This window comes from Chlorocebus sabaeus, chromosome 6, assembly GCF_047675955.1.
Source record: "Chlorocebus sabaeus isolate Y175 chromosome 6, mChlSab1.0.hap1, whole genome shotgun sequence".
Classification (NCBI taxonomy): Eukaryota; Metazoa; Chordata; class Mammalia; order Primates; family Cercopithecidae; genus Chlorocebus; species Chlorocebus sabaeus.
In genome coordinates this window covers 14209650-14330635 of record NC_132909.1, presented here as the reverse complement: position 1 = coordinate 14330635, position 120986 = coordinate 14209650, and the positions used below count along the sequence as shown (strand labels likewise).

At 51.1% G+C, this 120986-nt stretch overlaps 8 protein-coding genes and 1 pseudogene across 17 annotated transcripts; 5 read left to right on the top strand and 4 right to left on the bottom strand.

Annotated features, from left to right (window-relative positions):
* Positions 1 to 6180: 6180 nt before the first annotated feature.
* Positions 6181 to 10177, top strand: ZNF575 (zinc finger protein 575). Of its 3 annotated transcripts, none has more exons than XM_037991742.2 (4): positions 6181 to 6526; positions 6791 to 6892; positions 7399 to 7491; positions 8010 to 10177. In XM_037991742.2, the coding sequence occupies exons 3-4, from the start codon at positions 7416 to 7418 to the stop codon at positions 8666 to 8668; spliced, it is 735 nt and encodes a 244-aa protein (XP_037847670.1). In that variant the 5' UTR covers positions 6181 to 6526; positions 6791 to 6892; positions 7399 to 7415; the 3' UTR covers positions 8669 to 10177. The 3 variants fall into 3 exon arrangements, with proteins under 3 accessions (XP_037847670.1, XP_037847669.1, XP_037847668.1); XM_037991741.2 differs by having other exon boundaries at positions 7329 to 7491; XM_037991740.2 differs by having other exon boundaries at positions 6791 to 7491.
* Positions 10178 to 16560: 6383 nt separating this feature from the next.
* On the bottom strand, positions 16561 to 51505 carry XRCC1 (X-ray repair cross complementing 1). Of its 2 annotated transcripts, XM_073016349.1 has the most exons (17): positions 51361 to 51505; positions 50859 to 50951; positions 36052 to 36162; positions 27680 to 27838; positions 26635 to 26709; positions 26427 to 26538; positions 26011 to 26120; positions 25827 to 25938; positions 25013 to 25271; positions 24564 to 24680; positions 20775 to 20868; positions 20486 to 20618; positions 20014 to 20068; positions 19780 to 19919; positions 18124 to 18214; positions 17589 to 17664; positions 16561 to 17482 (listed from the first exon to the last, which is right to left on the bottom strand). In XM_073016349.1, the coding sequence occupies exons 1-17, from the start codon at positions 51409 to 51411 to the stop codon at positions 17369 to 17371; spliced, it is 1902 nt and encodes a 633-aa protein (XP_072872450.1). In that variant the 5' UTR covers positions 51412 to 51505; the 3' UTR covers positions 16561 to 17368. The 2 variants fall into 2 exon arrangements, with proteins under 2 accessions (XP_072872450.1, XP_072872449.1); XM_073016348.1 differs by lacking the exon at positions 27680 to 27838 and having other exon boundaries at positions 51361 to 51500.
* A 243-nt stretch (positions 51506 to 51748) lies between these two features.
* Positions 51749 to 59214, top strand: PINLYP (phospholipase A2 inhibitor and LY6/PLAUR domain containing). 2 transcript variants are annotated; one of them, XM_073016351.1, is made up of 6 exons: positions 51749 to 52714; positions 53063 to 53209; positions 54520 to 54636; positions 57139 to 57291; positions 57490 to 57630; positions 57795 to 59214. In XM_073016351.1, exons 2-6 carry the CDS (start codon positions 53068 to 53070, stop codon positions 57938 to 57940), a joined length of 699 nt encoding a protein of 232 aa, XP_072872452.1. In that variant the 5' UTR covers positions 51749 to 52714; positions 53063 to 53067; the 3' UTR covers positions 57941 to 59214. The 2 variants fall into 2 exon arrangements, with proteins under 2 accessions (XP_072872452.1, XP_072872451.1); XM_073016350.1 differs by having other exon boundaries at positions 51749 to 52868.
* Positions 59215 to 61878: 2664 nt separating this feature from the next.
* On the bottom strand, positions 61879 to 72680 carry IRGQ (immunity related GTPase Q). 2 transcript variants are annotated; one of them, XM_007997036.3, is made up of 3 exons: positions 72378 to 72680; positions 71185 to 71716; positions 61879 to 69745 (listed from the first exon to the last, which is right to left on the bottom strand). In XM_007997036.3, exons 2-3 carry the CDS (start codon positions 71712 to 71714, stop codon positions 68404 to 68406), a joined length of 1872 nt encoding a protein of 623 aa, XP_007995227.3. In that variant the 5' UTR covers positions 71715 to 71716; positions 72378 to 72680; the 3' UTR covers positions 61879 to 68403. The 2 variants fall into 2 exon arrangements, with proteins under 2 accessions (XP_007995227.3, XP_007995226.3); XM_007997035.3 differs by having other exon boundaries at positions 72358 to 72678.
* Positions 72681 to 72764: 84 nt separating this feature from the next.
* On the top strand, positions 72765 to 79431 carry ZNF576 (zinc finger protein 576). 4 transcript variants are annotated; one of them, XM_007997040.3, is made up of 3 exons: positions 72765 to 72958; positions 73458 to 73557; positions 75195 to 79431. In XM_007997040.3, the coding sequence occupies exons 2-3, from the start codon at positions 73473 to 73475 to the stop codon at positions 75620 to 75622; spliced, it is 513 nt and encodes a 170-aa protein (XP_007995231.1). In that variant the 5' UTR covers positions 72765 to 72958; positions 73458 to 73472; the 3' UTR covers positions 75623 to 79431. The 4 variants fall into 4 exon arrangements, with proteins under 4 accessions (XP_007995231.1, XP_007995230.1, XP_007995229.1 ...); XM_007997039.3 differs by having other exon boundaries at positions 72765 to 72994; XM_007997038.3 differs by lacking the exon at positions 72765 to 72958 and adding an exon at positions 72967 to 73116 and having other exon boundaries at positions 73461 to 73557.
* A 4974-nt stretch (positions 79432 to 84405) lies between these two features.
* Positions 84406 to 91737, bottom strand: ZNF428 (zinc finger protein 428). Its single transcript, XM_007997047.3, has 2 exons — positions 91635 to 91737; positions 84406 to 85065 (listed from the first exon to the last, which is right to left on the bottom strand). The coding sequence occupies exons 1-2, from the start codon at positions 91708 to 91710 to the stop codon at positions 84566 to 84568; spliced, it is 576 nt and encodes a 191-aa protein (XP_007995238.2). The 5' UTR covers positions 91711 to 91737; the 3' UTR covers positions 84406 to 84565.
* SRRM5 (serine/arginine repetitive matrix 5) lies at positions 89327 to 91675 on the top strand. Its single transcript, XM_073016346.1, has 2 exons — positions 89327 to 90978; positions 91147 to 91675. The coding sequence occupies exons 1-2, from the start codon at positions 89342 to 89344 to the stop codon at positions 91673 to 91675; spliced, it is 2166 nt and encodes a 721-aa protein (XP_072872447.1). The 5' UTR covers positions 89327 to 89341.
* A 6978-nt stretch (positions 91738 to 98715) lies between the features above and the next one.
* Positions 98716 to 116745, bottom strand: CADM4 (cell adhesion molecule 4). 2 transcript variants are annotated; one of them, XM_007997043.3, is made up of 9 exons: positions 116622 to 116745; positions 103798 to 103944; positions 103320 to 103472; positions 102938 to 103072; positions 102279 to 102443; positions 102065 to 102155; positions 101368 to 101540; positions 100396 to 100524; positions 98716 to 99735 (listed from the first exon to the last, which is right to left on the bottom strand). In XM_007997043.3, the coding sequence occupies exons 1-9, from the start codon at positions 116683 to 116685 to the stop codon at positions 99626 to 99628; spliced, it is 1167 nt and encodes a 388-aa protein (XP_007995234.1). In that variant the 5' UTR covers positions 116686 to 116745; the 3' UTR covers positions 98716 to 99625. The 2 variants fall into 2 exon arrangements, with proteins under 2 accessions (XP_007995234.1, XP_072872446.1); XM_073016345.1 differs by lacking the exons at positions 98716 to 99735; positions 100396 to 100524 and adding an exon at positions 101111 to 101190 and having other exon boundaries at positions 116622 to 116732.
* Positions 103980 to 106462, top strand: LOC103243159 (small ribosomal subunit protein uS5 pseudogene; annotated as a pseudogene).
* Positions 116746 to 120986: the final 4241 nt, after the last annotated feature.

The window sequence follows — 120986 nt, the reverse complement described above, 5'->3', positions numbered from 1 at the left end:
AAGCGATCCTCCAACCTCAGCCTCCTGAGTAGCTGGGACTATGGCACGTTGCCACCACACCCGGCATATATACACACACACACACACACACACACACACACACATATATATGCGCGCACACACACACACACACATATAGATATACATATACACATATATGTATATATGTCTGTGTGTGAATATATATATATATAATTATTTGTTTTTTGCAGAGATGGAGGTCTCACTATGTTGCCCAGGCTGATCTCGAACTCCCGAGCTCAAGCGTTCCTCCCATCTTGTCCTCCCAAAGCGCTGGGATTACAGACGTGAACCACCGCGTCCCGTGGGGCCGTTTTCTAGCGGGTGGTAGGATGGTCATGGTTAGAAAAATATGTTCGGTTCCAAGAGGCAGAGGTTGCAGTGGGCAGAGATGACGCCACTGCACTCCAGCCTTTCAGCCTGGGCGACAGAGGGAGACTCCGTCTCAAAAAAAAAAAAAAAAAAAAAAAAAGATACTCAGTTCCATGTCGTTAATATATTGAAGGACTTTTGAGTGGGTGCCTGGTTACCAGAACAACATCTGATCCCATTAAAGTTCATCCAAGAATTGCATAAGCCTTTTATCAGGAATGTTTCTCTCTTCCCAGGAAGAAATCGTAAAAAAATAATAATAATAATAATTTTGCATTATCTCTTGAATAATCAGATTGGGGATTATTCATCCTCTCTTGGGGTGTGAACCTCTGAAAACAGCTTTTGTTCGTTTACACCAAGGACCTGGGGCTGAGAAACTATCGTCTCAAGTCATGAGCTGTCAGAAAGTCTGCTCTTTGGAATCACAGCAGTAGTGAGACTAGGAATTCCCACTCTCATCTGGAGGATCTATGTCGCTTTGTGACATCAGAGCAGCTTTAATTTCCAGCCTAGGGGCAGAGCTTTTTTCTTTTTTAATTTTTAAAAATTTTTGTAGAAACAGGGGTCTTGCTATGTTGCCCAGGCTGGTCTCCAGCTCCTGGCCTCAAATGGTCCTCCCACCTGGGCCTTCAAAAATGCTGGGATTACAGGTATGAACCACTGCATTATCCTGTCCCGTGCAGAGATTCTGAGGAGGGGTTTCCCGCAACAACATTTATCTTAATTCTGGAGTTTCCAGGGCATGGTCCCTGGAGCTATTTTCAGAGCAGCCTCTGTGTTAATGCCTTTACACAGAGAAGGCCTGCTTTTCCTTGAGTCTATCAAATTGCTTCATTAAAATTTTATGTGGCCGGCTGGGCACGGTGGCTCACACCTGTAATCCCAGCACTTTGGGAGGCTGAGGCGGGCGGATCACGAGGTCAGGAGTTCAAGACTAGCCTGACCAACATGGTGAAACCCCATCTCTACTAAAAATACAAAAATTAGCCGGGCGTTGTGGTGTGCACCTGTAATCCCAGCTACTCAGGAGGCTGAGGCAGGAGAATTGCTTGAACCCAGGAGGTGGAGGCTGCAGTGAGCCGAGATCGTGCCACTGCATTCCAGCCTGGGCAACAGAGACAGACTCCATCTCAAAAAAAAAAAAAAAAAAAAAAAAAAAAATTATGTAGCCGAGCACATGCACAGGCACTTTGAGCACTTTGGGAGGCCAAGGAGGGTGGATCACTTGAGGTCAAGAGTTTGAGACAGCCTGGCCAACATGGTGAAACCCCATCTCTACTAAAAAAAAGTACAAAAAATTACCTGGGAGTGGTGGGGCACGCCTGTAGACCCAGCTACTTGGGAAGCTGAGGCATAAGAATCACTTGAACCCAAGAGGCAGAGGTTGCAGTGATCCAAGATTGCGCCTCTGCAACATAGCAAAACCCTGTCTGGGCAACAGAGCAAGAATGTCTTTAAAAAAAAAAAAAAAAAAAAGGAAGAGAAGACACCCAGATAGTCTTGAAGCAGGCAGAGAAAAGCTCAGAAAACCACTACTACTCCTGCTGCCCTCCTCCCCTCACCTTGCCTAGTTCACAAGATGGGAGGAAAGAGAGAAAGAAGCAAAAGTAAGATAAATAGCCAGACAACCTTGGCAGCACCACCCGGCCCTAGGAGTTAAACAAAGTAATAATAATAACATCAACCCCTGGCCTAAACTACTTGTGTTATCTGTAAATTCCAGACACTGTATGAAAAAAGCATCGTAAAACTTTCTGTTCTGTTAGCTGATGCATGTAGGCCCCAGTCACATTTCCCACGCTTGCTCAATTTATCATGACCCTTTCATGTGGACCCCTTAAAGCTGTAAGCCTTTAAAAAGGCTAAATATTTCTTTTTCAGGGAGCTCGGCTCTTAAGACGCGAGTCTGCCGATGCTCCCGGCCGAATAAAAAACCTCTTCCTTCTTTAATCCAGTGTCTGAGGAGTTTTGTCTGCGGCTCGTCCAGCTACACTAAGAGAATGTTTCTCATTTATTCCAGGCATGAGGTCTCATGCATGTCTGACTCAAGCTAGACAAAGCTGAGGACCTAGAGGTGACTCAGTCTGGCTGGTAGGAGAGAGAGGTAGGGACAGCAGGTCTGAGACACAGGGAGGTGTAGGGATTTGGGGAGCCCAGGGGAGGAAGGAGCCAGGGAAAGGAACTCCTTACTGAGAGGGTCCCCTAAATAAGATCTTCTCACCCCTGGCACCCTTTCCTGTTGTTTTTGCAGAATTTCTAGACCATTTATCTGTCCTTTGAAGACACACCCTAGATGGGGTTTATAGGCTCAGCTGTGAGATGTTCTAAGAATTAGACTTGGCTTCACCCTTCTCAGCTGTAGGACCTTGGGCAGAAAACTTCTTCTGGGTTCCAATTTTCTTATCTGAAAAATGAGGTTGAAAACAGTTCAACAGCCTACCATAGTACAGGTTCTCAGTGGGAACTGCCCATCATTATTTTGTCACTATCCTTGACTTCCTACCTTTGCCACCTCTACCCACTTCCAGGCCCTGCTGAGTTAACCTGTTTTTTGTTTGTTTGTTTGTTTGTTTTTGAGATGGAGTCTTGCTCTGTCGCCCAGGCCAGTGTGCAGTGGTGCAATCTCAGCTCACTGCAACCTCTGCCTCCTGGGTTTGAGAGATTCTCCTGCCCCAGCCTCCCAAGTAGCTGGGATTACAGGTGCATGCCACCACACTCAGCTAATTTTTGTATTTTTAGTAGAGATGGGGTTTCGCCATGTTGGCCAGGCTGGTCTGGAACTCCTGACCCCAAGTAATCCACCCACCTCAGCCTACCAAAGTGCTGGGATTACAGAGGTGAGCCACCATGCCCAGCCAGGTTTAACCTATCTTAACCTGGCCACTTTTCCATCAGCACACCCTCTGCCCCATTCAATGGGCAGCAAAGCATAAATGCAAATTGCCCGGACTACAGGGCCAGGCTGAGGGATTCAAATCCTTGCTCTGCTACTTCCTGGCTGGGATGACCTTCCCCTCCAAACCTCATTTTCCTCCTCTGTACAAGGATGATAGTAGCGTCTCCTCTTAAAACATTGCTGGCCGGGCGCGATGGCTCAAGCCTGTAATCCCAGCACTTTGGGAGGCCGAGGCGGGTGGATCACGAGGTCAGGAGATCGAGACCATCCTGGCTAACACGGTGAAACCCCGTCTCTACTAAAAAATACAAAAAAAAAAAAAAAACTAGCCGGGCGAAGTGGCGGGCGCCTGTAGTCCCAGCTACTCGGGAGGCTGAGGCAGGAGAATGGCATAAACCCGGGAGGCGGAGCTTGCAGTGAGCTGAGATCCGGCCACTGCACTCCAGCATGGGCGACAGAGCGAGACTCCGTCTCAAAAAAAAAAAAAAAAAAAAAAAAAAAAAACATTGCTATGGGGATTAAATAAGTTAACCACATAAGGACAGCTTCCAGTGTATAATAAGTGCTAGCAATTAATACGGTAATTAATATATAACAATACCCTCACTGGTCTTCTGGCTTCTACTCTGCCTCCTTAAAATCATGGTTCTTGAAAATAGCTGTGGCCCTAGAGGCTGGGCACGGTGGCTCACACCTGTAATCCCAGCACTGTGGGAGGCCGAAGTGGGTGGATCACCTGAGGTCAGGAGTTTGAGACCAGATTGGCCTATGTGGTGAAACCCCATCTTTACTAAAAATACAAAAAAAATTAGCCGGGCATGGTGGTGGGTGCCTGTAATCCCAGCTACTCAGGAGGCTGAAGCAGGAGAATTACTTGAACCTGGGAGGTGGAGGTTGCAGTGAGCCAAGATCTTGCCACTGCACGCCAGCCTGGGTGACAGAGTGAGACTCCATCCAAAAAAAAAAAAAAAAAAAAAAAAAAAGGCGGGCGCAGTGGCTCACGCCTCTAATCCCAGCACTTTGGGAGGCCGAGACAGGTGGGTCACGAGGTCAGGAGATCGACACTAGCCTGGCCAACATGGTGAAACCCTGTCTCTACTAAAAATACAAAAATTAGCTGGGTGTTGTGGTGAGCACCTGTAATCCCAGCTACTTGGGAGGCTGAGGCAGGAGAATCGCTTGAACCCAGGAGGCAGAGGTTGCAGTGAGCCAAGAATGCGCCACTGCACTCCAGTCTGGGGGGGACAGAGTGAGACTCCATCTCAAAATAAAAAAAAAGAGAGAGAACGAAGAGTCGCTTCAAACTAATATAATGTGTGCAGCTCATTTAGATCTTGAGTCAGGCAAATCAAGTGTAATAAAAAGATATTATGAGATATGATGTTTGACATTTAGCTTCAGAATCATTTGGGAAGAGTGGATGGGGGGTAAATGAAACAACACTGGTCATGAGTGAATAATTATTTTTAAAAAATTGTTTTAAAGATATGGGGTATCGCTCTGTTGCACAGGCTGGAGTGCAGTAACACAATCATAGCTTATTGCAAACTTGAACTCCTGGGTCAGTCCCACTCCCTATCCCGGTGAAATAGCTAGGACTACAGGCTGCCACTAAGCCGGGGTTTTTTTTGTTGTTTTTTGTTTTTGTTTGTTTTGTTTTTTAAAGATGGGAAGGTGTTTCACTATGTTGCCCAGGCTAGGATTTTTGTTTGGGTTTTTGGTTTTTTTGTTTGTTTGGTTGGTTGGGTTTTTTTTTTTTTTTTTTGAGACAGAGTCTCACTCTGTTGCCCAGGCTGGAGTGCAGTGGCTTGATCTTGGCTCACTGCAACCTCTGCCTCCCAGGTTCAAGCCATTCTCCTACCTCAGCCTCCAGAGTAGCTGAGATTACAAGCGTGTGCCACCACGCCCGACTAATTTTTGTATTTTTAGTAGAGACGGGGTTTCACCATGTTGGCCAGGCTAGTCTTGAACTCCTGACTTCAAGTGATCCGTCCACCTCCACCTCCCAAAGTGTTGGGATTACAGGAGTGAGCCACCGCGCCTGGTCCCAGTCTAGTTTGGAACTCCTGGGCTCAAGTGATTCGCCTACCTCTGCCTCCCCGAGTGCTGGGATTACAGGCACGAGATAGGGAGCCTGGCCTAGGCACTCTCTATTCTAAACACTTTACATTGATTATCGTATTTAATCCTAACAACGCTCCATTTTATAGATGAGGAAACAGGCCTAGAAAGAGAGCTAGAAAGGGTCACACAGCTAGAAACTGGCACAGCCGGATTCCAAACCAGTTACCCAGGCAAATTGGCTCCAGTCCAAATAACCCCGCCAAACCCCCCGGGATCGCAGACTTTGCGGGTTATCGGACTGGAGACCCACCCGTGCAGGACTTTTATGGGCATTTCCTGGTCCTTCCTGCACCAGGCAGGAAGGTGCACCGCCACTGCTCGGGAAGAATGCCAAGTTGCATGCCACCCCAGGCCTAGCACCACGAGCATGGGCCAGGGCACCTCGGGACCACCCAGGCTTCTGAGGGGGAAGGTAGATGGGGACGTGGCTGAGAATCTTGAATCACCCAATAGCGAGGTGTGCCGAGGCGCTATGCAAATAACGTGCCTTTTATTGGGCACTGGCTGTCTCTGAGCCCGGAGTCCCGCCTCCGCCCTCTCTCGAAGAAATGGTCAGACTTTTTGCAAACGCCTTGAAGGGTGGAATTAGCAGCGAGCTCTTGAAACTGCCTCTGGAGATGGAACCCAGCGGAATTCTCGAAAAGAAGAGGGACATTAAAAAGAGGGGTGCATGTATCGATTTCCAAGCGCAGTTTGTCCATGTTAGTCTTGCACGTGCTTGACTCCAGTCAGCCACCGTAGGCCCCGCCACCGGCGGTGCACTTTCCGTCAATCCGGTAGCTTCGCGCCTGCTCACGAACTTGCCTGCCTGGCAGGCGCACCCAGCCCCTCCTTCCATTCCGTCTTCCGCCTCCGCAGCCTCTGCCAGCCGGCACTGCGCATGCTTTCTGACGCCCACTTTGGTCCAGCGTGGGAGGAGGGGATGGAAATGAGGTTGGGCCGAGCAGCTCGCGCGCGCTCCCTTCCCTGCCCTCCCCCGACGCCTGACGCGCGCCGGGCGGTGCAGCTTCGCTGGTCCGAGGGCAGTGCAGCAGCAGCGGCAGCGGCTGCGGCCGTGGCCGCGGCGGGAGGAGCCCGAAGCCCCGCCCCCGGGGAGGGGCCGTCCTGCAGGTGAGGGGGCAGGGGTTCGGGCGCGGATACTGGCTTGCAGGCTGAATGCCAGAATCACCCCGAGGGAGAACGGTTGTGGTCCGAACGCCTAGATTCTGGAGGGGCTGTGCATTGGTGCCTGAGCCTCGGGAGGGTGCATCGATGCTTGAATGTCTGATTCGGAAGGGTGCATTGACTCCTTTACGCTTGGGACTCTGAGGGAGAAGTCAATTAGGGGTCTCTGGACCGCGACACATGCCAGGTTCCTTACGTATCTTCCTCCAGGTCCCCCCTCTATCCTCCACGGCCCCATCCAAGCCAGGGATGAAATTTAACGGCAAGAAGGACGCAGTTGACGCGGCGTCAATGAACTAAGTCAAAAGCCGGGTAAAGCTAGGTCTTCGACGTGAAGCCCCGCCCACTGTGCTCATAGGCCCCTCCCCTGGGACGGTGATGAAAGACCTGCCCACTCCTCTCGAAGGGCCCCGCCTCCTGGGTCTAGTTTCAGAACAAGACTTTGGTCCTATTTGTACAGCTCCGCCCATTCCAGGTCTGCAGGGTCTGGTGGGGAAGGTCCCGCCCACTCTGCGCATAGGCTCCGCCCGCTCCGCGCTCAGAACCGTCGCTGAGTTGTGGAGACCCCGCCCACTCTGCTCAAACACTCCAACCCTGGGTTTAGACAGCGAAGGGACTGCCTCTGGCTTGAATTTGCGTAGCCCCGCTCACTGTGCTCTTAGGCTCCGCCCCCCCGCTAAGCCCGCCCTCGCCTTAGCATCCCGTACTTACAGACCTTGCTCCTAAACAGTCTGATCCCTCATTTTAGGCCCTCCAACCCTATGCCCATCAGGCTGGTAATCACCGCCGTCACCCCCCACCCCGCGCCCTGCCCCTAGGTTCCTGTGCCAGCAAGATGCTGGAGCGAGGCGCGGAGTCCGCGGCCGGGGCCACCGATCCTAGTCCCACTGGCAAGGAACCGGTAACCAAAGGTGAGAGTGGCCCCGCCTATGAGTAGGGAGCATTCTCCAGGAATAGGGGCCAAGATAATCACATTCTGGGGGAATCTCAGGGTGAAAGTTTGAGGGCCCCAGGGTGATGACTATCTGGGATCCCCAAAAATGGCCACGTTCTGGGAAATCCTCCCATTTGGCTCAGAGAGAGCCTCAGTAACCATTTGCTAGGGCTCAGGAAATTACAGAAGGGACGGGGCAGGGATGACATGCGGGATGTCAGGGTGATCACTGGGAAGACACTAGAAACGGATATGTTGGTAGCTTTGAGGAAGCCTTAGGAGCTTTGGGATCCAGGAAAGTAACCCTTTGGAGTCCCTCAGAATGACGCCTGGGGGGAGGGGGAGCAGAAACATGCAATTTGGGGAGTCTCAATATACTTGAGGTGCCCAGGTACACTTGGAGGAGCCCCTCGAATATCAAAGTTGTGGCGGAGTCTGGCCTAGGCCCAGGGCGTTGGCTGCTTCCTGGAGCCCACCAGCCCTCCTGTCCCCCAGCTCCCCACCAGGGCCCACTGCAGAAGCCCAGCCAGTCAGCTCCAGGGCCCACCGCGTCCGCGAGCGCGCCTCCCAGGCCTCGCCGGCGGCCCCCGCCCCAGCGCCCGCACCGCTGTCCCGACTGTGACAAGGCCTTCTCGTACCCATCCAAGCTGGCCACGCACCGCTTAGCACACGGCGGCGCCCGACCCCACCCATGCCCAGACTGCCCCAAGGCCTTCTCCTACCCCTCCAAGCTGGCAGCCCACCGCCTCACGCACAGCGGCGCCCGCCCGCACCCGTGCCCACACTGCCCGAAGGCCTTTGGCCACCGCTCCAAGCTGGCGGCTCACCTCTGGACCCACGCACCCACCCGCCCCTACCCGTGCCCCGACTGCCCCAAGTCCTTCTGCTACCCTTCCAAGCTGGCGGCCCACCGCCACACGCACCACGCCACCGATGCCCGCCCCTATCCTTGCCCGCATTGCCCCAAGGCTTTCTCATTTCCCTCCAAGCTGGCTGCCCATCGCCTATGTCACGACCCCCCAACCGCACCCGGCAGCCAGGCGACGGCCCGGCATCGATGCTCCAGCTGCGGCCAGGCCTTTGGCCAGAGACGCTTACTGCTCCTTCATCAACGCAGCCACCACCAGGTGGAGCACAAAGGGGAGAGAGACTGAGCCCTCCCTTGGCTCACTGTCCCCCTCTGCCGCCAGCCCTCGCCAGTAAGAGGTGGGATTTCTAAAACCGACCGTATGAGCTCCCTCTTCCAGATAGCTGGCAGAAGGCAAGGCAAGGGATTGGCCATTTATACTGGGCTCGAACTCAGAAGCCCGAGGAACTCTTTGCTCCCCTGCTTTGGGGAGATCTCAAACCATGGACGTGGAGCTGTGCTTTGACAGCCCTGGCTCTGCTTCTCCCCACACACTTACATGGCAAAGGTAAAAAGTCTGCTACTATCGTGGGTTGATGAGGATTGTGGGCAAACAGGCTCTCTTGTTGTTAAAAGTTTAAATTGTTGTCTCCACTTTGGCCATATGACTGTATCTAAGAAACTGAAAATACATGCTTGTCTCAACTCTTCCACTTGTGGAAATTTATTCTATAAACTCATGTATGTGAAAAAAGCATAGTGTATAAGGGTGTTCACTGCAGTGCGACTGTTGTGGCCAAAGACTGGAAGCAACTCAAGTGCCCAAGAACAGAGGACCGACTATTGAATTATAGCCATGGAATGGAATAGGTAGCTGTAGGAAAAAAAAAAAAGTGCTGTATGTACGGATGTGGAAAGATCTCCAAGATACACTCGGTGATAAAAGGGTATACCACTGACCATTTAAAGACATTCAAGGCCGGGCGCGGTGGCTCAAGCCTGTAATCCCAGCACTTTGGGAGGCCGAGATGGGCGGATCACGAGGTCAGGAGATCGAGACCATCCTGGCTAACACGGTGAAACCCCGTCTCTACTAAAAAAATACAAAAAAAAAAAAAACAAGCCAGGCGAGGTGGCGGGCGCCTATAGTCCCAGCTACTCGGGAGGCTGAGGCAGGAGAATGGCGTGAACCCGGGAAGCGAAGCTTGCAGTAAGCTGAGATCCGGCCACTGCACTCCAGCCTGGGCGACAGAGCGAGACTCCGTCTCAAAAAAAAAAAAAAAAAAAAAAAAGACATTCAAAAGCCCAAGCTTCAGGTTTGGTGTGGTGGCTCACGCCTATAATCCCAGCACTTTGAGTGGCCAAGGCGGAAGGATAGCTTGAACCAGAAGTCCAAGAGCAGTCTGGACAAAATAGCAAGACCCCATCTCTACCAAAAAAAACAAAAGCTGGGTGTGGTGGCATGTACCTGTAGTCCCAGCTACTTGGGAAGCTGAGGTGGGTGGATCACTTGAGCTGGCAGGTCAAGGCTGCCGTGAGCTGTGATCGTGCCACTGCCTTCCAGTCTGGATGACAGAGCAAGTCCCATCTCAAAAAGAAAAAGAAAAAAATCCCAAGATTCAGAGCCATCCCTGACCCACTTCTTACAAGTTGCCAGGCCTTGGACAAGCTTTCTCACTCCTCTGGACTCAGATGCCTTTGCTGTAAAATGGGTGGGTTATAAGGCATTTGTAAGGGGAAAGCAACACCTCAGGCAAAGTCAGTTCCCCTCTTAGAGCCTGTTTCTCCCATTGTAAAATAAAGATGAGCAAGCTGGCATGGGACTACTCTTCATTCCACAAATATTAAGCACCTCCTGTGTGCTGGGCCCTGCATGGGGTGCTGGGGACACAGCAATGAAGACAGACCTTGTCTAGTGAGGAAAGTGGACACTAATTTTAAAAAGCAGTAGCAGCAGGCCACGCAGAGTGGCTCAGACCTGTAATCCCAGCACTTTGGGAGGCCAAGGCAGGCGGATCACTTGAAGTCAGGAGTTCGAAACCAGCTTGGCCAGCATGATGAAACTCCGTCTCTACTAAAAATATAAATACTAGCTGGGTGTGGTGGCGTGCACCTGTAATCCCAGCTACTTGGGGAGGCTGAGGTACAAGAATCGCTTGAACCCGGGAGGCAGAGGTTGCAGTGAGCCAAGGTTGCACCACTGCACTCCAGCCTGGGCGACAGAGACCCTGCCTCAAACAAACAAACAAACAAACAAACAAACCAAAAAAAACAGCAGCAGCCAAGTCATTCATTCATCTATGTATGTATGTATGTATATAGAGATAGGGTCTATGTTGCCTAGGGTAGTCTGAACTTCTGGACTCAAGCAGTCCTCCCACTTTGGCCTCCCAAAGTGCTAGGATTACATGCGTGAGCCACCATGCCTGGCCCCAAGTCCATTTAGAAGAACAAGTAGGAGAGCCTTGGCTCCCCACCCCCTCAACCCAGATACAAAAATTATTACAAAGCTGTGCAGTAATGAAATTGGTGGTGTTGGCTTGAAAACAGGTCAGTGGAAGACAACTGAGAGCTCAGAAACAGACCTGTGCTTATGCTGACATATGACAAACTGGACCTGTAGATCTGGGAGTGGCAACCTTTTCTATAAAGGGCCAAAGAGTACGGACGGTACCTGACTTACAATGGTTTGAATCAGGACTTTCCAACTTTATGATGGGTTCATCTGGATGTAGCACCATTGGAAGTCAAGGAGCATCTTTTTTTTTTTTTTTTTTTTTTGAGACAGGGTCTTGCTCTGTTGCCCAGGCTGGAGTGCAGTGGCACGATCACAGCTCATTGCCCTGAACTCCTGGGCACAAGTGATCCTCCTACCTCAGCCTCAGAAGTAGCTGGGACTACAGGCACACACCACCACACCTGGCTTATTTATTTTTATTTTTGAGACAGAGTCTTGCTCTGTTGCCCAGACTGGAGTGCAGTGGCATGATCGCCACTCATTGCAACCTCTGCCTTCCGGGCTCAAGCAATTCTCCTACCTCAGCCTCCTGAGAAGCTGGGATTTCAGGTGTGCGCCACCATGCCCAGTTAATTTTTGTATTTCTAGTAGAGATGGGGTTTCGCCATGTTGTTCAGGCTGGTCTTGAACTCCTGACCTCAAGTGGTCCGCCTGCCTTGGCCTCCCAAAGTGCTGGGATTACAGACGTGAGCCACTGCACCCAGGCCCCAGCTAAATTTTTTTTTAGTTTTTTTGTAGAGATGGGGGTCTCACTATGTTGCCCAGGCTGGCCTCAATCTCCTAGCCTCAAGTGATCCTCCTGTCTTGGCCTCCCAATGTCCTGGGATTCCAGGTGTGAGCCACTGAGCCCAGCTGCATCTGTTACATTTTTAAGTTCTGCAGGCCATACAGTGTCTTCCACAACTATTCCACTCTGCCACTGTAGCAGGAAAGCAGCCACACACATTACAATACATAAATGAATGAACATGGCTGTGTTCCAATAAACATTTACCAAAATTCTAAGTAGGCTGGATTTTGCCTATGGGCTGTAGTTTGTTGTGACCTGACATGGATGAGTGGAGGATGGACAGACTAATCAGTAAATAAGGCTAAGAGACATGGGGAAAAATTAAGTTGAATCCCCTGTTGTATAGAAGAATGATCCCCCAAAGATATCCACATTTGAATCCCCAGAACCTGTATGTTAGCTGGCATGTAGCAAAAGGGACACTGCAGATGTGATTGAGATGGGTAAGTTATCCTGATTATTCAGATAGGCCCAATATAATCACAAGGGTCCTTATATGGGAAAGAGGGAAGCAGGAGACAGAGAGAGGTGATCATAAAAGCAAATATTCGAGTGATGGAAGACCCCAAGTCAAGGAATTTTGCCTACAAAAGGCAAGGAAATAAATTCCTCCTTAGAGCCTCCAGAAGGATTGCAACCCTGCTGACACTTGATTTTAGGCCAGTGAGGCTGATTTTGGACCACTGACCTCCAGAACTATAATAAAATTAACTTGTGTAGTCTAACGCCACTAAGTTTATGGCAATTTGTTACAGCAACAATGGGAAACTACTGCAGATCCCTACCTCACACCATATGCAAAAATATGTTTCTGGGAGTTTAAGATCTAAATTTGAAGAGAAAAACTCAAAAACATTTACATGGAAATAAGAATTATCTTAGTAACTCCAGAAGTAGAGACAATATCCTTAAGAGACAAAAGAGTATAAATCATAGATGAAAAGATGGGTAGGCCGGGCGTGGTCGCTCACGCCTGTAATCCCCCAGCACTTTGGGAGGCCGAGACGGGAAGATCACGAGGTCAGGAGATCGAGACCATCCTGGCTAACACAGTGAAACCCTGTCTCTACTAAAAAAATACAAAAAAAAAAATTAGCCGGGCGTGGTGGCAGGCGCCTGTAGTCCCAGCTACTTGGGAGGCTGCGGCAGGAGAATGGCATGAACCCGAGGCGGAGCTTGCAGTGAGCCGAGATTGCACCACTGAACTCCAGCCTGGGCGACAAAGCAAGACTCCATCTCAAAAAAAAAAAAAAAGAAAGAAAAAAAGTAAAAAGAAAAGATAGGTAAATGTGACCATAAATGAATGTAAAGTTATGACTAGGATGGATGAGATGTAGTATTTTAAGAGTGTGTACCTGGCATATCCTATTATATAGTGGAGGTTAGGAAAGGCCTTGTTGAGGATGTAATGTTTGAGCTGAGATCTGAAAGTTGTGGAGGAAGGAGAAAGTAGAAAGTGTCCATAGACTAGATAAAGAACATGTGGTACATATACACCAGGTAATACTATGCAGTCATAAAATGGAATGAGATCACATCCTTTGCAGGGACATGGAAGGAGCTGGAAGCCATTATCCTTAGCAAACTAACGCAGGAACAGAAAACCAAATACTGCATGTTCTCACTTATAAGTGGGAGCGGAATGATGAGAACACATGGACACAGCTGGGCATGGTGCCTCACGCCTCTAATCCCAGCACTTTGGGAGGTGGAGGCGGGCAAATCACCTGAGGTCAGGAGTTCAAAACCAGCCTGGCCAACATGGCAAAACCCCCTCTCTACTAAAAATATGAAAATTAGCCGGGCATGGTGGCAAACGCCTGTAATCCCAGCTACTCGGGAGGCTGAGGCACGAGAATCCCTCGAACCCAAGAGGCAGAGGTTGCAGTGAGCCAAGATCATGCCACTGCACTCCAGCCTAGGTGACAGAGTGAGACTCCATCTCAAAAAAAAAAAAAACACATGGGGGGAACAACACACACTGGGGCCTGTCAGGGGGTGGGGGTGGGGGGCTAGGAAGAGCATCAGGAAGTATAGCTAATGGATGCTGGGCTTAATACCCAGGTGATGGGATGATCTGTGCAGCAAACCACCACGGCATACATTTACCTATGAAACAAAACTGCACATCCCGCACATGTACCTCTGAACTTAAAATAAAACTACGAGAGCCAGGCACGATGGCCACGCCTGTAATCCCAGCACTTTGGAAGGCCGAGGCAGGTGGATCACCTGAGGTCGGGAGTTCAAGACCAGCCTGATCAACATGGAGAAACCCTATCTCTACTAAAAATACAAAATTAGCCGGGGTGGTGGCGCATGACTGTAATCCCAGCTACTTGGGAGGCTGAGGCAGGAGAATTGCTTGAACCTGGGAGCCGGAGGTTGTGGTGAGCCAAGATTGCACCACTGCACTCCAGCCTGGGCAAAAAAAGTGAAACTCTGTATCAAAAAAAATAAATAAAAATAAAAAATAAAAATAAATAAAAAATAAAAGTAGGAGAAAACAAAGTGTCCAGCATAAGGGCTAGGACTGAGCAGGTTGCTGTACTGTACTCTACTCAGGCCTTTCAGAGAAGGTTCTGGGAGGGGTAAGGGGTCTACTCTGTCCTCCCAACCCAGCAGTGCTGCTTGTATCCACGTTTATACAGAGAGCTGTCCTGTATATGTGAGCTGGAGAGTTTCTCCAAAGCAACCACACCAGCAACAAAGTTTCAAAGACACATACTCATTTGAGAGGCCATTGATCTGATCCAACCTTACTTTCACAGATGGGGGAAATGAGGCCAGGAAAGATGAGATTTATTGGCAACCAAACCACAGGGCAGTGCCTGAGTCTAGGTGGATCCTGGGTCTCTTGATAGCCTGACACCCACCCAGCTGTTCCTTGAACACATAATGCGTGCTCCTGCCTCAGGGCCTTTGAACTTGCTTTTCTGCTGCCTGGAAGGGCTCTCTCAGATACTCCTTACTTCTCCCAGGTCCCTGTAAGTCCTTCGAGAGGCCATCCCCAATCACCCTATCTAAACTACCAAGACCTTACCATTGCTGTCACTCACGATGCTATGTTTTCCTTGCTCTCACAGCATTTCCCACTGTCCAAGGCTGCATTGCACATGCACCATCTCTGTCCCCCTGTACAATGTCAGGCCAATGAGACTGAGGACTACTGTCTGTTTTTTTCATACTGTCTTCCCAGTGTCTCCCACATGGTGGCTGTGGTAGACAGAGTAATAGCCTCCCAAAGATGTTCACATCCTGGCTGGGCACAGTGGCTCATGCCTGTAATACAGCACTTTGGATGGCTGAGGCAGGTGGATCACCTGAAGTCAGGAGTTCGAGACCTGCCTGGTCAACATGGTGAAACCTCGTCTCTACTAAAAATACAAAAATTAGCTGGGCATGGTGGCAGGTGCCTGGAATCCCAGCTACTCGGGAAGCTAAAGCAGAGAACTGCTTGAACTCAGGAAGCGGAGGCTGCAGTGAGCTGAGAATGTGCCACTGTACTCCAGCCTGGGCAACAGAGAGAGACTCCGTCTCAAAAACAAAAAACAGGGAGATTATCCCAAATGATCCAGGCAGGCTTAATGTAATCACAAAGATCTCTTTTTGCCCAGGCTTAAGTGCAATAACATGATCTCGGCAGACTGCAACCTCTGCCTCCCAGGTTCAAGCGATTCTCCTGCCTCAGCCTCCCAAGAAGCTGGGATTACAGGCATGTGCCACCACACCTGACTCATTTTGTTTTTTTAGTAGAGATGGGGTTTCTCCATGTTGGTCAGGCTGGTCTCAAACTCCCAACCTTGGGTGATCCGCCTGCCTCGGCCTCCCAAAGTGCTGGGATTACAGGCGTGAGCTACTGCACCTGGTCTACAATCACAAAGATCTTTACATGTGGAAATACGGAACAGAAGAGTCAAGGTCAGGGTGATGGGATATGAGAAGGACTCAATAGGCCATTGCAGGCCTGGAATATAGAAGGGGAATGGAATGTGGGTGGCTTCTAGAAGCTGGAAAAGACAAGAAAGCAGATTCTCCCCTCAAACCTCCAGAAGGAACGCAGCCCTGCCTACCTTGATTTTTAGCCCAAGGATACCCATTTTGCACTTCAGACCTCCAAACCTGTAAGATCATAAATTCCTATTGTTTTAAGCCACTGAGTTTGTGATAATTTGTTACAGCAGTAGTACAAAACTAACATGGTGAGTTATCGGTAGGAGTGTGAATGAGCAAATGAATGAGTGAACGTGAAGTCTAAAGCCACGCTTAGCTGGGCGCGGTGGCTCAACACCTGTAATCCCAGCACTTTAGGAGGCCAAGGCGGGAAGATTGCTTGAGGCCAGGAGTTTGAGGCCAGCCTGGGCAACATAGTGAGAGTCCATCTCTACAAAAAAGAGAAAATTTCTCAGGTGTGGTGGTACATCCCTGTAGTCCCACCTACTCAGGAGGCGGAAGCAGGAAGATCGCTTGGGCCCAGGAGATCGAGGCTGAGTAAGCAGTGATTGCACCACTGCACTTCAGCCTGGGCAACAGAGCAAGACTCTGTCTCTAATAATAATATAAAACCATCCTCATCAGAAAGAGACAGGAGTGAGACTGGTAACCCTTGGTTGATGAGGCAAAAGTTGGGAAAGGGCTTGGAATGTCCAAGAAAAGGTTACCCAAAGGTCAGATCTCAAACCTACCTCTGACCCTGGCCTCTGTCCTGTTCAAACCCCCTCCTAACCTTTCCACCCTCAGATTAAAGTCCAGGCTTCTCAGCCTGGAGTTCACAGACCTTCAGGCCAGCCCTGTCCGAAAGACCTTTCTAGAGTGATGCAAATGTTCTCTGTGCTGCCCAATACAGTAGCCACTGAGCAACTGAAATGCATGGCCACTGTGACTACAGAAGTGAAGTTTACATTTCATTTCATTTTATTGTAATTAATTTAAATAGCTACCTGTACCCAGTGGTGATCACACTGGACAGCAGAGCTGCAAGGACTGTGCCTGGCTTTCTAAATCTGCCCCCAAAGCCTCTTCACCAAAGGCAGCAATGTTCTTCTGCCTGCCTCAGGCTGCTTCCCACCTCCTGACCCATGCTGTGGCCTCTGCCTAGAGCACCAGCCCATCCTCTGTCCTGATTCCCTCACAATCAGCTCAATTCCCACTTAAACGTGGTGGAGCCTTGAAGGGGGTCCAGGGTTTGAGTGGGTTGCTTAAAATGTCCTCTCCTCCCATTCGACCTCCTAAATTAGGTGATGTAAAACCACGGTGGTGACATTCATTATACAGCTACTTCCGAAAACCCTGGAGGAAAGGCACTATCCCTGGCCTGGGGATGCTGAGGCTTCAGGAGAGAGACGGGCCTCATGGGTACCGAGGCCTCCAGCCATGAAGGGACAGCCAAGACACAGGTGTGGCTCACAGGGCCAGAACAAGTTGAGGGGCAGTGCTGAGAGTCAGATTCCCAGTTCCCTGCCTCTTGCCAGCACAAGGATAAGGAGTCAAGCAGAAGAGACAAAGACTTCATTCTCTACTAGATCTCTGATGGAGGTGCCCAGCATTCTTCCCCAGGTCCCAGGGAGCCTCTTAGCGTTTTGGGAGACTCCTGGGTGAGAATAGGCAGCTGCTCCAAACCAACTCATCTTTATTAAATGCATCGTGTGTGTGTGTGTGTGTGTGTGTGTGTGTGTGTGTGTGTGTGTGTAGCACATACTTCAGGCCTGTGGCACCACTCCATAGAGCTGGTGAGGAAGTAACTTCTGTTTCTCGTTGCAACTGTAGATCCATCGGGGACGAACAAATGCCAGGGAGGGGTTATCCATCAAGGCCTGCAAGGTGGGGTGGAGTCCATACAGGAATGTGTCATCAAGGGGAGGACGGAGGAGATGCAAAGGTGTGCCAGGGTCTCCCATTCTCTGCCTCTTTGGTACTCACCTCCTCAAAGCTGGGATCCCATTCCTGTGCCGTGATCACAAACTGAACCCGGTCGCTCATATAGTCCTCAAGCTCCCTGGTGGGAGAGAAGAAAAGAGGTAGAAGGCACATCAGGGAATCAGCACTGACATCCTACTCCCCAGCCACTCTCAATAGCTGTCCTCACACTGTCCCCACCTATTCCCCCTCTAGGCTGCCTGTGGTGACTCCATTCTTCCATGTATCCATCTTGCCATAGCTACAATGACCAGAGCTCCCACAGTGGCTAATCCTCAGGCCAACCCTTTCAGAAGCAGGGGTAGGGGTAGGGATCCTCACTGTAGAGAAGAGGAAACTGAGGCAAGCAATGTATCCTGGGCTGCTGGCGGTGGGCAAGCTGGCATTCGGATTCCATGGCCTGTGCTCACCTGCTGGGCATGGCCCTTCTCCATCCTTCTGATGGTCTTCTTTCCCACACCCCCACCCCTCCCAGCAGGTCCCTGAGCCCTCCCCTGGACCCATCACCCATTCCCCACCCCAGTCCCTGGAGATTCACCCATTGAAGGCCGTGACATATCGGATGAGTTTCCGCCGCTCATCACCAGGGAACTCCCCGTAAAGGAAGAAGTGCTTCCCCTGGAAGAAATCTGCAGGAGAGAAGGGGGCTAAGGTAAGCGTGAGGCCCCAGGAGTTCCCAGGACCAGACAGGAGTGACAAGGCTGACCCAGCAGCTGAGGAGAGGGCTGTCCACATGTGGGCAGGGATTGATGGCGGGCAGTGGCCCCTGCCCAGCGGCCCATCAGAGCCTTCTGGGGAGGTATGCAGGTTGGTTGGTTCGTTTGCTTTAACAGTATAAGATACAATGACTATTATTGCAATTTGTTTCTGACAGACAGGCGGGAGCCACTTATCTCTCTCTCTCTTTCCTTTTTAACACAAGGGCTCACTCTGTCGCCCAGGCTGGAGTGCAGTGGCGTGATCTTGCCTCACTGCAACCTCTGCCTCCTGGGCTCAAGTGATTCTTCCATCTCAGCCTCCCCAGTAGCTGGGACTGCAGGTGTGTGCCACCACGCCCGGCTGATTTTTAAACTTTTTGTAGACAGATGGGGTATTGACATGTTACTCTTGGGCTCAAGCAATCCTCCCACCTCAGCCTCCTGAGTAGCCAGAACTACAGGTGCACACCACTATGCTCAGCTAATTTTTAAAACTTTTTGTAAAGACGGGTGAGGGAGAGGGGCGGTCTCGTCTCACTATGTTGTCCAGGCTGGTCTTGAACTCTTGGACTCAAGCAATCCTCCCACCTCGGCTTCTCAAAGTACGGGGTGAGCCACCATGCCTGGCCTGCCTGGAGCCACTTAATGAGCTTAGTCCAGGCTGGAAACATCAGTATCTGCCACTTCTTCACCTTTGCTCTCCTTTCCAACCAGTGCCTTTCTTGCTCTGACCTTTGGGGTAGCTCCTTTCCATTTTAAGGTGACTCTCTAGGCCATCAATTTGCTGATGCCACTTTAGGAGCTTTGGAGAATCAAAGCATCTTCCTGCCCATCACCCAAGAGAAACTGGGTGGAAACGGCTCTTCTGGAAGTCCGTGAACCACACCTCTGCACAGCCCCTGGCTGCCTTTCCTCTGCTCCCTTCATTCTCAAACAAGCTCTGCCTCCCTGCCCCCCATCCCACAACTCCCTGCAGAGTTTCCCCATTCTCTTTCATTCTTATTATTTTACACTGGAAATGCACACACACAATGTGTGCAGACAGCATCCATGTCCAGAGTGATGGCTGATGTTAAAGCCAACACTGGTGTGCGCCCACCCAGGGCCTGACAGAGAGCAGTGCCCCTGTCACCTGGTGTGCCCGGCTTCACCCCAGACCAATAGAACGGCACCTGGGCAAGTGAATCACTAGCATGAGGGTGGGGCCCTCACCCCTGATGTGAAAAAAAGGAGGTCACACCTGGCACATGGCTGCAAGGGGAGTGGTCAGAACAAGAAATCTGGAGGGGAGAAAAAGGCAAGACACAGAGAGGATGCTGAAGGGAAGGGAACAAGCCTAGGAGAACCTGGAGGTGCTGAGGCAGGGAGTGGGTTGAGGAAGGAGAGGGGAGGCAAGACACAGGGACAGCAGTGACCCCAGGGTTGGCCAGGGCAAGTCCCAGTTGAGAACTGAGAAGGGAAAATGCTGCTTCAGGAGGGATGGGGGGATTTCCCACCTGGGAGCTCAGGGACTGGCAGATCCGGTGGCTCCTGGTGTTCCTCATCGTCCGTGTTCTCATCCGTGGAGCCTGCATACGGGTCTTCCCCGTTCTCCTCCTGGCCAGGGGGTGGTCTGTGTTCCTTCTGCTCAGCCACCCTGGGGATGCCAAGAGGAGCAGAGAGTGAGCATGCAGGGCAGCCTCCCCTACACCCAAGGCCAGGGACACCCCAACCCCCAGCCCCAGCCCTACCTCCTCAGCTCATCCTCTGTGTCCCCAGAATCTTCTGCCCCGTTGTCCTGTCCTTCTACAAGTAGAAGCTCAGTCAGTGCAAGGCTGCCTTATCTCCTAGGAAGACTGGCAGCTCTCCCAGTGTGGCACAGACCCAGGCATCTCATGCCCCCGGCCTAAACTGCCCTCCAGATCCAGTCATCTGGGCCCCTACCCCCTCCTCCCTCAGACACAGGAGTCCAGGCCCCAGGCCCTTCTCCCTCAGACCCAGGAGTCCAGGCCCCAATCCCTCCTCCCTCAGACCCAGGAGTCCAGGACCCAGCCCTTCCTCCCTCAGACCCAGGAGTCCAGGCCCCAGGCCCTCCTCCCTCAGACCCAGGAGTCCAGGACTCAGCCCTTCCTCCCTCAGACACAGGAGTCCAGGCCCCAGCCCCTCCTCCCTCCCTCAGACTCAGGAGTCCAAGCCCCAGCTTCTCCTCCCTCAGAGTCTGACCTGACTGTTCCCCCTCAATGTCTATATCTTCCTGGAGCACTGGTGAGGCTGCTTTGGTCTCTTCAGGGGATGGGGGCTTCTGGGGTAAGCTGGGTCCCATTGCCTGAGTGGGTTTGGTTTTGGTCTGGGGGCGCTGAGGAGGGAGAGTGGGTGGGTGAGGAGGGCAGGAACAGTGTGGGTGTGATGCAGGGGTACCTGCAAGAGGCAGGAATGGGAAGTTTGGGGTGCCACAGCAGACCCATGTCATCCTCCCACTACACCCTCCCCCACTGGACAGCAGGCATCAGACCTTTCGAGGAAGCTTGGGGGCTTCATCTCCACTGCTGCCGCTGTGGGAGGCCTCATCCTCCTCGCTGCTGGAGCTTGGCCCTGCCATGAGGTACCTAGGGGAGGAATCAGGCCTCAGACAAACAGGCCCGAGGGAAGTGGGGAGGGCATTCAGGAGGCAACAGCCTCTGGTGTTTACTAAATACTCACTCTGGTGGGCTTCATGGTCTTGCTCCCAGCCCATTCCCTCCCAGCTCAGGAAGGCCCCAGTGAACCCAGTCAGCCCAGCCACCTGCCCTGCAGACCTGGGCACCCCCTTTCTTCCCCTCCCTCTTTTTTTTTTTTTTTTTTTTTTTTTTAGACAGAGTCCCATTCCATCACCAGGCTGAAGTGCAGTGGTCTGATCTCGGCTCACTGCAATCTCCGCCTCCAGGTTTGAGCGACTACCCTGCCTCAGCCTCCCTAGCAGCTGGGATTACAGGTGCACACCACCACGCCCGGCTAACTTTTTGTATTTTAGTAGAGACGGGGTTTCACCATGTTGGCCAGGATGGTCTCGATCTCCTGACCTCGTGATCTGCCCCCCTCGGTCTCTGAAAGTGCTGGGCATGAGCCACCACTCCCAGCCTTTTTTTTTTTTTGAGACAAGATCTCACTCTGTCACCCAGGATTGAGTGCAGTGGTGTGATCTTGGCTCACTGCAACCTCCACCTCCCGGGGTTCAAGCGATTCTTCTGCCTCAGCCTCCCCAGTAACTGGGTTAACAGGGCATGTGCCACCACGCCTGGCTAATTTTGTGTTTTTTGTTTTGTTTTGTTTTTTAAGTACATACGGGGTTTCACCACGTTGGCCAGGATGGTCTTGAACTCCTGACTTCGAGTGATCCACCCACCTCAGCCTCCCAAAGTGCTGGGATTACAGGCATGAGCCACTGCACCCGGCATTCCCCCCTTCTTGGGGAAGAAATGTCTCAATTCAGAAAGGAACGAAAAATCAGAACTTTCCCCTTTGAGAATCAAAGTCAGTTTCTCATTAGGAAAATACCCACCATTTAAGGGGAAAAATCTCAAAGCAAATACGTTTTAAAGACCCCAACACTATAATCATGGTTCCTTAAGCCACTAACATTCCAGGAAAAGAATTTTCCCAGCTCTAACAACAGTAGCAGATTAACACTTACATGGGACTTCCTACATGCCAGGTAGCACATGACAAATACTGAGTCACTGAATCCTGAGGCAGGTGCTATTTTTAGCCCCATTTGACAGATGAGGAAACTAAGGCACAGAGAGATTATTTAATCTGCCCTAAGCCATAGGAAGGTATGCAGAAGCAAATGAATGTATTAGTTCCATTTTTCGGAGACATACGTGTTAAGACCCTTCTGCATTTAATTTGGTTGTTTTAAAGCTAGTGAAATGCTGTTTGGGTAAGTCACACTCATAAAACGGTGCCTTACAGGAGATTCAGAGGATTTAAAATGTAGTAGTTCATTAACAGTCAATAGTCGGCTTATTTTTTGAGACAGTCTCACTCTGTCCCCAGGCTGGAGTGCAGTGGCGTGATCTCGACTCACTTCAACCCCCACCTCCCAGGTTCAAGGGATTCTCCCACCTCAGCCTCCAGAGTAGCTGGGGCTACAGGTGTGTGCCACCATGCCCAGCTAATTTTTGTATTTTTTGGTAGAGATGGGGTTTTACCATGTTGGCCAGGCTGGTCTCAAACTCCTGACCTCAAGCGATCCACCCGCCTCGGCCTCCCAAAGTGCTGGGATTACAGGCGTGAGCCACCGTACTCGGCCCAATTTTTATTTTTGAGATAAGGTCTTGATTTGCTGCCTAGACTAGAGTGCAGTGGTGCAATCATGGCTCATTGCAGCCTCGACCTCCTGGGCTCAAGTGATCCTACCACCTCAGCCTCCCAAGTAGCTAGGACTACAGGTATGTGCCACCATACCTGGAAAATTTGTTTCATGCTTTGTAGGGATGGGGTCTCACTACGTTGCCTGCATCATATAGTTAATTTTTTTTTTTTTTAATTTTACAAATGAGTACAAGCCAGAATTTTTAAAAATATAAAATGCTTTGTCAATTCTTTTTGTTAAGACCAGTTGCAAATCCAACATTGTCTGTCTTTTTCCCTTTTCTTTCATGCCCTCCTTAAGCTCTCCCAGGTAGATAATAACGCATATCTGGTTCCTTCTGCCCCAAATATGGCACCAGCCCATCCCCTCTTCTGTCCCTGAGGCCCCGGCCTACTCAGGAGTCCCTACCTGCAGCCTCCCCTTGACAGTCCCTCCCTCCCAGCAGAGCCTGCCCTGCTGCCATCAAACCTTCAGTGATTCCCCTCTGCTCACAGAGGAGGCCCCTGGAGCCAGATGGGCTTCAGAATTTTGAATCTTTCAGATTTCAGAGAGGCAAATGGCTGGTGTACAGATGGTTACATAAACTCCCAGTAGGGCCTGGGGGAGCACCCCATGATCAAACCCACTAATATTTCTGTAGTTAAGACCATGACACACTTAAGGGGATAAAAAAAAAAAAGTCCGCAAATAGCCTCACATTAGTTCAGGATGACTGCAGCGAAATGAGTTTGTGCTGAACCTAGAAAAGAACTTTCAGCTTCTAGACATGTTTGGATTCCTGAACAACAGAACAGGGTTCTGTGAAGCTGTATGGAGCCCAGTGTGTAGGCCGGGCTCCGGAAGCCCCTTCTGACCTGAGCCTACCTACCTCGCAGCCTCATTATCCCCCAAGGCAGGTCATTTCTCAAATACACCGGGTACAGCTAACTTCTGAACACACTCAGGCCATAGAGTACAATCCAGTCTCCCCTCCAATCCACGGGCCTCAGATCTGAGCCTGCTTTGCTCAGTCCAAAGCCTTCTGTGGTTCCTACTGCCCCAGTCCCATTTTTCCTGCCACTTCTTGCCCCCACGTAAGCTCAGCCTCACCTACAACTCCTGCAGGCAGCCAACAGGCTTCCCTGACCTTGTCTCCTCTGCCCAGCAGGCAGAGGCTGCCTCTGTTCAGCCTGAAAAATCTCTCCTGGGACCTGGAAGACCCCTCGCTCTCTGCAGGACACCCCGTAGAGCTTCCACTCCACTGTTACAACAATTCTAATCCCTCATCAAAGTGAGAAGCCTTCAAGGGCAGGGCTCGATGACTGGATCCTCAGCCTTGCACAGTCCAGCCTGGCACCAAGCAGAGGCTTCTGGGACTCATTTTGGTTTTTGAGGGTTTTTTTGTTGAGATGGAGTCTTGCTTTGTCTCCCAGGCTAGAGTGCAGTGGTACGATTTTGGCTCCTGGGTTCAACCGATTCTCCTGCCTTAGCCTTCCAAGTAGCTGGGATTACAGGCATGCACCACCACACCCAGCTAATTTTTGTATTTTTAGTAGAGACAGCGTTTCACCATGTTGGCCAGGCTGGTCCTCGAACTCCTGACCTCAAGTGATCCACCTGCCTCAGCTCCCAGAGTGCTGGGATTACAGGCATGAACTACTGTGCCGGGCCTCACTTTGAATGAATGAATATGGACCCCAGCACTTGTTCTACCACCCCTGAGTCTTTGCACAAACTACTCCTCCAGACTTTTCTGATAAGCAGGCTTCACAGAGCTCTGTGACCTCCCAGGCAGGTCCTCCTTCCCTCATCTGGAGTACCCCAGCCCCTGCCCCACTCCTCTCAGTAATCTGTTGACTCTGGGCTGGGACCACCTGTGTTTCCGCTGGCAGGCTCTGGTCTGACTCCTCTCCAGATCCCTGGCATTGCCCAGAATAAGGAGCAGGGTTGGTGTGTGTGTGGCCTCACCTTCGGGAGGGCAGCCGCCGACGCATGCGGTGACAGTCCAGCACCCACTCCTTACGCACGATGCGGCCTCCCAGGCCTAGGACCTGGCTGTACTTGGGGGTGTTGGCAAAGGCACAGCTGGTGGGGGGCAGAAGTGAGGATGTCAGTTAGGTGTGATCTGAGGGGCAAAGGGAAATGAGAGAGACAGGGGAGACAGAGGGAGACAGAGAGAGAGAGAGAGAGAGAGATCGTGAGATCGAGGTGGGAGAAATAAAAAGAGGTTGGAGACCAAGGGAGAGATGCAAAAATCAGAGAGAAGACAAAGGCTACAGAGTGCAAGCGAGAAAGAAAGCGAGTGAGAGAGAGAGAAAGCATGCAGCAGAGTGGACACAGAGAAAGCACAAGGTGGAGGAGACACAGGAAGCTGAGGGAGAAACTGTAGCAGCACAGACAGTGAGGTGCAAGCCTACATGAGATGCGTGCTGTCCTGGGTCCAGTCTGGCCGGTACTTGGCCCCAAGCTCTAGGGCCTTATCTCGCAGCTCAGAGCGGAATGGGTTCTGGAAGCCACTCAGCACCACTACCACACCGTGAAGGATCTTCCCTAGCTCCTCTGGGCCAGCTCGGGGTCGTCTGGGCTCGGTGCCTTCTCCTCGGGGCTTGCCTGTCACTGCCCCCTGTGCTGGGGCAGGGACTGGGACTGCGGCTGGGGTACGAATGGGAGCTGGTACTGGAGAAGCCAAAGAGTAGATTCAGTTACCACCATTGGGACTCAACCCCCAGGCCCTCCTCCCTCAGACCCAGCAGTCCAGGCCCCAGCCTCTCCTCCCTCAGACCCAGAAATCCAGGCCCCAGCCCCTCCTCCCTCAGACCCAGGGGTCCAGGCCCCCAGCCCCTCCTTCCTCAGACCCAGGGGTCCAGGCCCCAACCTCTTCTCCCTCAGACCCAGGGGATTCAGGCCCCCCAACCCCTCCTCCCTCAGACCCAGGGGCCCAGGCCCCAGCCCCTCCTCCCTCAGACCCAGGGGTCCAGGCCCCAACCTCTCCTCCCTCAGACCCAGGGGTTCAGGCCCCCAACCCCTCCTCCCTCACACCCAGGGGCCCAGGCCCCAGTCCCTCCTCCCTCAGATTCAGGAATCCAGGCCCCCAGCCCCTCCCCCTCAGACCCAGGGGTCCAGGCCCCCAGCCCTTCCTCCCTCAGATTCAGGACAGCAGACTCCAGCCCCTCTTCCCCTAGGCCACAGGAGCACAGGCTCCTATGGGAACAAGGGATCTAGTTAGCTTACATTTAGGTCTCTTGGGAACAGATGGCGACAGCTGGGCTGGTGGTTTGCTGGGGGTCTTCTTTTCTTCTTGGTTCAAATCCAACTTCCTCTTCCCTTTGGGAGACTCCTGGGGCTGAGGGGATGGGGATGGGTTAGGCCTCCAGCTTCTCTCCTCCTCCACCCCACCAAAGTCTGATGATTTCACCTTGGAGGTGCTGCCTATGGCCCTGGAGACTGGAGAGGCTGAGGAGGCAGCACTAGAGGCCTGGAGGGTAGCAGCTGCATAGCTGGGTCCTGCCGGGTCGCTGGCTGTGACTATGAAGGCAGAAAGTGGATTCAGGATGAGAGGGCTGAGCCCCAAGACCCTTTCACTCCCATTTATGGGACACAGAGTACTGTTCCCAAATCCCACCCATGATCCAGGAGTCCCAGCCCCCAGACCCCTCATCCCTCAGGACACAAGAGGCCAGGCCCACCTTCCTCCACCCTGAGACCCCATACAGGACTGCACTACCCCCCTCCCTCAGACCCAGGAATCTGAGCCCCAGCCCCCTCTACCCTCAAACCCACGAGTCTAGGTCTCAACCCTACTCACTCAGGACCCAGGTTGTCCGAGCTCACCTGGGGATGTCTTGTTGATCCGGCTGAAGAAGAGAGCCCCCGGCCTCAAAGAGTTGGCACTCTCATCCTCCTCCTTCACACGGAACTGGCCGAGCTTGGTCACTGTCACCTTCTAAGGTCCCGCAAGTTCAGTGTTATAGGTGGGCTGCTGGCAGGTGGGGGTGGAGAGGCAGGGAGAAGGCCATGGGGAGCGACGGGTACAGCTTACCTGGGACGGGGCCTCTGCCTCATCTTTGTCTGGGGGGCTATGAAACCGTACAAAACTCAAGCCAAAGGGGGAGTCCTGGGAAAGGAGGGGTGGGAGTCAGGGAGTCTGGCCCAAGGACAGAGGCCAGGCTCAAAGACCTTTTCACTCAGGGAAACCCCTTCCTGGCTCTTTCCCTCTCATGAACACCCATGTTGAAGGAGGGGCCCTGGTGATGGTGATGACGATTATAGGATTTAGCTGTTGTGACTGAGCCCTAACTCTGAGTCTGGCTCCAAGCCCTTTTCACACATTAGCTCTTTGAGCAATTGGCAGAGTCTACTGGGTGTCCCAGCGAATCCACTGCCCTATGCACAAACTCCTGCCTGTGGAATGGGAGGGAGTGCTGCGTGCTACTTCCAGAACACAGAAGTGTTCCAGGCTCTCTCCTCCTCTGCCAGCTGGATGCAGAGCCAGAAAATGGGAGAAGCCTGGGTCCCTGCATGACCTCATAAGGAGAAGCCAGCTGACAGGCTAAACACTCCCCAGGACAGTTACTTGGGCAAGAAGCACACCTTTATTGTGTGGCATCATCACATACTCCAGTCTTACTGTTACCACAGCTTTTAGCATCCCCTAACCTACAGCAACCCTATAAGGATCAGGAAATGGAGGCCCAGAGAAGGTAAGTCACTTGCCCAAGATCACAAACCTAAAAAGTGGTATAGCCAGGATGTGAACTCAGTAATCAGACTCCAGATCTCCTGATGTTAACTACTAGGCCCACTCTACTAGGCCACCTCCCTAACAAGTCAGTTCCCCTCCTCCGATTGCCCTCTGAGATGCTACAGTTCACCCTTCCTAGATTCCCTCCAGGAGATGAAACTTCTCATTACAGGAAAGATTCCAAACCCATTTCGGGGAACGCACGGATCCAGTCTCCCCATAATCCCAAGGGACACCAGCTGTCTGCTCCTCCCAGCCCTAATGGCCCTCAGTGTTGAGCAGACTCAACATTGGCCCTTATTTCCCTCCTTGCCCAGGACCAAGGACTCTGCACCCTAGGTACCTTGCTGTAGGGCTGGCTACAGACAATTTTGACCCGGTCCCAGCGCTTCTCGGCGGCTGCCCGGACCAGCTTGTCAGGCCCAAACATGCGAACGCGGTTGGGGTTTGAGCCACTGCGGCTCTCAGAAGGGGACATGAAAGATGAGGTGACCAGAAGGACCTGGGGTGGGAGAAACCACAGTGAATGAGAACCAGGGCAGGTTGGTTTAGATGAGAACTTCTAGGGGCTGGGGAAGAGGGCACAGGGCCCATGCAGGGGACTAGGAGACACTAGAATGTAGCTTGGGCCTTGATGGCCCCAGACCCTTCCTTTGTTTCTGGGCCTTGAGTCAGTCCTGCCCTGACACAGGCCCCACAGGGATCTTTTCATCCTCCAGATGTGAGCGACCCTTATCTAAATTCTCCCATGGAGTCTTCCATATATCTGGCAATACAGCAGGCTACATGTCCTAAGGAACTTTCCCGGCAGGGAATACTTGGTAAACTGGAACAATATTCAAACACCTTTTGGAAATGTACAGGTGAGTCAGTGGAAAGGCAAGGGGAATTACTAGAGGCTGGAAATGAGAGAACAGAATCCAAAGAGTCAGAGGAGCTGCACTAAGTATTAAGTGATTGTTTCTCAGCTCAACCCTACCCTCTACAACTCATCTCTGTGATCTGGGCCTGCACTTGGTAAATCACGTTTCTGCTTCCCTAGCTGATCATGACCAGGCTCTGCCAATAGGGGGAGCGACAGAGAGAGGCTGCAAGGCTGCAGGAGGGAGGAGGGACCTGCTCCTCGTGCATTTGCAGATCCTGTGAGCATCACCCCCAGTTAAGCTTCAGCTTCTGCAGTGGTTCCTGCCTGCAGCAGCAGATGAATCCAGCTTGCAGTGTCCCAGTACCTCCAGAAACAGCCTCGTTCAGCCCCTCTCAGCAGCCGCTAGGGGAGAAAGCCCTCCTCAAATGATCTGAATTTCAGCTCCTGGGGCCCCACCTCCAAGTTTCCAAACATCTACGTTTTAACAATTCCTGCCCCTCTCTTTTGTTCCCCCAACCCTGGGAGTGGTAGCTACTCCCTGCTGATATGAAGCTTCTCCTTCATATCTTAGTCTTCCAGTAACACCTAGTTACTGGTTCTTTCTACTAAATTCTCTGTTAAAATAACTGGTGTGGTTTTAGTCTCCTGGCAGGACCCTGTCTGACCCGGCAGCACTAATGTTAGTAGTTTGTCATGGTGCTGATCTCAGGTGGCAAAAACTTGATTTTATTTATTATTTTTATTTTTTTAAGAAACAGGGTCTTTCTCTGTCACCCAGGCTAGAGTGTAGTGGTACGATCATAGCTCACTGCAGCCTCAACCTCCAGGGCTCAAGTGATTCTCCCACCTTGGCCTCTGAGTAGCTGGATCAAGAGATGCACAACACCACACCTGACTAATTTTTTATTTGTTGTAGAGGCAGGGTCTTGCTATGTTGCCCAGGCTGGTCCTGAACTCCTGGCCTCAAACGATCCTCTCACCTCAGCCTCCCAAAGCTAAGGAATTACACGCATAAGCCACCATACCCAGCTAGAACTTGATCTTTAAGGGTTATGCACTTGGTGGTGAAAGAGAACAAGAGAGAAAACCCAGGCTCCAAGCAAGGGAGAACGGCATCTCAGAGATCCTCACCACATTGCACAGAACTGAGGACTCCCCAAAGGCAATGCCCACACTAGTTAAATGAACAGGAAATGCACCTGTGGAAAGAGTCCCTGGGAGGCCTGTCTTGGCCTTAGCTTGGGGGGACACCAAAGAAAAGGTGAAAATTCTTCTCTGGAGAACTCCTCGCAAGTCTGTTCTCTCAAGGAATTTAGAGCAGAAATTCATGTTTGCAAACTGCATTGAAAAACTCAAGCTGAGGCCAGGCACGGTGGCTCACGTCTGTAATCCCAGCACTTTGGGAGGCCAAGGAAGGCAGATCACTTGAGATTAGGAGTTCAACATGGTGAAACCCCGTCTCTACTAAAAATACAAAAATTAGCCGGGCATGGTGTCAGGCGCCTGTTGTCTCAGCTACTCGGGAGGCTGAGGCAAGAGAATTGCTTGAACCTAGGAGGCGGAGGTTGCAGTGAGCTGAGATCACACCATTGCACTCAAGCCTGGGTGACAAGAGGCCAGGAGTTCGAGACCAGCCTGGCCAACATGGTGAAACCCCGTCTCTACTAAAAATACAAAAATTAGCTGGATGTGGTGGTGGGCACCTATAATCCCAGCTACTCGGGAGGCTGAGGCACAAGAATTGCTTGAACCCAGGAGGTGGAGGTGATGGTGAGCCAAGATTGCGCCACTGCACTCCAGCCTGGATGACAGAGCAAGACTCTGCCAAAAAACAAAAAACAAAACAAAACAAAAAGACTGGGCATGGTGTGGCTCACACCTGTAATCCTAGCACTTTGGGAGGCCAAGGTGGGTGGATCACGAGGTCAGGAGATCGAGACCATCCTGGCCAACATGGTGAAACCCCATCTCCACTAAAAATACAAAAAATTAGCTGGGCGTGGTGGTGCGTGCCTGTAGTCCCAGCTACTTGGGAGGCTGAGGCAGGAGAATCACTTGAACCTGGGAGGTGGAGGTTGCAGTGAGCCAAGATTGCGCTACTGCACTGCAGGCTGGTGACAGAGCGAGACTCCATGTCAAAAAAAAAAAAAAAAAAAAAAAAAACAAAGATGAATGTAGCCACTTTTGGTTGGGTATATTTTGTTACTGACTTAGTCACTTAGTCTCTTTTCTAACTGACATGCTGTGAAATTTATAAAATTGAACAATAACGCCTTTTGCTGAGAAAAACAGAACATAACCATAGCTCTTTTTGTGCGCAGCTGATTGTGCAAAGGAAACAAGAAAGACAATTATACAGAAGGGAAGCTTTCTCCCTGACCTTGACTATACTTATTTAGAAAAGGCCTGAATTTGGAGCTGACAGGGAAGCTGCATTTTCGGTGACTAAAAGGGGTAAGGCAAGCTGTGGTTGGCAGCTGCTATCCACATGAACTGAGATTTCCTCTGAGGGTTAGACCACTGGCTTCCTTGGCTTTAGGGCCTTGCAACTTGGGCTGAACCATGCTACCAGCTTCCCTGGTTCTCCAGCTTACAGACAGTCTATCATGGGACTTTGCAGCCTCCATAATCATGTGACCCAACTCTCGTAATCTCTTCTATCTATATCTATATCTATAAACTATTGCTTCTATCTCTCTGCAGCACCTTGACTAATACAACTACCCATTCCATCTTACTAGAAAGATAGCGAAGGTAAATAAACATTCACATACCAGATATGATAAAATTTTAGCTAAAAATGTACTTATTCTGTCTTTATCATTATAAAGTAGAATTCTGGCCAGGTGCAGTTGTCCATGCCTGTAATCCCAGCACTTTGGGAGGCCAAGCCGGGCAGATTGCTTGAGCCTGGGAGTTTGAGACCAGCCTGGGCAACATGGCAAAACCCCATCTCCACTAAAAATACAAAAATTAGCCAGGTACAGTGGCAGATGCCTGTAGTCCCAGCTACTCAGGAGGCTGAGGTGGGAGGATAACCTGAGCCTGGGGAGTTTGAGGCTACAGTGAGCCATGATCATGCCACTGGACTCCAGCCTGGGTGACAGAGTGAGACCCTGACTTAAAAAAAATAAGAAATAATAAAGTAGAATTTTGATCTAAATCCATTTGCCAAAAAAACACATAACCTTTTTTTTTTTTTTTTTTTTTTGCGACCGTCTCAGTTTGTCATCCAGGCTAAAGTGCAGTGGCATGCTCATAGCTCACTGCAGCCTCCACCTCCAGGGGTCAAGGGACCCTCCCACCTTAGCCTTCTGAGTAGCTGGGATTACTAGTATGCACCACCATGCCTGGCTAATGTTTTTATTTTTGGGACAGACAGGGTCTTGCCTTGATGCCTAGACTGGTCTCGAACTCCTGATTTCAAGTGATCCTCCTGCTTTGGCCTCCCAAAGCACTGGGATAACAGGCATGAGCCACTGCACTGCAGAAGTTTCATTTGTTAAGATGTACCTTGTAGAGCAGAAAAAGCACTTGATAAGATTCAATACACATTCATGGAAAACAAAACAAAAAAAGCTCTCAACAAACCAGAAATAGAAAAGAATTTTCTCAACCTAACAAAGGACATCTATAAAAAACAAACAACCTATAGCTAACACCATATTTAATGGTGAAGGACTCAACGCCTTCCCCCTAAGATCAGGAACAAAGCGAGGATGTCCACTTCCACCACTTCTATTCAACATTGCACTAGTCAGTGTGACAAGGTGAGAAAAAGAAAAAAGAAAACTATCTTTTTTCACAGATGACGTGATTGTCTATGCAGAAAATCCCAAGAGATCTAGACAAACTACAAGGTTTAGTAAGTGAAGGTCACAAGATGAGAAGTCAATATACAAAATCAACTGTATATTACACATCATTTCTGTGGTATTCTGGCCAAAGTGTGCAACCTAAATTAATCACAAGGAAACATCATATATTTTGTCTAGTAAGTGATATCTGACAAAATCACTGACCTCTACTCTTCAAAAACATCAAAGGCACACACCCAAAGTCACAGGAGCCTTCATTCCTTCCGTTCTCCCTCCCTCCCTCCTTCCCTTTTTTTTTTTTTGAGATGCAGTTTCACTCGTCGCCCAGGCTGGAGTGCAATGGTGCGATCTCGGTTCACTGCAACCTCTGCCTACCAGGTACAAACGATTCTCCATCTCAGCCCCCCAAGTAGCTCGGATTACAGGCCTGCGCCACTATGCCTGGCTATTTTTTTTTTTTTTTTTGTATTTAGTAGAGATGGGATTTCTCCATGTTAGTCAGGCTGGTCATGAACTGCTGACCTCAGGTGATCCACCCACCCCGGCCTCCCAAAGTGCTGGGATTACAGGTGTGCGCCACCCACGCCCAGCTTCTTTCTTTCTGTGATAGCGTTTTGATGTTGTTACCCAGGCTGGTCTCAAACTCCTGAGGTCAAGTGATCCACCCGCAGTGGCCTCCCAAAGTGCTAGGATTACAGGCATGAGCCACCACACCAGGCCTTCTTTTTATTATTATTATTATTATTTTTTTTTTTTTTTTGAGACGGAGTCTTGCTCTGTTGCCCGGGCTGGAGTGCAATGGCCGGATCTCAGCTCACTGCAACCTCTGCCTCCTGGGTTTACGCCATTCTCCTGCCTCAGCCTCCTAAGTGACTGGGACTACAGGCGCCCGCCACCTCGCCCGGCTAGTTTTTTTTTGTATTTTTAGTAGAGACAGGGTTTCACCGTGTTAGCCAGGTTGGTCTCGATCTCCTGACCTCGTGATCCGCCCGTCTCGGCCTCCCAAAGTGCTGGGATTACAGGCTTGAGCCACCGCGCCCGGCCCCTTCTTTTTATTTTTTAATAGAGACGGGGTCTCAGTATGTTGCCCAGGCTGGTCCCTAACTCCTGGGCTCAAGTGATCCTCCTACCTCAGCTTCTTAAAGTTCTCGGATTACAGGCGTGAGCCACTGTGCCTGGCCGTCACAGGAACTCTTTTTAATGAATGGAAACCAAGGAGATGTGACAAATCAATGCAATGCATGATTCTGCATTTTCTTTTGCTGTAAATAACATTATCGGGGCAATGAAGAAAATGTGAAGAAAGTCTGAGATCAGATGATATAGCACTGTATCAATGTTAATTTCCTAACTTTGTAATTGCACTGTAGTCAAGTAAGAAATGTCTCAGCTTTTAGGAAATACTCACTGGAGTATTCAGGGATAAAGGGGCATCATGCACATAATTTACGCTCAGTGCAGAAAAAAAATATGTTCATATTTGTTACCTTTGGGGAATATGAATGAAGAGTATATGGAGGCCGAGGCAGGCAGACTGCTTGAGCTTAGGAATTTGAGACAAGCCTGGGCCACGTGGCAAAACCCCATCTCTTCAAAAATACAAAAATCAGCTGGGCATGGTGGTGCAAGCCTGTAGTCCCAGCTACTTCAGGGGCTGTGGCAGGAGAATCACTTGAACCTGGGAGGCTGCAGTGAGCTGAGATCGTGCCACTGCACTCCAGCCTGGGTGACAAAGTGAGACTTCGTTTCAAAAAAAAAAAGAGTAGGCCAGATACATACGGTGGCTCACATGTGTAATCCTAGCACTTTGGGAGACCGCAGCAGGTGGATCACTTGACCTCAGGAGTTCAAGACCAGCCTGGGTAACATAGTGAAACCCCATTTCTACAAAATATATTTAAATATTAGCTGGGCATGGTGACTCCCACTAGCTACTTGGGGGGCTGAGGCAAGAGGATCACTTGAGCCCAGGAGGCAGACGTTGCAGTGGGCTGAGATCATCCCAGTGTACTCCAACCTGAGCAACAGAGTGAGACCCGCATCTCAAATAAATAAATAAACAAACAAACAAATAAAATGAAATATATGGTTTAAAAAAGAGACAGTTTGGCATTGGCATAAAGAAAAATACACATATCAATGGAACAGAGAAGAGAGTATAGAAATAAACCCACACATATTGTCAATTAATTCTCAACAAGGAGTCAAAATGATTCAATGAGAAAAGGGAAATCTTTTTTTTTTTTAAAGTATTTTCAGTCAGGTGCAGTGGCTCAGGCCTGTAATCCCAGTACTTTGGGATGCCGAGGTGGGAGGATCACTTTAAGCTCAGGAGTTCACGACTAGCCAGGCAATGTAGGGAAACCCCATCTCTACAAAAATTTTTTTTTTGTTTTGAGATGGAGTCTCGTTCTGTCACCCAGGCTGGAGTGCAGTGGCACGATCTCGGCTCACTGCAAGCTCCGCCTCCTGGGTTCATGCCATTCTCCTGCCCCAGCCTCCCCAGTAGCTGGGACTACAGGCGCCCACCACCATGCCTGGCTAACTTTTTGTATTTTCAGTAGAGACAGGGTTTCACTGTGTTAGCCAGGATGGTCTCGATCTCCTGATCCACCCGCCTCGGCCTTCCAAAGTGCTGGGATTACAGGCGTGAGCCACCACGCCTGGCCAAATTTTTTTAAAAAATTAGCCGGGCATGGTGGCTCACACCTATAGTCTCAGCTACTCAGGAGGCTGGGGCTGGAGAATCCCTTAGGCCTGGGAAATGGAGGTTGCAGTGAGCCAAGATCATGTCACTGTACTCCAGCCTGAGCAACAGAATGAGACTCTGTCTCAAAATAAATAAAATAAATCAGCATTGTCAACAAACATATAAAAAAGATACAGAAAAGGGCCAAGCATAAGGGTCTTTATAAGAAAGGAGGGCTGAGTGTGGTGGCTCATGCTTATAATCCCAGCACTTTGGGAGGCTGGGGTGGGTGGATCGCTTGAGCCCAGGAGTTTGAGACCAGCCTGGGCAACACAGTGAAACCCTGTCTCTACAGAAAATAACAAAAGTTAGCCAGGAGTGGTGGTGTGCACCTGTAGCCCCGGCTACTTGGGAGGCTGAGATGGGAGAATCACTTGAACCTTGGAGGCAGAAGTTGCAGTAAGCTGAGATCATGCCACTGTACTCCAGCCTGGGCAATGGAAATGAAATCCTGTCTCAAAAATAAAAAAAGTAAAAGAAAGATGGGCGCAGTGGCTCACGCCTGTAATCCCAGCATATAGGAGGCTGAGGAGGGCAGATCAGGAGGTCAGGAGTTCGAGACCAGCCTGGCCAATATGGTGAAACCCCGTCTCTATTAAAAATAATAAAAAAAAAAAAGTTAGCAGGGCATGGTGACAGGCACCTGTAGTCCCAGCAACTCAGGAGGCTGAGGTAGAAGAATCACTTGAACCCAGGAGGCAGAGGTTGCAGTAAGCCGAGATCGCGCCACTGCACTCACTCCAGACTGGGCGACAGAGTGAGACTCTGTCTCAAAAAAAAAAAAAAAAAAGAAAAAAAAAAGAAGGCAAGAGAGTCAGAGTTGGAGAAGTGACAATGGAAATGGAAGCAGGCATTAGAGGGACAGGAGTGCTGGCTTTGATGAAGGAAGGGCCACAAGCTGAGGAGGGCAGATGGACTCTAGAAGCTGAAATAGGCAAGGAAATGGATTCTCCCCTAGAGCCTCCAGAAGGAACACGGCTCTGCCCACACCTAGATTTTAGCCCAGTAAGAGTGATTTTAGACTTCTGACTTCCAGAACAGTCAGATAATACATTTGTGTCACTTTAAGCCATGATCCAAACTTGCTCTCTTCCCTGATGTGCAGTTTACCGCCCCATGTCTGCCTTCTGTCTCCTCCGTACACTGGTGATCCTCCAGAGGGCAGCAATCAGGTGTGACTCACATCTGCCCCATGTCTTCCCAGCCCCAGCCCCTGGAGGAGACGGTGATGCGGGCATGAGGGGCAGAGGTCAGTATGGGATCCATCTCATAGCCCTGCTTACCTCATAGTCTTGCTCCCCAGCGCCTCCAGCTGAACTGCCCACCAGCACCTCCACGAAAGCTGAGCCATCGTTCCCAATGTCCACACTGTGTATCTGCTCCTCCTTCTCCAACTGTGGGCAGAGAGAGAGGCCACTGTCAGTGCCTGCTCTGCCCCTGGGCTCACCGTGGGACCTCAGGATGAATCTCCTTTGGATCACCATGTCCCTGTAACGTCAACTCTGTGAGGGGGCACACCAGGGTTGACTGGTGCCATGTGTCCCCTCCACGCAGCATAGGGTATGGCATGGAGCAGGAATTGACAAAACAGTCACTGAATGAATGCATACGCCCCCACCCCACACATACCTGCTTCCCTGACCTCTCCAGACTCCACCACGTCAGCCTATCACACGCCACCATGGAGCTCTCCTTGGTAAGCACTTGTCAGAGTTATAACTTTATTCGAATCATCATGCAGACAAACAGCACATGTCACCCCTCACCCACAATTGCAGAGGACTCCAGGAAACCTCCCTGAGAGCAGGGGCTTCGTCCAATCTTGCTCACCACTAGTTCCTGGGTTTGAATACCAGCTCTGCTGCACACTAGCTGTATGACCATGCCAGTTAACCTTTTGGAGCCTCAGTTTTCTCACCTGTAAAATGGGAATGACCACCATATCTAGGATCATGCACATAAATAATGGCCACAGGGCATGGTGAGGAGTAGGCAATTAACCACTGTCAGTCAGGAGGTATTATTAGTCAGTGCTTGACAACTCTTTGTTGAAAGAAGAAAAGAGCTACCTATAGGAGGCCTCATCTCAAAGGATCTGCCATTCCGGTCTGACAGATGAAGATGCAGAAAGCCATGTGGGCCATGTGGGCATGGGAGGCAGTTAGGTTGAGGCAAGTGTCCTACCTTCCAGTTTGGGGCTCTTTTATTAGGATCCTAGAATGACACATTATTGCAACTCTCAAAGGTACCTAGGCCAGGTGCAGTGGCTCAAGCCTGTAATTTCAGTACTGTGGGAGGCCAAGGCAGTGGATCACTTGAGGCCAGCCTGGCCAACATGGCAAAACCCTTCTCTACTAAAAATATAAAAATTAGCCGGGCATGGTGATGCATGCCTGTAGTCCCAGTTATTCAAGAGGCTGAGGCATGAGAATCTCTTGAACCTGGGAAGCAGAGGTTGCAGTAAGCAGAGATCGTGCCACTGCACTCCAGCCTGGTTGACAGAGCGAGACTCTGTCTCAAAAAAAAAAAAAAAAAACCAGGTACTGAGTCCACCACCCTACACTGCCCTCTCCTCCCCGTGGTGATGACAGATGCTCCAGTCTGCTCCGTTGCCTCCCTGTCAGATCATCTAGACATCACCTGTACACTGCTATCAACAGGAACACTACTGTATGGGAGGAGGGAGCCTGGACTTGGAGTGAGGTAGGCCTGGGCTCAAATGCAGCAATGCCATTTCCAACCTGTACAACCTTGGGTGACATAGTCAACGTCTCTGTGAGGCAGTTTCCTCATGTGCAAAAAGGGAAGATGGTCATAACAACCCTCCTTCCTTGGCCAGGCACAGTGGCTCACGTCTGTATAACCAGCACTTTGGAAGGCTGAGGTGGGAGGATCACTTGAGGCCAAGAGTTCAAGACCAGCCTGGGCAACATAGCCAGACCTTGTCTCTACAAAAAATACAAAAATTAGCCAGGCATGGTGGCATATACCTGCGGTCCCAGCTACTCAGGAGGCTGAGGCGGGAGGATCACTTGAGCCAGGGAAGGTCAAGGCTGCAGTGAGTCGTGCTCGTATCACTGTACTCTGGGCGACAGAGTGATGAGACCTTGTCTCCAAAAAAAAACTTACCCTCCCTCTGAAGTAAGTTGAGATGACACACAGAATTAACAACTATAACCACAACTGCGGCCAACATCTGAGTGCACTCAGTGCTCCTGGTATGCCAGACTCTTGCTAATAATACATGTATCTACTCTCCTGCAACGGCTCTGCCAGGCAGTTGCTATAATTATCTCCATCTTACACATGAGCAAACGGAGGCAGGAAGTGATTATGTAACTTCACAGCTGGTGGGTGGCAAAGCCGGACCGGAACCCAGAAAGGCTGGCGACAGTCCATGCGTGCTCCCCCATCACACCACTAATGTGCTGGAAAAGGAAGATGGTGCTGGAGGAAGGGCCTGCCTAAGGCTAAGGCCGGCAGACCTCCTGCTGACTCCCCTGCCTCCACCGCCACTCCCAGCCCTGAGCCCTGGGCAGTGTACAGTGCTGCCTGGGCTCATGAGAAGTCCCAGTCTGGGCCGGGTGCGGTGGCTCACACTTGTAATCCCAGCACTTTGGGAGGCTGAGACAGGTGAATCGCTTGAGGTCAGGAGTTTGAGACTAGCCTGGCCAACATGGTGAAACCCCGTCTCTACTAAAAATACAAAAATTAAAATTAGCCGGGCATGGTGGTGAGCGCCTGTAATCCCAGCTACTGGGGAGGCTGAGGCAGGAGAATCACTTGAACCCGGGAGGCGGAGGTTGCAGTGAGCCGAGATTGTGCCACTGCACTCCAGCTTGGGCAATGGAGCGACACTCTGTCTCAAAACAAAACAAAACAATAACAACAACAAAAAAAAAAAAAAAAACAAGAAGTCCCAGTCTGACTGCTTAGCCTCTGGCCAGGCTTTGTGACTCTTCACCAGCCACAACAGCCTCCCTTCTGTGCCAAGAACAGTCTGGCTCCTTCCCACCTCAGGGCCTCTGCACCTGCCAATCCCTCTGTCTGGACCACTTTTCTCTCAAACATACCCATAGCTGGGTAAAAGTTTGCCTTCTGTGCTTCAGGTGCCCACTCAGATGTCACTTCAGACCATAAGTAGACTACCTCGCCCCCTACCCGGTGCCACTCTCTATCTCCCTACCCGACTTTACTTTTCTTCATGTTTACTGCCTGGTGTTACATAGTTACATCTTTTTTGTTTGTATTTGTCTAGCATCTGTCTCTCCCGCTAGACTTTTAAGCTCCACGAGAGCAAGGACAATGTCTGAGTTGCTCCCTCCTGTGTCCCCAAGGCCAAGAACAGTGTCTGGTCCTTCCCAGCTCTGCTGATTTCCTGCTGTGTGATCCTGGAGCAAATGGTTTCATTTCACCCCTTGTGCCTCAGTTTCTGAACCTGTGAAATGGGGACAGTAACAACGCCTACCTCATAAAGTTGTTGAGAACATTCAAATTCATACCAAGAATGAGAAATAACATACCAAGTGCCTGGAATACCGCCTGGCACAGAGCAAACACTATATAAATGTCAGCTGTGAATATCATTAACACAGCAGGCCTCTAGTGCATTCCCAGTGGATGGGCAGACAGACGCAGAAGAGGCCCCCAGCGACCGTTTGCAGAAGTTACTACTCAAGAGTTACTAAGCTGTAACTCTGGCTCTGTCCTTCCTTACTAGGTGGCCCTGTAGAACCCCTTCTCTGATGCTTGCTTGGGTGTCCCATCTGTCACAAGAGGATCATCATGGCTAACATTTTCAGATTCTCACCATGTGCCAAGTGCTTGGTGTATGAGTTTCCTGTTACTGTTGTACAAATTAGCAGAAACTTCGTGGCTAAAAACAACACAAATTTGGCCAGGCGCAGTGGCTCACGCCTGTAATCCCAGAACTTTGGGAGACCAAGGCAGGCAGATCACCTGAGGTCGGGAGTGCGAGACCAGCCTGACCAACATGCAGAAACTCCGTCTCTATTAAAAATACAAAATTAGCCAGGCGTGGTGGTCCATACCTGTAATCCCAGCTACTCGGGAGGCTGAGGCAGGAGAACTGCTTAAACCTGGGGGCCGTAGGTTGCAGTGAGCTGAGAGCGCACCACTGTATTCCAGCCTGGGCAACAAGAGCGAAACTCCATCCTCCCCCCAAAAAAAAACCCACAAATTTGTTATCTTACAGATGTGGAGGTCAAAAGTCTGAAACTGGGCCTTACAGAGCTAAAATCTAGATGCGGCGGGGCTGCGCTCCTTCCTTCCGGGAGCGTTAGAGGAGAATATGACTCCTTGCATGTTCAGCTTCTCGAGGCCACCTGCCTTCCTTGGCTCACAGTCCCTTCCTCGTCTTCAAAGCCGCTGAAAGCGCTGGCATCACTCCAGGCTCTGCTTGCATCTTCACAGCTCTGGTTCCAGCACTCTTGCCTTCCTCTTTCCCTTATAAAGCTTCTGGGGGTTACATGAGGTCCACCGGATAACTCAGGGCACTCTCCTCATCTCAAGATCCTTAATTTAATCAAACCCACAAAGCTCCTTTGGTCATTAAAATATTTCCAGGTTCTGGGGACGAGGACATGAATATCTTTTGAGCGCCACCGTTCTGTCCACCACACTTGGCTAAGCATGCACCAGGCATCACTGAAGCCTCAAAACCACTTTAAGTAGAAGGGTCTGTTACGACTCCAGTTTCACAGATGGGAAAACTGAGGCTCAGACAGGTTAAATCAATAGCTTACATGGCACACAAGCTAATAACTAGCAGAGTACTTCGGACCCAACTGCCTGACTGCAAAGCACTGTCCAATACCACCACTGTTCTCAACTCCTTTCCTTCCATCCCTGAGTCAAACTCAACATCTTTACCTCTCCCACAATATTAAGCACGGCTCCTAAATCTGGTAGGATGGAGATGCTTGTATTTTAAATGAATGATTTCTACTGCATATATAACTATTTTTACTTTAAACATGCACAGGCACTCCCTGACATTTCTTCTTCATATATAAAAAAACTCCTGGCTAGGAGCAGTGGCTCACGCCTATAATCCCAGCACTGTGGGAGGTGGAGGCGGGAGAATCACTTGAGGCCACGAGTTCAAGACCAGCCTGGCCAACATAGCAAAACCCTGTCTCTACCAAAAATACAAAAAGTTAGCTGGCTGTGGTGACATGCACCTTGATAGTCGCAGCTACTCAGGAGGCATGAGAATTACTTGAACCTGGGAGGTGGAGGTTGCAGTGAGTTGAGATGAGCCACTACACACCAGCCTGGGCAGGTGACAGAGTGAGACTGTCTCAAGAGAAAAAAACAACAGGCTGGGCACGGTGGCTCACACCTGTAATCTCAGCACTTTGGGAAGCCAAGGCAGGCAGATCACTTGAGGCCAGGAGTTCAAGACCAGCATGACCAATATGGTAAAACCCTTTTTCTACTAAAAATATAAAAATTCTCCAGGCATGGCCAGGTACAGTGGTTCACGCCTGTAATCCCAGCACTTTGGGAGGCTGAGGCAGATGGATCACCTGAGGTCAGGAGTTCGAGACCAGACTGGCCAACATAGAGAAACCTCGTCTCTACTAAAAATGCAAAAAATAGCTGGATGTAGTGGTGCACACCTGTAGTCCCAGCTACTCGGGAGGCTGAGGCAGGAGAATCTCTTAAACCCAGGAGGTGGAGTTGTAGTGAGCCGAGATTGCACCATTGCACTCCAGCCTGGCCAACAAGTGAAACTCCATCTCAAAAAATAAAGAAATAAAAATAAAAAAATTAGTCAGGCGTGGTGGTGTGCACCTGCAATCCCAGCTACTCAGGAGGCTGGGTGACACAGCAAGACTCTGTCTCAAAAAAAAAAAAAGTAAAAAAAATACTTTAAAAAATTCTGATAAAAATGTTTATACATAGAGGCTGCAGGTGGTGGCTCATGCCTATAATCCCAACACTTTGGGAGGCCGAGGCAGGTGGCTCACTTGAGCCAGGAGTTCAAGACCAACCTGGGCAACACGGCAAAACCCTGTCTCTACTAAAAACAGAAAAATTAGTTGGGCATAGTGGCATGCGCGTATAGTCCCAGTTACTCAGGAGGCTGAGGCAGAAGAATCACTTGAACCTGGAAGGCAGAAGTTGCAGCGAGCCGAGATCATGCCACTGTACTCCAGCCTGGGCGACAGAGCGGACTCCATCAAAAAAAAAAAAAAAAAAAAAAGGGGCTGGGCACAGTGGCTCACGCCTGTAATCCCAGCACTCTGGGAGGCCGAAGAGGGTGGATCATGAGGTCAGGAGTTCAAGACCAGCCTGGCCAAGACGGTGAAACCCCTTCTCTACTAAAAATACAAAAATTAGCCAGGCATGGTGGCGGGCGCCTGTAATCCCAGCTACTTGGGAGAGTGAGGCAGAAGAATTGCTTGAACACAGGAAGTTGAGGTTGCAGTGAGCCGAGATTGCACCACTGCACTCCAGCCTGGGCAACAGAGCAAGACTCAATCTCGAAAAAAAAAAAAGTTATGGCCGGGCGCAGTGGCTCAAGCCTGTAATCCCAGCACTTTGGGAGGCCGAGATGGGTGGATCACGAGTTCAGGAGATCGAGACCATCCTGGCTGACACAGTGAAACCCCGTCTCTACTAAAAAATACAAAAAACTAGCCGGGCGAGGTGGCGGGCGCCTGTAGTCCCAGCTACTCGGGAGGCTGAGGCAGGAGAATGGCGTGAACCCGGTTGGCGGAGCTTGCAGTGAGCTGAGATCTGGCCACTGCACTCCAGCCTGGGCCTCAGAGCGAGACTCCGTCTCAAAAAAAAAAAAAAAAAAGTTTATATACACATGGAAACAACCCAATAAATATCTATCAATTGCTGAATGGATAAACATTGTACAATATATTTATGGAATATCATTCAGCTATTAAAAAACAATGAAGTTGTGATATATGCCACAACATGGATGAACCTCAGAAACATTATGCAAAGTGTAACAAGGTTAAGTGTAAAAGACCACATATACATTTATAAGTCCAGAATAAGCAAATCCAGAGAAGCAGAAAGTAGATCAGTGGTTGCCAAGGGCAACAACGGGGAGAGAATAAGAAGTGACTGCTAATGGTTATGTGGTTTCTTTTTGGAGTGATGAAAATATTCTGAATTAGAGAATGGAGATGGTTGAAGAACATTGTCAATAAGCTGGAAAAAAAAAAAAAAAAAAACCTGAAATGTGCACTTTATTTATTTATTTTTGCTTTTTGTTGAGACAGAGTCTCGCTCTGTTGCCCAGGCTGGAGTGCAGCAGTGCGATCTCAGCTCATTGCAACCTCTGCCTTCCGGTTCAAGTGATTCTCTTGCCTCAGCCTCCCGAATAGCTGGGACTACAGGCACGCACCACCACCCCCGGCTACTTTTTGTATTTTCAGTAGAGATGGAGTTTCATCATGTTGGCTGGTCTTGAACCCCTGACCTCAAGCAATCCACCTGTCTCAGCCTCCCAAAGTGCTGGGATTATACAGGTGTGAGCCACCACATCTGGCTGAAATGTGCACTTTAAATGGCTAAGGCTAAAACAGTAAATTTTATGTGAATTTTATCTCAAAATAAGAGATGAGTGCTCAGTATGTATCAGCTGTGAGGATAAGGACACAAGATGACTATCATCTGTGGCCTGAGTTCGTGTGCATGCACCTTTCTCAGGGAGACACAGTTCATGATATGAACTGTTCCTGAAACAAACATGGCACAGGAAGGCAAAGTTCCTGAGAGATATATTGCTAAAAAATTGTTCCACATTGATGAAATGCAATCTTTTTTTTTTTTTTTTTTTTTGAGACAGAGTCTTGCTTTGTCACCCAGGCTAGAGTACAGTGGCACGATCTCGGCTCTCTGCAACCTCCACCTCCTGGGTTCAAACAATTCTCCTGCCTCAGCCTCCCGAGTAGCTGGGATTACAGGCGCCCGTCACCAGGCCTGTCTAACTTTTACATTTTTAGTAGAGACAGGGTTCCACCATCTTGGCCAGGTTGGTCTTGAACTCCTGACCTCGTGATCCACCCGCCTCAGCCTTCTAAAGTGCTGGGATTACAGGCGTGAGCCACTGCGCCCAGCCATGAAATGCAATCTTATGCATCATTTAAAAGGATAAGGTAGGCCACACACGGTGGCTGACACCTGTAATCCCAACACTTTGGGAGGCCAAGGCAGGAGGATCACTTGAGGTCAGGAAGTCAAGACCAGCCTGGCCAACATAGGGAAACCTCATCTCTACCAAAAATACAAAAAGTAGCCAAGCCTGGTGGCATGTGCACCAGCCTGGGCGAGACAGCAAGATTCTGTCTCAAAATAAATGAATGAATGAATGAATGAATGAATGAATGAATGAATGAATGAGGTAGAAATTTATGCAGTGTGCATCTCCAAAATACACTGTTACTTGAAAAACACACACAAGGGAACAGTGTATATACCATGCATTTTTTAAAACGGGATGGAGGGGGTAGGTATATATGCTTGTATGTGTACAGAATGACCCAGGAAGACCACCCAAAAAAACTGCTAATGCTGGTTGCATCAGGAGAGAAGAATGAGGGAGCAGGAGTTGGAAAGGAGGCAGGGAGGGATGGAAAGGGTGAGGGGAGATTTTCTTTTTAGTGTATACCCTTTTGCCCCTTTTGAATTTCGCACTATATGCATATAATACCCATTCAGAAAGCAAATATAATAAAATCACAATGGCCAGGTCTTGTGGCTCTGTCTGTAATCCCTGTAATCCCAGCTATGCAGGAAGCTGCCTTCAAAAAGCTTAAAAAAAAAAAAAAAAAAAAAATTAGTTGGGTGTGGTGGTGTGCACCTATAGTCCTAGCTACTCAGGAGGCCAAGTTGGGGGATCACTTGAGATCAACAGTTCAAGACCAGCCTCGGCAACATAGTGAGACTCCATTTAAAAAAAAAAATCAAATATAAATAAATAAAACCATAATGTTAACTCAATACAACCAAATACTATACAGAAATGACAATAGGCCAGGCGCAGTGGCTCATGTCTGTAATCCCAAGGATTTAAGAAGCTGAGGCAGGAGGAATGCTTGAGCCCAGGAGTTCAAGACCAGCCTAGACAATACAGTGAGACCCCATCTCTGCAAAAAAAGACAAAAATTAGCCTGGAGAAGTGGCACATGCCTGTAGTCCCAGCTATTCAGGAGGCTAAGGTGGGAGGACCGCTTGAGCCCGGGAGGTTGAGCCTGCAGTGAGCAGAGATGGTGACACTGCACTCCAGCCTAGGTGACAGAATGAGCCCCTATCTCAAAAAAAAAAAAAAAGAAAGGCTGGGCGCGGTGGCTCAAGCCTGTAATCCCAGCACTTTGGGAGGCCGAGACGGGTGGATCACGAGGTCAGGAGATCGAGACCATCCTGGCTAACACGGTGAAACCTCGTCTCTACTAAAAAATACAAAAAAACTAGCCGGGCGACATGGCGGGCGCCTGTAGTCCCAGCTACTCGGGAGGCTGAGGCAGGAGAATGGCGTAAACCTGGGAGGTGGAGCTTGCAGTGAGCTGAGATCCGGCCACTGCACTCCAGCCTGGGTGACAGAGCAAGACTCCGTCTCAAAAAAAAAAAAAAAAAAAAAAAAAAGACAATAGGAGTTGGGCACAGTGGCTCATGCCTGTAATCCCAGCACTTTGGGAGGCTGAGGCAGGTGGATCACTAGAGGTCAGGAGTTCGAGACCAGCCTGACCAACATGGTGAAAACCTGTCTCTACTAAACACAAAAAATTAGCCGGGCGTGGTGCTGCATGCCTGTAATCCCAGCTACTTGGGAGGCTACTTTGGGAGGCTGAGGCAAGATAATCACTTGAACCTGGGAGGCGGAGGTTGCAGTGAGCTGAGATTGTGCCATTGCACTCCAGCCAGGACAACAAGAGTGAAACTCCATCTCAGAGAGAGAAAAGACAAACAAACAAAAAAAATCACAATAAACCATCTGCAGCTACACTCAACGACATAGATGAAATGAACAAACATAACAAGGGAAGCCAGACAAGAAAAGTTTATACCACACGATTCCATTTTGTACGCAATTCAAAATTAGGCAAAATGAATCCATGCTGTTAACAATCAGGACAGTGGTCACCCTTGCAGGGGTACTGACAGGAAGAACCTGAGGGAACTGCTGGGGGCTAGGCATGTTCTGTGGCTCTGTGCTGCATCTGGGTGTGGAGTAGACAGGGCTGCAGTTTGCGAAGAGTCACTGAGCTCTATGCTTACTTACACCTTCACTTCACTCTATGTATGTTACACGTCAAAAAACAGTAAAAACAAATTTAAAACACCACAGTGGCAAACTGAATGACTAGAAAACCAATGACAATCAAAAATGACCATAGGCCCTACTGCTGATGAACATTTCTTCTAAAAATGACACACCTCCAGTGACACACAGGAGTTATATCTGGGTCTTATCCAAGCCACCCCTCCAGCCCAGGAGTAGTTAGCAAAGAGGTTGGCATTTCCCTCTGGGAGCAGGTGATGAGCTGGCAACAGAGCCTTCTGTGGCTACTGCAAACAATCAGGTGTGTGGGGCTGTCATAAGCAGATGGCTAAGCCCCATGTGGTAAGATCCAGATGTTGCATAATAATGATTAGAGGAGAAAATGCAGGGTAGTAGAAGAACCCACAGATGTGGCCAGGTGCAATGGCTCATGCCTGTAATGCCAGCACTTTGGGAGGCCAAGGCAGGAGGACTGCTTGAGCCCACGAGTCCGAGACCAGCCTGGGCAACACAGTGAGATCCCACCTCTACGAAAAATTTTTTAAATTAGCTGGACCTGGTGGCACGCACCTGTAGTCCCAGCTATTCATGAGGCTGAGGTGGGAGGATTGCCTGAGCCCAGGAGGTTGAGGCTACAGTGAGCCATGACTTTGCAACTGCACTCCAACCTGGGCAAGAGAGTGAGACCTGTCTCAAAACATAACAAAACAACCCAGAGATAAGGTTGCTGCCTTGGTGGCCAGAAATTTCTACCTTATCAGTTACGTCAAAATAATCAAAATTAGCATTTGATGAATCCAGAGTAACCCCATATATTAGTCATTGACAGATGCAAGCAGTCATTCTAAAGAGTCTCTGACGTGGAATAAGTTAACAAAATAACTGTTGCAATGCTGGTCTCCCACTCCTGTGTGTGGACCCTGCAGTTGATGGTCAACATGGAGCCAGCAGGATCCTGTGAAGGCCTAAGGCAGATCCTGTCCCTCCTGTGCTCGGAGCCCTCCAGTGGCTCCTATCTCACCCGGAGTAAAAGCTCAAGTCTTTTCAATGGCTTTCCAGGCCTTAAGTGGTTTTTTAGGGGCTCCCAGTCCCACCCTGTTACCTCATCTCCTACCTCTCTCCCCCTGGCTGACTCCACCCCAGCCACACTGCCCTCTTTGCTGTCACAAGCCAGCTTCAGAGTCTTTTCCCTAGATACATACATAGCTCATGTTGCTCAAATGTCCCCTTTTCAGGGAGGCCTTCCCCGATCCTATTATTGAAATAAAAATCCTTGCCATGCTCCAGCTCCAGCTGGGGCACTCTCATTCCCCTTCCTTAAGTTCCTCCATAGCACTCATCATCCAACATATGTTTTACTGACTCATTTGTCAGTCTTTCCCTACTAACGTGAAAGCTCCACAAGACTGAATTTCTTTTGTTTTTAAGAGACAGCATCTTGCTCTGTTGCCCAGGCTGGAGTGCAGTGGTGCCATCATAGCTCACTACAGCCTTGATCTTCCAGGCTCAAGTGATCCTCTCGCCTCAGCCTCCGGAGTAGCTGGGACCACAGGCATGGGCCACCACACTTGACAAATTTTTGTATTTTTAGTAGAGATGAGGTTTCCCTGTGTTGCCCAAGCTGGTCTCGAACTGCTGGGCTCAATGACCCTTCACCTTGGCCTCCCAAAGTGCTGGGATTATAGGCGTGAGCTGCTGCACCCCACTGACAGTGAATATTTTTTGTCTTCTGCTGTGTACTGCTATATTAAAACAGTGCTTGGCCCACAGAAAGCACTTAATAAATACTTGACTAAATAAATGAGTGAATGAACAAATAAATCCACCACCTACCCCCGAGTCTATAGGTTCTTTCCCTGCACTGACAACTTCCACATTCTGTCTCCAGCTCCACATGTGATCCCTAACTGCCTCCTGGATGCCACCCCTTGACTATCCCAAAGTCACATCAAACCTGGACATCCCAATTGAAACACATCACCTTCCCAAGCTGCTCCCTCTGGGGTCTACCATGTTGGTGACAGCTGCAATACTCCCTCAGTCTCTCCCAGGCCAGGGACAGATTCTGTCTCTTCTGCCTCCAGTCACTCTGTTTCCACAGCAACTGGGGTAACAGAATGAAATGTGATTTCACTGGAGTCACCTGATCATAAGAGAGCCCAGCGGAATCATCACCCAGTAAGTAATAAAAACACGAATCCCTCCCTCTACACAAACACCTACTTGTTGACAGAGCACTTGTACATACATTATGTCACCGAATTTTCACAACTCCTGCTTGGATGTCATTATTCCCAGACATGAGAAAACAGGTTAGAGAAATTAAACAATTTGCTTGAGGTCACCGAGTAAGAGGAAGAGCTGGGGGCTTGAATCTAGGTCCTAAGACTAAAACTGTCAGCAACCTGTACCTATCACAGTTTAAAAGACTGAGGTCGGGTACAGTGGCTCACACCTATAATCTCAACATTTTGGGAGGCCAAGGTGGGTGGATCACTTAAATTAGCATTTGGTGCTAATTTGCCTTGAACTCCTGAGGTCAGGAGTTCGAGACCAGCCTAGCCAACATGGCGAAACCCAGTCTCTACTATAAATACAAAAATTAGCCAGGCATGGTGGCACATGCCTATAAATTCCAGCTACTCAGAAGGCTGAGGCATGAGAATCACTTGAACCTGGGAAGTGGAGGCCATTAGTTGACAGGTGCTAAACATTGACATCAATTGGGATGGACTAGATGACGTTACAGTAACAAAGGAGTCCCTAATCTCAGTGGTTTGAAACCACAAAGTTGTATTAACTTACACTGTAATAATGCTGTGTAACAAATCATCCTAAAACTGAGACTTTTTTTTTTTTTGAGAGAGAGTCTCACTCTGTCTGCCAGGCTGGAGTGCAGTGAAACCATCACAGTTCACTGCAGCCTCAACCTTATGGGCTCAATCGATCCTCCTCACTCAGCCTCCCTAGTAGCTGGGACTACAGGCATGCGCCACCACGCCCAGCTATTTCTTCTATTTTTTTGTAGAGACAGGGTTTCCCCATGTTACCCAGGCTGGACTCAAACTCCTGGGTTCAAGCGATCCACCCACCTCAACCTCCCAACATGAAAACTGAGCTTACACCAACAAGCATTCTTCTAAGAGTTCATGGGATGGCTGCTTGGCTGCAGTTTGGAAGGATTCAGGTCTCTTCCATGAGATTTCAGTTTTCTGGGATCAGCAGTAACCTGACAAATGTTCTCATGGCAGATCACGGGAGCACAAAACCCAAGTGCATTTAAGGCCCTTGCTGAAGTCAGATGTGCTGAAATTCCGTTAAGTAAATCATATGGTCAAACCCATCAATGGAGCAGGGAAATATACTCCCCCTCCAGCGGGAGGGAGAGGAGTGGATATTTGCTGAATGACTGCCCATTCACAAAAGGTTAATTTTTCCTTCATGCTAGCACTATCCACAGAGTGTTCTGCTCCTTATAGTCATAAACCAGCCCCCAGGCCAGGAACGATGGCTCACACCTGTCATCCCAGCACTTTGGGAGGCCGAAGCAGGAGAACTGCTTGAGTCCAGGAGTTTGAGACCAGCCTGGAAACATGGTGGAAACCCTGTCTCTAAAAAAATTTAAAAAAAAAAAACTAGCCAGGTATGTTGGCGCACACCTGCAGTACCAGCTACTCAGGAGGCTGAGGCAGGAGGATCACTTGAGCCCAGGAGGTAAAGGCTGCAGTGAACCAAGCCAAGATCATGCCACTGCACTACAGCCTGGGAACAGAGTGAGACTCTGTCTCAATAGATAAATAAAAGATTGACTGTTAGGTAAGTTGTATAACTTCTTTGGGCCTCAGTTTCCTCATCTGTAAAAGTGGGGATAACAGAGCTTACCTCTTGGGGTTTATGAGGACTCAATGAGCTAATCCATGTGAGTGAGGTGTGTAGAGCAGTGACTGGCAGATAATGTTGAATAATGTTAGCTCTCATTATTATTCTTTTATTTTTTATATTTTGGGGGTCTCGCTCTGGTGCCCAGGCTGGAGTGTAGTGGTGCAATCTCAGCTCACTACTGCCTCCATCTCCTGGGCTCAAGCAATTCTCTCACCTCAGACTCCCCAGTAGCTGGGATTACAGGTGCACACCACCATGCTCAGCCAATTTATAAAATTTTGGTAGAGATGACATCTCACTATATTGCCCAGGCTGGTCTCAAACTCCTGGGCTCATGCGATCCACCAGCTTCGGCCTCCCAAAGTGCTGGGATTACAGGTGTGAACCACCACACCTGGCCTATTATTCTTTAAAAAAAAAGTATTTATTTTAATAAAAATAGAGACAGGGTCTTGATATGTTGCCCAGGCTGGTCTGGAACTCCTGAGCTCAAGCAATCCTCCCATCTCAGCCTCTGAAAGTGCTGGGATTACAGGCATGAGCCACGGCATCCAGCCAGTTTCCCCTTCTTTAAAGTGGAGTTGATTGGCTTAGATGACGTTCCTGGACACCTTCCAGCCCCGAGCCCACTGGCTGCAGGAGGCAGGGTACGTGGCAATGATTCATTTTGTTCCAGCTGAGGAAACTGAAACCCAGAAAGTAGAAGCCACCAGCCCAGGACCACACACTGATTCCTATGGTCATCCTGGACCTCATCCTTGGGTCTCCTTTGCTCTCTGCTGAGGGGCACAGGGATTATGCCGCCCATTTTCCAAGTAAGGAAGCTGAGGCCCAGCAAAGAAAGTGACTCAACCCATTGCCAGTTGGTTCAGGAGCAGAATCTGGTACCCCGGACTCCAGACTCCTAGTGAGGAGGAGGTGGGGTGGCAGGATCACCTGTAGAACCACAGAGATGGTCTTCTCGCCTGCCTTGGCTGCCCGCCATTTTCGGTAAGTGTCTGCCTTGAGAAGATTTTCTGCACAGTGCGTCTGGAAACAACAGTGGGAGAGGAAAATTAGAGCACAGAAATGACAGCTAGGCCTCCAGCTCTCAGATGATTCCTTTGAGTCCTCCCAAGGCCTCTACGATCCTCCAGGCTTAAGCTCTCCCGTTAATCCCCCCACATTCTGCCTGGAGTTTCCCTTACAACACTTTCCCGTGGAAGTTCACCTATGGGCTCTCCAAGAAAGCTTTCCTTATTCCTCCTTTTCTCTCCGGAAGTTCGTTCCCTAGACGCCGGAACGTCCCTAATTCAACATCTCTCCACAATTCACTTTTAGTCTCCTGGAAATCACCCCATGACTCTCCTTAGACTTCCAAGAACCCCAAGAGTTCTTTTAAGAGTTGTCCTCATTAATTCCCTCACGTCTTCCAACCTCCCCCATGCAGGTCCCTCACCGAGTCCTGGCTGCTGCAGGACACGACATGGCGGAGGCGGATCTCCGGCATGTCAACGTCGTGGGCTTCGCCTGGCCAGAAGGATAAGGTAGGGTCTGGGGTCCGAGAGGCAGGGAGGGTGGGAGGGGGTGGGGTGCGCCCTGCGCGGGCTGAAGTGCGCAAGCGCGCGAGGCTTGGGCCTTTCAAACCCCGGCGCGCCGGCGCTGGCGTCGACACTGCGCAAGCCCAGTCGCGCCTCTCCACAGCGGGACGAGCGCTGCGTTCCTTAGCAACGAGCGTTTCCTCCAGCCCCGCCTCCCTCTGCCACACACCCCGGCTCCAGCCCCGCCTCCCGATGACGTCCGCACCTTGCTTTCTAGGCGCCTAGCAACAGAAGCGACCTCCGGGATTGGTGTCTAGAAGAAATTCGCCATTCTCATTGGACGATGCAGTCACCGCTCACACTGGAGCCTAGAAAGCAAATCTTTTTGCTGTATTATTATTATTTATTTTATTATTTTTTAAAATTTTTTGTTGAGACAGGGTCTTGCTCTCTCACCCAGGATGGAGCGCAGTGGCAGGATCTCGGCTTTCTGCAACCTCTGTCTCCTGGGGCCAAGGGATCCCCCACTTCAGCCTCCTAAGTAGCTGGGATTACAGGCACTCGCCACCACATTCGGCTGATTTTTGTATTTTTTGTGGAAACACGGGGTGAGGGGGTGGCGGGTCTTGCTATGTTGCCCAGACTGGTCTCGAACTCCTGAGCTCTAGCGATCCACCTACCTTGGCCTCTCAAAGTGCTGGAACTACAAGCGTGAGCCACCGCACTGGGCTAGGACAGCAAATCTGAGTGAATTTTCATAGTTTCCTAGGAAACCTGGATACTACGCAACAGGATCTCCTCAAACGGCTCAGGCGGCTGCACTCTTCACTCTGTCCCCCTGCCCCACCTCCCCCCCACACACACATACACATACACACACGCACGCGCGCGAAAAAAAAAAATCAGATCTGTCTCAGCCTTATGCCTGAGGCCAAAAGAGAAGGGTTCAGCGTCCTAAATATAACGCAAAGTATATGCCCAACCCCCACCCCCCCATACACACACCCCTATCCTGGAGTTTGTCCACAAAAGCCTCAGTTTCCCAATATGTAGACTGTGGGCATCTTTTACTACGCCCGCCTATGGCTGCTGACAGGGATCCCCTCTGTTCATTCGGTCCCTTGGAGAGCCAAGGGTGCAGCCCGGGGTGGGGTCGCAGCTGGAGACAGCCCAAACATACAAGGAGTGTGAGCCAAGCACATGAAGAGAAGGGAAGGGAGACAAGGCACCCCGCACCCACAGGACCAGCCTGGACATGCTGGGTGCTCCCAGGTGGGGCCCTATCCACACTGGGTGCTTCCTTGGGAGGAGAGGGAAAGAGAGAGAAGGAGAGGGCATCCCAGTTCTTGCAGCCACTGGGAATCAAGTGACCCAACTCTGTCTTGGTCTTCAAGCAAACAAACAAACAAAAATGGGCTGTGGGAAGGTGAGAAAACAGGGTAGTGACTTTCTGGGTTCTAATGGAAGAGGGGGCTGGAAGCCCAGACTCCTGGGGTATCCATGGAGGTGGGGGGCTGGGCACAAGATGCCAAGGTCACTCTGGATTCTGGTTCCGCCTTCCCAACCCGGAGGCCACAGAGGACTGCCCTGGGTTCTGACCTCAGCTATTTCTCCCCGCAGGGTGAATGTGGGTACGGACCCGCCCCTCCTCAGCTTCCTATAAAAGCTGGGGACCAGGTACTGCCGATACACACACCATGAGGCCCTCCAGGAGACAAGGGACCCTTCTGCTGGCCTTCGTGCTGCTCTGCACCCTCCTGGGTCTTGGTAAGTGACAAGGGACCTGGACTCTCTCTGGAACCTCAGGAAGAGAGAGGTCCCAGACAGAGAGAGAGAATGAGAGAGAGAGCCTTCAGCAAGTCCTCAAGGTGAATGGGCAGACATTCTGGAAATTCAGATTTATGGAAGAGGTCAAGGGTAAAGGAAGAGAAAGCCTGGGGGTCCCAGGGAAGAAAAGCTTCTGTGATTGGGTCCCTGAGAGAGGGGCTTGGTGGGCTCTGAATCCTCCATCCTCCAGGAAGGATCCCAAATACATCTCAATTCTAGGAAATCAGATGAGAGCATGGCTGGAAAGGGAAATCTTTAAAAATATAATTTTTTAAAAGAGGGAGAAAGTCTGGTACGGTGTCTCATGCCTGTAACCCCAGCATTTTAAGAGGCCGAGGCAGGTGGATCACTTGAGGTCAGGAGTTCGAGACCAGCCTGGCCAACATGGTGAAACCCTGTCTTTACTAAAAATACAAAAAAAGTTAGCTGAGTGTGGTGGTGGGTGCCTGTAATCCTAGCTACTTGGGAGGCTGAGGTGGGAGGATTGCTTGAGCCCGGGAGGCAAAGGTTGCAGTGAGCCAAGATCACACCACTGCACACCCCAGTCTGGGTGACAGAGCAAAATTCCATCTCAAAAAAATAAATTAATATAATATATATTTTTTTAAAGAGGGAAAGAGATTTCTTTTCTCCTTAGACTAAGAAGTTCAGGCCCTAGTCCCCTCCTCCCCTGCACACAGGAGTCCAGGCAAGCCTCACTTTCCCCAGGACCCAGGTATCTGGGCCCCTAGATTTCCCCTCTCTCAGGACCAAGAAGTTCAAGTCCTCTGCCCTCCTGCTCCTCACTCTCCCTCCTTGACCTGGGATGCAGTCCCCAGCCTCAGGGCCCCCTGTCTGAGCTCCTGCTGTCTACAAGACCTACGTGGTACCTTCAAGGAGGAGAATCCCACATTCAGGAACCAGCTGGACCTGAAGTTTCACAAAAGTCCATGGAAACCTCCACCACAACCCCTCCCTGCCCCTGAGCTTTCTCAGAGGACCCTGGCATCCAAAATCCCCAGCCACGTATTTAGGCAAACAGGCTTCATGGTGGAGTCGCTTCCCGTCCCTGGAAGCAGCTTTGCTGGCATCACCACTGCTTCTTCGTCCTACTCTGGACAGTTCCTTGGGCAGCGGTCAACATCCTGACCATGAAAAACCAGGGAGCTGCTGGTCCCTCCTCTCTCAGGACACAAAAGTCCTAAGTCAAAATTGTGGTCCGAAGACCACACCACCCATGACTACAGCCTCGCCTTCTGTCTACACTGCAGGGTGCCCACTACGCTGCGAAATATGTAAGGCGCCCGGGAGCAGGTGCCATGGCCAAATGAAGACCTGCAGCAGCGACAAGGACACCTGTGTGCTCCTGGTGGGGAAGGCTACTTCAAGTAAGACGATGTGGCCTGGGACCTGGTGGGGAGATGGGGTGTACCTTCAGGGTGGAAGAGACTACCATGCTGAGGGGGGATCATCATGGTTCTCAAGATGGGGGAGCGTGGGAAGAAATCAGTGGAGACCAGGAAAGAGGGAAAGACCATCATGAGATGGAGGGAAGAGAAATAAATGGTGTGATGGAAATCATTGTTGTCACGGGATTCTGAAAATGAGACTGTCCTAAAGAGAAGGAAAACGGGGTGAGGGGTGAGAGTTAATAGACTTTCTTAGGCAGAAGAGGGGTAAGGAAAGACATTGTGTCAGGGGGCAGAGAAATAGTGAGAAGGGAAGAATCTAACTGGCAGGAGGTGGAAATGGTGGGGAGTGGATAGAGAAGGAAGAGGCTGGGCTGGGGTGGGAGAGTGTTAAAAGGAAGAGGTCATTCCTGGCAGCAGAGGGAGGAGAGATGATGTTGGAGTGTTGGAGTAGTGGGAGAGACAGAAAAGGGACCACCCCAAACAGGAGAGGGAAGATAACCTTGAAGTATGGAACAAACCATTTTTTTTTTCTTTTTTGAGACGGAGTCTCGCTCTGTCACCCAGGATGAAGTGCAGTGGCACGATCTCTGCTCACTGCAACCTCCACTTCCCGGGTTCAAGCGGTTCTCCTGCCTCAGCCTCCCAAGCAGCTGGAATTACAGGTGCATGCCACCATGCCTGGCTAATTTTTGTTTTTAGTAGAGACGGAGTTTCGCCATGTTGGCCAGTCTGGTCTCCAACTCCTGACCTCAAGTGATCCTCCCGCCTCGGCCTCCCAAAGTGCTGGGATTACAGGCATGAGCCACCGTGCCTGGCTGAGCAAATCATCTTAAAGAGGAGAAGCAGAGACAGGGAGGGGGAGATGTGGATGAGCAAAATAAAAGGGAGACCAGGCACGGTGGTTCATGCCTGTAATCCCAACACTTTGGGAGGTTGAGATGGGAGGATCGCTTAAGCCCAGGAGTTAGAGATCAGCCAGGACAACAAAAAGAGATCCCATCTCTACAGAAAAAAAAAAAATTAGTTGTGCATGGTGGCACATGCCTGTAGTCCCAGCCACTTGGGAGGCTGAGACAGGAGGATCACTTGAGCTTGGGAGATCGAGGCTGCAGTAAGTTAAGTGCACACCACTGCACTCCAGCCTGGGTGACAGAGGGAAACCTGTCTCAGAAAATAAAATGGAAGAGAGAAGATGGGCATGAGTTGAATGAAAGAGACCACCCCAGACCTGAAAAAGGATGGAGGAGAAAGGGAGCAATGGAAGAGACCAGTGGGGAACAGGGATGTTTATACAAAGCTGAAAGAGACTTTTAGTCACAGGAGGAGAGATGGTGAGGCCTGGTGAGGGAATGAAGGTGACTTCGGATGCAGGGAGAAAACACTGGTCAGGAGGGGCTGTGAAAGGAAAGTGAGATAGAAGATCACCCAGCCAGCGTTGGTAGGTTAGGGAAGGACCTGAAAGGCTTGAAGAGACCCCCCCATCCCGACATAGAAGAGGAAACGCACCCTGGGGAAGGGAGGAGAGGGAGCTGGGGGACCCCTTGATGGGGTGAAGGGGGAACCAGTGAATTGGTAGGAAGAGACCACCACATGGTGGGGAGGAGGAAGGCCGGGGAGGCTGGAAGAACCCACCTTAAACATAGACCTGAAAATAGCTAAGAGGGGCAGCAAGAGACCCTTGATGGGAGGTCTGAGGAGTGACCATGGCAGGATCTGACAGAGGAGGATGCCTGTTGCTGGGACTGGGGTTCATTGAAAAAGACTACAGGGTGGGCGGGAGAGTGGCGGGGAGTTATGGAGGCTGGAAGAGACCATTTCACAAAGGCATGGGGGTGGCCATAGGCGGCCTGAAATAGAGCAATCCTGGCAGGACAGGGAGAGAGGGGTGGCCGTGGGTGGGGTGGGGTGGAAGGGACCACATCCAGCAGGCTGAGGTTGGCAATGGGGAGCTGGAAGAGACCACCGAAGGCCGACTAGGGGCTATGGCAGCGGGAGGGAGGGCTACCTAAGAAACCACTCCAGGCCATGCATCAAACAGATTAGGCCGCATGGCTCTAGGAGGCTTGAAAGAGACCACCCTGGCCGGGCGGGCGCAATGACTCCCGCCTGTAATCCCAGCACTTTGGGAGGCCCAGGCGGGGGGGATCACCTGAGGTCAGGAGTTTGAGACTAGCCTGGCCAACATGGTGAAACCCCGTCTCTACTAAAAATACAAAAAAATAGCTGGGCATGGTGGCGGTCGCCTGTGATCGCAGCTACTTGGGAGGTGGAGGTTGCAGTGAGCGAGATCGCTCCATTGCACTCCAGCCTGGGCGACTCCGTCTAAAAAAAAAAGAAAAAAAAGAAAGAAAAACAAGAAAGAGACCACCCCAGGAAGTTGTGGGGTTGGGGAGGCCTAGGGTTAGGTGAGACCTTGAGGCAGGGGTTGAGGTCAGGGAGTGGTCAGCCAGCACCGTCCCGCCTGTCCCCCTCCCACAGAGGGCAAGGAGTGGGTACACACCTACAAGGGCTGCATGAGGTCCCAGGACTGCTACTCCGGCGTTGTATCCACCACCATGGGCCCCAAGGACTACATGGTAACCAGATCCTTCTGCTGCCAGAGCGACGGCTGCAACAGTGCCTCTTTGTCCGGTAAGAGCCTGTGGTGTGTGGTATGTGCTCTGGCTCTCCACTGACCCTTGCTGTAGCCACTTGCCGGCTCTGAACCTGTTTCCTTACCTGTAAAATGCAGTGTCTGTTAGCAACCCTGGTGTTCCCTGGGGTTGTTGAGAGGTTGGGGGAACGGTTTAAACATCCCTAATTCACCTTACACTTCATCCTCATCCTCAGTTCCCTTGACCGATCGTACTGAGAATGGCCTGATGTGCCCCGCCTGCACTGCAACCTTCAGGGACAAATGCATGGGGCCCATGACCCACTGTACTGGCCAGGAAAACCGCTGCGTCTCCTTATCTGGACACGTGCAGGCTGGTGAGTGGTGCCTGGATCTCTCGAGAAGGAAACAGAACTAGAGACCCAAACTTCTAGGTTCCATGGGAGGAGAGGGTTCCAGAGAAGTGGGTGAGGATGTGTTCTGGGATTATGAGGAAGAAGGGGCTGAGGTCCCTGATTCCAGTCTGAAATCTCCCTTTCAGGTATCTTCAAACCCAGATTTGCCATGCGGGGCTGTGCTACAGAGAGTATGTGCTTCGCCAAGCCTGGTGCTGAACTGCCCACAGGCACCCATGTCCTCTTCCTCCACCATACAGAGTGCACTCACTCCCCCTGGAAAGCTATCTGAACCGAGGAAGATATACGTGGTGTGAAGTCCCCATTTGTCCTCAGCCTGTAACTCCCCGTGTGCCTATAAAAAAGTTAATAGAGCAAGCCTGAGTCCTTGTGGTGTGATGTATCTTGAGGAGATAGAATGCAGGAAATAAGGGGTCTCAATCCTCATTTCAAATCCCCTCCTTTTGAGGAAGAGAGGGAAGGCCCTGCCTTCTTTCTTTCTTTTTTTTTTTTTTCCAGACAGGGTCTCACTCTGTCACCCAGGCTGGAGTGCAGTGGTGCATTCAAGGCTCACTGCGGCCTCAACCTCCTGGGCTCAAGTGATTCTCCCACCTCAGCCTCCTTAGTAGCTGGGACTACAGGCATGCACCACCATGCCCGGTGATTCTCCCACCTTGTTCTCCCTAGTAGCTGGGACTACAAGCGTGCACCACCACGCCCTGCTAATTTTTTATTTTTTGTAGCAACAGGGTTTCACTATGTTTCCCAGACTGGTCTTGAACTCCTGGGCTCAAGCGATCCTTGGCCTCCCAAAGTGCTGGGAGGACAAGGTATGAGTCACCATTCCTGGCGGCCCTGCCTTTTATGAAGGGGTTACTCTTTGCCAGGTCCCTGTGCTGTGTTTTCCATGCTATACCTCATTTCATGATCATAACAACTCTGTGAGGTTGATATTATTAACCCCACTCTACAGATGAACAAACTGAGGCATAGATTGTGGGTGTCATTTGCCTTGGGTCAAACAACTAGGGAGGATCAGAACCTTGATTTGAACCCAAGTCTGGTATACTTCAGAGTCCATGATCATCTCTCTCAATTAACTGCTTCCTCTTTTTGCCTCAATGTTCATGTCTGCAAAACGTAGATATTAATAGTTATAACCTCAAGGTTGTTGTAAGAGTCAAATGAAAGACAATTTAAAAAGCGCCTAGTGCAATGCCTAGCACCTTTAAGACCATGTGGATTCTAAAGACAATATATGCCTGAGTAAACAGTAATCATCATAATAGCTGCCACTTACTGAGTGGCCATTAGTTGACAGGTGCTAAACATTGACATCAATTGGGACAGACTAGATGATGTTACAGTAACAAAACAAGTCCCTGATCTCAGTGGTTTAAAACAACAAAGTTGTATTAACTAACACTGTAGTAATGCTGTATAACAAATCATCCTAAAACTGAGACTTCTTTTTTTTTTTTTTTGAGAGAGAGTCTCACTCTGTCTCCCAGGCTGGAGTGCAGTGAAACCATCACAGTTTACTGCAGCCTCAACCTCATGGGCTCAATGGATCCTCCCCGCTCAGCCTCCCTAGTAGTAGCAGCGACTACAGGCGTGCGCCACCACGCCCAGCTATTTCTTGTAATTTTTTTTTTTTTTTTTTTTTTTGTAGAGACAGGGTTTCCCCATGTTACCCAGGCTGGTCTCAGACTCCTGGGTTCAAGTGATCCACCCACCTAGGCCTCCCAACATGAAAACTGAGACTTATACCAACAAGCATTCTTCTAAGCGTTTGTGGGATGGCTGCTTTGGTTCCAGTTTGGGAGGATTCAGGTCTCTTCCATGAGATTCCACAATTTTCTGGGATCAGCAGTTCCCTAGCAAATGTTCTCATGGCACATCACGGGAGCACAAAAGCCAAGGGCATTTAAGGCCCTTGCTAAGGTTAGGTCTGCTAAAATTCCATTAAGTAAATCAAATGGTCAAACCCATCAGTGGAGCAGGGAAATATACTCCCCCTCCAGTGGAAGGGAGAGCAGTGGATATTTGCTGAATGACTGCCCATTCTCAAAAGGTTAACTTTTCCTTCACCCTAGCACTATCCAGAGGGTGCTCTGCTCATCATAGTCATAAATCAGCCATTGGCAGGATGTGGTGGCTCACGCCTGTCATCCCAGCACTTTGGGAGGCTGAGGCAGGAGGACCACTTGAGCCCAGGAGTTTGAGACCCATCTGGGCAAAAATACAAAAAAAAAAAAAAAAAAAAAAATTGGCCAGGCGTGGTGGTGCACGCCTGTAGTCCCAGCTACCTGGGAGGCTGAGGCGGGAGGATTGCTTGAGTCTGGAAGGTGGAGGCAGCAGTGAGCTGAGATCTTGCCACTGCACTCCAGCCTAGGTGACAGAGACCCTGTCTTAAATAAATAAATAAATAAATAAATAAATAAATAAATAAATAAAGCATCCACCAATTTGAATGTGGCCAATTTCTGTGTCACGGGAAGTTTACCATGGGTAATCACACGCTGTGATCCAGAAGTGACTTAATACAAGTCACTGGATGGAGTTAGTCACATGGCCCACCTGGCCACATGGGGACCAGGAAGTGAGATCCTGCCCCAAGGTCAGAAGGCAGAGAACTGGACGTGTTTCATTAACAGCACAAATGACCACCATGACCCCTTAGAAGCTGTTTTTCATTTTATTTTCACCACTGTATGTGATAGGCACTATTATTCGCATCCCTGTTTTCAGGAGACATCGGAGGCTCAGAGGGCTGTCACATTGGAGGTCCCACAGCTAAAAAGTGGCAGAGTTTAAGATTTTAATCACTGAGTCATGTTGTTGGGCAGAAAGAGACCACATCACACACAGAGAGAACAAGTCTGTTATTAGCTGCTTTTGCTACATAACAAACCACTCCAAAATTTAGTGGTTTAGAACAATCACCTATTCAGTTGATGATTCTCTGGGTTGCCACTTGGTCTGGGATCAGCTGGGCAGTTGTTTCGCTGGTCTCAGCAGGGTTCAGCTGCCTATCAGCTAGGGAGCTCTGTTCCAGAGGTCGGTTGGCTATGGGTGGTGGGGATCCAGGATGACTGGGCCATGTGTCTCTTTTCTCTTTATTACCCAGCAGGTTAGTCCAGGTCTTTTCTTTTTCTTTCCTTCTTCTTATTGTTTTAGACATTGTCTTGCTCTGTCACCCAGGCTGGAGTGCAGTGGAGCCATCATAGCTCACTTCAGCCTCGACTGGGCTCAAACAATCTGCTTGCCTCAGCCTCCCCCATGTAGTTGGGACCACAGGCACACACCACCACATCTGGCTAATTTTGTTGTCATTGCTTTTTTGTAGAGATGGGGGTCTTGCCATGTTGCCCAAGCTGGTCTCGATCTCCTGGGCTCATGAAATTCTTCCCTTTGCCTCCCTAAGTGCTGGGATTATGGGTATAAGCCACCATGCTCAGCCAGCCTGGGGTTTGGATGTGGCAGTGGTGGTAGGGGTACCAAGGGGAGCAAAAGAGGAAGTCCCAGTGCATAAGCACTTTTTTTTTTTTTTGAGACGAAGTCTCACTCTGTTGCCCAGGCTGGAGTACAGTGGTGCAGTCTCAGCTCACTGCAACCTCCACCTTCCAGGTTGAAGCTATTCTCCTGCCTCAGCCTCCCGAGTAGCTGGGACTACAGGTGTGCACCACCACACCCGGCTAATTTTTTGCATTTTTAGTAAAGACAGGGTTTCACTGTGTTAGCCAGGATGGTCTTGATCTCCTGACCTTATGATCCGCCCGCCTCGGCCTCCCAAAGTGCTGGGATTACAGGTGTGAGCCACCGCACCCGGCTGCTTAAGTACTTTTCAAGCCTCTGCTTGTATCATGTTTGCTATTGTTCTAGTGGCTGAAGCAAACCACATAGTCAAGTCTAGAAGGAGAGCAACAATCCAAGGGCATGGCTACAGAAAGGCTGGCCCAATTGGGGTCATTAATGGGTACAGCTGGCTCCAGAGCTAAGGCGCTTTACCATCATAAGCTCCCAATGTTTAAACAGTAAGTCGGCCTGCACTCCTTCCAAGGTGGCAAAACTCAGATACCGATAAATTCTCTTGATCACAGCCCAGTCTTTTCCCAGCAGATTCCCCACCATCCCTCCTATGCCCAAATGCTGGAGTCTAGGTTTCCAGCCCAGTCAAAATCTCAAGGATCTTTCTTTTCCCTCAAACTCCAAAAGAACAGACACGCATTAGGATTTCTATTCATTTTTATTCATTCCTCCAAAGAGCACCATAGGCCAACCACACCCTTGATGTGTCCTTCATGGTTCCCCACTGCAGTGGATACAAATCCCTCCATCATTGTTCAGGAATGTATGGAACTCTGCTGTGGTGATGAGGTTGTCTCGTCCACTCACCCAAATTTTCCATGCCTGTTCTGCTTCTGATGGCGGTGCCAAAATTCATCATACATTTCCTTGAATTCCTGCCTCCAAGGGTCTTCCAGCCCTGTGGTGCCATGCAGACACACTCCAATGCAGGCCAGTGATCTGTCTACAAGGGAGTCTTAGTCTTTTCTGCTCGGATGCTCCCAGAGACAAATGCCTACTTATGTCTTCACAAAGACTAAAATTCAATCCCATCAAAAGTCATGATTTAAAAGGCGACCACCCCCAAAAGAAGTCATAACACTCAAGCATGTCAATATATACAACGATGTAAACACAACCAATCTACAACTATATCAACACAACCAGCACTCCTCTATGGGCACAGACACACACACACAAAATTGTCTTGCTTTCTCAGATATGATCTCTGGCATGACTCCTGCTGGCATGAGGGCAGAGGAAATTGAGAGCAGCAAAGCATATAGCAGTGATGTCAGACAGGACCAAATCAGAGACAGAGTCAAAGTGGCAGAAAAATGAGGAGCACACTCCGAGCAAAGGCATGGGGCTGAGACAAAGGTGCCCGGACTAGAGCCATCTTGGTGCTGCCCAGGGGTGGGTGGCACTCATGTCTGAGCTCCCTGTGTCAGGCTTTTCAGGAAAGGGTGCACTGTTATGTGTGTGTATGCATGTTGTATGCATGCATATACATACACACGCTGAATTCTCACCATAACCATGTGAGGTAGATGCCATTTGTGGAGTGACTTGCCCAAGTCAGTAGAAGGACTATCTGCCCCTAGAGCTAGACTGATAGAATTTTCTATGTTGATAGAAGTATTCTGTACCTGCACTGTCCAATACTGTAGCCACTAACCACATGTGGCTACTCTGTATTAACATTGCATTACTGCCAATGAAACGTAGAATTTTAAGTTTTATTTACTTTTAATTGAACAGCTGAGGCCAGGTGTGGTCTCCCATGCCTGTAATACCAGCACTTTGGAAGGCTGAAGTGGGAGGATCACTTGAGGCCAGGGGTTCAAAACCAGATTGGTGGCAGGCGTGATGGCTTATGTATGTAATCCTAGCACTTCAGGAGGCTGAGGTGGGCAGATAGACTGAGGTCAGGAGTTCAAGATGAGCATGGCCAGTGTGGTGAAACCCTGTCTCTAAGAAAAATATCAAAAGTAGCCGGGCATGGTGGCACACACCTGTAGTCCCAGCTACTCAGGAGGCTGATGCAAGAGAATCAGTTGAACCTGGGAGGCAGAGGTTGCAGTGAGCCAAGGTCATGCCCACTGCACTCCAGCCTGGGTGACAAAGTGAGACTCTGTCTCAAAACAAAACAAAACCAAACAGACAAAACAAAAAAACCCACTAGCTTGGTCAATGTAACAAGACCCGCATCTCTACTTAAAAAACATTGACACTCGGCCGGGCGCGGTGGCTCACGCCTGTAATCGCAGCACTTTGGGAGGCCAAGGCGGGCGGATCACGAGGTCAGGAGACTGAGACCATCCTGGCTAACATGGTGAAACCCCGTCTCTACTAAAAACACAAAAAATTAGCCGGGCGTGGTGGCGGGCGCCTATAGTCCCAGCTACTCAGGAGGCTGAGGCAGGAGAATGGCATGAACCCGGGAGGCGGAGCTTGCAGTGAGCCGAGATCACACCACTGCACTCCAGCCTGGGCGACAGAGTGAGACTTCATCTCAAAAAAAAAAAATTGACACCCATCTCAGTTTTTGGAAAACTATTATATAATTGGAACAACTTGGATATGTAAATCTACTTCTCCAACTATGAATTTTATGAAATTGAAAAACAGGTCAAGCATTTTGGATGAAAATGTATCATGGTAATTGAGATTTGGTGTAAGTGTAAAATATACACCAGATTTTGAAGACAGCATAAAAGAATGTAACATAACTCATTTAAACACCGATGATGCCAGGCGCGGTGGCTCACGCCTGTAATCCTAGTACTTTGGGAGGCCAAGGTGGGCAGATCACTTGAGGTCAGGAGTTTGAGACTAGCCCAGCCAACATGGCGAAATCCCATCTCTAACCAAAAATACAAAAATTAGCGGGCATGGTGGCGGGTGCCTGTAATCCCAGCTACTCGGGAGGCTGAGGCAGGAGAATCACTTGAACCCGGAAGGTGGAGGTTGCAGTGCACTGAGATTGTGCCACTGCACTCCAGCCTGGGCAACAGAGCGAAGCACTATCTCAAACAAACAAAAAACAAAAAACGACGATATGTTGAAAGCTATTTTGGATACATTGGGTTAAGTAAAACATGTTAAAATGAATTTAACCTGTTTCCTTTTACTTCTCTAATGTGGCTATCAGAAAACTTGGCTGTAATCTGAGCACTTTAGGAGGCTGAGGTGGGCAGATAACTTGAGGCCATGAGTTCAAGACCAGTTTAGCCAATGTGCTGAAACCCCATCTCTACTAAAAATATAAAAATTAGGCTGGGTGTGGTGGCTCATGCCTATAATCCCAGCACTTTGGGAGGATGAGGCCAATGGATCACCTGAGGTCAGGAGTTCAAGACCAGCCTGGCCAACACAGTGAAACCCCATCTCTACTAAAAATACAAAAATTAGCTGGGCGTGATGGTGCGTGCCTGTCATCCCAGCTACTTGGGAGGCTGAGATTGCAGTGAGCCAAGATCGCACCACTGCACTCCAGCCTGGGTGACAGAGCAAGACTCTGTCTCCAATAAATAAATAAATAAATAAATAAAATAAAAATATAAAAATTAGCTGGGCGTGATGGCTCACACCTGTAATCCCAGGACTTTGGGCGGCCGAGGCGGGTGGCCTGAGGTCAGTAGTTCGAGACCAGCCTGACCAACATGGTGAAACCTCATCTCTACTAAAAATACAAAAATTAGCCAGGCATGGTGGCATATGCCTGTAATCCCAGCTACTCAGGAGGCTGAGGCAAGAGAATCACTTGAACCTGGGAGGCGGAGGCTGCAGTGAGCCGAGATATTGCCACTGCACTCCAGCCTGGGTGACACAGTGAAGCTCCATCTGAAAAAAAAAAAAGAAAAGAAAAGAAAAGAAAACTTAAAATGACATATACGTGGCTTGCATTTTGCTTCTACTGGACAGTGCTGCCCTGCAGCTCTCCCATTCCATCACGTGGCTGACATGCCTGATTGCAGGGCTTAGACACTAATATGAGGGGGTAAAGAGGTGTAGTGGATATTACAGATATGGATGAATATTCTTCCCCTAAAGCTGAAAGAGCTTTCATGGAAATGCCTGGAGCCATTCAGTATAGAACCAAGTGCTCTTCCCCATAGTAGATAACTCAACTTTGATGGGACAAATTGTGTCAGCAGTGGGGAGGACAGTGGTACCATCCCTTGAGTATCTCCCCTTGGATCAGTCACCCTTGTCTTCAGCTTCTAAGCGAGACAGGATCTCAAAACTCTTGAAGGTTCTTGTCCAGTCCTTTCATTTCACAGATGGGAAAATAAGGCACTGTCCAAGTAACACACAGTGACAGTGGCAAAGTTGCGCTTGCTTCCCAGGCCCCTGACCTCAGACGAGGGTGTTCTCTCCAATTAAATGCTTGTTTCTCCTTATCTTGCTCCATTTTCCTATCTTGTGGCAAGGGATCAACAATCGAAATTTCAATCCTAGTTCTGACACTGATCAATGAAATAAACATGTAGGCTGGGTGTGGTGGCTCACACCCGCAATCCCATCAAGGCAGGAGGATCACTTGAGGCCTGGAGTTCAACACTAGTGTGGGCTACAAAGCTAGAACCCGTCTCTACAAAAAATTTGGTGCTGTGTACCTACAGTCCCAGCTACTCTGTAGGCAGAGGTGGGAGGATCATTTGAGCGCAGGAGTTGGAGGTGGCACTGAGCCACGATCATCCCACTGTATTCCAGCTTAGGCAACAGAGCAAGACCCTGTCTCTAAAATAATAATAGTAAAAAATATTTACGAAGCACCTATTGTTCTAGATACTGGGGGAACAACAGAGAACAGGACAGGCAATGGGTCAAAAGCCAATAAATAGGTAAATAAATAAGATCATTTTTGACAGTAATAATTGCTACAAGGAAACTCAACTGGCCGAAATGAATGGGGGGATGTGAGCTACTTCAGATAGGGTGGTCAGGGAGGCGAAGGCCTCCCTGAGGGGATATGTGAGCTGAGATCTGACTGAGCGAGTCACAGGAAGGTTTGAGAGTAGAACAGGAAGTTGTGAGCAGAGCCTTGAAGGAAAGAGAACAGCAGGTGCAAGGGTCCCCAGGCAGGACTCAAGGTGGCCACTCAGGCATCAGAAAGAAAGTCAGGTGGGCATGATGGCTCACACGTGTAATCCCAGCACTTTGGGAGGCTGAGGCGGGTAGATCACCTGAGGTCAGGAGTTTGAGACCAGCCTGGCCAACAGGGTGAAACCTCTTCTCTACTCAACTACAAAAATTAGCCAGGTGTGGTGGCACATGCCTGTCATCTCAGATACTCGGGAGGCTGAGGCAGGAGAATCGCTTGAAGCTGGGAGCAGGAGATTGAAGTGAGCGGTGATCACAAGTGAGCCTGTACTCCAGGCTGCGTGACAGGGCGAGACTCCATCTCAAAAAAATAAAAAATAAAAAAAAGAAGGAAAGCCTATCAGTCTGGACAGGAGTGGGAAGGGGCAGGGAATGAGAATAAGCAAGGGCCAGACCCTCAGGGCCTCAAGCCTGCCCTCTGGACTTTGCTCTTTCTGTCTACAACAAAAGGGATTCTATCGCTTGGATTCTCAGATCCTCCTTTTCTGTTTTTGACACTGAAGAATTCTGTAACCTGCAGCTTTTCCCCTACATGTGGCTAGCAGCCTAGAACATTCCAGGCACTGTGGTTTCTGCCTTTGCTTCATTCACTCCTGGCATATTCCCATGGTCTTGAATGCCTGGCCACCCATTTGGTGGGCCCCTGGCTCAGCGCAGTACCCTCTATGTACATCAGAAAGCAGAGTCTCTTGGGGATACCTAAGGTGTCCATACAGAAGTGTTTGGACCAATGCCGCAGTACAGCTGCTCTTCCAAAAAGGAAGTTGCACAAAACACCAAGGCCAAAAAAAGAGAGAAACAGACTCTTTTCCTAAAGAAAAGAGACAGAGAAACAGACTCCCCAGAGATCATCTGAATTGCTCAGCACCTAGAAGATGAAGGCAGTCATATCCCTTCCCAGTCACACTCACAGAGGCAGTTGCCGGGATCCCAATACAAGGTTTGGAGGAGCTGTCTCTGAGGTATTCTTTCCTGCCCTTCCACACCCAGAAGGCCTCCTTCCTGGTCCCTGGCTACTTCTAGAGCCCACCATGCCCAGACCTCTTACCCACCTCACCTCATTTTTGTGGGACCAACCTCCCTACATACTTTTGGAAGGCAATTATAGAAACCCATCCACTCCCCAGGAGAGATCAAGAAGTCTCCAGCTTTCTCCCATAAGCCCCCTGATCCGTCCTTCAGATGCAGACTTCCCCTTACCCAAGAATTAGGAACCAAGGTCCACGGCCATCTTAGAACCCTGGAGTCTGAGACCCCAGAGGCCTCCGCCACCCCATCAAGACTCAAAACCCACTGCTCCTTGGGGACCTGTGTGCAGGCTTTCTCCCCCAGAGAAATCTAGACCCTGTTTCCCTCTGAGGCTCTGAAGCCCAAAAGTTCCAGCTCCCTGGGGCACTCAGGTCTCCCTCCCCTATACTGGAGTTTAGGTACCAGTCATGGACACCTCCCCACCAATTAGGAAACAGGACTTCTATTCCCCTCCCGTGGAGGACTAAACATCCAGCAACTCCAGTTTCTACTCCCTAGAAGACAAAGACATAGTCCCTGCTAGACTCTGGGCCACCAACTCCCTTCAGGACAGAAGGGTCTGGATGTCATGCACCATGGTTCCCAAAGAAATCAGGATTCCTGGCAGGGCACGGTGGCTCACGCCTGTAATCCTAGCACTTTGGGAGGCCCAGGCGGGTGGATCGCCTGAGGTCAGGAATTCAAGGGCAGCCTGGCCAACAGGCTACTAAAAATACAAAAATTAGCCAGGCTTGGTGGCAGGCACCTGTAATTCCAGCTACTCGGGACGCTGAGGCAGGAGAATCACTTGAACCTGGGAGGGAGAGGTTGCAGTGAGCGAGATCGCGCCATTGCACTCCAGCCTGGGCAACAAGAGACTCCGTTTCAAAAAAAAAAAAGAAAAGAAAGAAAGAAATTAGGATTCCTGTCCCCCCGACTCTCTGAATCCAGGTGATGAGAAGTCACACATTCCAGCTAGAAATCAGAGTCCACATCCCTTTCAAGCACTCAGGATTAAGCCCAGGCATCCCCTGCCAGAGTCTGGACCCTCAAGCCCCCTCCCACCTCTCACTGGGCAGGCACAGGGGGTGCCAGCACAGCCTCAGCATCAGCCCGCATCTCATCCAGAGCCTGCAGCAGTACGCCGTGAGCCGCTCGGTAGCCCAGGCCACCTGTCGCCGCTGCGCCACCCGCAGGCCACAGGAAGGAGAGAGCACCCAGTGCTGCGCCCCCAGCAGTGCCCTCGCCCGCCCAGGCGCCCAGCCTTGCTTCGACCTCAGCGCGCGTCACCGGGCCTGGGAAATGAGCGCGCGCTGCCAGCTCCCCAGGAGCCAGGCCCAGGGCACGCTCACGTCGAGCCAGTGCCGAGGGTTCCAGTCCCAGGCCCCGTCGCCACTCCGCCAGCTGACCCCGCAGAAGTGCCACGTCGCATGCCCAGCCCAGCCCTGGGAGTGGTGCCGCCGCCGCCGCCAGACTAGCCAGCAGAGCTGGCCTCCACGCCCCGGCCCGCAACGCCGCAGCCTTGGTTCGGGCAGCGCTGGGAGATGCTGGTGGCAGTGCCAGCAGCAGCGCCCCTGCCTGGGCTGGGGGGAGCGCTCGCCGCAGCCATTCGCATAGCCCTGGGAGTCCACCAGGCCGTAGGGGGAACACTGGCGGAGGTGCCTCCTCCAACACCTCCCACGTCTCGTCCTCCGGGCTTAACACGGCGGCCCGCCCTGAGTCGCCACCACCTGATTTCTTCATGCCGACAACCTGCTGCAAACCCTCGCTGCCAGCTTTCCCAGGACCTTCCCCGCTGCCTGCTTTCTGTGATCCAGCGCTACATTTCTCCCTTCCCTTACTGAGTGCATTCTCCAATCCCCCTCCGCCTGCGTTCTTTAAGCTCTCGCCGTTGGGTTTCTCCATCTTGCCTTCTCCCAAATACTCCGGATCCTCGCCCTCGCCGTCTGTGCGCACGCAGACAAGAGGCGCATCTGGTAGCACCAAGGCCTGGACCTGGGCCCAGTCCTTCTCAGTGGGGGCCCCAGGGGTGACGAGGATGAGGGCGTCGTAGTGCGTTGGGTGAGAGGCTGCGGCCGCGGTGGTGGCAGTGCCCGTGGGGCCCAGAGGCACAGCCCAGAGCACCACATTCGGGCGCTCTGGGGCCGGGAAGGGAGTGGGCCCTGTGGGCGCCGAAGCAGGCGCAGCACCTGGGTCGCCAGGATCCAATCCAAGCAGCATGTCCACCACAAGGCCCACGTCAGCCTTGCCGGCCACGGCCAGGTCTAGCCGTGCGCTGCCCAGGCGCTCCAGGCCTGAGCGCACCCACGACAGCGCAGCCTCCAGGCCGCCGGTCTCAAAGGCCTCACGCACAGCCTCCAGCTCTGCTGCACCCAGCACCTCGAAGCCATCCTGGGCCGGGGGCAGGAGCCTGTGGGGACAAGAAGGGTCAGGGTCAAAGGCAGAAGAGGGGCTGGGTGACATGGACTGGGCTATGAACGACAAGGGCGGAGCTTTCCTAATGATCCCAGAATGGGGCAGGGATAGGAAAGGGAAGGGCCAGACTGACGGCACAGCAAATAGAAACCAGATGGGGAGGGGCCATGATGATATGGGCGGGGCTTCAAGCAATAATGGAGTCTTGATTATTGGACAGGTGGACTTAAGGTCAGGTTTCCCACTCTAGCCTAAAATGGGGATTGGGCTAAGACTTCCATGGAATACAGTATTTGGGGGCGGGGCTTTTCCAAGGGTCGGCTGTGCTGGGTGGGACAAAGCTCACAGAGGGTGGGGCCTAGAACAAAGAATGGCAACTGTATTGTGGCCTAAACACAAGTCCAGCACTATTTGAGGCAGACAAGGTCGCCAAGGCACTCTTTTCAGAGGCTGGGCCTAAGAAGGGTCAGTGAGGGGAGAAATTTCATCTACTAGTTCTTACCAAGGGGGAGTGGCTAAGGTGACTCCCCACCAGGTGAGGCTAAGGAAAAAAGATGATAGTGTACTAGGACAAGGGACTGTCCCTCTCTGAGCCTCATTTTAAAGTCTGTAAAATGAGGAGGCTGGCAGGTGGTAGAGCAAATTCAGGAGGTAGCCAGCAAGTGGGCACAGAAACGAGAGAGAGCTGCAGAAAGTAGGTGGATGAGGATGCCCCAAGATCCTCATTGCTGGTGTGGCTTTAGGTCACTTGAAAACTAAACTGATGGTGGGGAGGGTTCAAGAATTAAGAGTTTTCAGGTAAAATCTTCCAGGAGGCTGGGCAAAGTGTCTCACGCCTGTAATCCCAGCACTTTGGGAGGCCAGGGAGGGTGGATCACCTTGCTTGGGGCAGGGCCTAGAAAAAGGAGCCTCAGGGCCCCAGCAAATAAAGTGTTAAGATTTTCCCTTTTAATCCTAGGGCTTTGGGAAGCCTGGGTGGGGGCATGGCTTGAGGCCAAGAATTTAAGACCAGCCTGGGGAAACAGTGAGATCCTGTTTTGCAGCCTGTCCTATTAGCTACTCTGGAGGCTGAGGCAGGAGGATCATTTGAGTCCAGGAGGTGGAGGCCCTCAGTGAGCTAGGATAGCAGCACTGCACTCCAGCCTGGGCGATAGAGTGAGACCCTGTCTCAAAAAAAAAAAAAAAAAAAGGCCGGGTGTGGTGGTTCACGCCTGTAATCCTAGCACTTTGGGAAGCTGAGGCGGGAGTATTGCTTAAGGCCAGGAGTTCAAATTCAACCCAGTCAACGTAGCGAGACCCTGTCCCTCGGGGAAAAAAAAAATAATAGAGCTAAGCTCTTTGCCCCAAACTCACTGGGGGAGGGATCTCATGGATCTCAAATAGGACCTAGGTGTGTAGGGTCTCAACTAAGGGACCAAGCCAGAAAGCACTCACCTCCGCAGCGCTTCTGCCTGGCTCTGCAGCGCCGCCCGGAGGCGCTCTAGCTCCTCGCAGCCGTCGCTGCTGCCGCAGTTCGCCGGTAGCACAAACAGATCCGCAGCTCCCAACCCCGCGCTGTTCAGCAGAGCTGCTGTCTGATCACGGGCCTGGGCTGCAGTCTGTGAATCCCCAGGACGGAGGTTCCGCACAGCCAGTAGCGGGGTCCCTCGGGCCAGGGCGGCCCGCGCTGCCTCTCCCAGGGCTGCAGCCAAGGGTTCCCCGTTCCCCTCGGGTCCGGGCAGCACCAGTACCAGCACGTTGGCTTCCGCCGCCCAGGGCCCCGGCGTTGCAGGTGGGCAGCTCAGCTCGCCCAGAAAAAGGCCTGGGCCCGCAGCTCTTAGGCTGGGAACCCCGGAGTCAGGCCGTCCCTCGGGGGCCTCGAGCGTCTCCACATCCTTATCGCACAGCGCTGCGATCAGCGCGGACTTCCCCAAGCCAGGAGGCCCCAGGAACAAGGCGGTCACGTCACCCTGCGGCGGAGGCATGGCTGGAAAGCAACGGGTGAAGACCTGGGTCAGGGAGCACCTTGCCTTTTCCTTTCCTAGCCGCCCCACTCGGAACCCAGGCCTCAGTCCTCCCCCCAGTCCCCTTCGGTTCTTGAGTGTCTCTCTCCAGGACCTAAAAAATCCAGAGCCCAGACCCTATTCCCCAGGGATTCCAGGTGCCCTGTCTGTCCGCCCTCTTTCTAGACGGAAACGTTTCCCTTTCTGCTTCAAAAACTCTGAAATCAGGCGCGGTGGCTCATGCCTGTAATCCCAGTGCTTTGGGAGGCCGAGGCGGGAGGATCGCTTGAGGCCAGGAATTCGGGACCAGCCTGGCCAACATGTGGGACTCTCTGGTAGAGTCTCCGTCTCCACAAAAAAATAAAATTTAGCCGGGCCATGGTGGCGTGCGCCGGTAGCCCCAGCTACTCGGAAGGCTGCGGCAGGAGGATCGCTTGAGCCCAGGAGTTGCAGGCTGCAGTGGGCAGTGATCACACCACCGCACTCCAGCCCAGGCGACAAAGCAAGACACTCTCTCAAAAATAAATAAATAAAAATAAAACCTCAGAAATCTGGCTTCCAGTCCCTCCTCCCTCGGACACATTGTTATTTTTATCCTTCCCCTTCCCCCTTCCACATCACAAACCGAGCAAAAAGCCGAACCACGAGATGAGCGCAGTCGGTGGCGGTGGGTCAGCAGCTGAGAAGCCCGACCTCTGGGCCGCAGCGGACGGAGGCCGAAGAGGCCAGGGCGCGGTGATTTAAAGATGCCGGGACGCGTCCCAGTAGCTTTAACCTGACGTCACTCCCTCTTCCAAGGGGGTGTGTCTTGGAAGCGCTACCGCAGAGAGCCAGCCCTTCTCAGCGCCTGCGCAGAACGGCCGAAGTGCTCACGCCCCTGTTCGGCGGCCTCGGGGCCTGGAACAATGAAGGAGTCAACGCGCCTGCGCGCCACGAGCGCCTCAGACTTGCGCAAAAAGCTTTGGTACCTACGCCGCGGGAGGCTAAACGTCATCATGACGCACCATAGTGCAGAGAAGGACCCCTCCCGTTATTTTGAGGACCGGACTGGTGCGACTATACTACTGCCGGATGGCAAATCCGGGATCTCGGCTCCGAGAGGCTCATCTGGCAAAAGGGCGCGGAAACCACGGGGGCCCTGAGACTGAGTGGGCTATCCCACTTCTCTCTGGGTGGCGAGGCTGTAGCGAGCGACTGACAGGCGCAGCGAAAGGCAGCCCTCTGCTGTACGGAGGAAAACTGAGGCCTGGGAGCAGGAACCTGTAGGCAGCGCTTGAGGGTAGCGGGATAGCAGCTGCTAGTGCGCGTGGGAGGCGGGGGCTCTGGGCGGAACAAAAATCACAGGATGTCAGAGGATGTTTCCCGGGAAGAACTGGAATAAAGGGTGGGTATCACTACCTGCCCCAAGACACTTGAGACTGGGATGACGCTGGTGTCAAAGATCAAGACTCCCACGCTGAGTTCAGGGAGTTAGTTTGATGCAGCAGGTCATAGGTCACACCAGTGAAAAGACTCTGAGTCCCAAACCCAGGAAGTCTTTTGGGAGGTTTGAAGCTTCTCTTAGCAAGAACTCCATCAATTAGAGTTCAAGGAGATAGTATGTCGTAAGGGTCAAAGGCAGGCAAGGAGAGCCTCTGGCGATGTCAAAGGTCATAGACTTAGGGTGCCCTCTAAGACTGGTAACAGATGAACAGCTTCACTCATGCACGCTTCTCTCCTGACTAGAAGGGTCCCAGCACCATGGAGGACCCGAACTCTGAAGAGAACATGAAGCAGCAGGATTCACCCAAGGAGAGAAGTCTCCAGAGCCCAGGAGGCAACATCTGTGAGTACACATGGCTGGCTGGCTAGAGGAGGGTGGGGTGCAGGAGCTGATGCTAAGATCATCTCTGGGGCACTTCAGTGTCCAAGGCGCCACAGAGTTTTGCCTGTTGAGAAGGGGCTGTAATGGTCCCTGAGCTGCCCTAGCAGGAAGTGCATCTCCTCACACCGGCTTATGTGGCCAGAGTACTCACCCTCCTCTGGCCACATAAGCAGGATTGCAATGCTTATGCATTCAGAGGGATAGGGTGGCTTCCAAGAGAGGCTTGGGTTGGAGACGTGGCTGGGAATGGTTCTATTGGGAGAAAAGCCCCAAGATTCTGGTCCCAACTCTGTCCTAGACTTTCAGTGTAACTTGAGCCTTGGTTTCCCTGACTGTCAAAAGAGGGTGGCACTATCCACCTCACAGGGTGGTTATGGGATTAACTGCAGCAAAGGGGAAAGCTAGGGGTTAATGATGGTAGCCAGTTTGCCATGTAATAGCAACACCTCCTGCTGTTTTATTATGAGGTGTATTTATTCTCATATTATGAACGATTTTAACATTCATTATCTCATTCAGTCCTTCTAATAATAGGCCCTTTAAACTGGGAACTGAGGCAGAGAGAGGTATTTGTAACAAGAGCTGTAGTCTCAATGCCCTTGAGCCTGAGACTACCGGAAACACACGTGCAGTTGAACACGTTGGGTTTATTTCTCACTGCAATGAAGAACACACACCATGGGGGAACTGTGGGGTGTCTCACTAAGAGTAGTAAAAACGACATAGGATTTGGGCTTGTGGGTGGTGATTTTGGGGAATGTGCGAGCAAAATTGTTTTGCTGTGGATTGGATGCTACCAGGAAGCAGGGGCAATTCTGTGATTGGCTATCGTAATAAATCTTATCCAGAAGGAGGAAGGAAGAAGGCAAGGCTCAAGCTCTGACTGATAAAGCAGCAGCAGACATTCACATGAGCCAGGATAGGAGGATGTTTGGTCATTTTTCTGCTTGGACAGCATTCATATTTTGTCTGTGCTCAGACATTATTATGATGTAGTCTTGTCTTGATTCATTCTAGTCATAGCATGACCTTGTCTGTCCTTGATATTCTGTGAAAATTTATGTTCAACAGAACACCAAGGTCTAGCTGTGAGTACCAGGCCAGATCCTGGATGTCGGGCTGGATTTCTGTTATCATTAGTCATAATTGCAAATGACTGTACAGCAATTCATTTATTCCTTCCAACAGTCCTATGGAGTAGATACTGTTATTAGCCCATTTTCCAGATAAGGAAACTGGTGTAATTGCCTAGGAAGTGGTGGAGCTGAGATTCAATCCCAGGCAGTCTGGCTCCAAAGGCTGTGCTGTAATCACCATACCCCTCTGTTGGGCAGGCTGACTCTCTGGGTTCCAACCCTGGCTCCACCATTTCCTTTCCTAGCCTCATTGACTATGGGCAACTTGCCTAACCTCTTTGAATCTCAGTTTGCTCATCCATAAAATAGGTCCAAGAACAGTTCTCCTGTTTGGTTGTCCAGCATTAGCATAGAACCGAGCACATAGCACACTCAATGTTAATTGTTGGTATGATTCTGGGGTTCAGGAGAGGTCCTGGAGACTCCTGCCGGCCTCCCCTGACCTCTCCGCACATCCCTCAGGCCACCTGGGGGCCCCGAAGTGCACCCGCTGCCTCATCACCTTCGCAGATTCCAAGTTCCAGGAGCGTCACATGAAGCGGGAGCACCCAGCGGACTTCGTGGCCCAGAAGCTGCAGGGGGTCCTCTTCATCTGCTTCACCTGCGCCCGCTCCTTCCCCTCCTCCAAAGCCTTAATCACCCACCAGCGCAGCCACGGTCCAGCCGCCAAGCCCACCCCACTGGTTGCAACCACTACTGCCCGGCCCACCTTCCCTTGTCCTGACTGTGGCAAGACCTTTGGGCAGGCTGCGTCTCTGAGGCGGCACCGCCAGATGCATGAGGCCCGTGCACCTCCTGGCACCTTCGCCTGTACAGAGTGCGGTCAGGACTTTGCTCAGGAAGCAGGGCTGCATCAACACTACATTCGGCATGCCCGAGGGGAGCTCTGAGTGCAGCTTAAGCGTCTCCGTGGTGACAAGTGGCTCTGTGGCCAGTAGGACTCACCCATGATACGGGGTGCAGGAATTCCGGGGGCCCTGAGGGATTTGCTTCCCTCCCCTGGGAAGGCAGAGGGCTCCTAATAAAGAGGACCCAGAAGATTCTCATTTAGAGCTTCAGTCTTTGGAGGACACAAGGCCTTCGTGAGACAGTGAAATCAGACAATAACGAGATCTTTCGTTAAAAAAAAAAAAAGGGAATGGAGTGCGGGAGAGAAATGGTTTGTGTCTCCCTTATTCCCAGTTAAACACCTAGCTGCAGGCTGTGTCATCACCCTTCATTCTTCCCAGATGGATGCCATGGGCAATGGAAGCAAAATGCCCTGGACCTTTGCCTGAATGGGGGCAGGGAAGGTGAGGTGTTGCTGGCCTGTAATGCCACCGGATGAGTTCCAGATGTGGAGCAACTTGGGCTTTTGGGGATGGGGCAGCACAGTTGGGAGCTGGACCCCAATTGAGTGGGGGTGGCAATTGGAGTCCTTGTGTCTCTTTCCCACCCCCTGCCAACCTCACTCAGAGGGGCCATGGCACTAGATGGCACTAGTCCCCCGATAATTTATGTCTCATTTAAATAATTTTGTATATCATTCTGGTCATGAAATATTTTTTCATATGTGTAGGTGAAATGGTATGAATAAGCTAACAGGAATAGTATCTAAAAACAGAAAACATCCATATTAAAATGTCTAAACAGGGAGCTCTGGCTTTTGAGTGGGAATTTCCAGAGAACATAAGGGTGTGGGCAGGTGGGGGAACTCAGGCCAGAGTTGGCCTCGCTTTGTGGGGAAACTGGTTTGGAATCAAACGGAGATACCTTCTGTTTCGGGTTTTATTTGGCCAACACTGGGAGATTTCCCATTAAGATCCTATTTTCAGCTCTCTTGAAAGGCCCAGCCTAGGGTGACATTGTCAGCAGGGGTAGGGCAGAAGCTACAACAGGCTGGAGGGGAACAGTGGGTGTCATCCTCAACTGGAGATGAGTCCCACCAGGCCAGTTTTACCCCCTTAGTTACCTGCCCTGCACTTGCAGACAATGGTCAATGCCCCGCATATAATACTTATAGGCCGGGCGCGGTGGCTCAAGCCTGTAATCCCAGCACTTTGGGAGGCCGAGACGGGTGAATCACGAGGTCAGGAGATCGAGACCATCCTGGCTAACACGGTGAAACCCCGTCTCTACTAAAAAATACAAAAAACTAGCCGGGCGAGGTGGCAGGCGCCTGTAGTCCCAGCTACTTGGGAGGCTGAGGCAGGAGAATGGCGGGAAGCCGGGAGGCAGAGATTGCAGTGAGCTGAGATCCGGCCACTGCACTCCAGCCTGGGCGACAGAGCAAGACTCCGTCTCAAAAAAAAAAAAAAAAAAATATATATATATATATATACTTATAGACTCTGTTTATGTTGAGGGATGTTTTTAAAGCCCAGGTGAGGTGGATGTGGTAGACTGATCACTGTCTCTCAGTTTTTAGCTAGGCACATGGTAGCTGAAAAGACTACATTTCCCAGATTCCTTTGCAGCTAGATGTAGCCATGTGACTGATTCTGGCTAAATTCCTGGGTAGAACACTCAAGCTTAAGAAAGGGACGGCGGGGCACAGTGGCTTACACCTGTAATCCCAGCACTCTGTGTGGCTGAGGCTGGTGGATCACCTGAGGTCAGGAGTTTGAGACTAGCCTGGCCAACATGGTGAAACCCCATCTCTACTAAAAATACAAAAATTAGTCAGGTGTGGTGGCATACACCTGTAACCCCAGCTACTTGGGAGGCTGAGGCAGGAGAATTGCTTGAATTTGGGAGACAGGCTGCAGTGAGCCAAGATCATGCCACTGCACTTCAGCCTGGGTGACAGAGCGAGACTCTTTTTAAAAAAAAAGAAAAGAAAGGGACATACCTTTTTCCCACCTTCCTAACTGTAATACGGACATAGTATCCAGCCATCTCAGACCATAAGGACAAGAACGACACATGGGATGGCAGAGCAACAAGACAGCAGGAGCCAGGGTCTCTGGTCAATTTCAGGGAGCACAGCCACCATATCAGCCCACTTCCATATTGCTATCTAAGAAAGAAAGTTCTAATTTAAGCCTTCATTATTCTGGGTTTCTGTCACATGCAACAGAATTTACAGCCTAAGACAGGGGTCTGCAAACTATGGCCAACTCTAGCCTGCTGCCTGGTTTTGCAAATAAAATTTTATTTGAACACAGTTTTATATTCATTCACTTATGTATTGTTGGTGACTGCTTTTGCCTAGAACAGCAGATCTGCATAGTTGCATCAGAGATCTTATGGCCTCCAAAACTTAAAATAGTTACCATCTAGCCCTTTGCAGGAGAAGTTTGCCAACCCCTGGTCTAATAAGACATTCAACCTACTCTGAGTCTGGAAGCAGAAATTTCGATCCTAGGAACCACCACCTTTACCAGGTAGGTAGGTAGGGTGTGTGTGTGTGTGTTTTGGGACAGGGCTACCCTGGATCTCTTTGCTGTGGTGACTTATAGGGAGACTGGTTGGAGTTAGTAGACCATCAGTTTTTTTCAAGATACCAACTTCATGAAGAGCCAGATATTTCCTCTGGCTCCTAGTGAACGCTCAGAAGTTTCCAACCCGGATATTTTCACACTACCCCCACAGTGGCTCCCCTAAACCCAAACCTAAGGATCTAATCCCACATGCTCTCCCAAGATAGCAGCCTGCCCAAGTACACTCTGGGCTTCCTGTTCTCTCCAGACGTCACAGATTCTCTAAATAGCATCACTGATGACTTCCACATTTTTATCTGCAGCCCAAACCCCAGACATAAGATATAACCATTTGAATAAACAAATGGAGATCTCAAACTTAAAATAGGTCAACATGACTCCTGTGGCCCGACCTGCACCACTGCCATCATGTTAGTAAAAAACTGTGCACTTTTAAATTCTTTTGAGTCTTGCTCTGTCTCCCAGGCTGGAGTGCAGTGGCGTGATCTCGGCTCACTGAAGCCTCCGCCTCCTGGGTTCAGGCAATTTTCCAGCCCCAGCCTCCCGAGTAGCTGGGATTACAGGTGTGCACCACTATAACTGGCTAATTTTTGTATTTTTAATAGAGACGAGGTTTCACTATGTTGCTCAGGCTGATCTCAGACTCCTGGCCTCCAGTGATCCGCCCACCTGGGCCTCCCAAAGTGCTGGGATTATAGGTGTGAGCCACTGCACCTGGCCTTCATTTTTTTTCTTTTTTTTTTCTTGAGACAGGGTCTCACTGTGTAGCTCAGGATAGAGTGCAGTGGCAAAATCTCGGCTCACTGCAGCCTTGACCTCCTCGGGCTCAGATGATCCTCCCACCTCCGCCTCCCTCCCTATAGCTGGGACTACGGGTGTGCACTACTATGAACAGCTAATTTTTTGTAGAGACGGGGTTTCACCACGTTGTTTAGGCTGGTCTTGAACTCCTGAGCTCAAACAATCCGCCCACCTCGATCTCCCAAAGTGTTAGGATTACAGGCGTGAGCCCCCGTTGTCTGGCTGACTTTCAGCCTTCTAACACCTGTGTAACTATTCCCTGTATTAAATCCTCTTTGGGAAATGCCTGGCCTGATTCCATATCCTGAATGGGTGCTGGCTGAATGACCCAACTCCTGATTTATAGTGTCTCTTGTGATCCTTAGGAATATTTGCCAACGATGGAAATTCTCTGTATCTGTCCTTAGAAATCCTGTTTTACGGCAGAAGACAGGATGGGGTGCTGCTCCAGGAAATAAAACCTATGATCACACTTATCCATGTGCTATGGTTAAATGTATGTGTCCCCCTAATATTCGTATGTTGGGAACCTAAGATCCCATGTGATAGTATTCAGACGTGGGGCCTTTAGGAGATTGCGAAGTCACAAGGGCTCTGCCCTCATGAACAAGGTAAGTGCCCTTATAAAAGGACCCAAGGGAAGTAGCTAGGCCTTCTCCCCTTCCATCTCTCCTACCATCTGAGGACACAGCGTTCGTCCCTTTTTGCCACCTTCCACTGTGTAAGGATGCAGCAAGGCGGCACCAACTTGGAAGCAGAGAGCAACCCTTAATAAGACACCAAATCTGTTGGTTCCGACCTGGAACTTCCTAGTCTCTAGAACTATGAGGAATTAACCTTTGTTCTTTATGAATTACCCAGTCTCAGGTATTACGTTACAGCCGCACAAACGGACTAAGACACTGTTGTTTTAACGAGCCCGGAATTTCTGCTGATGATTGAGGTTCCATGATGCGAAGCTATAGTGGCTAGGAAAGTCAGTTCAGCGTGGATCAATGTCAGGTTTGGAGATTCTGGGATAAGAAATGTGGGTTTTGAAAAATGCTTTGGTCTGAAATCCTGTAATAGGTGTCAAAAATGCAAATGTTGGCCGGACATGGTGGCTCACACCTGTAATCCCAGCACTTTGGGAGGCCAAGGCTGGTGGATCATTTGAGGTCAGGAGTTTGAGACCAGCCTGACCAACATGGTGAAACCCCATCTCTACTAAAAATACAAAAATTAGCCGGGGGTAGTAGTGCCGTGCCTGTGGTCCCAGCTACTCAGGAGGCTGAGGCACGAGAATCGCTTGAACCCAGAATACAGAGGCTGCAGTTAGCCGAGATCACGCCACTACACTCCAGCCTGGGTGACAGAGTGAGACTCCATCACAAAAAAACCAACAACAAAAACCCAACATTTAAAAAAAAAAAAAAAAAGCAGATGCTCTTCAGGGCCAAGCAGGCAGGATTGCGGTGTCCAGATGTGACAGTGGTGACCGGGCACATAAGAGTGAATGCCTCCCCTCCAGAAAGTCACTGCTAGTCAGCACCAACAAACTACTGTCCCCATGGGATTCAGCAATACAGATCTTAGAATTTTCAAGACAGTCCAGAAACTTCAATTTTTTTAATGTGAAGTTACCCATTTTTCAACATTGGTAACCGAAGTAACTTAAAAAAACTCAATAGCTCGGTGGAGACCAGATACACTCCTGGAAGTCGGATGGTGGCTGTGGGTACTAGACTGTCATTTCTAGTGTGTGGCTTGGTGACTAAGAGTGGATGCGCCTGCATCCAGTTGTCTTGGTACAAACCAGGGCTCTGCAGCTTACTGGCTCCGTGACCTCTGGCAGGTAACTCAACCTCTCTGTGCCTCTGTTGTAGCATTTTTGTTTGTTTTTGTTTTGTTGTTGAGTTGGGAGTTTCCAGCCCAGGCTGGAGTGCAGTGGCGTGACCTCAGCTCACCACAGTCTCCGCCTCCTGGGTTCAAGCGATTCTCGTGCCTCAGCCTCCCGAGTAGCTGGGATTACAGGCATGTGCCACCACGCCCGGCTAATTTTGTATTTTTAGTAGAGATGGGGTTTCCCCATGTTGGTCAGGCTGGTCTCAAACTCCTGACCTCAGGTGATCCACCCGCCTCAGCCTCCCAAAGTGCTGGGATTACAGGTGTGACCCACCATGCCTGGTCTCTTTTTTTTTTTTGAGACAGAGTCTTGCTCTGTTGCCCAGGCTGGAGTGCAGTGGTGCGATCTGGGCTCACTGCAACCTCCGCCTCCCAGGTACAAGCGATTCTCCTGCCTCAGTCTCCCAAGTAGCTGGGACAACAGGCACACGCCACCACGCCCAGCTAAGTTTTTGTATTTTTAGTAGAGATGGGGTTTCACCTTGTTGGCCAGGTTGGTCTCGAACTCCAACCTCAGGCAATCCACCCGCCTTGGCCTCCCAAGGTGCTGAGATTACAGGCGTGAGCAACCATGCCTGGCCTGTTGTAGCAGTTATAAAATGGTCATAAAAGTAGCCTCTAAAGATTATTATAAGCACTGAGATTACTATGAGGACTCAAGACTCAGAGAGAATGCCAAAGTCAGTATATGTTCCCTACGGCCTAGTTCTCGGCTACTTTCTGACCTCACCTCCTGTCTTCCTCAGTTCCAGCCTCGTGGCCCTGTGTCTTCTTCCCAAGCACCCCAAGTGGGCTCCCACCTCAGGCCATTGCACTTACTGTCCCCAGACAGCCACAAGGCTCACTCCTGCCCCTTCTCTAGGTCTCTGCTCTGATGCCACCTCAGTGAAGCCTTCCCTGACCATCCTACTTAAAACTGTAACCTTCACACACACAAGCTTCCCACCCTGTTCTTTTCTCCATAGCACTTATGACTAACATTCCATGCAATTTATATATTTTACTTAAACACTTGATTACTGTCTTCCCCATTATAACCTCCACGAAGGGAGGGTTTTTTGTTTGTTTGTTTTTTTTTTGAGACGGAGTCTCGCTCTGTCGCCCAGGCTGGAGTGCAGTGGCGCAATCTCGGCTCACTGCAACCTCTGCCTCCTGGGTTCACGCCATTCTCCTGCCTCAGCCTCCTGAGTAGCTGGGACTATAGGCGCTAGCCACTACGCTGGGCTAATTTTGTGTATTCTTTAGTAGAGACGGGGTTTTACTGTGTTAGCCAGGATGGTCTCAATCTCCTGACCTCGTAATCTGCCCGCCTCGGCCTCCCAAAGTGCTGAGATTACAGGAGTGAGCCACGGCGCCCAGCCGGGAGGGGGTTTTTCTTCATCGTGTTCACTGCTATATTTCCAACTCCCAGAGCAGTGCCTGCCATCTCATAGGTGCTCAATAAATCATTGTTGGGTGAATGAGTAAATAAATAACAGTCCCTACCTTGTAAGCATCTGATGTGATTTTCCACATAAAGCACTGAGTCCAGGGCCTGGTCCACTATAAGCGCTGACTTAATGGTGGCCATTACAGTAATTCAGGTTCTATTCTTGAAGGTTCTTAGTTTCCAACCTTCTATGAGTTAACACATGTAAAGCGCCTTAGAACAGGGCTGGTTGCCCAGTAAATTCTCCGTTAATGATAGCTATTATTATAATTAGGCTTCTATTTTCAAAGTAGCTTCGGTGCCAAGCTTCTGTGAATTATGAATTATACTTCCCATCTCAGAGCCCAAGCCCAAGTTTTGGCAAGGCTGTAAAGAGCTGATCCTCTGCTACCCTTGGATTCATCCCTACAGCTCTGGCCTCCTTGGCACACCAGGCAGGCTCCTCTGGCCTGGAGTGTTCTTCCACATTGATGTACATAGCTCCCCCCGGCTTCAGATCTGTCGCCTTCTCAGGGAAGACTACACTCTTTAAAACTGCAGCCTCCTTCCAGAACAGTTCTCCCTTCAGTCCTTTTTAAATGTTGGGACAAATTCTTGCCATCATCCAGGCTAGAGTGCAGTGAGCAGTGGCATAATCACAGGTTGCTGCAGCCTCAACCTCCAAGGCTCAAGCGATCCTCCCACCTCAGCTTTCTGAATAGCTAGCTGGGACTATAGGCATGCACCACCATGCCCTGCTAATTTAATTTTTTGTAGGTAGGGTCCCACTGTGTTGCCCAGGCTGGTCTTCAACTCCTGGCCTCAAGAATCTTCCCACCTCAGCCTCCCAAAGTGCTAGAATTATAGGCGTGACCCACTGGCCTCCCTTCAGTTTTTTTTTTTTTTTTTTTTGGAGACAAGGTCTCACTGTTGCCCAGGCTGGAGTGCAGTGACATGATCACCACTCACTGTAGCCTTGACTTCTCAGGCTCCAGCAATCCTCCCATCTAAGCCTCCCTAGTAGCTGGGACTATAGCCGTGCACCATTGTTAGCCCAGATAATTTTCTGTATTTTGTAGAGATGGGGTTTTGGCATGCTGCCCAGACTGGTCTCGAACTCCTGCGCTCAAGTGATCCGCCCACCTCAGTGCTGGGATTTCAGGAGTGAGCCACCATGCTGGGCCTCCTTTCAGTGATTTATTGTTCTCACGGCATTTGTCAGCACCCAGCATATGCTGTATCTCACTTGTTTATGTCTGTCTTCACCAGCAGCCTCTACCCACTCCCATGTAAGCTCCATGAGGACAACGATTTTATTTTATTCACTGGTGTGTTCCCAATGCTTAGCACATAGCAGGTACTCAAAAATATTTGTTAAATGAATTAATGGATCACAATCCCTATCTCACAGGGTTATTCTAAGAAGCCGATAATCTCATGCAAATTAAGTGCAGCACTCTGTAAGTGCTCGGAAAATGGCAGCTGTAATTATCATTAAGGTTCTATTTTTGTAAGTTCCTAGATGCACCATTTCTATGAGTCAATATATATAAAGCCCTTGGACTGGCACCAGACACCCAGGAAGCGCTGAGGAAGCGTAGCTGTGATTATAATTAAAGTCCTCTTTGTGGAAGTTCCTAGGCGATGTGGCAGAAAGCCCTAGCTGTCCTCCACGAACCGTTTTCTGCTTTCTGGGCGCTTGGCTAGACTGCTTCTCCCAGGTTGTTTTTGCAGTTAGCTGTGGCCACGTATCTAATTTCTCAGCAAAGGCGTGTCAATGGAACCAGTGTGTGCCCCTGGCAGGCCAGGGCTTATAAGACAACACGTGCACCTCACCAGGTTCCCTGTCCTCTTCTATCAGCAGGACCCAGGCCATGGCCACCCAGTCTGGACCATGGGGGAAACAACAGGCTTAAGGGATGGCCTGGGTCCCCAAATGACTCACCCAGCACTATTTTGTGAGTGAGAAATGAAATTCTATTGTTAGAGCCTATGGAAATATCATCAAATACAAGCACATAGTAAATGTTAGTTATCTTTCCCAAAAGACCCCGAGGTTCCCCAAGAAGGAGCACAGGGGAAATACACACACACACACACACACTCTCACACTCTCTCTCTCTCTCTCTCTCTCTCTGTCTGAACCAACACACACAAATACAGATTTTGGCTTTTATTCTGGCCATCACACATCTACTTCTAAGACAACACAGACCGGCAGTATCCCATCCCCCATGACCACTGTCACAACCTGAATTTCCTCAGGCCCCTCCTCCCACCCCACCCCTTCTGTCAAGCTCCCTGTGTGGGGGCTCTGCCTACACCTCACCCCGGGCATGCAGCATGAAGTGCCCGTGCAGCTCCCCCAGGTTGTCGAAGGAATCCTCGCATTCCGTACAGTGGTAGGTTCCCTCCTCCTCCTCTTCCTCCTCCTCCTCCCGCCCAGCTGGTCGGCCCTCCCCAGCCCGAGGTGGTTCCTCCTCTTCCTCCCCGAGTACCCTGCCTTCAGGGGCTGGTGCTTCCTGGGGGGCTGTAGCAGGGCAGCAGAGCCGGCAGGGTGGGGTTCCCGGTGGGGCCTCCCCAAGGGGTGAGCGGCCACAGAGCTGGCAAGGCTGAGCCGGGGGCCCCGGGGGCTGGGCTGCACGGGGGGCCCGGCGGGATGGGCCACCACGGCCCCCGCCAAGGCGCTGCTTCACCTTGTAGCCAGGATCATATTCGGGATCGTCAGTGGTCTCCTCTTCCTCCTCCTCCTCATCTTCTTCCTCTTCGGAGTCCGGCTCTGAGAGAGTGTATTCTGAATCAGAGGAATGCTCAGGGCCTGGAGGGGGAAAGACAGGGGGAGACAGTGGCATCAGAGGAAAGAGGGCTAGGCCCAGCTGTCCCCTCCCTGAACCTCACATTCAGACTTGCCATAGTATGACCAGGGTAGCCTGGGCACTACCCTTCTCTTCCCCACAGATGAGTCCCCATGGCATAGAACAAGGCTGGCACCCGGTAGATTCCCTGTATCTTTGTGTCAAGCAAATGAATGTCTTCTAAGAACTGCATGGGACAGGACTGGGCATGGTGGCTCATGCCTGTAATCCCAGCACTTTTGGGTGGCCAAGATGGGAAGATCACTTGAGCCCAGAAGTTTGAGACCAGCCTGGGCAATATAGCAAGACTCCGTCTCTATAAAAAATTTAAAAATTAGCCAGGCCTGGTGACACATTGCCTGTAGTAGTACCAGTTTCTCAGGAGGCTGAGGCGGGAGGATCACTTGAGCCGAGGAGTTTGAGGCTGCATTTGAGCCATGACTGTGCCACTCCCTTCCAGCCTGGGTGACAGAGTGAGACCTCACCTCTTAAAAATAATTTTTTTGGCCGGGCATGGTGGATTATGCCTGTAATCCCAGCACTTTGGGAGGCCAAGGAGGGCAGATCATGAGGTTAGGAGTTCAAGACCAGCCTGGCCAACATGGTGAAACCTTGTCTCTACTAAATATACAAAAATTAGCTGGGTGTGGTGTCGGGTGCCTGTAATCCCAGCTACTCGGGAGGCTGAGGCAGGAGAATTGCTTCAACCCAGGAGGCGGAGTTTGCAGTGAGCTGAGATTGCACCACTGCACTCCAGCCTGGATGACAGAGCAAGACTCCGTCTTGGGGAAAAAAAAAAACCTCCATGGGGAGGTGGGTAGGAGGCATTTAGGAAGGACAAAGCAGGAGTAGTAAAAAACCACCAGTAACAATAGCATCCTTGCTATTGTAGAAGCCCTGTTCCTATACATTAACTCACTAAATCCCCAACAACCCTTTGAGGGCGATACTGTTACTATCCCCAGTTGATGGATGTGGAAACTGAGGCACAGGGAGGCTAGACGACTTACTCCCCTGTGGTTACACAGCTCTGGCAGGAAAAGCTGAACCTGGGCCATGGCCGACACTGGATCATTTTAGGGAGACAACCATTTGAAAAGGTATTTGTGCAAATTAAAACACATACATACACACAGATGTACTTTTATATCTGTGGCCATGGATATATATATATATATAGGTGAATTAAAATATTTATTTATAGGTGAGATATTACTGTGATTTCACAGTTATCAAGGACATGCCTAGGACAAGTTTAGGTTTAAAAAAAAGGGCCTGTAATCCTAGCACTTTGGGAGGCTGAGGTGGGCGGACTGCCTGAACTCAGGAGTTCATGACCCACCCTGGGCAACATCATGAAACCCAATTTATTTCTTGTATTTTTTGTATTTTTAGTAGAGACTAAAAAATTAGCCAGGTATAGGGTGGTGGGTGCCTACAGTCCCAGCTACTCAGGAAGCTGAGGCAGGAGAACTGCTTGAACCCAGGAGGCAAAGGTTACGATGAGCCAGTATCAAGACACTGCACTCCAGCCTGGGTGAGAGAGCGAGACTCCGTTTCCAAAGAAAAAGAAAAGGGGAAAAATTTTAAAGTTGATATATGGAAAAGGGCGACATCAGCTGCCATTATGGTGGCGCACAGAGTAATGGCTGGGGATGGGGTCCCCGTGACCACAGTGTGGGAAGTACCAGCTTTTTTGGCCTCAGTGGCAGGAGCCTGCCAAAAGCCTCACCTTGTATCCATCCCGGCCCCATTCCTCAGTTTCTCCCAGAACCCAGAGGATCCTGCTACTGCACCCTGTGCTCCGCCCTTGCTCCTGTCATCACAGTGGCCACAAGGCTCTTCATACCAGGCTCCTCACCTTCCCTGACACCCCAGGCCCGTACCTGCCTCAGGGTCTTTGCCATCCTTTCTACCGATGTCACTCTCCATTCCATGTCTCTTCTCAAGTGTCACCTTCTCAGTGACACCCTGGCCACTCCCTAGCACTCCCTATGCCCCTTACTCTGCTTGATTTTTCTCCATCCTCTTTTGAGATGGAGTCTCGCTCTGTCATCCAGGCTGGAGTGCAGTGGTGTGATCTCAGCTCATTGGAAACTCCACCTCCTGGGTTCAGGCAATTCTTCTGCCTCAGCCTCTCAAGTAACTGGGATTACAGGCGCGCACCATCAGGCCCAGGTAATTTTTGTATTTTTAGTAGAGACGGGGTTTCACCTTCTTGGCCAGGCTGGTCTCAAACTCCTGACCTCAGGTGATCCACCGATCTCAGCCTCCCAAAGTGCTGGGATTACAGGTATCAGCCACCGCGCTGGGCTCATTTTTCTCCATCTTCTGACTCACCGCATACAACATTTGCTTGTGTGCTTGTTTATTGCCTGTCCCCGAGGGCAGGGATTTTGTCTGGTTCACTGCTGTGGCCCTAGCATCTAGAACACTTCCTTTGTACAAAGAAAGTACTTACGACATATTTATGGCATGGATATCTCTGCATGGAATTTGAAAAGCCTGTTCTGAGGCTTCACACACACTGTTCCTCCCTCTGGTGGGAATGTCCTGCCCTAGTTTTTCCCACCATCCTTCAGGACCCAGTGGGAGGCCTTCCTCTTTGGTGAGGCCGTCCCAGACCTCCTCATCCCAGGCAGCCAGTCATTTTTTCTACCACCCTCCTGCTGGGTTCCCAGCATCACCAGCCCAGAACAGGTTATAACCGTTTTCTTCTGAACATCCGCCCCTGCAGCTCTCTCCTACTGGTTCCCGCCATTTAACAATCGTTTCCTGGCCGGGCATGGTGGCTCACGCCTGGAATCCCAGCACTTTGGGAGGCCGAGGCGGGTGGCTCACGAGGTCAGGAGAACGAGACTATCCTGGTTAACACCGTGAGACCCCGTCTCTACTAAAAATAGAAAAAAATTAGCTGGGCATGGTGTCAGGCGCCTGTAATTCCAGCTACTAGAGAGGCTGAGGCAGGAGAATGGCGTGAACCTGGGAGGCGGAGCTTGCAGTGAGCCGAGATCGTGACACTGCACTCTAGCCTGGGCGACAGAGCAAGACTCTGTTTCCAAAAAAAAAAAAAAAAATCGTTTCCTGAGGCCTTGGCATGGGCTATTCCCCACTCTGTCCACCTCGTGACCCCCTAACTCATCCTTCAAGACCCAGCACAAACTCCGTCCTCTGTGAAGCCACCATCCTGATGCCCCAGGCTCCTGGCCAGGTCTCTCTCCGATGCCCCAGCACCACCTCCTGTTACTGTCCTAGAAGCTGACTGCAGTCAGCTGCCCCCCAGGGGATCTCTTTTATCGGACTGGGAAATCCTCAAGGGCAGGTATGATCTTGGGGTCCCCAGCAGAGGACATGTGGGTCAATGGATGATAGTGGCCCCAAGACCCTGATCTCCCTCCCCAAAGCCTTAGACTCTGCTCCCTGCCCACCTGGGTGACCCGTTCTTTTTTTTTTTTTTTTTGAGAGAGTCTCACTGTCACCCAGGCTGGCATGCAGTGGTGTGATCTTGGCTCGCTGCAACCTCCGCCTCCAAGGTTCAAGCGATCCTCCCACCTCAGCCCCTGAAGTAGCTGGGATTACAAGCGTGTGTCACCACACCTGGCTAATTTTTATATTTTTGGTAGAGATGGGGTTTCACCATGTTGGTTAGGCTGGTCTTGAACTCCTGACCTCAGGTGATCTGCCTGCCTCGGCCTCCCAAAGTGCTGGGATTACAGGTGTGAGCCACTGCGTCCAGCCTGCCTGACCCTTTCCTTCTCTACTGGCAAAACTCCTGCTCCTTTTTAAAGCCAAGCTCATGTCACCTCCTCTGTGAAGTCCTTGCTGACTCCCCAGGCAGTCAGTGTCTCTCTCGTATGGGCTCCCCAGCCCCTGCTCCGCTCTCCATCACACCCTGACCACTCTGGGCAGTGACCCCCTCCCCACCCACTGACTATGGGCTCCTCAAAGGCAGGACCTGGGTCTGCCCCATCTCTCTGTCCCCAGCAATGCTGGGCATGAGTCAGCCTCAGAAGACATCTGCTAAATGGCTGCAAACCAGAGGAAATATCTCCAGCCTCAGGCTGGGACACCTGCCCTCTCCTCCCACCTGACTTCATACCACTCACCCTGCAGAGTCTTCAATGCCCACTGTGACTTCACACAGTTGGCCTGTGACAGGCAATCAGGTCATCGTCCACGGCTACCAGGTGTTTCATGTCTACTGTGACTTCCAGGACCACAAGCCCTTTTGCGCCCACCATGTCTTCACCTAAGAGATCTTCAAAGCCCAGTATGTCCCCGGCACCCAGTGGATCCTCCATGCCCACTGCGGATCCCAAGCCTCCTGCCTCCTTGAAGTCCACCAAATCAGCAACGCCCAACAGATCTTTAGTGCCCACCAAGCCAGCGACATCCCCCAACTTGGTCGTGAGCCCAAGCAGTTCCAAGTCCACCAAATCGACCAGTACAAAAAGGGCCCCTTCTAACCTGCCCAGCAGCAGGTCCCGAGTCCGCAGCAAGGCAAGAACACCCAGCAGGGTGAGCACCGACACCAGGACCAGCAAAGCCAGCAAAGCCAGCAAGGCCAGCGGAGTGAGATGCCACCAGCGGAGGGGCACACACAGCCGGGGTAGGACACCTGGCAGAAGGGGAAGCCGCAGCTCCAAGAGGTCACCCAGCAGGGCTAGCACTCCTGGCAGGATAAGAACTCATGGTGCCAGACCAGGCATGGCCAGCAGGGTGAGAACTCCCACTTCACAGCAAAAACGGAGCCGGGGAAAGAGTTACGGCCGGCCTAGAACCAGCAACAGGGAAAGAAGTGACAGCCAGCCTAGAAATATGAGCAAGAAGAGTTACCGCCCACCAGGAGGCTCAGGTATGGGGAGGAGTTCCGAGCTGGCTGTAACTCCCAGTAGAGCCAAGTGTCAAACCCTGACTGGAATTCCCTCCAAGGAGAAGAGTGACAGCCCATCTCCATCGTCATCAAGGAAGGTGAAGAGCTACGGTCAGATGATCATCCCCAGTAGGGAAAAGAGTTACAGCCCCACTGAAACGTCCAGCAGGGTCAAGAGTTATAACCAGGCCAGTACCCACAGCAGGCCGCAAAGTCACAGTCAATCTAGAAGCCCCAGAAGGTCAAGAAGTGGCAGTCAGAAGAGGACACACAGCAGGACGAGAAGACACAGTTGGAAGAGAAACCACAGCAGGGCAAGAAGTCGCACCCGGAAGGGAATTCTGAGCCAGACGGGAAGACATAGCCAGTCTAGAACCCACAGCAAGGGGAAAAGTCAAAACCAACCTAGAACCCCCAGAAGAGGAAGAAGTCACAACTGGTCTAGAAACCCCAGCAAGAAAAGAAGTCATAGCCATTCTAGAAGCTTCAGCAAAGACAGAGATCGCAGAGGATCTAGCAGCCCCAGGAAGGAGAACGGTCACAGTCAATCTGGAAGCCCCAACAAGCAAAGAGATCGCAGCCCATCTAGAAGTCCCAAGGAGAGAGATCGCAGCCGATCTAGAAGTCCCAACAAGGCGAGAGATCATAGCCGATCCAGAAGCCCCAGCAAGGAGAGAGATCACAGCCGACCTGGAAGCCCCAGCAAAGAGAGAGATCGCAGCCGATCTAGAAGCCCCAGCAAGGAGAGAGAGCGCAGACAATCTAGAAGCCCCAGCAAAGAGAGGGATCACAGACGATCTAGAAGCCCCAGCAAGGAGAAACATCACGGCCGACTTGGAAGCCTCAACAAGGAGAGAGATCACAGCCAATCTAGAAGCCCCAGCAAGGAGAAAGAGCACAGACAATCCAGAAGCCCCAGCAAAGAGAGAGATCACAGACGATGGAGAAGCCCCAGCAAGGAGAGAGAGCACAGACAATCTAGAAGCCCCAGCAAGGAGAAAGAGCACAGACAATCCAGAAGCCCCAGCAAAGAGAGAGATCACAGACAATGGAGAAGCCCCAGCAAGGAGAGAGAGCACAGACAATCTAGAAGCCCCAGCAAGGAGAAAGAACACAGACAATCCAGAAGCCCCAGCAAAGAGAGAGATCACAGACAATGGAGAAGCCCCAGCAAGGAGAGAGAGCACAGACAATCTAGAAGCCCCAGCGAGGAGAAAGAACACAGACAATCCAGAAGCCCCAGCAAAGAGAGAGATCACAGACAATGGAGAAGCCCCAGCAAGGAGAGAGCGCGCAGACAATATAGAAGCCCCAGCGAGGAGAGAGATCACAGCCGATCTAGAAGCCCCAGTAGGCAGAGTGGTTACAGACAACCTAGAGCCTCCAGCAAGGAGAAAGCTCACAGCCGATCTAGAACCCCCAGCAAGGAAGGAAATCATAGCCAATCTAGAACCTCCAGCATGGAGAGAGACCTCAGTCAATCTACAGTCCCCAGAATTCCCGACTGGAAGAGATCCCCTACCAGGACAAGGAGTCTCAGTCAGAATAGAACCCCTAGCAAGACAAGCAGCCACTCCCCATCAACATTTCCCAGTGGAGGCCAAACCCTAAGCCAGGATGACAGTCAAGCCAACGCCACCACCTCTAAGGCCACCTTACCTGGGGAAAGGTCTTCATCGTCTTCTTCCAAGCTGGCATAGCCCCCAGTCTCAGCTGGCTCACGGGTCTCTGTCATGGCCGGGAGAGGGGACAGGAGACAGGAGCAGAGCAGCAGCTGAGCAGCGTCCCTCCCCGGCCAGCTCTCCACAGCCACACCTCGGCCACAAGTTCTCTAATACAGGATGTTGGCAGGTAGAGAGGGATGCTGGATAGGGGGAAAAGAAAGGCCTGTGATGATTCAATAAATTTTTACATAGCACCCATCCCCACCCTAAGCCCAACTGTGTGCTCATTGCTGGGGTGGGGCACAGAGGACCCCAGCTCCGTCCCTGACTGTCTACAGGGAATTGACTACAAGCCCTGCCCCTCTCTAGGTCTTTTTTTTCTTTTAGGCAGAGTCTCGCTCTGTTGCCCAGGCTGGAGTGTAGTGGCGTGATCTCAGCTCACTACAACCTCCACCTCCCAGGCTCAAGCAATTCTCCTACCTCAGCTTCCCAAGTAGCTGCAACTACAGGCGTGTGTCCTCACACCCGGCTAATTTTGTATTTCTAGTAGAGATGGGGTTTCACCATGTTGGCCAGGCTGGGCTTGAACTCCTGACCTCAGGTGATCCACACACCTCAACCTCGCAAAGTGCTGGGATTACAGGCGTGAGCCACAGCACCTGGCCCCCTCTCTAGGTCTTAATTTCCCCATGTGGGCAACAAGGCTGCCTTCTGGTTCTTATTCAGTGGGACAGGGAGAGGTGACACTCCAAATATTCAACAGTGGAGACTGGTGTGGGCACCAATCAGAACTGAGAGTGGAGCAGGGACGGATGCCAGGCATTAACCCTTTAGTTGCTGCACCATGGGGAGGTCTGGGGTTGAAAAAAACCCTCAAACTATGTTTTTCCTCTACTCTCACACTACCACCATAACAATCATCAACACAGAATTCTGTGACCAAATGTGTGGGGCTTTTTCCCCACACACTGCACAGCAGACACAGGGTAGGTGTCCCCTCCAATTCCATTCCAACGCTATCCCCACGCCCAGCTAATTTTTGTATTTTTGGTAGAAACAGGGTTTCACCATGGTGCCCAGAGCTCAAGCAATCCGCCCGCTTCAGCCCTCCAAAGTGCTGGGATTATAGGCGTGAGCCACCACACCCGACTTTTTTTAAAAAATAAGGCCGGGGGCGGTGACCCACGCCTGTAATCCCAGCACTTTGGGAGGCCGAGGCAGGCAGATCACCTGAGCTCAAGAGTTTGAGACCAGCCTGGGCAACATGGCAAACCTTGTCTCTACAAAAAAAAAAAAAAGAAAAAGCTTACAAAAGTTAGCCGGAGTGGTGGCATATGCTTACAGTCCCAGTTACCTGAGAGGCTGAGGCAGGAGGATCACTTGAGCCTGGAAGGTCAAGGCTGCAGTAAGCCGTGACCTTGCCACTGCACTTAAGCCTGGATAACCCCTCTTACAAAAAAAAAAAATTGCTGGAGCTGCTCACAGAACTCAAGGAAATGCTTATTTAGATTTTCTGGTTTATTATTGCAAAGAAGAAAGATGAAGAGATGTGTAGGGCAAGGTATAAGGGAAGAGGCAGGGAGCTTCACGCCCTCCCTGGGGTGCCACCCTACAGGAACCCTCATGTGATCAGCTATGCGGAAGCTCTCCAAACCCAGTCCTCTTGGGTTTTTAGAGGCTTTAAGACAGCAGCATTAGGCATGGAATTCTCTGAAAATGTCTTAAGACCAACAATCAGGAAGGTGGGGAAGATTAGAGATTTGCCCTGGGGCAGGAAATGGAGGGAAGGGGGAGGTCGGAGAGATTGTGTCTTGAGACCTGCCCCAGGCCTAAGGTACATAACATTATAACAAGAGACCACAAACAAAGGCTATAGGAGTTAGCAGCCAGGAACTGTGGATAAAAACCGATATATTTATACATATAATACCACAGGGAGGGTCCAAAGTGGCAGTTAGGGACAGCGAGTACTTGTGTAGCAGTGACACACCAACCCATCTGAAAGTATTTTTAATATTTAAACAATTGGTATGGCTGTACTAGTTTGTGACTATCAGCCTTAGTTCTGTATCCATTGGCAAGATAGTGTCTAGGTTTGCCACGCTCTAGCTGTGTAGCACCAAGCGAAGAACTTAACTTCTCCAGCCTGTTTCCTTCTCTGTAAGAAAGGGGCTTCCAGGCCTTAACTCACGTACTCCCCATAACTAGGTTGGAATTACCTCCTTTGTACAGATGAGAAAACAGACACAGAGGTGGTAAGTGAATAGCCCAAGGTCACCATCTGGTAAGTGGATGAACTAGGATTAGAAGCCACCCCTTTCATAAAATGATTTCTCAGCTCAAAAGGTTTTTCTGAAGATTCAGTAGGCTCACTGATAGAAATTGCTGGTGTGTGGCTGGTATTCCATCAAGAGTGGCCATTACTACTCCCATCCCCACCCACCTGTAAACTCCAGACATTCCCGACCTCTCACCTCTTCCTGTGCACACAAGGCCTTTTCCCGTCTGTGCGTCTTAGTACACCCACTGTTGCTGTCAAGAAAGTCCTCCTCCTCCTTTTTTTTTTTTGAGATGGAGTCTCACTTTGTTGCCGAGGCTGGAGTACAGTAGCGCGATCTTGGCTCACTGCAACCTCCACCCTGCCTCAGCCTCCCTAGTAGCTGGGATTACAGGCAGCCACCACCACCATGCCCGGCTAATTTTTTTTTTTTTTTGAGGTGGACTCTCACTCTGTGGCCCAGGCTGGAGTGCAGTGGTGCAAGCTCCACCTCCTGGCTTCAGGCCATTCTGCTGCCTCAGCCTTCTGAGTAGCTGCGACTACAGGCGCCCGCCACCACACCCGGCTATTTTTTGTATTTTTAGTATAGGCGGGGTTTCACCGCGTTAGCCAGGATGGTCTCGATCTTCTGACCTCATGATCCGCCCGCCTCAGCCTCCCAAAGTGCTGGGATTACAGGCGTGAGCCACCGTGCCCAGCCTACTTATTTATATTTTTTAAGAGACGGGGTCTCACTCAGTTGCCCAGGCTGGAGTGCAGTAGGGTGATCTGTAGGAAAGGGGCTTCCAGGTCTTAACTCATGTACTCCCCATAACCAGGTTGGAAGGTTAGCTCACTGAAACCTCAAACTCCTATGCTCATGGTACCCTACTCGCCCCTAGCAGAGTAGCTGGGACTACACGTGTGCGCCACCACGCCAGGCTTAATTTTTACTTTTGTAGAGACAGGGGTCTCGCTATGTTGCCCAGGCTGGTCTTGAACTCCTGGTCTCAAGTGATCCTCCTGCCTCAGCCTCCCAAAGTGTTGGTATCACAGGCATAAGCCACTGCAACTGGCCCAAACAGTTACTTAATATAGCTATGTTCCATGTGATATTTGAAACATACTTTTCTAAAAGGTTTTATCTTTTGGATATAATTGTTTATCTGAAATTCAAATTTAACTAGACGTCGTATATTTTATATGGCAACCATACACCTGGGGCAATCAAGACGTCCCATGAAGTTACCAGGAGACAATGCCTATCAGCCTACACTTTTCCAAGCCCACATCACACAAGGACCCTTCCTGAGTATTCCAGACGTCAGGTAGGGCCATCCCTTGGTTCACAAGCCCACTCCTACCACGCCTATGGCAGCCAAACTGAAAGGCAAATACAGTGCTGGAGACCCCACAATGCCCTGGGCCTGTAGCAGCCAATTCCCAAGATGCCCCGCGTGAACACAATAGGCACCCGTTCCAATGCTCGAGCAATGAGACGAGGGCAAAACCTTCCACTACGGGACAATAAGGGCCAGTTCCCACAATTCCTTGTGGCAGTTCTTCCCAGGGTGCCTTGGGCCTATAGCGACCGCCTTCCCGGACTCCCTGTGTGGAAACGCTCCAAGCCTCCAGGACGGTCAGCGGCAGGTGTGGGATAAAAGGAACCGGTCTCGACGAGGATCTGGGACACTCTTTCCCAGGATGCACCAGGCCTACAACGACTAGCGGACCGACTCCCACACCGCTTCAAGGCGGAGCGCTCGGTTCTCCCAGGATGCCCCAGGGTGGCACAGCCGCGTAGGGGGAGAAAAGGAAGCCCTCGGGTCACCACGGCCCCAGACCGCCGGCTCCCCGGCGACGGGAGTCGTCGTTCCCATCATGCAGCGGGGCCGTAGCGCCCGCTTCCCGGCATGCCCCGCGCACCCCTGCCCGGGACACTCACCGGCGCCGGCGGCCCCCGCTCCGGCTCTGCTGCGGCGGCTGCACGCCCAGCCTCTGCGCCTGCGTCGCAAGTAGGGTAGGAGAGCGCGCAGGGGGCGTGAAGAGCCTAGGGCGCTTGCGCGGCGAGACGGACTAGTCCTGTAGCTCTATGTGAAGAGGGGCTATGAGCGTCGGGCCGTCGACGAGACCCGCGCGGGGGGCGCCGTGCTTTGCCCCTCGCTGCCTGGGTTTACTTGGTACAGTCCGCGGCCCGAAGGAACAACAAGCTGAAGGGTTCGCGCGTGCGTGTGCGGGGCAGGAACGCTACTTATAAAAATGGGATGCGCTGGGGGTGGAGGGCGCTAGTTCGGACTGGATCCTGGGCCCGAGGCCTGCTTATTTGCATAATCCTAGCGCGGGACAATGAAAGGCCTCCAGAACTGGAAGGAGTGATTTGCATATTCCCCGAGGAGGCCTTACTCCTGAGCGCAGTGATTAGCATATGGCGGGGCAACCTGAGCAAAGCGCATGCGCGCAGGGACTGCAGACTCACGCGAAGTGGGTAACCTTGTTTTCGTTGGGCATCAGTTTGCATCCTGAGAGGGGGCACGAGGGTCAGGACCCCTCCCAACCAGGATAAATGTTTATTGATCTCCTAGGTGTCAGACCTTATGCTGGCAGATTCTATGGTTTCTACAGTGAACCATACTCCTGTACTCACGGCGCCCCAGTCGAAGGAGATACACACCAAATTAGACAACTACTACCCAGAAGGTCAGACCTGGAGGAACACAGGGGGCTGTGGGAGCCTAAGAGGCGCCTGCCCCGGCCTATGGTTCTAGAAAGGCTTCCAGGAGGTGGTGATCCTTAAGCCAAGTACGAATAGGAGCCAGCTAGAATGGGAATGGATCTGGCAGTGAACAGCAAGCGCCAAGGCATAGAGGCAAAAAAAAAAAAAAAAAAAGCGCATGGTTTGATTGAGGAAGGAAGAGCTGCTTAGTATGCCTAGAACCGAACTGGAGAGGGGAAATGGTCTTATAGACCATGTTACAGTTGAACTATGACTACATTCCAGCCTTCCTGGAAGTGTCACATTCCGGCTTAAACTCCCCAAAGGAATCCCATTAGGAAAAAAAATCCAAAAATCTTTATCATGGTCTCAGGGCTATACAGCTGGTCTGGCCCTGCTTATCTTTCTGACCCCACCTACTTACTCCTCCCTCCACTCCTGTCCAGCTCCACCTTATGCCAAACTCTCTTTGCCATCTCGGGCCTTTGCTCTTGCCGTTCCCTCCGCCTGAAAATGCTTTTCCCTCTGACCTTTGAATACCTGCTCTTGTGCTCACCATTCATATCTTGGTACAGATGTCAATTTGAGAGGCTTTTCCTGATCTCTCCATAATAGCGCTTACACATATGACTGGAGTTACGGATAAATTGGGATTGGCCATGAGTCCGTGGTGGTTGTAACTGGCATGAAGAGTACATGGGGCTGGGCGCGGTGGCTCATGCCCGTAATCCCAACACTTTGGGAGGCCGAGGCGGGTGGATCACCTGAGGTCAGGAGCTTGAGACCAGTCTGGGCAACATGGTGAAACCTGCCTCCATTAAAAGTACAAAAATTAGCCAGAGGTGATGGGGGGTTGCCTGTAATCCCTGCTACTTGGGAGGCTGATGCATGAGGATCACTTGAACCCTGGAAGAGTCGAGATTGAGCCACTGCACTCCAGCCTGGGCCACCCAGCGAGACTCATCTCAAAAAAAAAAAAAAGTCTGGGCGCGGTGGCTCACGCCTGTAATCCCAGCACTTTGGGAGGCTGGGGCGGGCAGATCACGAGGTCAGGAGATTGAGACCATCCTGGCTAACAAGGTGAAAACCCATCTCTATTAAAAATACAAAAAAAAAAAAAAAAAAAAAATAGCCGGGTATGGTGGTGGCAGGTGCCTGTCGTCCCAGCTATTTGGGAAGCTGAGGCAGGAGAATGGCGTGAACACGGGAGGCAGAGCTTGCAGTGAACCGAGATCTCGCCACTGCACTCCAGCCTGGGCGACAGAGTGAGACTTCATCTCACACACACAAAAAAAAGTACATGGGACTTTATTGCCCCATCTACTCCTGTGGGTTTGAAGTTTTCCATAATGACAATGGCATACCACATTACCATACTCTGCATGTATATTAATAGTTCCTATCAAAATCTGAACTTTCTTTGCTTCCTTGTTTTAAGTGTTTTCCTCATGAAAGCTTCATGAGGGTAAGAATGGAGTCGCCCTTTTCCACTTTGGGTTCTCAGTGCTTAGAGCAGGATCAGATTTCAGATTAGTGCAGAGCTGTCTTTAACACCTAACATTTGCCTGTTTTATTCACCATGGACTCTAGAACTTTGAGCAGCACCTGGCACGTCGTAAAAGGTTATTTTTTAAAGTTAGAATAATACATCTAAAAGGTACATGAATGAATGAGAGGCCTGGGATGCCAGACTAAAGAGCTTTGACTTGGTCTAGAGGTGATAGGGAGCTAGGCAAAGGTTTTGAGAGCTTAACTTTAATTCAGAGTTCCCTTGGAGACTAATGTCTGGGGTATGGGGAAGCCAGGGTAAGGGTCCAGGCCATGGAATGGGGTAGCTCAGTCGTTATCAAAAAGACAAGACTCCATGACTATTTGGCTGAAGAAGTGGCCAAACCCAGGTTTCTTGGGAGGTCGAGATACCCTCAATGAGGTCAGGACCTTCTCCTGGCCTATACTGTCCACCAGCAACCATCACACTCCCCCCTCCCCTCTCCCTTAGTTCTCCTCCCAATGGTACAACCCTTGACAGCAGGACAGACACACGGCCACCCCAAACACTTGTTCTCTCCTCAGTTTAATGGTGGTTAGTGAGATTGCCAAACCCCCTCCCCATTCCCCTCCCCGCCCCGTACAAAATGTGTGTGTGGTTTTTTGTTTTTTTGTTTTTTGTTTTTTTAACAAGAAAAAGGGGGCAAAAGCCAGGAATGGGGAGAGGGGGGTGCAATCTGATATTTTTCATACAGACTTTTGATTTTTTAATATATTATATATAAAACCATAAAGACCACGAATCCTCCCCAAACTCCTTTCCCCCTCCCCGGGGGGCCTGGAGGAGAGATGGGGAAGGCCCCCCCAGGAGTGGGTGGACAGAGAGACAAATATGGATGGGACAGACGTTGGGGGAGAAGGTAGAGAGAAAGGGAGCCCAGGAACCTGGGGAAGGGGGATTGGAGAAAAGGGTTGGGGCTGTCTCCCTCACTGCCCCCATCAAAGTTATGACACAAAGACACAGAATCCCTATTTCCACGCCCTCCCCCCACCCATCCCCCCACCGTGCAAACATGGCTTTGCAAAGAGGTGCCCAGAGCTCTGTGGAACTCTTACAATGGCTGGCATGGGGTCTAGGACCCCCAGAGAAATCTGTGTTCCCCTTCCCTGCCCACCCCACCCTTCCCAGAAACTGACCCCCTCCCCACAAGACCTGGTTTTGTAGCCTAGGGGCCCTGGCCTTCCCCCAGTTATCTTCCCCCAACCCAATCCCTACTGCCCTCCCTGGACTTGGGGGATCTGGACCTTTGGCCCCTGCCCTCTGGGGGACCCAGACCTCTGGGCCCTCACTTCTGGCCCTTGCAGAGACCAGGCATCCAACACCCCCATCCCTGCCCAAGCGTCTGAGGTGTTAGTGGTGGGGGGAGAAGCCCACCATCCCAGACTCTGGTAAATGTCTTTGCTGGTTCCTTGCAGCTGGCAGTGGGGGGGACCCCAGCCCAGGCCTAGGCCTGGGGTGGGGATAGGGTCAGATGAAGAATTCCTCTTTCCTCTTGTGTCCGTCGCTGCCGTTGAGGAAGGCTTCTCTTGCTTCTCCCTGTTCATCCAAGCCACTGGCTTCGTGGGTCAGATAGGAACCTGAGGGGGTGACAGACCCCCAGGGCAGGGAGGACATATTTGTGGACCCAGGAGTTGGACAGAAATATAGGGGAAGAGGGAGACAGACAAGGCAGATGCCAGACGAAGGAAGAGGGAGAAACCGAACCGAACACACAGGGAGAGGCAGAGAAAGAGGTAACAGCAGAATTAGGAAGACTCCAAAATCTCACCAAAAGTGCCACCCTTATCCCTTCTGTTGGAGGTATTGCCTTGCTCTGCTCCCAGCGAATTCAGCAATTAGGAAAATAAATTGCTTTATTCAAATCCATGCTCTTTTTTTTCCCCCCTACTTTTTTGTATTTTTAGTAGAAAAGGGGCTTCGCCATGGTGCCCAGGCTGGTCTCGAACTCCTGGTCTCTCAAGTGCTTTACCCACCTTGGCCTCCCAAAGTGCTGGGATTACAAGCGTGAGCCACCGCGCCCACCCACAAATCTATGCTTTTAATTCAGCTTCTAAATTCTACCCCTTTTCGAGTATTGTGCCGAAAGCCCCTCTCCCTTTTTCATCTTGGCCCCAGGTGCAGGGGGATTTGGAATCCAGCGCCTAGGCTCCGCCCTCTCGTTACCCTGGCTCTAGGCCCCGCCTCTTTCCGAGCCCCACAACCAACCAACCGCAGAGTCCAGGCCCCGCCCCACTCACCCTTCTGCCGTACCGAGCACCAGACCATGCCCACTAGAACACATATGATCAGAAACACCAGCAGCGCCAGGATGCCGCCCACAATGGCATAGGGAACCGACGTCTGAGCCTCTACCACCGCACCTGGGTCTGCCAGAGGGACAGGGCACAGGGCAAGGTAATCAGAGGACGGTCCCAGTCTGGCCCCATCGCTGCCAAACTTTTAAGCCATTCTGCACACGTCTAACCGCGCCCTTTTATGTGCCACACCCCTCAAAAATTACTGCCACCTTGTAGTCTCTTCTCTTTACAGATGCTTGTTGGTTTGTACACTGCCCGACCCCTCCCCTGAGTCATGTTGCATTTTCCTTTTCTTTTTCTTGTTTTCTTTTGCAGAGACGGGGGTCTCGCTATGTGGCCCAGACTGGTCTTAAACTCCTGGGCTCAAGCGATCCTCCGGCCTAGGCCTCCCAAAGTACTGGGATTAGAGGCGTGAGCGACCGCACCCGGCCATCCCTTTTCCTTTGACTCAAGTTTCTTCCTCCACTAAGAAACAGAGTCCAAGAAACAGGTCCAAGTCCCTTCCCACCTTGTCTAAAACGCTCCAAGTATTTAAAGTGCTGGGTTTCCAACTACTTCCAAATTTTCTGCCCCACCGTCATAGAGCTAAACACAGAACAGCTGTGTGCTAGAGCCCATTCCAACCACTTTACATATTTAGCTCACATAATCTTCACAACAACCTTGTTATATAGGTGCTATTGTTTATTTCCACTTTCCTGATGGGTTAACTGAGGCGCAGACAGGTTCGGTTATCTGCAATAGAATGCGGCCAACCCGAATTTGAGCCCCGCGGGCCAGTCTGGTCCCAAAACGACAGGAACTCTGTTGGCTGCCGAACCCCTGAGTTACGTGGCCTCTTTGCCCAAGCCCAGCCCCCGCCACCTGGCGCCCCGCCCCCGCCCTGAGCCCTGCCCGCAGCTCTGCCCTCACCGTAGACCACAAGTACGTAGAGCGCCCTCGCATGGCCGTGCTTATTGGACGCCTCGCAAGTGTAGGTGCCGTTATCCGCGGATACCAGGCCGGGAAGCGTGAGCGTCTCTCCCACGGCCTCCGCCCTCTCCGGCAAAGACTCATTCCCGCGGTTCCAGCGGATCTGGTTTGGCCTGGGTGGGGATAAAGTATAGTGAAAGTTAGGAACCCAGGTGCCAGCACCCAATTCTGACTTGTCAAGAATATAGACATGCAACTCTCATCCCGCAGGGACCTCCAAATAAGAGGCTTCCTGCTATCTCTTTACGGAAAACCAACAGTCCTGGGCCTACTTCCACCCATTACCGAGGTCTCAGGAATTCTAGCCCAGGCTGATCATGGTGGCTCATGCCTGTAATCCCAGCACTTTAGAAGGCTGAGATGGGAGGATTGCTTAGGGCCAGCAGTTCCAGACCAGTCTGGGCAACATAGGGAGACCCCGTCACTACAATTAATAATAATAATAATAATAATAATTAGCCCTCCCATGCCATTCCATCCTCAGCAACCAGCAGTCCGAGGTTGCACAGCTTCAGTACTGGGGAGTCCGAGCCTCCAGATTCCTCCTCCCTCAGGATCCAGGTCCCCAGCTCTCTCCTCCTTAGGACCCAGGAGTTCAAGTCCCTGGTCCCTGTTCTTCCAGGTCCCCAGCGCTCACCTGGGGTTTCCCGTGACAGCACACGTCAACACCAGCGTGTCTCCCTCCCTCACCACAGCTTGGGAGGCATGAATCCGGGCCGTGGGGGAGTCTGCAAGGCAAAAGTAAGAAGGGAGAATAGTTTCCAAGCCATCACGCGGGACAAGGGGGACCCTCCCGGGTTGCGGGTGGCTGGCGTTGGAATCCCTTGGGTCCCGGCCCGCGGGGCACTTACACTGCACATCCAGCACGTACTGCGTCTGCTTGCTGTGTCCGGAGGGCAGCGCCTGGTTCTGCGCCTCGCAGATGATGATACCACCGTCGTCCTTACGGTCCACACGAAACCGCACTGTGCTTGCCACGCTCCAGACCTTGCCATTTTCCTGGCTGCTGCTCACTCCTGCCACACCCCGGCAGACACTGTCAGGCTGCGATTCTGGCTTCATCCACCCACCCAAGGCAACCCCAAAGCAGGCTATTTGCCAAGCTCCACCCCTTACCCACAGGCCCCGCCTCTTGTCCTCCAAGGTACACCCCTCCCCTAACCAAGGCCACGTGCCTCCTCCCAAAGCTCTTCCCTCTTTCACGCTCATGCTTTCTCGTCTATCAATCCATTTAATTGCTATATATATAAACATAAATCTATATATATACTTAGAGACGGGGTCTCACAATGCTGGCCAGGTTGAACTCCTGACCTCAAGCAATCCTCCCATCTCAGCCTCCCAAAGTGCTAGGACTACAGGCGTGAGCCACCGCGCTTGACATCGACCGCTACATACTGAATGTCCAGTGTCTGTGAAAACCTGTGGCTCCTCTCCACATATAACCGCATATAACCTCTCCTGAATCCCACCTCCTCCCCACCCCTCATCAGCACTTGGCCCAGGGTACCTTTCAGCTCCTTGCGGTCGCGGTACCAGCGCAAGGTGGCAGCCGGACGGGACCGCGGAACCAGGCAGCTGAGCTCCACCTCGCCGCCCTCTACCGCCTGCTCCCGGACCTCCACCACGGGATTCTCTGGGGCCACTGCCGCAGGAAGAAGGGAAGTAAGGGGTTAAAAAAGGCACCAACGTGGGTTCAAAGCAATCAAGCTGCCGATTCTCAGTGACCAGAGGGAACCAGGGTCCCAGGTGGCAGGGGTCAAAGGGGAGAGGTCAGGAGCCAGATGCCCATCCAGGATGTTAAAAATAGTCACGGTCTGAAAGTCTCAGGAGAAGAGAGAAGCAGAGAAGAAAGGAGGAGAGGATGTGCCCGACAAGGGGGAGGGCGTTACCTAGTACCGTGAGCGTGGCAATCTGGTGGTGGGTGTCTTCTGTGTAGAGCTGGCAGAAATAGCCCCCCTCATCCTCCAGGCGGGCATCTGAGAGCCGGATCCGCACCCGGCGTGGGGAGAACTCCTCAAGCTGGAAACGCTCATCCTTCAAGGCTAGAGAGAGTGAGGGGGAAGGTGTGAATTTCGGGAGTCCTGGCCTGACAAGTCCCACCCATCCAACAAGAGCTTAGAGTCCAGCCCTCTGCCTCATTTCTCCAGCCATACCTATGAGTCTGAGGTGTCCAACTATTTACTCCCTTGAGAACCCAGCATTAGTCAAGTCCTCCTGCCTGCAGGACCAGCAGTCCAGGCCCCCAGCCCTTTCTTCTCCGAGACCCAGGAGACCAAACTCTCGGGCGTGTCCTCTTTCAGGACATGGGAGTCTGGGCCCCAGTCCTCTCTTCCTTTAAGACTCAGGAGTCTGGTCCCCAGCACTCACCACGGGTGCCATTGAAGAAGAGCGTCTGCCGGGCTGGGTTCTGGATGACAACTATGGACCCATCATACTGGTGCAGACGGCAGGTGATCTCAGCCACCCCACCCTCAGCCACTGTCACGTTCTCTGTCTGTACTTCCTGTCCTGCCCCTGGATGATTAGACAAAAAGACAGGATAGAAGACTCACTGAAAGCTGCATTTCAATTTTTTCTTTCTCCCTCTTCCCCATCCAAACCTCCAATCCCTCTCTTTCCCCTCATTCATTTCATTGTACTGAACATTTCCTGCAGGCTAGAGTCCAGGACAGGGAGGAAATCTGCTCCCTACTCTAAAAGAGCTGCGGTCAAGATTTAGTAAAATATGCTCTAATGAGGGCAGCACAGGGCACATTAGGAGCCCAGAGCAAGGGGAGACTATTATAGAATTGCCTAGAGAGATGGGTAGCCAGAGAGGGCTCTGCAAGAAAGTTCCATTGGATCTGGATCTTAAAGAGTAAGCAGGAGGCCAGGCGCGGTGGCTCATGCCTGTAATCCCAGCACTTTGGGAGGCCGAGGCGGGCAGATCACAAGGTCAAGAGATAGAGACCCTTCTTTTCCGAGAGAACACCAAATGGCGGATGACGCCGGTGCAGCAGGGGGGCCTGGAGGCCCTGGTGGCCCTGGGATGGGGAACTGCGGTGGCTTCCTCGGAGGTTTCGGCAGTGGCATCCAGGGCCGGGGTTTCGGCCGTGGATGGGGCTGGGGCCGAGGCCGCGGAGCTTGCGGAGGCAAGGCCGAGGCCGCGGAGCTTGCGGAGGCAAGGCCGAGGATAAGGAGTGGATGCCCGTCACCAAGCTGGGCCGCTTGGTCAAGGACATGAAGATCAAGTCCCTGGAGGAGATCTACCTCTTCTCTTTGCCCATTAAGGAATCTGAGATCATTGACTTTTTCTTGGGGGCCTCTCTCAAAGACGAGGTTTTGAAGATTATGCCGGTGCAGAAGCAGACGGCCTGGTGTGGCCAGCACACCAGGTTCAAGGTGTTTGTTGCTATGGGAGACTACAATGGCCATGTCGGCCTGGGTGTTAAGTGCTCCAAGGAGGTGGCCACTGCCATCCGTGGGGCCATCATCCTGGCCAAACTCTCCATTGTCCCGGTGCACAGAGGCTACTGGGGGAACAAGATCGGCAAGCCCCACACCGTCCCTTGCAAGGTGACAGGCGGCTGCGGTTCTGTGCTGGTGCGCCTCATCCCTGCACCCAGGGGCACTGGCATCGTCTCAGCACCTGTGCCCAAGAAGCTGCTCATGATGGCTGGTATTGATGACTGCTACACCACAGCCCGGGGCTGCACTGCCACCCTGGGCAACTTCGCCAAGGCCACCTTTGATGCCATCTCTAAGACCTACAGCTACCTGACCCCTGACCTCTGGAAGGAGACTTGTGTTTACCAAGTCTCCCTATCAGGAATTCACTGACCACCTTGTCAAGACCCACACCAGAGTCTCCGTGCAGCGGACCCAGGCTCCAGCTGTGGCTACAACATAGGGTTTTTATACAAGAAAAATAAAGTGAATTAAGCCTGTTACTAAAAAAAAAAAAAGAGAGAGAGAGAGAGAGATAGAGACCATCCTGGCCAACATGGTGAAACCCCGTCTCTACTAAAAATACAAACAAACAAACAAACAAAAAAGTAGCTGGTTGTGGTGGCATGCACCTGTAGTCCCAGCTACTCAGGAGGCTGAGGCAGGGGAATCGCTTGAACCTGGGAGGCGGAAGTTGCAGTGAGCCGAGATTGAGCCACTGCACCACTGCACTCCAGTCTGGGCAACAGAGCGAGACTCTGTCTCAAAAAAAAAAAAAAGAGTAAGCAGGAGTTCACAAGGTGTGGGAGACTGCTGTGTGTTCACCAAGCCTCATCTTTCACACCTGGGCACATATTGTAGCCCATTTGCAAAGATGGCTGTAATATTCTCCTGTTCCTGGACGTGCCCTTTGCAAATTGATTTTGCCATTCCTCCCATTGAGAAAGCACTCTGTCCCCCTACTAGTCTGGGTAAAACTTGCGAGTTGCTTTGACCAATAAAATTTGCTAGAAGTGATATTGAGCTTAGGCCTGAAGAGGCCTTGTAACTTCCACTCCTGCCCTAAGACTGTTACATGAAAATACCCAGACTAGTGTCTTTGCAGATGAATGATCACAGTGAAAGAGAAGCCCAGCCAGCAGCCAGCACCAACCGCCAGCTGTGTGAGTGAGGCCATCCTGGATCATCCAGCCCCAGCTGCCCCACCAGATGACAGCAGCCATACAAGTGACCCCAGTTGAGACCAATAAAAGATCTGCCCATCTGATACAGCCCAAACTGCTGAACCCCAGAATCATGAACAAATAAGGTGGTGGTTGTTTTAAACTCCTAAGTTGTGGGTGATCTGTTCTCTGCTAAAGTTAACTGATGCAATACGGAATTAGGCTATACTTCCCAGCATCCTTTATAGTTAGGTGGGGCCATGTGACCAATTCTGGCCAATGGGATGTAGGTGGAAGAGAAACACCTCTTGCAGCCTGACCCATCTCCCTCATAATCCTTCACACTGACTGAACAGAGAGGACTTCAGGGGGCCTAGAGGAGGGCAGGATCACAAGTCGGAAGGAACCTGGGTCTCTGACTGACTGTCCCCCATGACCCGCCTTTATAGGACTGTGATATGAGCAAGAAATATACCTTTTTGTTAAGTCATTGAGATTTCAGGGGTGTCTGTTACAGCGTTTAACCTACCCTGATTAATCCATCAGAAAAACAAGGTGGGGAATTAGAAAGGGGGTGTTTCTAGCACCATCAGAGGAAAGAATTTAGGAAAACTGAAAGCCAAGACTAATCATCAGCATCACTATCATCATCTGTTGTCTTCAAAATAACAGTAACCCCCACAGCTAACAATTATTAGGTACTTGCAATGTTAGTCCCTGTGCTAAGGGCATTACCCATATAACTTACATTTAATCTTCACAATCCCTGTGTAAGGTAGGCATTATTATTATTATTATTATTATTAATATTGCTCTGTTTCCCAGGTTGGAGTGCAGTCGTGCGATCTCGGCTCACTGCAACTTCCACCTCCCAGGTTCAAGCGATTCTTCAGCCTCAGCCTCCCAAGTAGCTGGAATTACAGGCATGCACCACCATGCTGGGTTAATTTTTGTTTTTAGTAGAGACAGAGTTTAGCCATATTGGCCAGGCTGGTCTCGAACTCCTGGCCTCAAGTGATCTGCCTGCCTCAGCCTCCCAAAGTCCTGGGATCACAGGTGCGAGCCACTGCGCCAGCCAATTATTATTATTATTTTTAATTTGAGACAAGGTCAGGCTATAGTGCAGTGGCACGCTCTCAGCTCACTGCAATGTCTGCCTCCCAGGCTCAAGTGATCCCACCTCAGCCTCCCCAGTAGCTGGAACTACAGGTGCACACCATCACACCTGGCTAATTTTTGTATTTTTTTAGAGACAGAGTTTCGCAGTGTTGCCCAGGCTGGTCTCGAACTCGCAAACTCAAGTGAACTGCCTGCTTCGGCCTCCTAAAGTGCTGGGATTACAGGCATGAGCCACTGTGCTCAGCCTATCCCCATTTTCCCGCATCCCCATTTTTTTTTTTTTTTTTTTTTTTTTGAGACGTTGTCTTGCTCTGTCGCCCAGGCTAGAGTGTAGTGGTGCAATCTCGGCTCACTGCAACCTCCACCTCTTGGGTTCAAGCGATTCTCTTGCCTCAGCCTCCCAAGTAGCTGGGATTACAGGTACCCACCACTGCACCTGGCTAATTTTTGTATTTTTAGTAGAGATGGGGTTTCATCATCTTGGCCAGGCTGGTCTGGAACTCCTGACCTCATGATCCACCCTCCTCGGCCTCCCAAAATGCTGGGATTACAGGCTTGAGCCACCGCGTCCTGCTCCCATTCCCATTTTATAGGTGAGAAAATTGGTCCACAGAGATGAAATGACTTGCCCAAGTTCACAGCCAAGAGCAGCAGTGCCAAAATCTGCATCCAAATCTCTGATTCTGTATCCTGCATCTGTATATCCACTCCTGGCTGTCTGGATTAAGTGTCCGTCATTGGCAGGGGGTTGTGAGATCCACTTGTGATGGGCCTCAAATGCCAACCTAGGAGATTGACTTTCATCCTAAGGGCCAGTGAAGGTTTTGAAGCAGGAAAATGCCATGATTAAATCTGGCTGTTTATCTTTAAGTGCTGGATAACTATCCATGTCTTTTATATTCAGGTGCAGGGTTGCATTCATTCAGGAGTATTTCCTGAGTATCACATAGGTTTTCAGGGGCTGAGTAGTCAGAGATGAGTTAGATGGGGTCCCTGCCCTTTAAGATTTTGGGAAGCTAGAACCAATCACTGTAATCAGAAGTGTTACGTTCTCTGTAAGTGGATAGGTAACCTAATTTGGGAGTTGAGGGGTAGAAAAGATTATTTCTGGGGGATGGAGACAGAGACTTCTGGCTTCCTATTCTGACATCCATTTTTCCCTTTCTCCTCAGTAAAAGAAAAGAACACTGGTTGTATTTTATGGTTGCACTATGTCCAGCAGAAAAAGACATTTCTTAGTCTCCTTGCAGCAAGGTAAAACCATCTGATAAAATTTTGTCCAGTTGGATATAAGCCAAAATTTTGCATGACAATTTTGGGAGGACTTCCTGAAACAGGTGGATAAACCCTTTTTTCTACCGAGTCACCTTTGTGCCGCCCGGAACTAGCAGTGTGATGCATGGCATTTAGGCAGCCATATTGAACCATGAGGACAAGGGCAGTGGGGATGGCGGAACCAAGAGCTGGAAGGTGCCTGAGTCTCTGGTGAAGATGTGGAGCTGCTGTAACAGCCCTGGACTCCTACTTCTGGACTTCTTTGATGTTTGAGTGTAACACTTTGGGTATTTTTATTTTTAAAATTTATTTTAGAGATGAGGTCTCACTATGTTGCCCAGGCTGGACTCAAACTCTTATGCTCAAGCAGTCCTCCTGCCTCAGCTTCCTGAGTAGCTGAAACTATAGCACTTTAGGTATTTGAGCTACTATTTGAGGTTTATTTAGCACCTCCTGGAATATCAAGCTTAACGTGTCCAATCCTTGCCCCAGATATTTTCCTCCCCAAATTTTCTCAATCTCAATAAATGTCACCACCATTCACCTGGTTGCTCCGGTCAAACACCTAGAAATCATTCAAGTTCTCTCCCCTTCCCTCATCCCCAATATCCATTCCATCAGCAATATCTGTCCATTCTACCTCCAAGACATATCCCAGATCTCATCACCTTTGTCTGCCTCTCCTACCCTCACTCTCATCCAGCATCATCCATCCCTCACTTGGACTCTGCAAGAGGTTACTCGTGCGTCTCTCTGCATCCCTGTCTGCCTCCTCCAAGGCCATTCTCCACCCAGTGGCCGGATGGAATTTTCAAAGAGGTAAATCAGATCAATTCATCTCTCTGCTTAAAACCCTCCAAGGGCTGCCCATAACACGTAGAATAAAAGAGAGACCCCTTCCCGGGGACTTCAAGGTGCTTATGGCCTGGCCCCTCTCTGACTTCACTTCACTCTGGGCTCGCTAGCCTTGCTGTCCCTCAAACATGCTGAGCTCGTTCCCCCAACAGGGCCTTTTCCCTTTTCTTCCTTCTGCCTAGAATATTCTTCTCCCTACCTCCCAACCCCCATCTTCCCAGGGCTGACTCCTGTTCCCATTTGGGTCTCAAATCATATCAGTACCTTCTCAGAGAGGCCTTCCCTCTCTGCTCACCCCTTCACCTTTAGAACACTTTCTTTTCTTTTAAGAGACAAAGTCAGCCTGGTGCAGTGGCTCATGCCTGTAATCCCAGCACTTTGGGAGGCCAAGGCGGGCACATTTCCTGAGATCAGGTGTTCAAGACCAGCCTGGCCAACATGGCAAAACCCCACCTCTACTAAAAAATACAAAAATTAGCCAGGCATGGTGGTGCACACCTGTAGCCCTGGCTACTCAGGAGGCTGAGGCAGAACTGCTTGAACCCGGGAGGCAGAGGTTTCAGTGAGCCGAGATCAAGCCACCATACTTCAACCTGGGTGACAGAGTGAGACTCTGTCTCAAAAAAAAAAAAGAGAGAGAGAGAGAGACAGGTTATTGCCCTGTTGCCCAGGCTGGAGTGCAGTGGGGTGCAATCACGGCTCACCATAGCCTCGAACTGCCTCATCCTCCCACCTCAGCCTCCCAAGTAGCTGGGACTACAGGCTCCTCCCACCACACTTGGCTAATTTTTGTGTCTTTTTTATGGAGACAGAGATTCTCTATGTTGCCCAGGCTGGCCTCCAACTCCCGGGCTCAAGGGATACTCCTGCCTCGGCTTCCCAAAGTGCTGGGATTACAGGCGTGAGCCACTGCGCCTGGCCCAAAACACTTGCTATTTCCTCACCATTGCTTTATTTCTTCTACGAAGATTTCACTGGAATTATCAGATTAATTTGCTTATTTGTTTACTGTCTGTTTGTCGTCCATGACTGGAATATATACTCTAGGAAGGCAGGGATATAATCCACTGGGTTTACTGCTGCACCCCTAGTACCTAGAAGAGTGCTTGGCACCTGATAAGTGCCTGGGGAACTTGCTGCATGAATTACATGTGTCAGATGGGATCTGTTTGTCCTTCCTTCCTTCCTTCCTTCCTTCCTTCCTTCCTTCCTTCCTTCCTCCCTCCCTCCCTCCCTTCCTTTTTCTTTCTTCTTTCTTTCTTTCTTTTCTTTTTTCTTTCTTTCTTTTCTTTCTTTTCTCTCTCTCTCCTTCCTTCCTTCCTTCTTCTCTTTCTCTTTCTTTTTTTGAGATAAGATTTCACTCTGTCACCCAGGCTAGAGTGCAGTGGTGCAATCATAGCTCCCTGTAACCTTGAACACGTGGGCTCAAGCGATCCTCCCACCTCAGGCTACCAAACAGCTAAGACTACAGAGATGCTAACCATGCCCAGCTAATTAAAAAAAAAAATTTTTTTTTTCTTTAGAGATGGGGGGGGTCTCAATATCTTGCACAGGTTGGTCTTGAACTCCTAGGCTCAAGCAATCCTCCTGCCTTGGCCTCCCAAAGTGCTGGGATTATAGGCATGAGCCACTGCAGCTGGCCCAGACAGAATCTCATTTCAGCCTGACAACAACTTTGTGACATCATTATTTTCATCTTAAACACTTAGGTTGATCCCAGATCAACCACGCGCCATCTGTGTGACCTGGGGGCAAGTGACCTTACCTTTCTGAGCCTCAGTTGCCTCATCTATAAAATGGGAATGATGTCAGTGCCTGCCTTGTAAGGATGAGCCCGGTGCTTAAAGCTCAGGGAGCCCTCTCTGCAAGCCTCTTTTAGTACAGCCTCCGGAAACATGCCCATGGATGTGAAAACTGGCATGCATATTCTGGCGCTTTTAAAAACATCTCGAAGCCTGTCCATAGATCTGGACCTCAAGGCTGGTTCAGTGCTAGCCCCCATTTTACAGATGTGGAGAATGAGGCTTAGCAGGTCCCAGGCGAGTCGGTGGCAAAATTCACCATCTCCTGGGAGTCATCAGGTTCCTCTCAATCTGCCCCCACCAAATTTATCCCCTACTCTCTGCTTGAGGGTGCACATGGGGTGAGGGTGGGGGGCTTTTGTCTTACTCCCTCCCCCTCCTGAGGAGTCAGTAACCAACAGTGTCTGTGCCTGGAATATTAATGTCTCAGCAGCTTTTGTTTGGGGGGTTGAGGGTGGTGGGGGCGGGACTTTCTGGTCAGAGAGGGGCTGAGCTTGGGGACTGAGGCACTGGCCCTTTAAACTGTGTTGACAGCCAGGAGTCGTCACGGGGATGGTGCTTGGAAAAAGGGACAGGGGAGGGTTTGGGAAAGAGTGGCAGAGCAGGTAATGCGTAAGACCCAGGAATCCAGCCCCCAATTACCTCCTCTCCCAGGACCCAGGAGTCTAGGCTCCCAGCCCCTCCTCCATTAGGTTCCAGGAGTCTGGAACCCCGGTTTCTTTCCCCCTTAGACTCAGGAATTCAGCCCCCAACCACCTCCTGTCTCAGGTTCCCGAAATCCAGACCCCTAGCCCCCTTTTCGATCAGGACCCAGGAGTCTGGGCTTTCAGCAGCCCCTTCCTTCAAACCTAGGAGTCAGAGCCCCCAGCCCTGTCCCAGCTTAGACACAGGAGTCTGGGCCTCCAGCCCCCTCCTCCTTCAGGACCCAGGAGCCAGGGGTCCAGAGTACACAGCTGGTGGATGTTTCCACGGAGACTAAGCAGGGTGGGGGGAGCGCTTCCTGGGTCCTGAGTCAGCGAATACCCAAGGGAGTCTCAAGGTCATAGTTCCGGGAAGGTCACCACCACCCACTCTGTATCCGCTCCCCAGGGGGCTCCTGGCATCCTGCCTCCTTCCCCCTTCCTCCCCTAGGGAGGTGGTACATCCCTGCGTCCTGACCGAACCCCCCTCAGCCCCCCATCAATGGCGGAGTCCGAACATCCTCGCACAAAGCGTCAATTCTTCCCCAGCTCAGCCTTGTGAAGGCGCCTGTATTCGCAGGACCTAGGCATCAGGGTCTCAGCCCCTCCTCCCTCAGAAACCTGGAGTGGAACCCCCCGCCTCCAGCCCCTTCCTCCCTCAGGACCCAGAAGTCTGTATCCCCATCCCTTCCTCCCTCAAGACCTGGAGTGTGGACTCCCAGCCCCCTTTTTCTTCCGGACACAGGAGTTCCAGCCCTCGGCCCTCTCCTCCCTTAAACGCAGGAGTCTAAGACCCCAGCCCCCTTCTCCCTGAGACCCAGGAGTTTAAGACTCCAGCCACCTCCTCCCTGAGAAACAGGAGTCTAAGACCCCAGCTCCCTCCTCCCTGAGACCTAGGAGTCTAAGACCCCAGCCCCCTCCTCCCTTAAACTCAGAAGTCTAAGACCCCAGCCCCCTCCTCCCTCAGACTCAGGAGTCTAAGACCCCAGCCCCCTCCTCCCTGGACCTAGGAGTCTAAGACCCCAGCCCCCTCCTTCCTAGACCTAGGAGTCTAAGACCCCAGGCCCCTGTCCCTCAGACCCAGGAGCCTAAGACCTCAGCCCCTTCCTCCTTGAGACCCAGGAGTCTAAGACCCCAGCTCCCTCCTCCTTCAGACCCATTAGTCCAGGCCCCCAGACCCTCCTCCATCAGACCCAGGAGTCCAGGGCCCCAGCCCCTCCTCTCCTGGAAACTTTTGACTCTAAGTCCCCGGTCCTCAACCCCTAGAACCAGAGTTCTGCCTTTCCTCAACCCTGTGTCCCCTCCCATCTGGGGACCTTGGCATCAGGTGGGGGCGTAGGGGTGAGTCAGCAGCCTCATATACAATGTCCCCGCTGTGGCCCCCACATTCCTGGGATATTCGGGACTCCCTGGATTCCAGGCCTCAGGCCCAGCCAGGGAGTGGGGAGTCCTCCAGAGGTCCTCCCTGGGTGTGGGGTACGGGAGGAATTCCTGCTCCGGGAAGGGTGCAGGCCTGCACTGAGCTCCCACTGTCCGAACCTCCACCCCCAGTGCCCTCTATTCACACCCCCTTCCCAGAAGAGCCCAGGCTCAGCGCCTGCCCCTTGCCCCACTGGGTGCCCACGGAGAAGCCTGTGTGCCTGCTCCCTGTGGGCCTGGGGTCTGCAAAGGCGGAAACCAGTGGGTGCTTGGGTCCTGGTGCCACAGGCCATTGGATGCTGGTGGGTCTGTCTCCAGGTCACCCCCCACCCCTCCCAGAGAGAGAAAGCTGCCTTTGTGTTCTCCAAGATGGGGACAGGCCAGGCTCGCACGACATTAACCCAGCCTTAGGCCCCAGCCCTGCTGTGTCTAAGGTCTTGGAATCCATTGCAGAAGCTGACCCTCACCCCCAGGCTCTGGGGACACAGGCGCCTGGCTCATGGGTGGGTGGGTGGGGGGTCAGTGATAGAAACCTCCAAAACCTGTTCCTCAGGGTGACTCACAATGGAGGGAGGGTCCCCCTGTTCTCAGAGTGGTTGGTCAGAATTTTAGCAGGAAAAAGTGAGTCACCCTGGGAGGAAAACATTATTTGGGGATCAACAACTGTCCCCTCCACAAGGCCCCTCAACTCCTAACCGCCTCTCTATTCTTTCTTTGTATTGGATATCTGTTTCCTCTGCTCCTTTCTATTCTACCCAGTTTCTGGCTGCGGGTTCCCGTTTCTGCCTGGGTGCATCTCTGGGCAGGGAACCCATCCCTCCCTCTCCCTTCCTCTCCTCTGCCCACCCTGGATCCTTCTTCTTTGGGCATAAATCTCATCATCTTCTTCTGGTATGCTCAGAAGATTAATGAACCAGGAGAGAGAGAACATGTTTTTAAAATGGCGCAAATGTACCCCATCTCCCCCGATTTCTGCTGGCTGGGCAAGGTGAGAGAGGAAGGAGTGACTAAGAGAGAAATGTGGGAACAACAGATACCCACTAAAATGTGGTGGCCAAGGCCACTCAGAAATATCCAATGGAAAGGAAAGCAGGAAGGATCCTCCAAGACCACATGCTATAGCCTCCTACGCCATGCTTTACAGAAGGGGAAAGTAAGGCCAAGACAGGGACAAGGACTGATGCAAAACTATACCAAAGGGTCCTGGGTAAGGCTTGGACCCAAGTTCCTTAGCTCCCAGTCGGGAGCTCTTCCCATGACACCAAGCTCAGTTTCTACTTGTAAAAGTCACATACCATTTACTTTAGAGAAAGTTTACAGAGAGGATTAGGGTGCCAGAAAGCAGTGACTTGGAAATCAAACGAGGGACAGGGCTGTAGACCTAACTCCCAGAAGCACCAGAGAAAGGCTTTTGCACGGAGCGGGTGGTCACCTTAAGCTATATTCTGATCCTGAGAATTCAAAGTCTGATGATTCTAAGCTGCCAAGATTCTAAATGTCATAGATATCAAGATCCAGGAACTCCAAGACACCAAGATTTCATGATTTTCAAGACGTCAAGATGCTAGCATGCTAACACCAAGGTTCTAGAACTTTAAAGTTGTCAAAATGCTAAAGCCTTCTGGATTCTAGACTCCTATAGATGTCAGTATTCTAGAGTACCCTCAGGTTCTTTGTTTACTGGATTCATTAGTTCCAGGATTCTATGAGCCTGGTGTCTAGCCTAAAAAATAAAGATAAATTAAAATTGATGGAAATGTCACTGGGGTACCAAAGTTCTCATCTGGGAAATTGTGGTGTGTCTGTTGCAAAGATAGGAGGTAATGATGCAAGTTCTAAAGCAGTCACAGAAGACTAGAGAAGAAAGAAAGGCAGACAGTGAGAGGACAGCTTTGCCCCTCACCCTGGCCGAAGTGAAGGTGGCTCTGCCTCAAACCCTGGAGTGGGGAACGTGTAACCACACTCAACTTGCCAGAAACCCCTTCACAGTCTGAGCTGGCGTTCCCTTTCAGGTCACTGAGTTCAACATCCTCACTTTACAGAAAGAGAAACAGAAGCCTGGAGAGAGGGAGGTGTTTACCATTGGCTGCAACGGCAAATGGCAAGAGCCAAGATTTAAGCCCAGGCTGCCAGCCCCGTGCCACCTGATCACAACTCCTCTCACCAATCTCTGCAGAACACCCAGCCCTCCTGCTTCTGCCCAGCCACCTTCCAATCCTCTGTTCCTTCCAAAAGTGGCCTTATCCACCAGGGAGGGGTGACCCGTGGCAGGTTCAAGACTCACACAGTGTGAGAGTGTGTGTGGGTGACATTTCCTGACCTTGTCCCCAGTTTCAGGGTCACCCGACCTTGGGGGTCTCCAGCTTCTCACAGTGTGTGATGAGGGTATGTGGATGGCTCCCTGGATGTCCCGGACAGGGGCTTCTCTGTGTCAAGCCTGGGTGTGTGAATGGGTGAGGAGGGTTTGGAGAGACATTCGCTGAATCCACGTGTGTGCCTACATGCCAAGGTCCCCCATTCTCACTTCCCTGCACACATGCACAGATGTTTCCCCCCGGGGCTCTTTAGAATGCCCTGCCTGACTGAATTCCCCTCCAGGGGCACAGAGGGATAGAGAGAGGGAGGAAGGAAGGATGGGAATGGGAGATCCCGGGATGGAGGCTGTAAGGGTAGAGAGAGGAGGCACAGCAGAAAGACAGGGATAGAGATAGTGGGACAGAGAAGGGGGAAGGAGACAGGTGACAGAAAGGGCTAGAGAAACGAGTGACAGAAAGACAGGGGACAGAGAGACAAGGGGATGGGGCAGATAGGGGACAGAGGAAAAGGGACAGAAAAACAAGGGTGACAGCGAGACAGAGACAGGGACCAAGAATAGGGACAGAGAGGGAGGGCAGAAATCCGGGGGAAAGAGAATAGAGAGGATGATGGAGGGGACAGAGTGACCGAGGAAAAGGGGACAGAGACCAGGGGACAGAGGTAAGGGACAAAGAATAGATGAAGAACACGGAGGCAAGGAGAGAGGTAGACAGACAGAAGGAGGGACAGGACTTCGAGACTGAGGGATAGAGGACAAGGGTAGGGGGACGAGGAGCCGGACGGGGGGAAGGGGGGGATTTAGAGACGGGCGGACAGAGGGACGCAGAGACTGGACAGGACAGCGGGACGGGCCTGGGGAAGGCAGACTCGTGTGTGTGGGGGGTCGCGGGCCCTTTGTCCCCGCCGGGATCCGGCCTGCGCGGGTGGGGGGGCTGCGGCACGGCGGCCGGGGCCCGCGCCCCCTCCCCCGCTCGTCGCTCCCGGCTCCCAGCCCGCGCTGCGCTTTGTCCCGGGGAGGGGGCCCGGCCCGGCCCCGCGCGCATTGTTCGGCCTCTGCGGCCCCGAGGCGGCCGGGCTGTCACCACGGCGCAACCCCCGCCCCAGCCCGGCCGGCCGACCCCGGCCCCCGACCCTACCTGGCCCCGCCGCGGCCGCCCACAGCAGCAGCAGCGGCCACTGGAAGCGCCGGGCCCGGCCCATGGTGCCGCCGCCGCCGCCGCCGCCGCTCGCTCCCGGCCCGGCACCTGCACCGCCCGCGCCGCCCGCCCCGCCCCCCGCGCCCCGCCCCCTGCCCGCCCGGGGGCGGGGCGCCGAGGCCGGGGCGGGGCCGGGGCCGAGGAGGGGAGGGGAAGACGGAGAAGAGGCTCGGAGACAATGGGGGGGACGGCACGGTGGGGGAACGGTGCGGGGTGCAAGCGCTGGAGAGGAGAGGGGTGAGGAGGGCGGGAAGGGGTGCGCAGGAGGGCAACAGCGTCGTGGGAGCAGGTGGGGGATCTGGGTGAGCGCGGGAAACGGGGGGTGTTGGGTGAGGGTGCTGCGTGCGGGCCCAGGTGCTGCGCGCGAGGTTGCAGAGTTGCTGGCATGCAGGGTGCGTTCGCTGCGCGGAGGGGAGGGTGGCAGGGTGTTGCTGGAGGCAGTGAGAGGGTGGGAGCGTGGGCGTCGTGGGGTGCGGTGTGTGCGAAGGGAGAGCGTGGCCAGCGTGACGGGAGAGCGTAAGGGAGGGAGTGCGACGTGGGAAAGGTGAGTGTGAGAGGCGTGCTGCGGGCAGGTGGGTGTCTGGAGTCTAGCGAGAGGCTGTGAGCTGAGCCGCCCGGACAGGGGAGGCTTCAGCGAGAGGTCCACAGGGTCTGGAGGTCGAGGCAGGTCAAGGATCTCCCAGGGCAGGGCGAGGCTGGGGCTCAGGAGTGGGGCGGGGTTAGTTCCCTCCTTCCCTCTCTCCTGTCCTGACCTGAAAACCCCGTGTTTCCGCGTCATTCCCCGGGAGGGGCCCCCTGCAAGTGAACTAACTGGAAGGAAGCCTGAATCGTGGGTCCCAGGAGGGAGAGGCTCCTGTGAACACCTTCCAGACTCTGGCGTCCCCTTTCCTCCCTGCTGTCTTCCTGCCGCAGCCTCTCACCCTCTCTCTGCATGTATTTGCCTCTGCCCTTCCTCTCTCCCCATCTTTGAGGCTGACTCATCCCGCCAGACTTAGATCCCTTCTCCCTCCTGGGAGTGGGTTTCCCTGAGCCCACTTCTGTGACACCCTGTAAACCTGATGCGGGATCATTACCTATGGAACCCAGAAAGAGTGAGAAACCATGGAAAGAAGACCTCGACCTCTCTCATGCACATTTGTCAGGTAAACTGAGGTCCAGAAGTGCCAATTATGAACATCTTTCCTTCCCCCTCCCGCCCAGACGGAGTCTCGCTCTGTTGCCCAGACTGGAGTGCAGTGGCACAATCTCGACTCACTGCAACCTCTGCCTCCCGGGTTCAAGCGATTCTCCTGCCTCGGCCGAGTAGCTGAGATTAGCCCGCCACCACACCTGGCTAAGTTTTATACTTTTAGTAGAGATGGGGTTTTGCCATGCTGGCCAGGCTGGTCTTGAACTCCTGACCTCAGGTGATCCACCTGTGTGGGCCTCCCAAAGTGTTGGGATTACAGGCGTGAGCCACCATGCCAGGCTGAAAATCCTTACTTTTTATTCCTACTAAAAATTTTTATATCCAGGCCCACAAGGGACTTCAGCTTCACACACCCTTCACACACCTTTTCTGTCCTCAGTGCCCAGCTTCCAGTATCCTTTCTGACCTCAAGACCAAAGCTACCATCAACCCTTGTGTCCCAGGACCATGGCTCCCAGCGTCCTCTCTTTCCTCAAGGTCCTAGCTCCCATCAACTCTTGTGTCCTCAGGACCATGGCTTTCAGCACCCTCTCTGTCCTTCGGGTGCAAGCTCCCATCAACCCCTGTGAAGCAGGACCATGGCTCCCAGCATCCTCTCTATTCTCAGGGTCCAAGCTCCTATCAACTCCTGTGTCCCCAGGACGGTGGATCCCAGTGTCCTCTCTGTCCTCAGAGCCCAAGCTTCTAACTGTCCCTGTGTCCCCAGATCCATAACCCCGAGCAACTTCCTTCTTTTTCAGTCCTCAGCTTCCCAGCTTCTGTAGACTGGGGAAAAGATAGTCTCTAATCCTCCTTCCAGGGCTCACATTATGTGACTTTTGCTAGATGGGAGAGGAATGTTTGACCTGCCTTTGGGATACTGGTTCAAGGGGTAACTAGTAGTTGTCTTTTCCTGCAGGAGCCAATAGGCCCCCTCACTCAGGACTCTGACAGATGTCTCCTACTCCAACTGAAGGGGAACCTTGGGAGATGTTGGTTTGGTTCTCACCTGTCATCCTTAAGTCCCACCATTCCATGTGAAGACATCATGAGAGTAGCGGTCCTGACAGGCACATTGGCTCACGCCTGTAATCCCAGCACTTTGGGAGGCCAAGGCGGGCCAATCACTTGAGGTCAGGAGTTTGAGATTAGCCTGGCCAACATGGTGAAACCCTGTCTTTTCTTAAAAAAAAAAAAAAAAATTAGCCAGGTGTGGTGGCACGTGCCTGTAATCTCAGCTACTCGGAAGGCTGAGGCAAAATAATCCCTTGAACCTGGGAGGCAGACGTTGCAGTGAGCTGAGATCATGTCACTGCACTCCAAGCTGGGTGACAGAGAGAGACTCAGTCTAAATAATATTAATAATAATAAATAGAATAGAGGTCCTGTCCCCATCCTACTCCAGGGTACCCTGTCCATTAGGGATTTAGTGCAAGTGACAGCAAGTCCAACCCAACTGGTTTGAGAGAAAGAGAACTGGTTCACACATAACAAAAAGTCCCTCTATGGTTGGCTTTGGCAAGGTCTGTCAATCTCTGTCCTAAGGATGCATGGCTCCCCTCCTGTAGCAAGATGGCTGGCAGATACCCCTGGGGCCAGATTCACATTTGGGGTGATTAAGATTCTGCAAGAGAGAGACAACCTTTATTTCACACAGCTTTTCAATTGTTTTCTGTCCCTGGTGAGACTCAGAGACCTAGCTCTTGCTTGGTTTCTAAACTTTCAATAACACCGTTTTTGCTTAAGTCAGCACAAACAGATTTTATTTCTTGCAACCAAAGATTCCTGAACAAAAACTTCAGAGTCATTACCAATGAGGTCCTGATCACAAGCTATGGTATAGGACATGAGAAATTTGTCCCTAGCCTCAATATCTGCTGGAGGGCATCATGGAATAAGTATTTCTATCCTCTGATCCCCACTGTAGGGTATCATGGGATATATAATCCTAACCTTCAATCTCTGCCATAGGGTTTCATAGGCAATGCAGTCCTAGCCTCAATATGTTGTAGGGAATTACGGGAAAGGTGAAATTATCCTCAATTATAATATGGAGTATCTCCGAAAATGTCATTTTAGCCTCATCTCTGCTGTAGGGCATCATGGGAGATATACTTCTGGTCTAATTTGTGTTGTAAGTTGCCATAGAAGATGCAGTCTTTCCCTTTCCTTCCTTCCCATTTTTCTTTTCTTTCTTTCCTTTCCTTTCCTTTTTTTTTTTTTTTTTTTTTTTTTTATGTAGAGACAGGGTTTCTTGCTATGTTGCCCAGGTTGGTCCTGAACTTCTGGACTCAAACAGTTCTCCTGTCTTGGCCTCCCAAAGTGCTGGGATTACTGGCATGAGCCATTGCACTCAGTCCCTTCTCTCCTTTCTTTCTTCATCACCTGCCATGTTCCAGGCACTAGGAATAAATTGTCAAGTAAATAAAAGGCCTTGCCCTCCATGGCAATTATAATAGGGAAAGTTAGCTAAAAACAAATAAAAATTACTGTTCCATTTAACCATCGCTGAATAACAAAATACCCTAGAACGTAGTGGTGTGAAACAACAGCCTCTTAATTTTATGATTCGGTGAGTCAGGAATTGGAACAGGATTGGTGAATATCTGCTTCATGATGAACTGGGGCCAAAAATGAACCAGCTGGAACAGCTGGAGATAGAGGGGAGGGGCACCAAGGGCCATATATCTAAGGCTGGTGGTTGGTGTTGTGGATTTTGAATAGTGTCCCCCAACTAAAATGTATGTTGAAATTCTAGCCCCTGGTATCTGCACATGTGACCTTATTTGGAAATAAAGTCTTTGCAAATGTAATTGACTTTTTTGTTTGTTTGCTTGCTCGAGACTGAGTCTTGCTCTGTCACCCAGGCTGGAGTGCAGTGGCATGATCTCGGCTCACTGCAACCTTCACCTCCTGGGTTCAAGCAATTCTCCTGCTTCAGCCTCCCAAGTAGCTGGGATTACAGGCACGTGTCACCATGCCCAGCTAATTTTTGTATTTTCAGTAGAGACGGGGTTTCACCATGTTGGCCAGGCTGGTCTCGAACTCCTGACTTCAAGCGATCTGCCCACCTCAGCCTTCCCAAAGTGCTGGGATTACAGGCACCCTGCCCAGATGTGATTAACTTCTAACCCCTG

Excerpts from the sequence above, each read along its gene's own strand:
- ZNF575 (XM_037991742.2), top strand. The coding sequence starts at position 7,416 with ATGCTGGAGCGAGGCGCGGAGTCCGCGGCCGGGGCCACCGATCCTAGT. Across the intron at positions 7,492-8,009 it reads CAAGGAACCGGTAACCAAAG|CTCCCCACCAGGGCCCACTG; the intron begins GTGAGAGTGGCC and ends CCTGTCCCCCAG.
- XRCC1 (XM_073016349.1), bottom strand. The coding sequence starts at position 51,411 with ATGCCGGAGATCCGCCTCCGCCATGTCGTGTCCTGCAGCAGCCAGGAC. Across the intron at positions 25,272-25,826 it reads TGTTCCCAAGAGACCTAAAT|TACCAGCTCCCATTCGTACC; the intron begins GTAAGCTAACTA and ends TGGCTTCTCCAG. Across the intron at positions 18,215-19,779 it reads GCCAGTCCCTGAGCTCCCAG|ATTTCTTCCAGGGGAAGCAC; the intron begins GTGGGAAATCCC and ends TCTCTCCTGCAG.
- PINLYP (XM_073016351.1), top strand. The coding sequence starts at position 53,068 with ATGTGGGTACGGACCCGCCCCTCCTCAGCTTCCTATAAAAGCTGGGGA. Across the intron at positions 53,210-54,519 it reads CTGCACCCTCCTGGGTCTTG|GGTGCCCACTACGCTGCGAA; the intron begins GTAAGTGACAAG and ends TCTACACTGCAG. Across the intron at positions 57,631-57,794 it reads ATCTGGACACGTGCAGGCTG|GTATCTTCAAACCCAGATTT; the intron begins GTGAGTGGTGCC and ends TCTCCCTTTCAG.
- IRGQ (XM_007997036.3), bottom strand. The coding sequence starts at position 71,714 with ATGCCTCCGCCGCAGGGTGACGTGACCGCCTTGTTCCTGGGGCCTCCT. Across the intron at positions 69,746-71,184 it reads CAGGCAGAAGCGCTGCGGAG|GCTCCTGCCCCCGGCCCAGG; the intron begins GTGAGTGCTTTC and ends TTGTCCCCACAG.
- ZNF576 (XM_007997040.3), top strand. The coding sequence starts at position 73,473 with ATGGAGGACCCGAACTCTGAAGAGAACATGAAGCAGCAGGATTCACCC. Across the intron at positions 73,558-75,194 it reads GAGCCCAGGAGGCAACATCT|GCCACCTGGGGGCCCCGAAG; the intron begins GTGAGTACACAT and ends CACATCCCTCAG.
- SRRM5 (XM_073016346.1), top strand. The coding sequence starts at position 89,342 with ATGTCTTCACCTAAGAGATCTTCAAAGCCCAGTATGTCCCCGGCACCC. Across the intron at positions 90,979-91,146 it reads AGCCCCAGCAAGGAGAAAGA|CAAGGAGAGAGAGCACAGAC; the intron begins GCACAGACAATC and ends GAGAAGCCCCAG.
- ZNF428 (XM_007997047.3), bottom strand. The coding sequence starts at position 91,710 with ATGACAGAGACCCGTGAGCCAGCTGAGACTGGGGGCTATGCCAGCTTG. Across the intron at positions 85,066-91,634 it reads CGATGAAGACCTTTCCCCAG|GCCCTGAGCATTCCTCTGAT; the intron begins GTAAGGTGGCCT and ends TTCCCCCTCCAG.
- CADM4 (XM_007997043.3), bottom strand. The coding sequence starts at position 116,685 with ATGGGCCGGGCCCGGCGCTTCCAGTGGCCGCTGCTGCTGCTGTGGGCG. Across the intron at positions 103,473-103,797 it reads CTTCTTCAATGGCACCCGTG|CCTTGAAGGATGAGCGTTTC; the intron begins GTGAGTGCTGGG and ends CACTCTCTCTAG. Across the intron at positions 100,525-101,367 it reads CTACGTACTTGTGGTCTACG|ACCCAGGTGCGGTGGTAGAG; the intron begins GTGAGGGCAGAG and ends TCCCTCTGGCAG.